This window comes from Haemorhous mexicanus, chromosome 4, assembly GCF_027477595.1.
Source record: "Haemorhous mexicanus isolate bHaeMex1 chromosome 4, bHaeMex1.pri, whole genome shotgun sequence".
Lineage (NCBI taxonomy): Eukaryota > Metazoa > Chordata > Aves > Passeriformes > Fringillidae > Haemorhous > Haemorhous mexicanus.
In genome coordinates this window covers 52658963-52803141 of record NC_082344.1, presented here as the reverse complement: position 1 = coordinate 52803141, position 144179 = coordinate 52658963, and the positions used below count along the sequence as shown (strand labels likewise).

Below are 144179 nucleotides of genomic sequence, written 5' to 3'. Positions count from 1 at the left end.
CCAGGGAGGCAAAGGCTGTTGCCCTGTGGTTAACTTACAGCAATAGACTGTGTTTATTATATTTTGACAAAAATAGATATATTAAATGCTCTTGGCTAGTCATAGTGCCAATCACTGGCTCCTAAATATAATAACATGAGCAATTATTACACAGTTATATATAAGATTACTAAGCAATACAACCATAGTAGAGAGCAAATCAAAGACCTCAAACAATGAGCACATATAATATTAAATAACAACAATAGAGGTCAGAAAGTACACTCCATCTGTTCAAAAACATCTTCATTAATTCATCATCAAAATGGTGTGATCATTCATAGTATCTCAGACTGAACAATATCAGAAATTACATAGTCCTGAAGTGCTATTTGTTGCATCTAATATGTTGTTTTTACCAGACAGACACCAGATTCCCAGCTGCAGTGAGTTCTTTACTTGCAGTTTACAAGATGCTTTCCTGTCCTGTTATATCCTCCTTACCTATTTTTAGAAGTGTTTCACACTTACTCATGCAGTGCTCATCAATGTGTGAAATTAAAGTATGAACTGATCAGTACGTGAAAGCGAGGTTCATAGAGTTAATTTATGAATAAATTATGCCAGGGATCCTGAATATATTTAAGGAAGGCTGTGCCACCTGCTAAAATGAGCTGTTACTACTGCACAGATGTCTGAAATCAGAATGGCTACAAGCAAACCCTGGCTAGAGTCTATTGAAGTGGGACAAATATCATCAACTTACTAAATATAGGCAGTTAATTGTGTTTTGCTGGGATGTCAAATAAAAAATCATGTCTTAAACATGATAGGCAGAATTGTAAAAACTCAGTTTCTCTTCTGGAACATGCACAACTTAAAGCTAATGTTTCAAGCTATAGATATGGTTTGCAAATAGACTGTATTTTTCTGCTGAAGTTATTGAAATGAAAAGTTCCATGTGTACTTCTGATGCCTGTGTGTTAGGAATGTAAGTGCTTTACCTGTTCAAAAGAAGCTATTTTGGAATACATAAAAAGTGTATATTACCTGTTAAATTAGTCTCATGCTCCAAAATAAACTGGGTCAATTTCTTGCTGTTTGGGCTCAAAGAGACTGTGAACAACACACAGAGTTAGGAGTTAAATCAAATGAAGAATAATAATAGCGTGGAAGAATACTAAATATAAATACTCTGTCAGACCTGCAATCCCCTGGAAACTCAAAGCATCCAAGAAAGATTTAATCCATATACATGGCACTTTTAGGAAAGCAAATGGAAGGCAGCCTTATTTCTGATAATGGAAGGTTCTGGTAACATTCAATGCATAGACAGATAATTGTGTATCTCAAACCAATTTTGCAGGAGATGGGATATACAGCATACTAATGTCTGATGTGACTGATAGTATATCTACTCTCTACTTTCAAACAGAGTGGTGGTGGGTTTTGATAGCATATTTTACAGCACTGGCTAGAAAGCATTGTGTGCACATGCTGATGAAAAAAATAAGATAAGCTTGGTCTTTTCATCCTTAAAATTCCTCTAAAATGTGCTCTTGCTTTCTCTTCTGAGGTCTTCTGAGTATTAGACAAGCAGAACATGTAAAGGGGTAAATTTGTGAGAAAAGTGAAAATTTAGATGTAGATATTTTCCTAGAAAGTTATTCTTTAAAGTTATGACAAATTTAAAACCATAATAATTTTTAAAATGGTCACAAAAGTTTAAAACTGTGGTTCTAAGCCTGCAATTAGCTGTATGAAGGTGGAGCTATGTGCCTCCATAAAAACTGCCAGGAAGCTGGGAGACACACTCAAGCTCAGTACCTTCTGAAAATGATGGAAACTATTTTAGATGTTTAGAACTATTGAACAGAAACATCACCCTGCCGTTTTGTAGGCCACAACATTTGTGTTACTCCCCTAAGACTGATTTAATATTAAATAATCTACCAGAAAAATAAAGCAGTTATTTCTCAGGTTAGACTAAGGAAGCTCACTTTGCCTCATCGTGAGTTTCAAACACTTTTCAGTTTCAAAAAAATTTCAGATTTCCTAAAACATTTGAATATTGCTAAGAATAAAATGCATTTGCTTATTCAACTATACAAATTTCTTAGTTTTTTCATATTTTTTCAGGTAATATCATAAAGATTTAATTAAAATCACTTAAATAGTTTCCACAACTTCCTTTCTACAATTTTTTTTCCAAACAATACTACATGGTAGTATTTGGACTTTTTTGAAGATAAGATTTACTTTTGTACTTTCTAAATGAAGCAAAATGTTTTTCTCCAAATACATTAATGATGGAAACGATAATATTGGGTATAAATCCACAGTTGGTTATTTGTCACTATTTTCATTGATTGGACAACAATTTCATATTTTATTTTCTGTTCCAACATTAAATGAAAGTTTTTATTAAATGTGTGAAGTTATGTGCAAAAAAAAACTTCTTATTTCAACAAAGTGGTAATGTTACATGGTGGAAACTTGTCAAGGTCATAACTAAGTTTTAAACCTCTTCAAAAATGCTCGCATTTTTCAGAGGTGAAAAAAAAATATGGGATATGGTTCTAAGAAGTGCAACTAGAAAAGGATGAAATTACAGAAATCTTGTAAAAAAACAAGGGTAAAAAAAAAAGAAGCATGCGATGGTGCTTTGTAGCACGACTGCAAATTGTGATTAATGAAGCTTGGTACATTAGTGCACTAAAAAAAGACTTCCACTTTATGTCAGCTTGTCTGATCTGGTAAATTTGGAGACTGATTTTTAACATGTCTGATAGTTCTCTTCAGTTTTTCTAATCCAGTGGTTATCTGTGCTTTGGCTGGAAGCAGGCGTGTCAGTTGAAAGGACACAGACACATTTGCCTCTGCTGAGATTACATCTATAATGCCTTGTACCATTGAAAGGAAATTAAATGCTTTAAGTTTATTTAAAAGTAGGCAGGTGTCTATAAATAAAAATGGAAATGGGATCAGCTCTATTTGCAAAGGTTGTACATATTTTACTTAAAAAAAAAAGTTTGTACTCCTCTATGTACTATTGTTGTTCCATGTATAAAAGTACAACCTGGTGCACAATTAAATCATACAAAAATCCATTAAAAGGTCTAATGCTGCCTTGTATGGCTTGTGAAATAACGAACATTTTCAGCTCACAGTCTCAGCCATTATAATGTTATTACACAGTCATTAAATTGAAGTTGTTATTCCACTGCTAAAACAACTGATCAATATCCATTACTATTCAGTGATGGTTGGAGCCAAAATGAGATTATATTGCAAATGAGCCACAGACAAGGTAATGATCCCTACATTTTGATATATTTAAAGGCATTCCCTAAAGCAGATAATTTCCTTAAGGGAGAGTACAACTTTTCCATCAAGTCACCAATCTAGGAAAATAAAAATGTTCTTTAATTACAAAAAGCCTTACATATTATGATTTATAATGAAACAATAGTGTTCTCAGCAAAGATAACCACTGTTGGATCAATGGAATTGTTTCTGGTTTCTGCCCATTGTGTTTTACTTGTTGTAAGTGCTGTGTTGTACAGACCCTGTAGCTTACCAAAGTAACAAAGCAAATCATGTTTCTTTGAAGTCAGGACTTATCTCAGTGTAGTATATTTTGAAGCTTGTCCAAAAATATAGATGGTAAATACTTCCATAGAGGGAGTTTTGTGTCTCATTCCCATAAGACCCACATAGTTTTGCCCTTTCTTATCTTCTTACAAAGTCGGGCCAAAAATTTTACAAGCTGTGCTTGAGTGGCCAAGGCCCTGTCAGTCACTGACTAGAGGGATCCATCTTTAGTTATCATCCCCGTTATCTCTGGATCATTAGTATACCTAATGATCCAGAGATAACAGAGATGTTAACTAAAGATGGATCCCTCAAGTGTTTATACGTTATTATTTTCTTAATTATTTCTATGCATTAATATATAATATTATTTTTATGTGTTTTTTTTTTCTTTTATGTTAACAGTTTATTCTCACAAGGCAGATGTCCTTACATCCCGGTCTCCATATCTCCTTTATGTTCCACGTGTCATTACAATATGCAGAACACAGGAGGTTTTCCAGTATCTCCATCTTGCACCTTGTTTCAACTGGTCCTGAAGTTTCCCCTCTGAAGCAAAGGACTTCTCAAATCGTTAAACAGGTTTGGACAATTTACTAATATGTAGTATAATATAGTAACAGAACATATCATATTACTTTATCTAAAGATCTTCCTTTTCCTGCTTGGTGTTTCTTGGGGTTTTATTCTGTATTAGAGAGATTTCCTTCATTTTGTTTTTCAAAGTGAATATCCATGGATACATGGACAAAATGCTCAGTTTGTTTCAAATAGACCTTTTAGAACTAGATCATCTGTTTCTTTAATTCAGTCTTCTGTTATTTTGAATACATTTATAGAATATTAAAAGCACTTTAGCCCTCTTCAAGGAAGATCAGCTCAAAAAAAAAGCTTTACTTTTGATACTATAAAGACTACTTGGAAGGAAAAACTACCAGTAACTATGATAGGCTTATGTAGGTATTTATATACTAAATATAAGCACTTCCTATGGCAGAAAGAATTTTCCCAATAAGAAGATAAAAATGTTGGAAGTCTAATGCTTCCTTTTTACTTGCCTATATTTGATATTCCTGTGAATATTACTCTTTTGCTTCAAGGCTCTGAGGGAATTCTGGGCTGTCCAAAGGTTAGTGTCTCTGCAAATGTACAGAATGATAGAGGCAGAAAAGTTTAGCTCTTTCATAGATAAAAATTAGTCTATCCTCTTTGTAGTCCTTCATAACCTTAAAACAAAGGCTGTGACTTAATTTTTCATAAAACAGACACATTATCTACCTAAAATATTCAGTATAAAAAAAATTTTTAGAAATAGGCTGGGTTCCAATGGTAAGTTTTGTCACTGCTCTCTTCTTTCTCATGTAAAATTACTGCAGTTTTTGAAAAACTCGTATTCCTGGCCCATTTCTTTGGATAAATAATTTGCAGCTTCTCAGCTCTCTGGATTTTCTTCTGGTCTTCTCAAAAGCTTTTTCCTCTTACTGAGCCCATTTGGTATCTTCAGTTAGTGAGTAAAATTTGGTTTTCTCCACCTGCAGAATTCCTTTGCAAAATCTCCTCATCTTCCCATGAAAGCTCAAATTAAAGCATAACTAGATAGGCAGCTGGTGTCCTGTGACCACTGCATGTCACACTGGGACTTACTGCTTCCTCCTGCCTGCCTGTCTCACTTTCACTTTGTCCTGTATCTTCTCTGTCATGTTGCTGAGCAATCATCAAACTGCCTGTCCTGGCCCCCACCTCCATCACTATTGTATCACAAACTGCAGTGGGAGCAGCATAACACCAAAAAGGAATAAGATCCTGAGATCCCACAGGGGATGGACTGAGGCAGCCACAGAGCAAACTGTGGTGGTTTCACTGCTCCTGGCACCAATGAGAGAGTAAGTAAGGCTTGCTGCTGTCCTTTCACCATCATATTTTCTGAAAAATCCCCTTGCCCAGGATTCTTCTTCTGGGAAGCTGAGAAGCCTCAGAGAAAAAGGAAAACATTACTATCTCATTTGCTTCTCCTGTGTTTTGCTACTTTGGAATGTGGTTTGGACATTGTTTATCCAACAGGTGGTTGTATGATTGGTTTCATGTCAATCGTTCTAACTTAATGGCCAATCACAGTCAGGCTGTGTCAGGACTCTGGAAGGAGTCACGAGTTTTTCATTATTATCTTTGTACCCTTCTGTCTGTATCCTTTCTCTGTTCTTTAGTATAGTGTTAGTATAGCATAATATTATAATATAATATAATATAATATAATATAATATAATATAATATAATATAAAATGTTATACAATATGATATGATATGATATGATAATATAATAATATGATATATTTATATATTTTATTTACATTTTAATATATTATAATAATAATATAATATGATAGTATATAATAATATAATATTATGTGATATTATATTACAGCATAATATATTATAATATAATAGTATTATATTATATTATATTATATTATATTATATTATATTATATTATATTATATTATATTATATTATATTATATTATATTATATTATATTATATTATATTATATTCGCCTTCTAAGAAACATGGAGTCAGAATAATTCCTTCCTGTCACAGGGCAGCCCAGAAAATACTACAGTGTCCCACCTCTGATGGCTCTCTAAATCCTCTCAGTTCAAAGTTCCTTGGCAGAATAGTGTGTGTGGCAGAAAGAACAATTGGATCATAGTCCAGGCTACTCCGTGGCATGATGGCAATAATACCAACAATAAATAATAAGAAACAGCAATAACTTTGCATCATCTGACAACACAAATGCATACTTAGAGCAAAAATAAATAAATAATTGTTGTGAAGAGACCCTTACAGGCCCTTCTATACTACTATATTCTGCTTCTTTTAGTGTAAAGCACATAACGCAGCCTGACAGCCCTGACAGCAGAACTGTCAGAAGATTTAGTGGAATCATATGATTTTCTTTCTCTGATCAAACTGAGAACTGACTTGTTTTGGCAAAATTGTAACGAGGTTTTGAATGTTGACAGAAGAAGGGCATGTTGGGGAGAAGCACATAGGTCATGAAAGCTGTCCAATCTAATAATCACCATAATTCTTAATGGGTTTTATCTTGGTGATTTGTATTTTTTTCTTACACTGTTGTTTCTCGGCAGTTTCCTGCTCTCAGTTTATGTTTTCTATATGAATACATTAATTTCATCTTAGCTTTCAGAGATCTGAGGGCTGGTGCTGGTAGCAGAACTCGCTGCTCCTATTTATACCAAGTGTTTGATCAATAATGTATTTATTGCAGAGGCACAGCCCCCAGTATGTGATTGCAAACATCCAGATGCAGTGAACGCCTTTCTGCTACACACGCTCCACAGCAGCCCAGCTGAGCAGGGCCCAGCACTGCTCCACTCAGAGGCCAATTAAAACCTCGCTGTTTAATTTCAAATCCATTATAATCCTGCAAAGGTTAAATTATTGCAGTTACCAACATTTAAGTTGTAAATAAACAAGGCCTGAAGAGAAGAAAGGAAGTAGGATGCTATTTTTATTACATGAAAAGGATAATTTTGCTTAAGTTATAAAGACAATTCTGTTGGTTTCTTCAGAGCTGCTGAAGAAAATTCTCATTGACTATGGCTGAATATAACAAAAAGGTGTTGGAAAAAGTATTTTAAACGACTGAAATGAAAGACCTTAATTTCCTTTTACTTAGACCTGCCTCATCAAGACTTAATTCTCTGAAGGAAAAATGTAGGTGAACTGATTCCTGTGGGTTGATTCTCTTTTATGATATGAATGCGAACTGAACAGAATGAAATTCTGTCCATATTACCAGATCAAGTTCACTGGGCACCAATGAGAATAATTTACAGGGTAATGCAACATAATATAGAATGCAGACCTATTTAGTCTTGATGTTATAAGAGAAAATGAAAATTACTACATTCTGCTCAACAAGTTCAACAATAATGATCGTCTCTAATCTTTAAATGTCCCAGCATATAAGAATGGTTTAACTAGCCCTAAGCTGCATACATATTAATAAGAATTTTTTCTCTTTCATAAAAAAAAAAAAGAAAAATGCTTTTTCCTACCTTAACAAATAAAATTGTTGCAAGGAATAACATGGCTTCATCATTACTTTGAGTTCTTAAATCAGTATTAAGTCTTTCTGTACATAATAACATGCAACTTCTTGAGCTGTATGCAAGAACTGCTTGACAAAATTCTATGGCACTGAAAGAAAACGATGTGCCCATCTCTTCTAGATTTAATATCTAATAATATTGCATTTCATGACATTACATTAATAGACAGAACAGTCAACACACTATGTAAATATAAATAATGAAAAATTAAAAGAGATATGATTTTAATTATTTCAGAACTTAGGCAGAAAACTATTAACATACTAAAGTGAATTTTGCTGTTATTTTTAATTTTCTTAGTGTTGTTTTCACCCAATAAATTTTGTTATGTTTATTATTATACACTATCTTGCATGATTTCCATTTTCAGCTATTTCTTCAGAACTTCACATAATCTGTATTACTTGGCAGATGGTGACTGAATGGCCAATGGACATTCTGGTTGCTGAGAATAATTCAGAAAATAATTATTTTCCAATGATTTTCAGATATTGTTAAGATGGTTCTTGATTGTTAGATATGTCTTTTGAATTCAGAAAATTAGGCAACCAATGCTACTCGCCCTTCTCAAGAAAGTCAATATATTAGGAGGTATTATTAATTGTATTCTCTTTAGCATGTATCTTTTAGAACCTTGAGTCACTCCACTTCTGTTACTAAAAACCCAAATTATGCAATTAGGTAAATGGAGTTCTTTCTATTTTATACAAGCAAAATTTTATTACTAACATCAGTCCATAGACAGAAGACATAAATTAAAGTTTAATGCCTGGCTGTTAATCATAAGTCCATCATACTAATTTTTTTTCTTGTAAGGCTGGTTTCATACATTTTCCTGTACAATTATGTAAATTTTTCCTTTGTTGTTTAGTCTTGCTGTTTTCCTTAAAGGTCATTTTATATGCCTGAGTTTAACAGTGCAAATGATAACTTCACAGTGTTTTATAACTCTGCAACACTTTAGTTTATAAAGTGAAAAAACCTGACAATCTAACAATTCATCTGGGTCTTCTTGCCTTCTGAGCACATCGCTGATGCGTGCAGAGTTGTCTGTGGGATAACGCCAAGTGATTGATGGCACTTCTTTCCTACCTAAATGCTGTGTTGTAAGTGTTTAGAATAAAATTAGTTCTACTAATGGAGTTTACTGGAGTATGAACATCACTGGGGAGTGTACTAACACAGCTTCACAATGGTCCAATCCTGATCCAATGGAAGTAACTTGAAAACATACATTAATTTTCAGAGGCAAGTTTTGGCCACAAGAAATTCAGAGAGAAAGTCATGCAGCATAAAGATAAATAGTTCAGAATCCTGTATCTTTCATGCAAACTTTTTAAAGGTGTAACGCTCAACATCGTTGGAGCTGCTTACAATTACACTGATATATAAAAACAGAATGGGCCCACCAAGAGTAGATTAATACTAAGATGTAAAACAGTCACATGGAGCATGAACTCATTCAGAAATTCTCAGTCATCAAGATGAACATTCTAATTTCTGCAGAATTACTTAGGTAGACTAATGAATGCAAAACTCAATCCAAACCAGTAGGAATCTACAAGGTGATTTTTCTGCATCATTGGTTTAATTGTAGTGGAAGATCACATCATGGTTTTATGCATCCATATGTACATTTGACCTGTCTCTGAGAAGTTGGATGTTGATTACTTTGACCTTAAGTAAAATGGAAAATGTGCCTCTCTTTCTTTTAGGAACTTGATCCTCTGTAGCATTGAGCACATTATAGAAATGTCAAGGGCTTTGAATTGCCATTAAAGCCAGAAGTTTGAAAGGTTGAGTCATATAGATATTTATTTTATAGCAATTAATAACCTGAGAAATTAAGTCACTAATATACTATACATCTTAATTAGAAGCCACATCTTCAATTTAATTACTTTTCTTAAACCTGTCTTAAATTAAATTACTTTCCTTTGCAGCTTGCTTAACAAAAGTGCAGATTCTGTGTAAGATTTACAATGGACTCATTTTCTTGTTTATTTATGGGAAACTTGCTGAGAAGAAAGATGAACGCTAAGTGTTTTTACTCTCTAGTTGGGATGCAGAATTGTCACTGATACTGGAAGACTCATTACAGTGAATACACCCCAGTGCTTTTGGGGAAGTATTGAAGCTACCCTTACCTTCTGTGTATTTTGGACAGCTGTCTTGCTTTAGTTTATCCCTTTGCACCTTTTGCAATAATTTATGCTGTATTCTATATTATTGTATGTCCAATTAAACTTATAGACTAAAAAAACAAAAATAAATAAATGAAAAAACCCCAAAAAACTGGATGGAAAAGGCTTGCCAATAATACAAATTTCAAAGCAAGTAATGAACTAAAACAGACATCTCAACACTTGAAAAAGAGACCAAATAAAGCAGCCAACCCCCTATTACTGAATCACCCCTTCCCCCAGTGTAGTCTAATAGATTCACAAAATTCTATGCCTTGCATAGATTTGTTTCCTTTCTCTACTAACTCAGTGCTGCACATCTAACACTCTTAGCTTGTCACACTTTCATTCATACCTTATATCACCTACCTAATTGTGCCTTTATCTACCTCCTGGGCAGATTGCTTAAACTAGCTTGCACACAGACATTTTGAGTACAATACTGTACCAGCTGTGCAAGTGGTCCACCAGAATATATGGCAATAGTCCTCATTATTCCAATTCTTTGAGTTCATTAGAAATGAGACACTAAATCAATCTTTCTCAGATTTTAGACAGAGAAAGGTCTGTGCACAGACCTCAGTTCTGCTGTCAAAGAATTCCAGCCCCTCTAGTGCATGTGAATTTTGCCCCAGACTTAGTGAGCCTCTTTCCTGCCCTGCTAACTTGCCTAAATAAATGCCTTCATCCACTTAGTGCTGATGATGTCCTCCAACTGCATGCTGTCTCCAGTAGTCAAATCTCTGCTTCACATAAAATCATAGAATGGTTTGGCCTGGAATGACTTTAAATATCCAACCAACCTGTGGTAAACAGGGACACCTTGCACTAGACCAGGTAGCTCAGAGCCTCTTCCAATCTGGCCTTGAGCATTTCCAGGGATAGGGTATCCACAACTTCTATGGGCAACCTGCTCTGGTGCTTTACTGCACTCACAGTAAAGAATTTTTTCCTAACACCTCTTGTAAATCCATTGTTTTTCAGTTTGAACCCATTCTCCCTTGTCCTACAGGCACTATTTACATGCCCCTGTAAATAGTGCCTGTCCATCTTTCTTGTAGGCAAGGCTCCAACAGAGTCATCCTGGATGCATCTCTTCTCCAGGCAGAGCCATCCCAATTCTCTCAACCTTTCCCGACAGGAGAGGAACCCCATCCATCTAATCATCTTAGTAGCCTTCCTCTGGACTTGCTTCACAGCTTGGCTCTTTCACACAGCATGGTCTTCTGGTTTTTTATGATCACAACGTGCCCCCTTTTTTTACAGGCATCTTCTTTCTCCCTCTCCTCATTCCAGATGCTAGTGATTTGGTGTTAGGCCCTCAGAGACTCTTGTCTATTGTAACAAAACTGTCAAGAGACCCTCATAATCTCACAAATCTGAAAGGATCTTGGCCACCTCCTAGCCTAAGGGTTTAGATGCCTCTCCTTTCCTGTTATTCAAAGTCCTCAGGGCTCAGGAGAGGAGTTACAATCTTCCCATTTGACAGAAGGCAAAGACATGCACAGAAATCCTGGATGCAAAAGGGGGCCTATCCCTTGAATTTTTTTTGCATTTTGCAAAAGGGAGCCAGGGTGCCTAAATCAGGGCCACGGATCCAGCTTCTAGATGACAAATTAACTTACCAGTGTTTGCAAATGTGTTGCTATAGGATGCTGCAGAACTACATATAGATATAAATGGTTTAATGGGCCACCTTGGAGAATAGATGTATGAGCGCCTATTAAATGTAATGCCAGGGAATCCCACAGTTGCCAAGAATCAGTTGTGGGAGGAAGTGTGAGGATGAGGATGCTCTGTTTCCTACACTGTTTCCTGAGGCACCTGTTTCTAACCACTTTCCAGCACAGGGCCTCAGACTGGATGGGTTTAGTTGTGATCCTGTTCAGCTGCTCATACATAGTTTAGACTAAGATACATCTTGATTTAAGATACTCAGGATGCCAGAATATATTAAAATGAAGTTATAATAATATATTTCTAAAAGGAGAAGAGTCAGCACTGAGGATATTATATTTTTTTGTCATCAATATATATACTGAAGCAAAGGGCACAATTAGTAGCAAAGATTTTTTTGATAATGAAGTTTCTTCAGGACTTGATAAAATCTTTTCCATCTCAGTGAACTGTACACTAAAAAGCTTACATTAGTTATATCAGAAATCTACAATAATGGTCACTAAGGTTAAACATATGCATGTTCAACATATATGTGTGTGTGCATATTTCTGCACATTTTAAGTAAAAATTTTAAGCCATGTACTGTGGATATTAAGGATTTACAAAATTTACCAAAAAATACTCTTTAAAGGATGGCTCTACATTTTTTGATAATATTAGGAATTCTGCAATATTCTTAGCCACGTTTGTGTCATGAATCTTCCTAGAGCTGCTGGATTTTTGTTTCCTCTGGTCTGTTGTGTGGAAAACCAATAAAATAAATCTACCCTCACAGCCCTCCAAAGACAGTTAGTTCCTTGACATTTTAATGGTTCTGGTTCACACCATATTACTGTTGTTATAATGTCAGAGCCATTCCAAAAATAAGGGCATTCCCAGTAGCCATGTATCTCATTGCTCACAAATTCTAGGCTGCTGTTTTTTAAATAAATCTGTTGTAGCAATAGTGATCAGGGAGTGTTCTTTTGTTTTTTTCACCTCTTGAGTCCCAGATTGCTAGATTTGTTCAAGCTAGTAACAGAAATGAGGAAAAAAGTCCCCAGAATCACAAAAATATATGTTTCACCTTTCAAAAATCTATGTAGTGGTGAGTCTTCCCCAGGAGGAAATTTTCAAAATTTCAAAACTCTAGGAATAATGAATATTTACTAAAAAAATGCAGATTTGAAAAAATATATTTAATGACCTGGATGTGACACCAATCCTAAGAAAAAATAGTATCTATAGAGAGATAAGACTAGCAAAGGTGTTTATATATAGCTTTTTAAATGCCAGGTGTAACTGAAAATTGCTAGCTTTGCACTGTTTCATGTTAAACTTTCAGTAACTTTCTTCCAATGTAGCTACTTTGGGTAGATAATAGGTGAGTTCTGTGGAATGTTCTTAACAGGCTTCTGGAACAGAAATTTAAGCCTGAATTTCTAGAATATTTTGGGTTTAATATTTTTTATTTTATTTTTTTATTATTTATTTACCTTATACTTTTCTACACCCAGAAGTGTCAAGTGAATTGATTGCATAACAAAGACAAGTTTTTTCCACAAATCACCATCTCTATTTTCTTCCAATATTATTGTTGCATTTCTCAATTTCTTTCCTCTTCTTTGGGTAAGAGTTAGGTACTGTATTAGATAGACAAAAGAATTAAAACCAGCAAAATATGCAACTAAATGCTTCACAAAAGGTATTTCACAAATAAATCCTTTTATGCTAAGATAAAATGTCCATATAAGAAAAATTATACTTGAAAAAAATTATATTCAGCAGAATTCACCAGCTGTTTAAACTGAGAGCTCTCCACAGGAAAATTAAAGAATAGTAATAAAATAATACAATAGAGTATTATAGACAAGATAATCTAGTATAAGATCAGCCTTTAAGCAAAGTAGTTGCATCTTGTTTTATGTGCTTTAATTTTATTGTCTTCATGCTATTTTTCTTTAACTTAACAGCATTACCTAAAATATGATATTTTGAATTATTTTCTCTGGCTTTAAACTTGAATAGGTGAAGTTTTTTTCCACTGACAGATAATGAAATGGAAATTTTTTGCTGTTGGCTTATGATCAGCTCTTTTTTCTCACATATGCATGCTGCAACCATTATAGGTTGACATCATAAAACCAGGAACACAGGCAGTTTCTAGCTTTGGCTCAAAAACATGCAAGCTTATATCAGAAAAAGTTCAAAGCATTAAGAATGACACATTTCATGTGTTTATCTTCTTTTCCTCCTTTTTTTTTTTTTTTTTTTTTGTAATGCTCTCTGAACTCTCTTTCAGGTAAAGAAAAGAGAGGCTGTTACCTGCAGTACTTTTATAAGAGGAATTTTCCTAATGCACTGTAGGGTCCAGATGAGTATTTTATTGTAGTCTTATATAAGGTAGCTCCTTAGGGGGAAAAAAAAAAAAACCAAACAACTCAAAAAAACAGAATAGAAAGAACACATGGGGTTTTCAAGCCTTGCAGAAATACTTGAGCTTTAATTGTTCAGTAATGCAATCTAAGCAACTTCCTGACATCCCAGGCAAATGGTTTATGGAAGGTAGGGGAAGAAACTCTTGTGGCAAAACACACAACACCCAGGTCTGTAATTTTTTTTTCTACAGAATTCCTGCTTGTTTGAGCTGCATTGTTTAGTCAGTAGAATTTATTTTACTGCCTCTTAAAATCGTTGTATTTTTTACTTTCAGTTTATTATTCTCCAATATTTTTTTAAAAAGGCAATTCAGAGCTTTTGCCAGTATTTGCCACAAAAATAATGACTGTTTTGAATCTAAATGTATTTCAGTATTTGATGTAGGAAATAGCTGACAACAGAGCAGCTGTTCATCAGGTGCTGTAGGACGCCTGAAGTAAAGGTTTTCTTTTATCATGGCAGGTTAACAATTTTAGATAAAATGCAGTAGAGCCAGCTGAGGTGACATGTATATATTCCTGTGCATCTCTCAGAAATAGCAGATTACAATAGGATACTTCTTAGGAAACTACATTGGTCCTAGGACAGGAAAAGAAGGCTTGGACAGAAGATATATATTTCAAAGAGCTGAAAACAAAGAGACCTCCATTCTTTAAGGTGCCCAGTTTCAGTGACTGACTTTTCAAATCATGAGTGAATGGAGATCAGTAGAGCTAAGGGGGCCCTGGTTGCAATCTTAGCTGTGAAGATCCAGCTGATTTTCCAGCTAATTGGAGCTACCAACACCAAGCAGATCCACTGATTCCTAATCACTGGAATCTAATCATTAGATTATTTTGATTAATTTTGATTTTAGAGTATTCTGAGTCCTGCAGAAAAATGAGAGCTCAAATACTGTCATATCAAATCAGGATGCCAGTTTTCTATCAGCCTTAGTACAAAGAGATGTAATAAACTCAGTTAGCTTTGTGCTGGAAGTTATTTTCAAAGCAGAAGATAGGTTATTCCTATCTAAAGCTATTATTGTTTCACCAGTACTTGTTATCTAAGTTGGCAAAGTCTTATTAGAAGGCAAAGATCTGATATAAAACATACTAAGGTTACTGTGCTTATCCCCACGAATTTCAACCAGCGGCAAAAAAAAAAAATTAACTTAGAAAGTATTTGGCTAAATTTGTAATTTGAAAGGGACAGATCATTAATCTTGGGATCTCTGAGTCACAGGATACCTTAAGGTCAGATTTCATTTCTAAAGGTCTTTTTGAAATTGTAGTCTACAGCCTTTTTTGGTAAATTGTCTTTACGAAGAGTTTTTATGTCTCTTGTTCATTTGTTCTATCAGAAGTGACATGGAGTTTGCCTAGTCTCATTACTGAAGCTTGTGCTGTCTTAATAACCTTTCTCCCAGTTCTTCCTCAGTCTTTTCCTTAAAGGACAGAAAACAAATTTGCAAAGACAATGCCTCATTAATCAGATTGATTCTATGTTATTAATGACTGTTAATCACAAAGCAAGAAAAGAGAAATGTATTCCCTCAACCATTTTGCTTTCTTCCAGAAACCTTTTGAAAGTTATTTCTAACATAAATGTGTTCAAGCTCATAAGAAATATAATTTAATTCTAATTGAATATCATTTTAGATCAAAGTTCCTACAAGATAATAGCATGATTTTGCTACAGTAAATGGCTTGTGTTTCTGCTACATTCATATTCCATTTATTTTCTTTTGATTTTAATGTGGTACAAGCCAGCTGATTGTTCATTGAAACACAAATTGCAATTCCAGTCTGAGACCACTTGCCCTATGTATGAAAAAATTAAAACCTTTTAAATACTTTGTGAAACTTGGCATCTTCCTTTCCTCACCACTTCCTCAATGCAATAACAAAAAATCTTTACTCATAGCCATGTTTCATATCACATTATTAGAAACCTGCCAAAGAAATTAGGACATGGAATTCTGATAATGTTAAAGCTGGCAAGTATGAGCATCACGAAATTCAGATATTATTGCTAAAGAAGGGGAACACAATAACTTCTACACAAATATATTGGATATCTGTCTATCTTCTAGAGTCCCCATGATAATTAAAACTCAAGAAGACTCACTGTTTAAGTACTTGTTTACTTCAGTGTGTCAGGATGCACTCATAGGAAACCCTTAATCCTCCTCTAAGAAATGAAGAGCACAATTTGCATTAGTAGCCTCTTTATACTCCTTCATTCATATGTCCACAGTCTGACTTTTATCAAAGATTAGAGCTTTATCATATGGGTATTATTGGTATTATTGGGAATGGACCCCAGTCCTTATTAGAACTTTTTGGTAACATACTGTTCAATCTTTCCTCATATAGAAATGAGCAAGGAAAAGCAGAGAATTTCTGCCTGCAGGTTACTGTTGTTAATGGAAAAAATATTCCCTAATACTAAGAAGTATGCAAGTTTTTAGTGTGATGGATGTCAAAGAAGTGAACTTTTAATGAGAGAGATGAAGTTTTCTTAAAAGTAAAATAAAAAATGCTATAGGGTTTTGCATCAACAAATACGAAAAATCATGCATGGATTTAAAAAAAAAGTCTGGCTTTTCATTTAAAATCATAGGAAAGAAAGCTGACAGGACATATGATGTGGGAGTGAAAGCGTTATTGACTGTGAGATGCAGATCACAGAGGGAGAGGGGTAAAAGACAAAATAAATGGAAGTTTTCCCCTGATAGATTGGCTAGCTGCCTATATTCTATATATGAATAAATAAACAGTGTGAAAAGAAGTGTTAGTCTAAATTGCATATCCGTGTTAGAGTGATATGTTATCTTTTGGTTTTAAAATAGGGTTGACCCTTCAGGATATATTTTTAGGATTATTCAATCAAAATTTAGTTAAAGCATGGGGGCAACTGAAAATAGAGGAAAAAAGGAACAGAGAATTATAATTAAAACACTTAGAAAAAAAGGCAAAGTTCCAAGTAAATAATGACAGCCTTAGAGGAGCTGGTTGGGAAATGGAGTGTGTGTGGTGTTTATTTAGCAGAGCATAACTGTTGCAAGGACTGATTTGAGCATTGGACAGGAGAGAACTCCAGCATTTTGGTGTCAGACAGAGAAGACACTGCAGGCAACAGGAACTGAATTTAATGGCATTCAGGTAACTGACATCACACTGATCAATGCCATGTGACAGGAGAGTGGGAAACAGCTCCATAAAGGATGATACCTGCATGTCTTTGCACTCTAAAGAGTGAGTCCTATGTTTTTCCATGTGTTCACATCCCAGTGTAAACTAAAGAGAAGTCAGTGGGAAAGTAGAGACCACAAGTGGCACCAACAAACGTTTATAGGGAAAATTATATATATTTGTGTTTAAACAACCCCCAAGATATATCCTTTCTGGGCAGCATGAAAGAAAACATCTGTTGCAGAGAGCAGGATAGCTCTGCACTCAGATGGTGTTCAATCTTTTATGCGCAATTTGGTCTTTTATGCATATTACGGGACATTTTTAGTGGTACCTCACATAAACTGTGTCTCCCTTGTGGAATCTCACATTGGGGTAGGTTATTGGAAGCCAACAGCCATTACAGTGGTAATATCAGCTGGGACAGAGTAATGGCACAACATTATGAACCAATAACGGGATGCTAATGTTTGTAGTATGATCTTGCAGTGCATAATAATGAAGGGGAAGTAAAAGTTTAGAATCAATCCTTAATTAGGCAGATGACTTTCTGATTCTGACAAACACTGCAACTTGCCCAGAACTTCAGCACAGACTCACAGTGTTTGCAGCATTTCTGCCCTAGGATGCCCAGGTCCCTACCAAGCATTATTGCAGGATCTGTTTGCCTTAGCTTTTACCAAATAAAGCCAACTGAGCCTCTGAGAAGCTTTTCCAATCCCTTAGATTTTCATACAGTTTTATTCCTGTAGTGCCAGTGATCTTATGCCATTTGGCAGCACACACTGCTGTGGTGAACACATGTCACGATTTCAGCAGAGTGAGAATGGCAATGAAAAAGAAAAATCCTGGCATTTGGGGAGCAGTCAGCTTACTTTTGATCAGTGTGAGGAAACAGACACGATGGTTCAGACACTAATAAAAATTACTTCAGCATATCCTCTAAAGTTTCACACAGAAAAGGTTGAGAACCTTCCCAGAATAGTTCATGAGTAGCTACAGGACACCTTGTGTTATTGGGGAGGAGGAGGGAGGGTGGCAGTGTTTAAATCAACCTCTTGCATTATATCCAGTATGAATGTCAGCCACAAGGATGCTATGAATGCAGCTCTTTTTGCCTCCTGTGAAGCCTGAATATTATTCTTCAGCCATATGTGGGTGAGGAAATGATAAAATAAGCAAACATATGGAATGATTAAGCCTGCCACAGTACTTACAGACTGGCCCAAATTCTCTTCTGCTGCCCAGCGGCCTTCATCAGCATTTATAGCAATAAATGGGGAGTGTAGCTGGACTCCTCAAAGCTGAGCTGCAGAATATATATATATTTTTTTTAATTCCTGTTTGTGGTTCTGTTTTAATAAGCTTTTTTGATCTGGAAAGTTTCTTTGGTTTTAACAATCTTGCATAAGACTTCTGTGTGTGCTCTAAGGTTGAGCTATAGCAGCTTCATAGTCTGTTAAACTGAATGTCCCTGCTTTTATAACTGTGGTGTAAGGTTTGGGAACTCCAAAAAACTATCTAGAAAACATATTAAAATCTGAAGATTAGAAACACTCTACATGGAGCATGCTCATCAGTCCATGTCTTCAAGCACCTGTGACAGCCAACACACCGTGTGCCAGGCCAGCATGCACAGCACAAAAGAGACAGGAGCTAGGTGAGGCAGGAAAGCAAAGTGGCCAAAAGAAAGCTGCCCATTTGGCATTTCCTGATCTATATGCTCGTATTGGGAACTCCTTCATTCAAAATCTTATTTGAAGCTCCGCTGCTGAACTCCCTGGGTCTTTCTAGAAATGAATGGAAACAGATTTAAAATGGTAATCCTCATTGGCTAGGAATTATCAAGTAAATTATTTGTATTTTCTATAGATGAGCATATTCTTTCAGAACACACATCTGTTATCAGTCCTTCCAATTTGTTATTTACTGCCTGCTCACAGGTCAGGTCAACAAATTCAATTTTTTAATGTCTGATCACGATTTTAGGTCATTTAATTTAGGGCAATTAGGAAGTTGCTAGAAATTTCAGCACATTCCAGGTCAATTCATTAAGTTTTATAATTCTTCTGAAGTTTAAATTAACACTTTTCTGCCAAATTACAACTCTAATTAATTATCTTCTATGCTACTCATCAAAAGGACTCCTCTTCTCCTATCTTAACCTGCTAATAAATGTCAGTGTTTATGAAGAGAAAGGTGCCAGATCCTCATTTGCACTAAGGCTCTTCACAAGGAATGACAGTAAAAGAGGCCGAATAGGGGTGCAAGATGCTTTGTCTCCAGTTTTAAAAACCTCTCTACTGATAGAATGGACAGCTGTCCTGACAGTGTCCAAATGTGCAAAGACATAAGATTTTGTGACTAGAGAAGCAAAGAGGCAGTGAATGACAAATACTGGTTCTAGGATTTAGAACTCATTACATGTACATGCACTATATTTCATTTCCTAAACTGTTCCGTTATTACAATAAGAATAAGGTTTTTTGTCAATAACCCTAGGGATATGCCTAATGCTCTCCCTGTTGATAAGACTTTTCAAGGCCTGTATTTTTTCTTCTACCAGCTCCACTGCTTTTAAAAGTCAGTCTCAGCAGTTGCATAAATTGAAGGGGAGAGGGGAAAGGAAGAGGTTTTGGTTTTTTTGTTTCTCTGACAAACAGGTATTTCCAGATGCATGCTGACATTTTATCATCCTCTGTACTATTGTATCCTGGAAGAAGGGCTATATTTTGTGGGTGATTGCTTCCAATACACAGAGTTAGAGCTTCATTTTTGTCCTGTATTAGCTCAAGAACATAACCTATTTGTCCCAAACAAAATTATTATGAGCTGTTTCCAATGCAAGGAAGTAGAAATGAGCAGTAAGCAGAACTGTCCAAGGCAGATATTTGCACAGCTTCTGTTCCTTGACCTGAAAAATAGAGAAAACTTGCAGAAAAGAGATTACTTTTAATCAACCACAACTGTAATGACAGAGACATCATTGTTGCTCCTGCATTTTTGTGAATATACCTTTATTTTTTTTTTACTACTTTAGTATTCCAATATTACTTCTCTTCCTAAGAACATATCTAGTTGAACAGCTGCTGCATGCATATCCACTGTTAAGAACCATGGTGGCTCCCTGGGGAAGAGCAGTGCAGGAATGGGCAGCCAGGACTTGTCCCCCATCCCAGAAGAGCAGCCAGGGCACAGGGAAAGCCTTGGCCCTCCCTGGGGATGGAGGTGGACAGAGGCAGTCCACAGAGGGGGATTTATAAAGAGGCAGACTGGCAGCTTTGCTTACAATCCACACATCCTAAATGTCTGTCAAACTGTAACTCACCTGCTTCCCAAACCTGCAGGTATCTGTCCATCCATCATCACCTACCTACCCAAATGCTGCAACCTGAGTACACACCAAACAGTCACACCCCAGGTCGTGTAGGCAGGGACCATCCCCAGCTCATCCACCAGAACATCTGGACAGTCACATCTGTCATATCCTGGAACTGCTCTGCTGCTCTGCATTTCCCTGAAAGTCTACTTTTTTATTTTTCTTTTTAATGAGGTGAATGGCCCAGCTATTATGCTGCCAGGGATGGCTCAGTTAGTGATGCTAGAGCTGAGCAGCTGTTTTCCATCATGAATCTGTGTCCAATTGCAATGCAATTGGTCAAAATGTAGCTGGGGAAGAAAGCACTATGAGCCTCTGGGAAAGGAGGGGAAAGGCAAGGTCTGTGCTGGGAAGCAGTTACCAGTTCTGTGAAAAGGTGGATTAATAGGAGAGAAAGTTTTCTGGACCAGACAAGGCTGGAAGAACTTGGAAATGCCTCTCCTCCTTTTCCAACTATTCAACTTTATTTCCTTTGAAAGGCATATTTCTATCCTCCACAGCTTGTGAGGGGTGAAATCACTGCTTCCCATTCCACCCTCATCATCGCCTTCCTGAGCAGCCACTGCTTTTTTTCATGGCCTTGACTCCAGTCTAAGTTCCTTTTTGCAGCCTCTCACAAATGGCACAGAGGTGATCCTGGCCTCCCCACAGTGATGATCTCCACCTCAACCTAGGAGAATCATGATCTCTGAGCACACTGTGCCTGCTTCTGCTCCCTCCAGGATGCTCCTCAGCCTGTCTCACTCAGGCATTGTGGCAGGCAGGGATAGCCCGGACCCAGCTGGTGCAGGGGCTGTAAGCCCTTTCATCCTGTGGCTCTGTTCCTGCAAGTTCAGGAAAAACTGAGATCAGTTTATCATCACCTGCCTCTGCTTGGCAAGGGGCTGCACATCTGCAGGTTCCTGAGACTGCTTGGATGTTGTTAAGGCTTCTCCTCTGGGGCAGCATTGCTGCATCTTGGGGGTTCATTGCATGGCTGGCATAAGTTGCTGTGTGATCTTCCGCTGTCCTCTCCACACTTCCCACTAGCTCTGTCTTATTTTTATTCAAGGAGAGACAAAGTTGGCTTCCAGCCCAGATTTGCAGCTGGTGTCTCTAGAAGAAAGCTTACAGAGGGAAAAAAACCCTCACAAACCAGTAAACAAATAACCCAAATTCCATGCTGAATCTGCAGACTATGCAGTTGGATTCATTCAGCCTTATAAGACATGAGAGGTAAGAAGAGAGCCTGAGAGGAGGTAAAGGCTATAAGTGCTTTCTCCAATGATGGGAAGAGCAGCACAGTTGCTCTCTCTCCTACAGTGGTGTCCAATAAACTGAGAATCCCAGGTGGGAGCAATGATTCTAGCAATGCTGTGCGCTGACGGAGATAGAGCCTGTCAAAGGAGAAAGAAAGTAGGAATTTGCTGTGATGGCTTAGAGAAAATACACCCTGCCACTGACAGAAAATATCCCTCCTGCCAGAAATGGTTCTCTCTTTCAAAAAACTCTCAAAAAAAGTAGCTCATTTCCCCACCTGACTTGCATACAGAACAGCACAGCACAGAAGGTACAGATATGGTTATTCTCCACAGAGGAGTATGCACCTTTACTACCATGCAGCACTGCACTTGGGTAACATCAATAGACTTGCAATATTAAGTGTTGAAACAATTAATGGCAGTGATGGGTCAGCAAATTTTTTCAGACAAGTGCCTTCTACAGAGTCTGGGCAGCAGCTTTTCTGGTTTTCCTTTGAGAAACTTTGGGTGGAACATCTGTTACAAAGAGCAGAAAATTGCACCTCCAGCCACCTACCCCAGTACTTCTGCCTGATGAATGGATCTGGAGAATTCAGCTGTGGGGCATTAAGATGGAGACACTCTGCCTTGAGCCTCTGCAAACGTTTGGGTCTCCATTCTTACAGGCAGATCAGCTTTTATGTTCCTTTTTAGAATTGTTTAACAAGTCTTTCTGAGGAACATGGTGCTCTTCCATCTACCCCTCTTCCACGAGATAAGATTCCCTGGCTATCAGCTACATCAGAATGTTGCTGTGCACTGCTAGGACTTGAACAGATGGTAAACTTAAGGGCTCAGTTTTAAGGCATTAATCTTGCAGTTGGATACCCATGGAAAAGAACCCAATTCATATGAACAGACCTTTGACAAAGCACAGGATCTTATTCAAACATTAGGCTGCAGGGCCAAGGCCTGTGAGGAAACACCCCTGGCCATTCAGGAGCTTTCCTGCCTAGTGGCACAAGATAAAACTTCTCAGCTACCACACACCAACCAGAATCTTCTGCAGAGGAATTGGTTATGCATGAGAACTTTTTTTTTCTACTTTGCATTCTCATTATATGATTTCTAAATTAGTAGGTATCACATAGATAAATCTTACAAATATGAAGGAGTCAAAAAGGAAGATGGGTAATCAGGAAGATTTGGTGCAGAAAAAGCATGCTCCAGACACGACTTGATTTAATTCACAGGGGGTTTAATTGATGTAAAAACAAAAGAATATTAAGAGACTGTGAGATACTGTAGTAAAATTTAAACAGAAGCATTCTAAGGAATACCACTAGGAATTGCAATCTCTTTGCATTTATGTTACATTCATTTCAATGGTCTCAGTTCTTGTTTTGCCACTTTCAATTGTCTTGGGACAGGAGACCCAAGTCTTTATGTTTAACTGTACTGCATTAAACATGCAGCTCATGCAAAATAAATATAAAAGTAAATCATGACAGGCATTCTGGGATATTAAGTAAATCACCACACACCTACTGCATAGTCATTCTTATTGAATATCCATGGATGACTGAGGAGCCTGAAGAGAATAAGACATCTTCAGACCTGTGAGACAGCATCAACTGGATAATCTTGTAAGCATGGGACAGCTTAACACCCTGGTATCTTCCCAGCTGAAAAGAATCCTTTGATCATTCATGTTACAGTAAATACAAGATATAATTCTGGACACGGGCCCTGCATAATATTGCAGCTTTGCTGAAATTTTCTGCCATCAAGATCATGATGGGATGTAGCACACATCCAAAAGAATATATTTATGTGAGTAATATGATCCATGAATTTACAGCTATGCTTCCTAAGGTGGGGCATTGATGCAGTTCTGGAGATGAGGCCCTTGATGGCTGCTATGAATTCAAGCAGGATCTCAGCTCCTGAGCACCACCTGGGAACAACTCATTGATTTGGGAGCCTCAGTTCCCAGAATGGCCATCAGCAGACCATCAAGGTAATCATGTGGGGATGATGAATTTAAAGCACATAAAGATCACATTGATCCCCAGGTACTTGAAGATGGGAGGAAGCCACTCAAATCACTTTCAAAGTTATTGAGAAGTTTTTTCTTAAAATTCTGTCTTGACATAATTTCCTCTCTTTCCTCCATGACATTTTCACTGTGTGTGAAGATTTACAGAGGGACACAGAAGACTTTGGAAAACTTCTGTAGCTTTTCACAAACACTGATGTACAGCTAATTTATTGGAAGCTTGTATGTGTAAGAGCTCTTCTCGCTTCTGTAGCTGACAGAGCAGCATCATTACTTGGCACCTGCTGAGATGCCTATCACAGATTGGCTCAGACAATTGCTGTTTACCACGGTCTGGGATTAAGACAGACTCACAACGAGTATTAAAACATAGCTCTTGTCAGACAAACTTGATTCATTATTCCTTTCAAATGCACTAAAGAATTAGTGGAAGAAAGGAATGGGACAGCATAATAACTCCTGATTTCAATGTCAAGAAAGCTTAATTGTAAAATTAATTCAAATTGATTTGGAGTGGAAGTAGGAAGCTGTGGTAAAGATGATGATCAGTCTTATTGAGATGAGGGGAAGGGCATAGGGATCACTGCAGAGATAACATGAGTTTTTCAGAAATAAAAGAAAAAAAAAAGAGTTACATGCTCAAGTCTCAGTAAATGCCACAGGGAATTTGAGATCTCTTTGTGCCTTTGAAGATCTCTTTCATATGTTTTGCTTGCCATCTTTTCACAGTTAAAGTAAATGGAATGTTAATGAAATTTGATTTAAAAAAAAAGACTCAAAAGTTATTAGAAATGGAGAGAAAAGTAAAATATGACTAAACATTTGAATAAAGCAGCCTGGTTAGAAAATAATTGAAAATCTGGGCAGTGTATTTCCAGGAAAAAAAATGAAAGAAAAAAGGTGAAATAATTTGCAATATAAAAGCAATTAATAATTCTATATATGGAAACAACCCACCACATTGCAGGAAGGGAATAATCTACCTCCATCCTTCCATTACCGGCCAAAACTAGAATGTGTGCATCTCCTTTCCCAAAACACTCTTAAACAGTTGGAAGAAGCTCAAGAAGAGTCATGAGACCTATTTGTAACAGCAGTCCTTAAATTGCCATGGAAGCTTCAGGTAAGTGCTCACATAAATGTAGTGACTTCAGTGACAAAAACAGAAGTCAAGACTACATTTACTCCAGAGAGCAAGAAGGTGCTCTTTAATTTTTCCATGGGGACATTCAGGACTGGCATCATAAAACCTGTGAAAGAACAACTTTTTTAATGAAGACTGGTCTTAGTTCTGCAAGATGGTGAAAGTAAGCTTGCCCTTGGCAAAGGATGCACAAGGGCCCTTCATCCCTCCTGCGACAGAGATTGAAGCATGATGTGACATGTCCTGGAGAGACTGGGGCTTTCAATCCTTTGGGATGCCTCCAAATCCACAGTGGCATGGAGGACTACTCTTACCCCTATCTTCTTTAAGCTCATTTCTCAGCTGTGTGGCAGGTGTTCAATCACTCGGCAGTCACCTAAACTGCTCGTGTCAGAAGCTTACTAATGTAATTTAAATCAGGGGTAGGTATAAATCAGAACAATTCAGGGCCACATTGTCAGAGACTATTTTGTGCTGCATTGAAACAAATGCTACCTTCAACAGAAAAATGACACCATATGAAACACACAATTCACCTAAATAGGAAGAGAAACAGGGAATAAAGCTTTTAAGGGTCATTGATTGATAGTTTTCACAATTCCACCTAGGACAAACTAGCAATCCAGTAGGGATGAAAAATATTCTTTCAGGTGTTGCCTGCTCTCAAAACTTTACACTTACTATGAACAGTATATATTTATTAAGAAAACAATCTTTCAGCAATATATCAGGAGGAATCTAAGTTTGGAGCACATTATCAATGGATAGGTGCTAAAATAATGAATTGCATGCATGCTAAGCAGATAAGAGGTAAGTGATAGTATTTCAGAATTAAATGTTGCTTTGGAATCTGGAAAGATTATTTATTGCATATTTATGATTTCCATTCCTTCTATGTAAATTTAATTTACTTCTTGTTACTGGCACTCATCTGTTCTGGGGTGACTGCTTGCTAAAAATTACACTGCACTGTAATTGAAACACTTAACATGCTCACTGCTAGAACTTCATCTAATACATCTGTGAAGGATTATATGAACTAGGGTCTTGAAACAAATTCCATCAAGCTATATCTACATTTCCCTTTTATGTATATGAAAGAACATAAAGTAGCATTAACATGGTGAAGAAACAGAAATTTTATTAGGCAATACAACACTGAGACATGGATATTCCCACTATATCCATCTGGTCAATTATTGTTTTTCGTAATTCCTTTTTCTTATTATCTGAGGCAAAGAGATGGCCCAGTAGGAACAGGAAGAGTCCCTAGGGGAGGAGAAAACTCTCAAATAGTTTTTCTGTTATATTCATCACTAACTGTATTGAGTCCATTTGTGCTTTTCCCCAATGTGCCTTACACAACCTAATGCCTGCAGCTGAGGATTGCCAGGGTGCCAGGCTCCAAACAGATGGGAACACAGTCGGCGCTGTTTCTCTTCTGGGCACCATTTGTACTCTCTTTTCTCAGCACCCCATTTCATGCTGTCACAAGCCCAATTTCAAAGAAGGAAGAGTTTGCTAAAGCAGAGATTGCCATTGTCTGCTATGGTTCTACACATAAGAATACTGGGATTTGCTCCCACTGAATGGCTGTTTTCTGTGCAAACAGTAATGATCCACCAGAATAAAACAAGAATCCCACTTCAGACAGTGATGCAAGGTGTTCTGGTACGAAGACAAGTACCCACTACAGCAGCCTGCAACAAGCTGTATGTCCCCATGAATGGGTGTGTGGTGTGAGGAAAAGCTCTCCCAGCTCTTGCCTGCACCAGCCTCGTGCAGCCCAGCAGCACCATCCCTGAACTGGGGTGTCCACTTTAGCTGCAGCACCAACACACAGCAGGTGTAGGTGGCCAACAGGACACTGACAGCAGCAGTGGTTCATTTATCAGTGAATAATGACTTTGTGACTTGTTTCACTGGAGGACTGCTGTTTGCTGGAGGAAGGTGCCACCTGACATCTGAAACCCAGCACAAGCTGTAGGGCAATGTGACTTTGCCTTCCAGCTTGTACTTAATGGCATCTTCTTGCCAGCAGTGCTGAAGTCCTTCAAACCAGTAACACTGCCAGTGTGCCCAGCTTCCCCCACCAGTTTCCAGGGTAGTCTAGTCTCTTCTGAATTTGAATATGTGTCTTCAGGCAAGGAGCAGATAAGCTCTTAAATAAAAGTGACTGTATGAATGTCCATGGTAACAATGAAAAAGAGAGGGGCAGAGTGGAAAATATGAAGCAGGGTGAAAGCCTCTTCTAGATAAAAGATCCTGGAAAATGAGAAACTACTTGCTGGCCTGTAATATATAAGCTGAAGTAATGTGTGAATGTTATTTTTATGATGAGCCACACGAGTGGTCCAATCCTGCAGAAACCTGAAGATTTCTTGATAATTTCTGAGCATCCCAAAGAGCCTGGTTCAGGACATGAGTCACTTGTAAAAGGAACTCAACATTGCCCTCTCATTACTAATTTGGGTTTTCCACCTCCAGTAGGAAGTATATTTTTAAATATCATTACTTGAACAAAGACAACATTAGCAAGTCAAACTATATTGCATAAGCACTATTTTTTTTACAGGAGGCCATAAAATTACACATTTTATGCAATTTTTCATATTGTATTCATTCAAAGGAAATCAAAGTGAATTCCAAAATTCTACTTTAGAATTAATTTCAATTATTCTAAAACTTAAACATTTTGCTAAGGTAATAATCCTTCAGTAATGGACTAGTTGACCATGTCATTCTGAGCTTTGTTCACACATTTTCAAGGGTCAACATCACTGTATGGCAAAACTATCTCTAGTCCCTATAATTCAGTTAGAACAATAAAAACTGCTGCCTGTAACATCTATGATGAGGGCTTAAAACTCACTTGTCTAGCTAATAAGTATGAGCAATAATAACAACATTACTTTAGCATCAGATTCTAATTAATTACACTCATTAAATATTAGCTTAACTGTGCGATTACTTATAAAGGAAGATTTTATTTTTATCGGTTTCAAATTTTTAATCTAGACTATATCAATGAATATTTGTGAGCATGTTAATATTAAGAATTAAACTAATTGAAAAAACATAAGGGGATATGTATTCCATGTTGAATTCTCAATAAGATAATAATGTAAGGAATTGTGTTGATTTAGACAGAAAATCTGCAGAAGAAAGAATTCTATTGCTTTCTTTCCAGAAATAGGCTTGCTTAATTTACATGGTAAATTAATTCTTTGTATTTTTTTCTTATTTAATTTTTAAAAAAAATTTTATCAAAGCAGTTACCACCTCACCTACCACTAGATCATTCACTAAAACTACATAGTCTTTAATTAAATTAAACAAAATTTTCACCCATCTTTGAAAAGGATGGAAAGGAGGACCATGGGAACTACTGACATGTCAGCCTCACCTGGGTGTCTGGGAAGATCATGGAACAGATCCTCTTGGAAGCTGTGCTATGGCAGACAGCCAGCACAGCTTCACCAAGGGAAAGTCCTGCCTGAACAATCCTGGGGTCTTCTCTGATGGAGTGACTGCATCAGTGGAAGGGAAGAGCTACAGATCTGTCTGCACTTACGTAAGGCCTTTGACACAGTGCCCACCACATCCTCCCCTCTGACCTGGAGAGACACAGATCTGATAATTAGAAAATACAAGATTATTAGAAAGATGCAGACAAACTTTTAGTAGGGCCTGCTGTGAAAGGAAAAGGCTTAATGGTTTTAAACTAAAAAGGTAGATTCAGACTAGTTATGAGTAACATATTTTTTATTATGAGGGTGGTGAGATTCTGGAAGAGGTTTCCGAGCAGCCTGATTTAGTTGAAGATGTCTGTGATCATTGCAGGAGGGTCCCTTGAAGGGTGCCTTCCAACCCAAACCATTCTGTGATTATAATTGAGGATCAACCAATATCATTTGAATTTGTTTCGGGTTCTCTTCTTCAGAAAAACATTATCTTCATAAGCTTCAAATGGAGTGGATATTTAGTGTGCTGACTGCCTCTGCAGAAACCCAATAAAAGGCACAGATTCCCAGTGCATAACAAAGTGAACAGAAGACTAAAATGAAAGAAGGAAAAGCAGCAATCATGGGAAAATAAGAAGAATGTAAGACAATAGGAAACAATCAACCCTCCAAGTGCTTCTAATATACAATTCTCTTGTAACACCTGGGAGCTTTCAACCAACCGTAGCCATCTCAGTGCCCACCAGTTCCACTGAATGTCTCAGCTTGTCTTCTCCCTAATTGTCTGAAAACTGCAGAACAATAACTACAGATAGGGCTGGAGCTCTAACTGGGTGAACTGGATGAAAAGTGTGACTGGAATTAGAGAATACAGCTGAGGGATTCTCATGACCTGTGATTCTTCCCCTCTCTCTCTGACTACAACACATTGGAATTTTTCACTCTGAAAGAAGGACGGTATACACTGTCTAATTCCAAAACCAAATCACTCTGTCTTAAGATGCCACTGTGGTTACCAAGTAGCAGTGATGTCATTCATCTGCCACATCACTCACATGATGAGTGTGAGTGCCTCATGAACACATGGAAAGTGGTTAAGGTTATCAAAATTCTCACAGTACTTATGTATTAAAAACACATACCAGCATATCTGTTCTCCTCAAGAATGAATCAATATGTTTTGAGAAATTTTAGGCAGTATAATAAAAGAAAAAAACAGCTCATAAAAATATTTATATACTGACAAATTAAAACCAATAGGCAGGTGAAAAAAATCACCTAAGCATTCCTCAGGCAGTTACTTCCTGGAATACTGAGAATAACTAGGAAGGCAAAGCAAAGCTCCAAATTCAAAAACAAGGTTTACAAGGAATGCTCAAGGCACTGTCTACATTAAAAATGTATAATCCCAGGTGGAAACAAAGCTCTCAGTATTAGTCTAACTTTGGAGTAAGTAAAACTGGAATTGTATCCACTGGAGGATAAGTGATGATTAAACAGCTGGAAGTTTCAGCAGGTAAAGAATAGGAATCCAAAGATTAGAAAAGATAGAAAGTAATTATAACCTTGCTAAGAAGCATTAAACTTTCAAAAGAAAGAATGGGTCTTTTGGACCAGGAAAAAGCAAGCAAGGAACATAAAGGCAAACCTGAAATGCCAAATGGTCTCATACTGGTCTGTACCAGTTCAGACTAGACTTACACCAGACATGGTCCTTCAAGTTATTAAAACGTTGTCAAATATGTTGAAGCCAACTAATTATCTGAATAGGAGAACAACTAGTTCTAGATGGGTTAAGAAAAGAATTGGTGAATGAAGTTGCTTCTAAAAAACTATTAGAAGTTTTTTAAAGTGGCCTTTTAGAGGACTAAAAAGTAATGCAGGTATCAGGAATAACCCTGGAAACTGTAATTCAAGAAGTCCTCTTTACTTTAGCTAAAACCATTTAAAAACCATAAAGCATTTTAGCTAAACCATTTAAAATTACCATAAGATGTAAAACATCTATTCTTGCACAACTGTGCAGTTATAGTGCTATAGAACACGTATGGAGACTAACCCTTATAAACGTGGATGTGTACATTTGTGTGCTCACAGTAATAATTTGAAATCTGTAAGAACTCAGCAGCTCTTTTGTGAACTCCAGCAGTCCTTACCCATTTCAGCTGTGGCTGTCTGAACCACAGTTGTCTTCTTGGTGTTCCTGTAATGAGAAAGGAATTTATTTTCCCCTATCTGGGCTGAGATAACAGGTTTGCCACACAGAGCTGACTATTCACAGAAACTTTTCATTTGTAAATGCAGCACACTCTGCTGTGGTATTCTAAATTTTCTATTTCTAAGCTGATTTCTGTGAACTTGTCAAATTGGAACTGCTTTCCGCTCTGCTAGTAAAACCACTCAGTTTTTTAGTTCATCCTCTTCTGCTTCTTAGCATAACTCTTTCTCTTAGGGTCTGTATGGCAGTTCCAATTAAACTGCACTACCTAAATATTTTTCCCCACTCTTGAAATATGTTTTTGTTTTGTTTTTTTATTTCCAGCAGAGTAGTTACGAAAATACTGAACAAAAGGTAAAAACTTGCTTGTATCTATTTAAAAAGGAGAGGCAATCACAACAGCCAAGAAAATCTACCAGATGGTTCTTTTAATAAATACATTAAATTCTCTTTTATTTTTCTCCATTTTTAGCGACTAACATAACAAAAACTTTCAGACCATCAAACCAGTTTTCACAATCTGCCATAAATTCGCATTTCACAGAAATAATTCTGACAAGCACTAAATAGATGAACATTGTTGGTGCAATAATAAAACAATATAAGGCATATTTACACCATCCTTACATACAGAAAGAACACTGTACACACAAAAAAATCACAGATCCAGAACAAAGTAAATTCAATCCCTTAGACATTTTACGTTTATAGGCTTGGTATCAAACAAGTAATTCTCCAAGCAACAGACAACCTCTTGCTCTTGTGTGATTTATTTGTAATATTGTGCTCATGCAAAATAGGTATTTGATTTATTGCATTAACATTGAGAGAATGTTGGGAATTAGTTCCAAAACCAGTTCAATTGAATTTTAAACCCTGTTTGTCTTCATCCTTAGTAAGTCTGAGTCATTTTTAATGGTGACATAAAATGAGGTGTTAACTGATGATTGAGATTTTTATTTGTTATGTTCCAAAATAACAATGAAGCTCAACAGACTGTGGTTCGAAAACCATCTTTCTTGACCATGCAATTTTTTTCTTTGCTATTATGAAGTGGTTTAGATGAGACACCTTTCGCATTGTTAAAGTTTCTATCTTTTTTTATATATATATATATATTTAAAGAAAAACATGTACTATCCAACATCCACTGTTCACAGAAAGAAAGAAGCAGCAGGAATAGCTCTGGTGGCAGAGTCGGCCAGGAGGAGGACATCAGTGAGAGGCAATGTAACAAACATCAAATGCCTCAGAGATACGTCAGGAAACAGTTGATTACTATAACCCATATTTCTGTAAGAGTTCAGACTGCCAGGGACGTTTGCGCTCTGGAAAGTAATCTGGAATGTGGATTTTTTTAAAATCTTGAATACATTTTCTCATTTCTTCCTCAACACTCAGCTTCTCACACACCTTCTTTTTGGAAAGGTTTGTTTCTCTGGACTTGCTAATGAGAGTTTGAAAGAGTTCACTGTTCCTGCGTTTGTCTGGCGCTGGCATCCACTGCACCGGGGCCTTCTTAGACGGACGATCCAGCGTCAGAGTGTTTGGCTGGTGGGCTGTGGATGGCTGAGTGCTGGTGGCATTTTCTTGAGGGGTGCTTGCTTCCGAGTGGCTGTCACAGCTTGAGGTGGACAACTCGTTACAGGAAGTCCCACTTTCACTGCCCTTGTCCAAAACTTTGTCGTGCTTCCTTTCTTCATGGTCTTGTTTGGGGGAAACGGTTCGCTGGGGGGGCCCTAATAAAAAGCAAGAGAAAAGAAGCATTAAGCAAGCACTGCTTTACACATAAAACTGATCAGATGCCATTTAGAAAAACACGATTCAGAGTCTCAGCTGGCAAAAGTTGGTCTCATTTCCTTGTAGGCAACAAAAACTATATCCAACTGGTAAACAAATTGAAGGTCTGGTCCTCAAAATTCTCACTCCTAAAAATGTTTACAGCAAGAATAACTTCACTGCTTGCCTCAGAATCCAGGTAACGAAGCGTGCACAATGCTCACAAATTAGCTGTGCTGGAAATCCTTGCACACAAGTTTAAATGGACTAGTTTGCTATTACACTACAAGAAGTTTATTGTGATAAATTAGATTCGGTTGCATAAAGGAAATACTACTGTACAATTTGCAAGCTCTTCACTTGAACAAAAATATTCCAAGGACTTCGATTTTAATTTTTTTTTTTTTTTGAAGCTCTTAATTCACTTTCCCTGAATAGTCTGCTGATACTGTGCTCTGCAGATGTCAAGTCTGCAGAAGCCCTAGACAGAAATAAGAGTATTAAACCTAGGATAACAGAGAGATCACTCACTGCTGACAGAGACTTTAGGGTTTTGGGTTTTTTTATCCTATAATGATCTCACTGCACTTCTTACTGTCAGTTGTTACCCAGACTTGGTGCAAGCTCAGAATTCAGGTGTACACCTCCCTGCTGCGCAGGTTGGCAGGGAAAAGGAGGTTTTGAAGTTATGGGTAAAGAGGCACTCTGCCATGGCAGGGGAAGCAGCCTACCAGCCTCTTGGCAGGCACTGCTCAGCAATTCACATGCATGAAAATCAGATCTAGGCTCTTATTCCCTCCATATATCATTTTTGTTTTGAAGTCTTATGCAGAATATGAATGTGAAAAATAAGTGGTAGCCACTAAATCTGTACAAGCATTTTCAGTTTTGAAGACTTATTTGAAAACTCCAGCTGTGAAGTGAAATGATGCTATGCTGACATCATATAAACGTCACAGTCTTAATTTAGGACACTATCTAAAGATGACAGAAATATCTATGGAGTTTAGGGAGTGTTGAAGTAGACTAAAAGGAAAAATTTCCAAGTTGTTTAAGGATCTAAATGAAAACAGAGTGGGGATTTAGTGGCAGTTGTGTGTTTGCTACAAATCCTAAAAGCATCCAAACAGGTTGGGTATCTAAATATCTTATAAAAACTAGATAATGCCTACAGTGTATCCAGATACCACCAGCATCAGTTTACTGCCATTGCCAGCACCAAAACTCTGAGTGTGACAGTTCTACCTTGGGTCACGGGGACAGAGTTGCAAGATTTTTGATTCACTTAGCATTTCGTTGCTCAGAATTACAAATAAGAAATGCAATTACAATTACAAAAAATGCAGAAGCAACATGAACACCCCAGTGGTCTTTTTGACAATGCAGTTTTGTGACCCAAAGGAACCTAAGAAGATTGCAGTATTTTATATGAGACGGAGAAAAACAAAACAAAGCAACACACAAAGGAAAAGAAAGATTAGTCTAACAATAGCAGCATTCAACAACCTGCTTTTCTTTTGTTTTAGCCAGCATCCCAGGATGCTGAGTCCCATTTCTGTAGTCCGTCTAGAGAAACCCATGACTAATCAAGAGCCAAAGAGAGACAACAATCCTACAGGGCTTGTACTTATATTATGCAGAGTGAAAAACAAGCAATTTTCTACTTCATTATATTCAACCCCAATATTTAACACATGGCTGCAGCCATTTCCCTCCTCCTTCTCTTTCAGAGGGTTGATCACCTTCTTAAACAGATTTACATGCTTTCCTTCTATTGTTGTATCTAGCATTTCATTTCATACCTCAAACAATTATATGAATATGCTAAGTTGAGAGTCAGCTGGCATAATGGAACTACGCTGGCTTTTCAGCCTGCAATTATCAAAGTGAGTTGTTAATCAGACAGTGATTTCAGTATTGTTACTCTGATTTTCAGTAACATGATTAACATCAATATCTAATCTAGTTTACAATCTCGGCTTCTTCAAATATAACAACACACTCTATGACTAAGAAACTAAAGCTTTTTGTTTGCAGTACTCAGTACTTCAAATCTCTTTTCTGCCCATTTCTTTTCCTGCAACTTCATATATCAAGAAGTTATTTCTTATTGGTTGCTTTGTTCTTCGTTCTTTATTGGCACTCCTTGCTTCTCATGGGCTCAAACCCGCAATGTACTAAGGATCTATTTCAGAAAAGCACACTGAAATACACCTTCAAGTATATAAAAAGATCCATTTCCTGCTATAAGATTATTCAGGAGCATGACAATAGGCAGGTATTTAAATGCTTTTTTGGATCACAGCCCTGATGTTCAGTATCTTACAGCACTGAGTTCCCTATGCTCCACTGAATCACCTAAATTCACAGTGACTTGAATCAAAACACAAGTTTCTCCCACATCTCTCCTTTTAAAAATTAACAGATCCTCCCTCACAAAGAGTTCTTTATATACCTATGCACTGCTTTCTCAGTAGTGTGTTATTAACAGAACAGTTCTGCTAGAGGGAAGGTTTTCCTCACAGTGTTTTCTGCCTGCTTAAACCTAATAGAATTTTAAAATATATACAAAAGGATCTACAAAAGATTTGTTGAATTTTCAACACTAAGGATTACTGGATAAATTTAGCTACATTTCTAATTAAAAAAACATCTAGATATTGCCCTTTCTGCTGCCATACTTTTCACTGTACCTCCTTGGCTCTTCCAGAATAACACCAAAGACATTCAAGTAGTTCAGTCTACCTGAAACTACTTATTTTCCAGAAGTGCAGAATATTTCTTAAAAACTCAGAGAAGGTATATTTGCTCCACTGTGCACACAGAATCATAGGATCATTTAGGTTGGAAAAAAACCTTTAAGGTCATCAAATCTAACTCCTAACCTGAGACTGCCAAGTCCACATGTAACCCTAAAAAAAAATATCACTGACTTGCAACCTGTCTCTCCTGCTCCTGCCTGTTCCAGGACCTCCACCAGCTGCTGGTGCCCAACTTGGAGAGGCTGAAGTGAGTCACTGCATCTCAGTCCTCTCCAACTCATTCTCCTCTGCAAAGACATGTCCTGTTGCCCTCTCCACTGCCCAGTTCTCCAAACAGCTCCCAGGTAGCACGTTCTCCTCCAGGCAGTTCCAGTAGACACTTTTTCCTTTATTGGTCCTATCTGGCTGCATCTCTCATAGAAAGTTAGAAAGTGAGCTCGCCCTTTACCTGGGCTTACTCATCACCTCTGCCATGGTGGTGTCATGGTTAATCCAGCCAGCAACCAAGGAGCACACAGCCATTTGCTCACTATCCCACAAGCAGGATCTGGGAGAGAATCAGAAAGGTAAAAGCCAGAGAATTCATGGGCTGAGATACAGACAGTTCCATAGGGAAAGCAAAAGCTGTGCACACCAGTGAAGCAAAACAAGGAATCAATTCCCTGCTTCCCACTGGCAGGCAGATGTTCAGCCACCCCCAGGAAAGCTGGGCTCCATCACATGTAATGGTCACTTGGGAAGACAAATGCCATCATTTCCAATGCCCATCCACTTCCTCTTTTTAACCCCCCCTTTATTCAGTGAAAATGATCTCACATGGTCTGGGATATCCCTTTGGTGAGCTTTGGTCACCTGTCCTGGCTGTGTCTCCTCCCAGCCTTCCACACACCCCCAGTTCCCTCACCAGTGTGGCAGTATGAAAAGCACAAAAGGCCTTGGCTCTGTGTAAGCCCTGCTCAGCAATAACAAAAACATCTCTCTCTTATCAACCCACTGTTCACCAGAAATCCAAAACACAGTTCAAGCCACTGAGAGGAAAATTACCTCTTCCCTAGCCAAAACCAGCACAGGGGCTACTAGACTCCAAAGACTAATAGACTTGAAAGAATATCTCAAAGACATTTCTATGATCAGGAAGGCATGTTACATTTACTTTGACTGTATTTACTCCTCATCTGTGCTGCTCCCTGTGCAGATTGTAGCCAACATTTTCTGAGAAACAACTAATAAAAGAATCACTCTCAATCACTAGAAAACACGCATAGAAAATTATCTAGAAACTTATAAACTTAATTTTCTGATGTGAAAACCTGCTTCTATCAGTTATGACAACCAAAACAAAAGAAATTCTCTGAATTCTTGGTCAAACAGTAACTGAGCAACAGAGCCCCAGTCAGAGAAAGAACAGGCCAAAAACCACAGCAAATCGTCCAGCGGCCAAAAACCATTGGTTGAATATTGTAACCATGTATTTACATAAATTGTTGCAGATATTCATAAAGTGCAGTCTGAATAGCTATTTTAACCAGAGTTTTTAGCTCTACCTCCTGCATCAGAGAAAAATACCACACTGGAAACATTAAAAGCATAAAATAATTACATTCTGCTTGTCTATATTTCAGTTTTTGTATACACTTATTTTCTTAAATATTTGTACAGCAGTCTTAACACAAAAGAAATCATATTCAATCACTGTTACCACAGAAGGACTTTGCCAAGAGATGAGCACAGGATGGAGTGACAGGGTGGTGCTGACTCCATCCCTGGTGGAGGAAGAGCTGGTTAGCACATCCTGGGTAAGGCATCCAGGCAAGAATTCCCCCTGGGGCAAACTGCTTAAAGAAGCAACTTCTCATGTGCATATCACATATGTGCATCAAAGATGACCCCAAGTTATGGGACAGATGGTATCTCTGACCACCAATAACCACTGAACTCCCCTGCCAAATACACCTCCATGGATACCTGCCTGGAGCTTGGACAGTAAGATAAGCCACCACGTTGGGAACTTGAGATAAGATAAAGGTGGTACTCCTGTCCAGGTGTTACCTCAGACTGAGGGGCAGGCTAACAAGGCTTGGGGAGAAGGATGTATCACCAACATTGGGCAAAGAGAATGCACAATTTGCAGGCCACAAGGCAAGCCAACTCAGCAATTACGTTGAGGTCAGCTCCGACAGGGTAAAAGTTCTGGCAGGGGGAGATTGTGACTGCCAAATGATGGCCCACCAAGCCAAAAGGAGAGAAAGACTGAGCATGGGACTAATTATTAGAAGTGAGGAAAACATTTAACCAATAGAATAACAGAACTGTGTAGACAGTAAAAAGTTTTTAACCACCTTGGGACTCTCACCACCAAGTCCAAGGTGAAGAACAGCCAAGTGGATGATGCTGGATTTATGAGTGGTGACTATCTTCTGCTTGATCTCTCTCTCTCTCTTCCGCCACCACTATTTATTTCTATCTCTATACCTCACATTTACTGCTAAATAAAATCTGTATTATTGACTTTGGCATATGGACTCACGTGCATCTTAATTTGGGCATAGGCATCTCTCATTGGATCTCAACATGCTTGTAGCTCAGAAAGTCAACTACATCCTGGCTGCATCCAAAGCAGCATGGGCAGCAGGGCCAGGGAGGGAACTGTGCCCCCCTGCTCTGCTGAGACCCCACCCACAGTGCTATGGCCAGCTCTGGAGCCCCAGCACAGGAAGAACATGGACTTACAGGAGCAAGTCCAGAGGAGGCCTCAGGGGTGATCAGAGAGATGAAGCACCTCTCCTAGGGAGTCAGGCTGAGACAGTTAGGGTTGTTCAGCCTAGAGAACTGAAGGCTCTGGGGAGACCTTTTGCAGCCTTCCAGTCCTAAAGCAACTACAAGATAGATGAGGAAAGGCTTTCTAGCAGGGCCTGTTGCAACTTGACAAGGATTAATGATTTAAAACTAAAGAGGGTAAATTTAGACTAGATATAACAAAGAAGTTTTTGCAGTGAGGGTGATGAGGCACTGGAACAGGCTGCCCAGAGAGATGGTAGATGCCCCATCCCTGGAAACATTTAAGGTCAGGCTGGATGGGACTCTGAGCAATTCAGGGTAGTTGAAGATGTCCAACCTTCATTGCAGGGTGGGGTTGGACTAGATGGCCTTTAAAGGCCCCTTTCAACCCAAATAATTATTTAGGATTCTCCTTTTTTTGGTCAAATATCTGGTTTCCTGTATGCACAGTGTCAGATGCATGAATTAATTTCCTCACTCAGCTACTTTATTCCTACAGTGTCACAAAGATATTTTTTTGTTTATAATTCAGTTTATTTTTACTGCAAAATGTAAAAAAGTTGTGAACATATGCATAGACTGCTGCAGTTAGCTATTTTAGTAAGTACTGTGTTGAAATGAATAATGGAAAATCTTAGCTCTGGAGTACAATAGTTATAGCTCGATGCAAGACATGCAGATGAGTTGAAGCTGATATAAAAATGGTGATTTGGGAAAAAACCATAACCAACACTTTCTATGTGCTCAATATGAACCACTTCAATCAAGAAGGATGAAATCTGCTGAAAACATGCTATCTTTTACTGTTGTTTCAGACAATATGCATAAAAGAAGTGAACTGATTTGAGTTTTATGAATTCCCTTGCTAGCACTATAAAATAAATCCTGTTTGTTGATTTAAGTAAAAACCTAAATTAAAAAATCAAACCAAAAAACCCAAAATCTTGAGTCTTTCTGTGATGTAATTTTAGAAAAAAAAGTTATTGAGGGTATTTTATCTTCATACTTTCCTGATTCTTCCAATGTACTTAAAAACCCAAACTCAACTCTACTTGATAGAGTCTATGAATTATTTAAATCATCCAATTAATTAAATCAATTAATTTGAAATTACATAGCCATAAACAAAACTAACTCCTGCATAAGCAATATATGTTTTGTAAATACATTGCATTTATTGAGAATTTCAAAAAACATCTTTCAGAACATTTTTTTCTCTCAAGAATATCTTCAAAAAATTGCAGCAATTTTTTAATCAAAATTATGATGTAAAATACTGAAACAGCAAATAAATTTCATGTTTCTAATAGATTTAATAAAAAATGAAAATAGGAGGGCAACAGGGTTTTAAACTGACATCATATTGGATGGTTAAGGAACATAATAGCAATGAAAACAAAAGTTAATTTTATTTATATCTGCAGAAGAAATTGTATCTAATTCAACAACACTATTTGCAGCTTGATTCATAATTTTTGCAGTATGTGAGCTGTACATGACTTTGCCTAAAATGCAATTTTTTTCCACATTGTTTCACATAATGAAAAGTCCTTATTTTTAGAGGCTACACAGGACCCTTAGTCAGGAACACAGATATGTTAAACTCCTGAATGAATTTCTCCTCCACCTCCTCTCTCAAAATTACCTTATAGACAGAGTGAATGTAAGACGAAACCTATTGTGTTTTGTGATTTAATCTTTAGAATCTAAACAAAAATAACAACAATTAATATTCAATTACATAAAAGAATACTCATCTAATCTCACATTGATGCCTTATTCATCTAATATATCTAGGGTTTTTATTACCTTTCACCAAGACTGGAAGCATTACACTAAACTGAAAGCTCAGAGAGAAGTCACCTGTGAAATCAGATGACAGATTATTGCTACTGTGGGAACACTTTCATTACTGTAAGTTTGAGTACTTAATATCACACTTCAATGGTAAATGATTACCTTTTATGTCTAATTTCACTTTATTTATAAAAAAGATTACTTTTAAGAGCTCTGAAAGGCTAGCTCTAAACCCCTGACATTTTCAGTGGCATATTAATAGTATTTCCAGTTTTAGAAGAAAATCTCGTTCTAAAGAGCTCAGCTCTACACATGAATTCACTTCGAGACCTGCACAGGACTTTGCTGGACTCTTACCACTAGATCTGTAGGTTAAAACTGTACCTTTATGGCTGGCAAATTTACAGGGTGTTTCCTGACTACTGCACTCAGTCCTATTTATCAAAAATCAAAGCTAAATCCACTCCTTGGACCTAGCAGTAAGAGTTTATGTGGGTTTAACTCCATTCAGTTTATCAAGAAAACTTCACTGCTAAGTTTAGTTATCGCAATTTACATCCCACTCACTTCTGGGGGACAAGGGATGAGGGGAGAAGGCCATGTCCCATTGAATGTCTATTTTAAGGCAGGCCTACACATGAATGAAGTGGTGTGCAGTCCTCAGCTGTCCCTCTGGCCAGGGATGAACTTCATCCATTATGAACATACCAAACAAACAACACTAATAACTGAATATATAGTGTGAGAAATATCTAAGTGCTCTTGACAAGCTCTGCTCTAGACAGCTTGCACTTATGGGAAAAATTGAAGAGCTCAGCATAGAAATTTCCATGGAATAAAACTCTGTAGGAGTCCTTATGCTGTGTGGCATCAAATTGCTTCAAGTAAAAAAGCATTCAGTTTCCAAACTGGGTTCCCCCCAATAAAAAAATTCCAAACCACTTCTTCAATTAAAGGCTTGATCCAAAGAATGCTTAGTATATAACAGCAAAGTATTTTTGAGAAAGGAGAATTGAAATTAAGCCTTTCCTATTTTCTTCCTCCTTTGAGATGAGTGAGGCATTGCTATGCATAGCCAAATGCTCACCCTTTCACATTTTTTGACCCAACTGGGTCTTGGCAATAGTCAATGAAAAGTAGAATAGCTTCAAAAAACCTGAAAATAATGTCCCTTTAATTTTCAATTACTTCAGGGTAAAATATTCATTTTGAAGTTAACTTCCCTCAGGCATAAGGGAGAATTAGTATCTGTGAGGCTTTGACTTATTACTGTGCTAAGTTCTGAACTCTTGGGTAAAAATCCAGTGCTGCTGACATATCAACTTCAGTACTTCGAGCAGTACCTGAATTTTATGTGATTTAAGAAAGCCAAGCATGTTGGCCTGCAAATGAGACTGCCACAGAGAGGCTTGTGAATCTCAGCAGGGATTCTCTGACATGAAGAATAGCACTTAGGTTACTCATACTTAATCAAAAGAGGTTTGTAAACATGCCCGATGTTCTGGCAAAACTTCAAATTCATATCTGCAGGGCATGTGAATTGGTTTGGCTTCACTAATAAGATGATTCTGAGCTGTGAGTGCAAAACTGCAAACATTTTAAAGAAATTTTTAGACATAACTGTTGATCCCATTTGAAAACAACATACTCAGTGACTTTAAGAAATATTTATTAAAAAAAAGCGCCTGTTCATTCTAGTGTGAATGAAAAAAGACCTGATCAGAAAACCAATTTAATGGAGAAAAGAAGGTGAAAAAAACCTGTCACTTCTTGAAGAAATAAAAGAATGATTTGTATAACTTTTCTGTAATTTGCTCAGAAAGCATATTTTTATTGGCCTCCCTAGACAATTCATCTTCAGATGCAATGATGCAAAATTATTGCAGATAGAACTTTAGTCCAAATGTTTGAGCAAAAACATATGAATATTATGTTCTAAATAAAACTTCACCACAGACTTATTTATCAATTTTGATAGAGTATAGAACCCATAATAATAATAAACTAAAGTAATTATGAGAAAATTACAAAGAAATCATGACCATTATAAGAGATGAAGGCAAAATATACTCCTTGATTACTTGGAACTGCTTTACGACATTCAGAATTTAACAGGACATGCAAATTATCCCACAATATTTTCTGTCCTCTACAAGCCCATGATGCATCTCACATGCTTTGATTTCAACACAGAATTTCAAAGTGTGAACTGTACACCGAAGACTTCTTGATAATATTTTGGAGCACTAAGATTTTTAGGAGTGTTTATTTTCTATTTCATGGATATTTCAATAGGAAGAATATGTCTGTGATTGCAGTGTTGATGAAGCCTCTTATTTAAATCTCCTTACCTGCCATGGAAAGATAAAAAGACACTGTGTAGTGACAGCATCTGTACTGGGCATAGCTCCCACAGGGGAAATTACCCTTTAATAGTGTTAAGCTTGATGGTGTGTGAATAGTTATGTGGTACTTGAAGTGAATGAACCAATTCATCTTTCAGATTAGGGCCACATGCCTGTAAGTGATAAGTGCTTTGTCTCAAAAGAAAAAAAGAAAGAACACAACAACATAAAAATACTTTACTGTCACATTTACTACCACCTGATGTTAAACTAACTTCTAGAAAGGGTGCAGTAGAATGAGTGAAATAAATCAATGAGGAAAATTTCTTTGCTTCTTTACAGTCAAGCTGTATTTTAAATATTATCATTATTCATGACATAGAAAGACTAATTAATATATAGAGAGGGAACTATTTTTGTTATTGGAATGACAGAAAAATAAATAATAAATCCTCTGTGCCCAGCTTGAATTCATGAGATATTTCACCTGAATCTTGTTTTGAACAAATAACCAACCCACATTCTTCCATTTGTTACTTTTCCAGCTTGGTTTTGTGCTAGCCCAAACCGTATTTAGATAGGAGAGAGATGGAAATTCTGACATAGGCAATTTCTTGCATTCCAGTAAAACCAAAGAAGAGACCACAGTTTTTTATGAAATACATTAATCTGAAAATTCTGAAGTCACCTTGCAGTGTCTTTTCTAGGCAGATAAGCTAAAGATGACAGGGAAGACCACTGGTTTTCATATCCAACTGCAAACAGAGTCCAATATTGAAGAGGGTATTTTTATTTGTGAAGTTAGAGATGCCTATGACATTAATGCACCACTGGACATACAAGAAGAAAAGGAAAAGTTTGGAATAGGAAAGTTTGGAATAGATAAGACAAGCTGAATCTGTAGCAAAAGATGCAAAGTCAGGAAACCACCAATACTGCCAATATCCACCCACCAAGTATTATACGTGCCAGATTTAGCCATTTCTGGATTATATCACTAGATCAATATTTTGCAGCCAAAGATGTCAAACCTCCTGTTTACCCTTGAAGAAAGCACTATTTAGCAAACAGATTGCACAATCTTCTGCAAAATCCTAGAAGCAAAATTAAAAAGTCTATCCCAGCTGAAGGAATATTGTAAAGTCACCTGCCAATTTCCTAGCAGGCAACACAAACTTCCAGAGTCAACCAGATGTTCACATTTTCCACCTTCTGGGTAAATCATCACAATCTTCAGTGGTGGTCATGTGCTATATCACTCTCCATTAATAGCAGAGCAATAGCAATAAAATACAAATATTATAAGAGCAATAGCAATAAAATACAAATATTATACTAGCGGCAGCACGGCTGAGTGATTTGGCTATTTTAGAATGAAAGTAATTTGATATAAAATAAAAGTATTTGACATGTAGAATGGTTGATTTTTTTTCTCTCACCACCTCTAAAAAATATTTTTCCCTTGCCCAAAATCTGAAAATGTAGGTACTTAACATAATTTTGATGCTTGAAGGAGAATCTCAGAAATGAAGGCATTGGTATACATGACAAAGAGTGCAGCTTTTATAAAAAGCATGCTTCTTTCATAACTTTACTTGTTACAGTGAATAGGCCCAATTGCTTTATTTCAGTAACATCTTGGCAACATCTGGCAGATGTGCTCGTCATTCATTTACAAACTGTAGTCGGTTAATGTTCAGCTCTGATCTTGCATGTTTTTGACTCATTATTTTTGGCTGGTTTTCACTTATGAACTAAGATATTTGTTCTGACCATGAGCAGTGCTTATTAGTTACCTTTTAGTATTTTCCCTAAAAGAAATAGCTAATCAATATTAAATGCCACCAAATTATAAATTTGGCCTTTGAAAGCCAGTAAGACTTATCTAGTGATACTCTCAAAACACCACAAAAAGGAGTTAGGGATATTGGATTGTGTTGCTCTTGTGAATTCTCTTAAGACTTTGGTGCTTCTTTCCTTAACTAGTTCTGGGAGTAAGTTTACTTTGTTAATGAGGATCACTGAGAGAGTTCCGTGACACAGACCCCTCTTCCAGCTTCTACTTTAGCCCTTGTAGCTAAAAGCAGAGGTACCTTCTTTTTCTTTCAATACCTAGGATACTGGACAGTACCCCAGAATCTCAGTGGCAAGAATGCTCAATGTTTTTAAGCTGCTCTTTCTAAACCATTTTCTTCATCTCATCAGATGCAGGCTTGAGTTACAAAATGGAAAAAAAAAATGATGAAAAGCTGACATCATACTTGCAAAAGCTCTAAAAGGGCAGAAGTGACAAAAAGAAAGACAATCACCCCACATTACAGAAACATGTCCCAAATGCATCTCCCTCCCATGACTCACAGGACAAACTATAATTGACTGCTTAACCTGTGGGTTTAGATTCTCAGTTTCATTTCCTATTCTATTTGGTATCCTCAGATAACATTCAGAGAAAGTAGCTGTTGAGCTGGGGAGGGATACTGACTTCTATATCCCTGTTTATCCCTGCTATAGGCCTCCATTCCCTGAGGGTCCCTCTGAGGCTGCCCACTATTACCATTCCCCTCTCTCACCTTCCCCTTTCTTCTAAGAACATATTTATCTGCTGGTCAATCAGGCATTTCAGTCTGTAGTCAACCACATTACTGGCTGCTGCATTCTGCTTTGTAAATATTAATATTGGTTGGGCATCTGCTCAAGTGTGAAATAGTCTTTTAGCCACCAGGTCTGTGTTTGGCAAAGCCCTTATCAGACTTCTAAGCAATGTGAAGCTGAATCTCTTTCCACTCAGATAAGCAACACTCTTCTTTGAGCCACTCACATTTCTTTTTTCCTAAATTCATTTTAAATTCTCAGCTGTCAGATGTGGCTCCCTATGTGGCCCTATAAATGTTTGTGCCAGAACAACAGGCACCGGAGGGAGGATGGGAAAGGACTGCACCTCTCAGTGATGGCTTACAGCAATTTGAAACATGCATGAAGCAATTACTTGCCTTCTTCTGACACACACACACACACACGTTAAATATATCAACTTTATAATGCCCCCAACAAATACAGTTTACTTTCAATAAAAGTATACATGGAATGCAAAAAATGCCATCTCAAATAAGGTCGACAAGTCAGAAATATATTTCAGTGGAACTTCAGGGATTCAGTCACATCCAAAATCACTGCTTCTCTTAGAGGCTGCAGCATGAGTTAAAGCAGAGGGAGAATGACCAACACAAAGTTTCAGAAATATTTGCTTTGACAGTTTCTTTGTAGGAAGGTTTATTCATAACTTATTGGCACAAACTCTCCTCTCTGGGGATGGTCAGTGAGCAAGGAAAAAAAAAACAAACAATAAAAAAGACAGGATCAACCATCATGTTTGTGGCTTGTTTCCCCATTCAATTTCAGATACTACACTAGCAGTTTTCCTTGATAATTTTTATTTCTGTTTTTCTGAGTATCATCTCACATAACTTTTCTGTGCCAATTACACTGTTAGTTGCTTTAAAAAAATAGGAAATCTTCATTTCATCCTTCCAGCTATTTCAATTTTCTTTTATGTCTTTCCTTCTGGCATGCAAAATAAATTAATGTGACTTCAGAGAATGTGTATAAGACATGACAATAGGAAGTTGTCAAAATACCATGCACTGGCTTTGGCATTGAAAAAAGTCATGTGTTAAAGAATTATTTCAGACTTCAGCCACGTTGGTGGCTGAAACAGAATGATAAAAGGCAATAAGCAAGTGCAAAATGATGGGAAATGCAGACTCAGTAGCATTTGGTTACCAAGAACTAGCAGTGAATATATAAACTGGGCAAAAATCCACAGTGAATTAATTACCCTTAGGATTGAAGCATTAAGACCAAAGCAATTCAGAATATACTCAAGATCATATTTTTATAGTTTATGCCCTTCCTTGCTGGTCCCTGGGATAACAGAAAGTTCTCAACCTGCAAGAATTCTGTGAAAAAACCAGAAATGCTTGTTGAAAGCTTTCCTTAAGTAACAGTGCTGGTCATCAGTGAGGTCCTTCTCACTTCAGTGCATGCAGCATGAAGCATATTTGAGACTTACATTTCAACTATAGCAGTGCCATTCACCTATTTTATCATTCAGGTCCGGTACATGAAAAACTATAAAGTAACACAAAATTATACATGTGGGGCATTCCATCCTAAACCAGGTAAACACATGTCAGTGGTAACAACTCACTATTTTAGATCCAAATTCCTAGATCACCCTAATGGAATAACTCAAAGCATTCGTTTAAAGCTACAGAAAATATGAATATACATGCAGAAACCAAAAAATATTTATATGATATATTTTTAAGTAAAAAAAAAATTACTCAATATGTAGAGGATAATTAATTCACTTTGCACAGAACACCTCATTTTTCCTCTGCAAAAAGCAAAATAGTTTCTAAATCAGTTGCATGTTAAACTGTTATATATGCATATGAACAAAGTATCATGACTATATAACAAAAGCCCACAAACAGATAAAAAACCCTAGAGGCTGAAATCATTAAATGAATTCTTCTTGGGAAGCAGTGAAACAACACAGCCAAGCAAACTGAAGCCTCTTTGTGATGAGATTTGAGGTGGCACTTCTTTCCTGTCACCATCCAGAGGTGGCAGAAAAAGACCAGTGTACATGCCTTAGGACTGGGAGGGGAGAACAATGTAGCTCCAGTGACTCAGATTTCCAAGTGCAACTGCACAGTGATATATCAGGGCAAGGGACATCTGTGCCCTGCTCATTTTTAGTATTCCCCAGAAAGGAACCCAAGATATAAATACTCCTCTCTTGCTATATTCACTGGCCTCAGTCTTCCTGTAGTGTAATATTTTGCTTCCCACATACTTTTTTTCCCTCTATTTTGATTCCCTTATAAGCTAAAACAATTTAACCAAGCTTTACCAATGGTAGTGTATCTTTCCTATTCAGCTGCACATTGAGCTTTCAAATTCAAGGCAGTTACCCTGAACAAATTGGTTTTCTTGCCTGAAAATGTAATTTTCTTTTGCTTTTCAATGACAATATTAAAGTCAGGGTTCTTCTGTCTCACTTCCCAAGTTTCTCCACCTGTAAAAGACAAGTCATCCCTTCTGTAAAAAGCTTCAAGTCCTGCTGCTGAAAATATTAAATGACAACTGATATTGATAATTTATTAGATTAAATTTTGCTGGTTTCTTACAAAATAAATTCCAAATTTATTTTGGGGTTATAGATTAAAGTACAGCTGGACCAAGAGAAAATAAAATCCAACCCATAAAATAGGTACCAGTTTTATCTCATGTGAGTGTAGAAGATGCCCCTCTTTTAAATTCTTACTACTCTTTCTGGTCTGCTAATGTGTGTGATATGTCACACAACTATTGTGTATTGACAAATTTAGGAGAGGAAAGGAAATCAAAATCCTTAGTAGAAAAGATTAATGGAAGACTAGGGATTACAAGTTTGGCTGTCCAGGATGCTTCTGATTGACTTTGTCTGATTTTCACTCTACAGTTTATTAAATTCTCCCTTCCATTTTTTTAACATAGACTTAAAAAGTGTAAAAAAAGGTTGATAGAAGAAGAAAAATATGCTGATATAGAGTCCTACATTCTTCTCACATGATACTGTAACTTGCACATTTTGGATCTAGCTTTTGTGTCATGCTTAGGGTGCACAAAGGGCAGAGCTTTAGAGCTGCCTGTATTCCAGGCAAAGTCACAGATGGCAGATTTGCACTGGCATGGACTTTTAGTGACAGAAGAAAAACTTGGATGGATCCTTTTATTTCCCCACACTCAAGCTTCAGGGATCCACAAGTGGGGATAGTGTCTGCACTGTGGTGCTATTCCATTGCTCCAGCTGGGTGTGGTTTTGCTAATTATAAAACATGAATAAAGAGGCACAATCTTGGCTATAAATTCTATTTCTTTAGTGACAGGCTTGAAACCGGATTTTGTGAACCAGTTATGAAGTACATCTGACACAAATATCACCAACTGTTCCTTGTATTAGAACAAAGACCATTCTTCACAGAAAATTTAATACCTTTTTGACTGTACTTTTCAACCTAATGTCAATGATATCATTTATATTTTACATTCCTTGGTAGATGTTCATAGTAAGAAAACAGAAAACACAGGGGTTTTTTTAATTATCTAATCATAGTTGAGATACTGCATTTTTAAAAATACATTAGGGTGTAGAGGACAATTGCTTCTTCTCTTGATCAGGGTGGGTTTTGACATGTGTCTTTTGTTATAAGATATGTTTTTTCTCTCCAGCAAGTGAAATGCTTGTATTTTTTTAAAAATAATGTAAAATAAATGGGGAAATCCATGTAAGTTAAAAGAAAAAGAAAATAAAAGTTTTTTATAGCTTTCAACACTTTTGGAAATCACCTGTTTTTCTTCTTAAACCTACCTTTCTTTTTCTAGGAAAAAAAATTTAAATCATAGTACATAAAATACTTAAACTTTTGATGAAACATTTTTCACTGAAAAAATATTACAGTGTCTTTTTGTGAACACAACTAGTGCTTTAAATATATTTTCCACATCTTATATCACTTTGCAGTAGTGTGTGACACAACTGAAACAATAATTCCACAGATCCCTTTTATGATATTTGTCTGAAGCTCTTTAAATGTCTTTATACGAAAGAATAGCAGACAGAAAGGGACAAAAAATTGGAGTAATTTTAATGTGTCTGATAAGGTAGTTAGATTAAGGGTGTCTCTCGATTATGCAGCATCTATGGATAATACAGATGCAGTACTAGAAGCACAGATACAGAAATACATTTATTTTAATGGCAAAATATTATATAATATATCCATATAACAAAAAATGACACTTACTTCCTCAGCAGGTAAAGGCAGCCAATATTTCACAATCATCACCTCCTTTTCTTCCTACTGCTATTGTTGCACTCAATAATGAGATTTCAGTTCTGCTGTTCATATGGTTACATTTCTTATAGCATGGCTGGGATTCTGAACACAGTCACACTGCTGTGAATCCAGCTTCCCACCAGCAGGGCTGAGGAAGGTGCTCTGGCCTTCATCATGCTCACACATAAGAGGACAAGTCAGGTTCTGCTGTCTCTTTTATTCCTGCACATTAACCTGAATATGTGCAAGACAGACATACTCCTACATTCAGCAATGCCACAGCTGGACCTGGAGGTTCTCAACTCCCTTTTAGCATCTGCTAAAACCTCTTGGTTTCAAAAACTTGGAAATGTTTTCATGGTCATCATCAAAAAACTCTGTTAGATTTATGTTCTGTACTGGAACTATTGTGAATCCCTTGCAGATTATTTTTTATGTTTCTTTAATTAGATATGTTTTTTAAAACATAGCTGTTAGAAAAGGATTCATCATTTTTAGATGATGAATTATTTTCTGCTTTGTGGCACAACCTCAGGAGGCAGTCCAGGCACAGACATATGGGCAGCTAAAAGCCTGGAAACGGGGAAACTCTGCTAGAGATTGCAAATGTTTCCAGAGTGAAGTGATAGCTGAGTCGAGGTTCTTAGGATGACATGCTGCACTCAGCTATCTAAGTTCAACCACATATGCCTAAATCTTCTCTTCTTGATGTGGATTTCAGTTTTACCTTAGCTGAAATACAGCTTAGAGATATTTGCCACTCTCCTGTCATGTAAGCAATGAAAAATTTCAAGATTTATCCTCCTCATGTTTCTTTGATAAAGACTTTACTAAGCACATCAAGCATTTCAGTTTAACGATAAAGTACAAGCAAAAGCTTACAGCTGGGAAGGGAATTTACAGTGGGTAAAAGAGGTTTGGAAATGGTATATGCAGTACCTGATCAGAGACAAAGCTAACAAAAATAGCACTGGATGAAATCCACATAAAAATCCTTCTTCAACCAGTACCTAAGTGCCCACCAGAGTGTGCCATGCTCCTGTTCAGCCCTGCCTGCCACTGCAGGTTCCTCATGTCACTGGGGGTGCCTGTCCAACGCTGCTTGGATGAACATCCATGCAGGACAATGGGCACCTGCTTCCTGCAGAGAGGTCCACTGCAGTGCTGACCACAAGGGTGGTGGGGCCAGACATCCTGCTTGTGTTTGACGCATGGCTCAGTGTGTCAGGACAGCAACACCCAAGGCAAGAGCCCTCGGGGAAGGGATGGGAGGTAACACTCTCTAGGGAGAAACATCCATGCTGACCTTGAAGACAGGCTGCAAACCTGCTTCCCACTCCCTTCTGCTCCGGGACCCAAGCTAGACAACCATGCCAGTTATACTTATTGTTTTTACTTGAGTGTTTTTTCAGAAATAAATGAAACTCTTGCTTGTATCAAGGGACACCCTGAGAATGGGCTCAATGTATAGCAAAGCAAGTATTGTCTGATGTGCAAGACTTCAAACGAAAGAAACAGTGATAGTCATGAATGGCAGTCTGCAGCATTAAACTTGCCCCCTCTGTGAGCAGCATGTCTTTTCAGGATTAACAATTTATGAAGTTAATGCACATGTAAGTATGCAGCTGTCCTTTTCTATTTTTAATAACCAAAAAGATAATGTCACCAAGTAAAGGAGAAAAAAGCTGTTTCTCAGTTGGCACTGTACAGAAAACAGTGGCAGAGTTATTCTCTGTGCTGTAAAATGGTACTAACCAATTTTATCATGGAGCTTAAATTACCAAATAGACCAAAAAACTTAAACTCTCTTTATTTTGCTTTTATGTTATTATTGAAGTGTTCTTTGAAAGAACTTATTTTAACTTAGATTGTAAAATGATTTATACTCCATGTGTAGCTCTGTATAAACAAGCATTAAAAAACTGACTTGAGATATTTCACTATTTAATTGCATTTTCTTTCTGTTTTACACAACACTTAATACACATAATCCCTTACTTTTCTGGGCGTTTATGTATGAAGAATCCATAAGTGCTTTGCAAAACTACAGACATGAAGGAAAATCTTTCAGTGTTTAAATGCAGTAGTCCTCTGAGGAGGTTTATATGTAAACGTGTATTTTTCTGCTTGCCACCAGTTTCTTGGACTTTGGTAATGGCTGTGCTATAAATACTTTGATAGGAATAGAATCCGCAGCTGCATGAAAAGATGAATTTTGAGCAATAAATATTTTGCTAGAATATCAGTACAATTTCTCACTCATTTGAAAAGTATTGTGAAACTTGTGCAGCAATGATCTGCAAAAAGCCAGACAAGAAGAGGACTTACACAGCAATACAAAGGTGGCCACAGACTTGACTACATGGGAGGTGAAGATGAAAATTGAATTGTTGAACTAGAGAAAAGTGATTTCTTTCATTCAGAATCATACTTGAGATGAGTCTCACTTAATATCTGTAGTAATGACCTTCACAAAGAAGCATGCTGCAGAAATGTGGTGACATAAAGTTCTAAGATATTACAGAGGAAAAATCATACTGAAAATGAGGTGATGCTGAAGATATAAATAACAGAAACAGGATGAAAAGTAATGGTACAAAAATGCATCTTGGAAATTATCAACAAGAATTTCTTCTTTAAGCATCTGAGTGGAAAGAAAAAGAGAGCAAAGAATTGGCTGTGCTAATTGATCATAGTTCCCCTGAACAAAGTAATACAGTCATTAAAGAAGAAGTTGTATGCAATTCCAGAACATAAAAAGTGAGGAATACCCAGAAGGAAAAACTGTACTGCTCTGCAAGGTACAGGTAAGACCTGACCCAGAATACTGTGTTTAATTATGGCTTCTCACACTTATGAAAGACAATTCAAATTAAAGAAAGTGCTTCTAGCTTTTTTCCTTTTTTTTTTAAATGCTATTTTTTTTTATTTGAAAGCCCAAAAGAAGAAAAAGCAATGCAAACAGAAATTACACTGTTGGTACAAAAATAGGTTGATTTTAACCAATTGTGAGTTCAGAAGCTTTCTAAAAAGCCAAAAAAACACGGTTTTGCAGTTTGATAAGTTTATACACATATGGTTGCTTGAGATAGTACAAATTCAGTAAATTGAGAATTGCCTTCCAGCCACATCTATGATGAGATCCCCAAATTAGCTACAGCTTTGGGTTGGATCTGTATAGATAATTTTCTTGTAGGAACTTCTCAAAATCTTTTGATAAATTAAGGTGAAAGAGAAGAACAAAATCAAAACCAGGTTTTCCTTAAATTGCTTGTGTTGTGGGACGACAGATTTTCTTTCTGGGAGTTGCACTCTTAGCAGCTTTGCAGCTCAGATCCACTCAGTACACCAGTGAGGGCACCAGGCAGAATTAATCTATCCTCCCTTTGCCCAGCCTACATTGCCTACAGTGCAATGCACCAGCTTGCAGAAAAATGAATGCAACCTGTTTTCTGTCATGACTCACAATGAAGCTGGTCAGTTATAGAAACCCCAAAATTTTATAAACCCCACATTCTGCCCAGAAAAACAAACAAAAAACCCCTACCAAGCAGGTCTTTCCAGAAATGTGCTCTACAGCTGGAAGTAGCCCATGCATTGTACACATGGTGCTACAAACATGGTGATTAACAGCCAAGCTCTCAGCAGAGCATGAGGAATCAAGACAGTGTGCCATCCTGACAAAGACAGGGCTGCAAAATATTTTGGATGAAGATGAGAATAATAATCCAAACAAAAAAAAATATTGCCCAGACTTCATACTGGTAGGAGACAGGATGAGACTGTGTTAGAAGATCTGCTAGATTCAAACAACTTTTATCATCTATTTAAAACTATATATGCTGCTCTTGATCTTTTGGAAACTGTCTTAACAACTTTGTTTAGGTGTAATGATAGCAGACCCACCTTTTGGTAAAACCCTGTCATCATAATTGGAGAGTATATACCCAACATGCTGTTGATTTCATAAGACTTCATCACTTCCTTGGCTGTCAGTCTCAGCAATTGCAGTGTTATGTTCCTTCCTCCCACACTGTAATTTCTTTAGCACAGGGCAGGCAGTGGAGCATGATGTTTGTGCTGCTATCTCTACTGCTGTTGCTACTTCATCAAATGCATCTGTGATACAAGTTGCTCAACCATTATGAGAATAATAATGTATTATGAAGCAGGCTACTTATTATGCTAGCATTATTCAGTAACGGTATTTTTAATGAATATTTAATTTCCATCATCACTACAATTTGCATAGACCTGCCTATAAGTCTCAAACAAAAACAAATAATTGTAATCCAGAGTCATTAGTGCTACAGTTATGAAGTTAATTCATATACATATGAAAACCTTTATTGTTTCAGAAAGGTAAGTCTTTTGGGGTTATGTTAATAAGCTGCTTCCTGAGCTTGTCTGCATTAAGGATCAATTACTGTGCTTAGGAAAAATAGTATGCTGTCTTTACTTTTGGGACAACCTGTAACATACTTTTCTCCTTTAAAGGTCTCAGCAGCAACTGAATAGAATATTCACTGCCACCAGACCCTAAATATCTGTTCACTGAAGAAGAACCTTTAGGTTTCATCCATATTCCTCTTGTAAAACATGCATTTATATTTAAACCTGTGCTATGGCTCCAGGAGGGAAACTTAAGACTTAAAATCCTGGAAGCCAAAGCACTATACCTTTTTTGTAGTATATTTATAAGGCAGATACCTGGCATACACCAACACGAGTGGTCATTAGGAGGAGCAGAATTCAAGGGACACATATAAGCAGCAAGGGCAGACTCCACCTGATAGCTTTTGCTGAAGGGGGACAAATAATCTAAAGTTCAAACTCTCTGCTGTTCTCTTTGCACCTCTGGAAGAGGTTATTGCTCCCTGAAACAGTAGAAAGAAAGAAAATAATGTGCTGGCAGCTCTGGTGCCTCAATTCACAGCCTGATAACCAAATCTATTAATAAAACAACATTTCAGTGTTGCATTAATAGATATTACTTTTTTTGGTACTGACATAGTAGATCAGAAATGTTCCTTTTATTACTGAGATACCATGTATTTCTAATGTAAACAACAGTGCAGCCTTTTAATTTATATTTTAGAAGCTGTTTTGCTCAATAGTCCTGTAGTTCATAGATAGTGTTCTTGGTGATCAGGTTTCCTGATATGCAGCAAATACTCCACCCATACCAAAATATATTTAACATGATGACTTTATACTCTCTATTATTTTATCATTAAAATTTACTGAAAATTAAGAGAAAATGTAGATAGTTATAGCCCCTAATTAATTAGCATCACAGTGTGTGCAGAAAACATGACATAAATGCAACATATTATATACTATGGAAAGCTATAGTGCAGATTACCTATTATGACTTCTATTGGGACACTAGTTATAGTATACAAGATGGTGCCCAGGTAAAGTAGTTTTCATTGATTTCACTGATATCAGTGCTGTTATAACTGTTGAAAATATCCATTTGGACTTATTTTTATTTTTCAAAATTTATGTAGCCCAGTCCCCCATTCACTACTCCGCACAGAGTCAATTTTCTTCAGCCTACAACCTAAAGTAATGGAATACAGTGAAATCTTTGAATTGTAGCATAAGGCTGAACTGTGTAAAGAAAACCTCTACAAAAAAATACATATTAATAAATAAAAGAAAACTCATAGAAAACTCTACTGGTCAAGGATTAGCCAGATGCTGTAATTTTTGGCAGTGTCCCCTGAACAATGATATACAAGCTCTTTTTAAGTGTTCAGGCACAGCTTTAAAGAGAGTGTGGGTCAGGGTCTGTTCTCCCAAGGTCAGTTGCACATGGCCACAGTGGTTTTGGGTCAAGAGAGGTTTAGTGTATAACCGGGGACCTTTTGTTTCAGAAACAACTTGGGTTTTTTTAAGTTGGTACAAAGAACACAGTACAGATGGCCAAAATTGACTTAGCACTTGCTTCTGCTTAGCCTTCTTCTATTTCTTTGCTGAGAAACCTAAGTAGTTCATGAGGGATCAAAACCATACAACCTAACTGGTGTTGGACAAGCATTTCTGCCTGTATCTGCTTTGCTGCTGTTCTTCACTAGTGACCAGCTGCAGAGACAGAGAGCTAGCAGGCATTACACAACCCTACAGTAGCTCTGACACTGAGTTAAGCTTTCCACAAGAGCCCCCCATGCCTTCGGTGCTGCAGTGTGCTGCAGAGTCACTCTTCTGAAGTCTAAAGATACCTACTGGTACAAGACACTTGGGACAAGAAGTGAGGGAACAGTTATTTCTCCAGCAGTATCTCCAAATGCAACACGTGTGCATTACAGTTTAGCAAGACATTACAGATGAAATCATTAGGAGTTACTTGTTGCAAAATGGTTTGGAAAAAAGAAAACAATTCTAGCTTGAAATCAGATTTGTATACAGGAACCTAATTTATCAAACTGTGGGATGTATTTTGGAAAGAAAGAATACATGTGAAGAAAAGGAGAAGCAAATTTAAGATGATTATGCCTTGCAATTACATACATCTTTATGCCCTGTACTTATCTCCTGACATGTAGAGCACCTATTTTTCAAATAAAACACCTCAATACCTTAATTGACAACAAACATTTTGAAAAACAGAGGAAGAAGCATTTCCTAATCCTGTAAAGTAAAGTGATATAAAGCCAGCTAAGAACACAATAAGATAAGGAATATGGACTAATTGGTGATAAAATGTCAGTATTCCAATAGATGTGTGCCCGCAGTCCATTAGACTTAATTAGGCTCTCTCAGCAAGCAATAAATCATGTAAAAGATGAATTGAGAAAGAAGTCAACTGACTGCTGGGAAACACTCATAGGCTGGCGTACCAAGGCTAATCTTAAGAGCAAATTAAGAACTAGCCCAGACACGTGAAACAGAGAATTTGAAAAAAAAAAGAGCAATGTCTAATATTAGTACAGGATTAAGAGATTACACAAAGGTACTGTTGATCTACTCAGGTTTTAATTATGATATCACTTATTGATATAATTAAAAAGTATTAAGAAAGGCTCAAATGAAAGGAAGCACTAGATCGGAAAACTGGGCTGGTTACGCACAGCCCCATCCTGAAAACCAGTAACAAATACTGTGCAGCACGTGGACACTGCAGCTTCACCCTGCCTTCAGCAGGGCTCCATGGAGCTGCCCCTCTGCACTCCATCATATGGATTAAAACATACAGTTTACAGGGTGTGCATGGAAAATGAAACACAAATGAACTGGTGGTCACATCTGCAGGATCAGGGCAGAAGAGCAGCAAGTGCAACACACGCTGGCTGAGCACACAAAACAAAGCAGGAAAAGGGAAGATGACAATGAGAAAATAAAAGCAGTAGTTCTTCCAGCACTGAAGAGTGAAAATGCAACTTAATTTAAAGCATCTGTCAGAACAAAAACTATGCTTTTTTTGCTGAGATCATTTATGGGATTTTATTTTTTCCATGGCTCTTCTCAGTTCTTCATTAAAAAGATGTCTGCAAAAGCATGTGACATTTAAAAAAACTTTAAAAGCACCTGAAATACAGAGCACATGAAGCAAAAGAAGGGGAGGTTTTGGGTTAATTTTTGGTGGAGGCCAAGGCACAATAGAAATAAGATGATACAAGGAAACATATTTTTAGAATTGCTCAGAAAGTAACAACTAATTTTTAAACTGTTTTCTTTTGTTTTTGCAGCCTAATCACAATAGACGTCAATTCTACTAATTTAAAATTGATCAGATGAAAGTTGGATAGAACAGACACAAAGTGCTCTTTCCCACAGGACAGACCTTCCCTTGTCATGTGTAAAAAGCAACAAATAGTCTTCTTTTACTCAAAAGTGATGTATGACAGTTTGCATTATGCCTTTAGACAGGCATTTAGTTGCATATTACAAATCGAATGGGATTCATGAGAGCAGAAGGTTAAGACCAAGTTTCTATGATTTTTAACTTTCAGGAAAGAATTCAGTATTTTTTGAAACTTCTGCTTCTAATCTGCCCTTGTAAGATTTTATAGAGGAAAGGAAGAGAGAGTGGAAAAGTTCTCCAGGTGTTTGTAGATTTAACCATTATTTTGCATTTGCCATTTTAAACTGTATATTATTACTCTATGAAATTAGCTCAGTGGTAGGTAGGTAGGTAGCCAGGAGCAGGGATTTATTCTTTTAACTTGGGTACAAAACCCTGGCTAGCTCCATGCTACTCTTCAGTTTGAGACCATCCAAGTTCCTGACAGCTAACACATTACATCAAGAATTATCCAGGGCATATTTTCAGAGCTGCACCTGAGCACCAGGGCAGCACTAATACACATCAAGTGCATCACTTCTGGCATCAGACAAGCTTCATCAGCCCTTGCTGGAGATGTGCTCCACTGCCCTGTGTAGACCTGTCCTGTGGGAGGTATAGAGTGTCCAAGATCCACTATGCCTTCAGCAGCTCATTCTTCTTCATTTTGTTCTTTATTAATTTGGAGATGTCCTTTTTATTTTCAGTTTTTAGAAATGGTGGTATATCCATGCAACCTCTGCATGTTTCCTGTGTTTAAATGCACTATTACTGTGACAACATCCGATGAGTCCACACAGCAAGGGGAATTTTGCTCAATGATTTCTTTTGTATTGTGCAGGTTTTGGAAGACTGGAGCCTTTCCCTGGCATTTTCTAATAAATAAGAGCTGCTAAATGCCTATTTTCAATTAATTTCCTGGTAGAAATTGTCAGGGTTTCCCCTACTGGATAAATATTTGAGAAAGGTTTAAATCTCCATGTAAATTTATTTGTTGGAATTATTATTGTTACCCTTTAGAATGTAATTTAGGTGTTAGATCATAGCCTTCTGGCAGTACTAAAGCACTTATTGTTCAAATTCTTTAGTGAAACAACCCTCAAAATCATTTAGTTAGTATCTGCAACTCAGACATGCAGCCACATCCTCAGACTTATGTGGAATGTACATAGAGATAGGATATTTTTGGTAATAACTTGAAGATTTGTTTGAGTAGCTAATTCCAGTTCAGAAGAGTTGACCTTGCTGTGACAGAGTGCTTGATATTTGCTCAGTTTAAAATTATGCACATTAGCCTAGGTTTGCTGATGTGTTTTTGTGTTTTATTAAAGCCTACTAATACTGTCACATTTTGTAACAGAAATAATTTTCTTTATAAATTTTGAGAAAAGGACATCAAACTCTCACCCAAATTAGTATTTGTTTCCTGCAACAACATTGCACTGAAATTTTCTTGACAAACCTACAGAACAAGAATTAAGCATAATTTGATTGTTGCAAATCATCCTGTACATTAATTAAAAAAAAATAATCATTACAAATCATATGTCTAGTGGAAATTGGTTGTTTAAGGGAGAATTTTGCATTTAATTTTTGTTTCAAGCTGTTTGTATAGAAGAAAAAAAATGAAAACAAACAGCACCAAACCTGATCAATACAGAATAAAGTAACCCAGCTGAAGAAGCACTTTGATGATGGTTATCCAAAACTGCTCATAGACTTCTGTTGATGCATACATGGAATCTTTTAATAATCACAGAAAAATAAAGTTTATTTGGTGTTTTCTGATACTGAGTCTGTATCTGGACAATGAACAGCATCTACCTTACACATCACCTGTGTTGGTACCTTTAAAGCATTTGCTGGTAATGGAAGAAAAGCTGTTTATGCTACAAAAAGCTCAACACTGAATGAAAAGTGTGCCTGCATGACCCAGAGCTATTTGGCTACCCTTAGATCTTTCCTTCATAATCCCTGGCAAGGCTAAAGTGAACACACAGGATTGCTGAGGTTAGAATGGATCTCTGGGGATCACCCAACCCAAACTCCCACTCAAACCAAGATCAACTGCAGCAGGTTGCCTGGGACCACGCCCAGTCAAGTTTTGAGTATCTCCCAGGATGGAGACTCCACAACCTCTCAGGACAACCTATTTCAGTGTTCATCCATGCCCACAATAACAGGGGGCTTTGTTTGTTTAAAATGGAATTCCTTCTATTCTCAGTTGCGCTCAATGCCCTTATCCTGTCACTGGGCACCATTTGGAAGGATCTGGTTCCATCTGCTTTGCCTTTTCCCAAAGATATTTATACACATTGGTAAGTCCCCTCCTGAGTTTCTTATTCTCCAGACTAAACAGTCCCAGCTCTCTCTGAGTCTTCCTATGTGACACATGCTCTAAGCCTTTAAATATTTTTGTGTCCCCAGTACATCCATGTCTTTCTAGTATTGGGGAGCCCACCACAAAACACAGCACTCCAGATGTATCTCACAGGGCTGTGTGGCTGAGCAGTGCTCAGTATGTATCCTGGGCACTCGTGGATGGAAGAAACCTGCTACTTTCTTTTTTCAAAAGAACACCTTTGAATCTCTTGATGTTACAGGAGACAATAGCTGGTTCACTGGGGACTATGAAACCATGCTTAAAAAGTAGGTGTGAAGATGCAGACATTAATAGTTTTTATTCTAATTACTGCTCTTTCCATAGTTTTGGAGTTTGATTTAAGTGATTTCAAACTAAATGACTGAAAGCATACTATACTTCTTTTACTCATTCTTTTACCCTATACTTCTTTTACCCATTCTTTTACCCTATACTTCTTTTACCCGTTGCCTATATTCTGTATCACTGTGGCAAAAAATTTTAGATTCTCTGAATTAAGCAGTAAAGGTACAGGGGGGGCACTGCTTTTCTTACATAGAATGGGAATCATCTAAAAGTACCATACAAACAACTTCCCAAAATTCATAATAACTTCTTATTACATTTTCTATCAAGAGCTTTGCACAGGATCCCTTGAGAGAGAACCATGTGAAAAACTAGAAATGACTCAAGGAAGAGCTGTCAAAGCTACCCAGGTAACACCTGAATCACACAATCACAGTTAATGCTTCCCAATCACCTTCTGGGTTAGAATGTGGCTTACTGAAACTCTTTTCAGAATGAGCTTTGTTGTGGGAGGAGGGTGGCTGCACACTGCCCCTGATCCTCTGACTCTCACAGTGAGGATGACTGCCTGGGCTGTAGCCTGGCTGCAGGCGTGCAGTGAAAACCAGGGCATACAGTGGTACCAGCCAGCCCCAGGGCCACCCTTGGGGCACAGACACAGAGCCTTTGCATTCCCAGCACAGAAGATGCACTCAGAGCTGCGTTAGTGTGAGAGCTTGGACAGGGGAGAAAAATGAGAGCTCCACTGACCCCTTTCTCATGGAGATTTGTCACCTTGATATTTTCTGAAAAATCCCTTCGCCAGGATTTTTCTCCTGAGAAGCTGAGAAGCCTCAGAAAAGAAATGTAAACAATAACTATCTGATTGCTTTGGAATGTGGTCTGGAGGTTGCTTACCAACAGGTGCATCTTTGATTGGTTCCATGTGAATTGTGTTGACTTAATGATCAATCCCAGTCCAGCTGTGTCAGACTCTCTGGTCAGTCAGGGTTTTTATTATTCATTCCTTTCTAGCCTTCTGATGTATCCTTTCTCTTTCTTTAGTATAGTTTTGTATATAGTTTCTTTCAATATAATACAATATCATAAAATAATAAATCAGCCTTCCGAGAACATGGAGTCAAATTCTCATCTCTCACCTTGTCCTGGAGACCTCACAACACCACAGAGATTCACAACACAGTTGGCCAGCAAAAAAGCAGCTTCTTACCATTGTTTGGGCTGCTGGAAAATTCATTAAACATTGCAATTAATGTATGTTATTTTTGGGGACACCAGGGTGAAGCAGGTTATTTTAGTCTCCAAGGATAGAACATGGGAAAGGGTAGAAGATATGGGAGTGTTGTAACAGGTTATTACATTTTTGTACCTCAAGAACTTTACAACTTCATACATAGGGTCAGAGTTACTGTTTCTACTTCAAAGACTTTAGTATACTCCCCATCATCTGTGCTTTCCTTACACTTTCCTTCAGATAAAGAAGTAAAATGCATTGATACTTCTAGTAACTAATAGTTATAAAGCAGAAAAACTTCTTTCAATTTGTCATTTCTAACAAAATATTAAACCACTTGTAACAGCCATGCCAGATAAATACAAAGATGAGAAAGATTATGTATTTTCCTACTGGTACATTTCTGTGTTTCATCAGAAATTTGCTCTTCAGAAAATAATTCAAAGTATCTCTGATTTAAGTATCTTTTTTTGCTGTCTATCATACCATGTGTCACTGCATCATGGCCTATATGGCATTACTACTATACTGTGAAGAAAAGTGATTTATTTACTAACAGAGGAACATAGGCAATAAACATCTATTTAGAAAATGGAAAATAAGTGACTCTGAATTCAGTGCCTATTGGAAATATTTTGAATGCTACACATAGCAGATCATTTCTTTTATTCATTGACTGTTCTTCCAGATAATATGACCATGTTCTAATGAAGCTAAATTTACCACCTATAAGTGTTCAGAAGGAAAGTGCTTTTCCTTTGGGATGCACTTCATATTCATTCATTTTTTCCACCTAACTACTAGCAGAATCCAGACAAATTCCATGATGAGAAATTGATACTAACCATGTGTGGCATAAATTTGGTGATTTGTGACTGAATACTGACTTGAGTTTTGCAGATATGAGTCATACATTTCCCAGTAGTGGTCCTTCTATAAGAAACTAAAGAATTCTGAAGGTTAGTACTTTCTGAAGTTCAGAAGATTTTAAAGCTTAAAGAATTTTTTATTTTTTTTTAATTGTAAAGTACAGGAAACCTGAAGGAGGTTTTTTAGGCTGGATGACACAAATCAGGCTGTGGACCATGACTTCAAAGTTCTACATACAAGGCTGTAAGTACTTAAAGATCACAGCTGCTTGTCTCAAAACACTGCCAAGGCAACAAGAGGAACTTGTCATAAGATAAGCCCTGACAGCAGGAACTTGAGATAAGCACAGCTAGGAGAAATTTTCAACAGGAAGGCACTAATTCCAGGTCTAGTGGATGTGAGGTCTGGTTAGCACATCCTGGTTAATGCACCGAGGCAAAAAGTTCCACTGTGGCAAACTGTGGCAAAGAAGGCAACAGCCTTTGCTTAAAAAACTGCTAAGTTGAAGAAGTAAGAAATCTCTGTTCCTCACAGCACAAACCAAGAAAAAATAATATTTATTAACAGCAACAACTAAATCTCCTCTAAGGGGCTGATAAACTGTCTGATAATAGAAACTTGCAGAATGAATCCTAGTGAGCTTAAATTACTGAAGTTTACAGTGAATACTATCTATGAAAGAAAAAAAAAATCTAGTGTCCAGTAATAATAATTGGTCTCTTCCTCAGTAATTTTACAGTTACTATGGTTATATTTTGGATGCTGAGAACAGCAAAATAATAAAACCTAATTGGACTGAAAGGCAAAAATGCCAAGTCCTTTATTATAACAGCTGAAATCAGTAGCATGAAAAGCACCAACATATACTAAAAGCATATTGTGGAAATAATTATTTCACTTTTATATAAAACAAAAAAATTAAAAATTATTTTCAAATGATCTCACTTATACACACTTATCCATTTAAGTCCTGCCACTATTGTGCCAGTAATCAGCAGAGGCAATCACATGTTTTCTGTTTCCATTTAGACACATCAGGGTTTTCAGCCTATTCCATGAGACTGTGTGAAATACAACCTTTTCCTTACCTGAAATCCATGTCATCCCAAAAGAGAGGCTTTATCACTCTCCCAGGGAAAAGAAATATGCTTGTCCATATGATTGTCTTTGATAGCACTTGGTCAGAACAGGATTTACTAATGAAGAGTCAGAGAACATCAGTCTCCTTCTAGACCACAGCAGTGATGGGGAAATAAGGCTCAATAATCTTATGCTTTTTGGAGTCACCAAAATGCTTAATTCCATTTCTTTCCACTATTCTACTGGTTGCCAGAGTTCACTTGCAGCAAGAAAGCTGTCAGGAAATAAGAACATGAATGGGGAAACAAGTACTGAATCTCTCCTTGAAGACTGGCTACAAGTGAAAGGTACTTTTACCTTCTTCAAAATCAGGTTATTAATGCAGTACCTAAAAGAGAGTTTGAATTTTCTGCACAGAGCTTCAAATTCTAAATTCCCTGTTCTTTGAATCCCATGAGCTCCAGTCATGGAACAATCTCTCCAGAATAGGAGAACACATGTTTCTTCAGCTACATTTGCAAATACACATCCATGTGAACAAAAAACCAACCAATCAAAAATAACCCCACCTTTTCTACCTGATGTAACCTAATAGCAAATGTGACCTAAAGACTGAGCTGTCAGGCTGACTCAAGCAACTTTGCCTAACACACAGGCAAAGGTGATGGGGAAGCCACTGTTAGAGAAGAATACCCAAGTCAGCAGTGACTGCACTGAGGTGCAGAAGCACAGTTTAGCTTTAGTTAACTTAAAGCTACCATGATCCTATTCCACTAGACATTTAATTACATGTAGAGCTGATCCCAGGCTCACACCAAGGTGTTCCCTGAACAATGCTGAGAACCTCACAGCTACAAACCCTGTCTTGCAGCCAGGGCAAGCAACAGCAAAGACTGCAAAAGAAAAAAATCCTATTCCTGGAAGAAGGCACTGAAGGTGTTACATTTACTAGAGCAATGAAGAGAGATACAAATCTTGAAGCATCATCTCAACATCTTCAGTTTGAGAGGGAGGGAAAAATATTAATTTATCCTGAACTTCCTCTTGCTCTTCTTTCTGGTGCGGAAGAGACAACTGTTGACTTCAGAGTGCTGATAAATGAAGGAGTAGTTAGGTGGAAGTCTCTGAAATGACACTTTCTGAAGTAAATTCCAACTTGTATTGCAGTCAGAAGCAAAAGAGCTGTCGGAGAGATTTACCTCTCAAGAAGCAGTGTTTGGTAGGATGGTAGATCAAGTTTTATGTTCTTATCAAAACACATCAATTCAAAACTGATTTACATTTTAGGGATGAAAATTTATAGACAAAGAATGTTTAAATTATGATAGGAAAATAAAAACCATAAAAGATGAATAATTCACTTTCATTAATGCTTTATGCTGTCTTTCTCTTGAGAATTCATTCAGGAAGAATAGCTATTTGTCCACTCCAACCCAGTACTACTGAATTGGTTCTTACTATTCAAGCAGTAAGGAAGTATCCTCTCAGATCAGGCAGCACAATCAACTGTCTTTTGAAAAAAACAACAAAACCCATAGTTTGCATGGGCAGGTTTTAAAGAGAAAATGACAAATTGATTTTTTTTCCTAAATAATAATCTAAATAAGGAAATTGTTACATATAATTTATAGCCCAAATGATCAAGTACTTGGTAGATAGCTCTAAAACAGTGTTTCCAGGTCTTTCTCAACTTGCTTTTCCTGATACCCACTGTACCTCAACCCCAAACACGGAACAGTCTTTCAGGTCACCAACACATTTTCTCTCTTAAGTCAGAGTCTTCATGAATGCCTACTGCTGCTACCTCTCCTTAAGGAATACAGCCAATACATATAGAAATTATACTTTAAAAACTGAATTCTAAGCCAATATTCACAAGCAGTTCTGTCATTTTACCAGCTCAAGAAATGTATTTTACTTATTTCTATTTATTATTATTATTATCATTATTATTTTAAAGAAGGTATAGAAAAAGTCATTAAGTAGCAAACTTCAGTCTCACCATTTTTTATTTATAGTTAAAAGTCCTGATGGTTACAGGTACTGTAATCATATAGTTCAATTAATAAAACTGTTTTTATCTCTCACCAAATAATATTATGGCAAGTTTTTAGCAACTTCATTCTAAGGAGGAAGATTAACAGAGTGCATGATTTTGATAGAACTGGTGGGTCTGTCAATTCTGTCTAAAAAGAAGTTTTATGCAAGTGGAATGAGACATATTTCACATCCTCTGCTGTAGAATGAGAGGAATAACATTTTAAAGGAAAAAACATATACACCCAAGGAAATAATTTCCTGAAGAGAAAGAACAAAAATTCAAACGAAAGTCTCAAACCATTAAAATAAAACAGGTATTAAGCAAAACTTAGAAAGGATTATATTCATAACTCTTAAATGGATGATTCTGGAGTTCATTGCCTGTAAAAAAGGCAAAAAACCCCACCCCCGACTATTGGTATCTGCAGGCCTCCAGCAAAGCCAAAGCACTATGAATTCATTAATACACAAATACACCATTAGAAACTGATTTTCCATACACTATATGAATTGCCAATTTTCTCATGTGAAGCCTCCCTGTAAGAAATCAAGATAGAAATCAAATCCCTAATGACAGACTGGGAAATTTCCTAGTGATGCACAGCTGTGCACACACACACACACACACACACACTAAAACACACACACACACAGCACTTGTCACCTGTGTTTTGAGCCAAAGCCAGGCAGGAAACTGTGGCATGAGAGGAGCACACGTCCCAGGTAAAGAGCTTTGCTGAAAGAGTGAGCATTCCTTGAAAAGCAGGCTCAGCACATGCTGCAATGCCCAACTCTGGGCAATGTTTGGATCAGAGCTTCCTCAAAACCTGGAATGGTTTCATCTGCATCAGCCTGAAATGCAGCACCTCTGGCCTCAGAGGGCAAATTACCCTGGCACAGAGACCACCTGCAATAGGGTGTGCAGACTAGAGGCTCTTCAATGCATCTTGCAGGGGCCTCAAGCTTCTCAAGTACCTGAGTCACCACCAGCTGCCTTTGAACAGCTTCTGAAAATTGGCACCTCTACCTGTACAACTTTCAATACCAAACACACAGTGGTAAAGATTTTTCTGTCAGAGCAGAAATGTGAGTATTTCTTATGTGAGTATTTCTTCACAGAAGATTAAGTCCCAACTGAACAGCAGCAAAAGCTATAAATGGAGACTAAGATGTTAACCCTAAAGTCTTCATATGCTTTATTTCATTAAAGTCTTAGTATTCTTAGTATTTTTCTCTTCATTTTATAAGATTTATGCGCACCCCTGAAAAAATAATATAATTTTCAGAAAAATTCTATCTTTATCTACTGGAACCAGAAGACAAATAAATTTTAAAATCCTAATTACAGGAAGAGAGATACTAGTCTAGATGCCAAATCAAACCCAAAAAAGCAATAGGGGCAGATGGCCTGAAATAAGAATTCTTTCATGCAATGAAAAATGTCTTTAATCCTTAAAATGGAACTACCCCCAGGGTTTCTAGAAGTTTTTGGCCTAAAGAGTTATATTTTTAATGTGTTAACTACTTCTGATGGTTTTTTTTATACAGTGTTCAGTGTAGGTTGTAATGCATTTTCAATAACTGTATGCTAAAGTGGGAGAATACTTAAAACATTTTCTCTGCAATAAAAGGTTTAACACTACTTCGTTGTATTAAAAAAGCTTCACCTCTGATAGCCTTTGTTAAAATTGCATTTCCTTTTTGGTAAGATTTCCTATATAACTTCTTTTTAACCTCTTCCATTTGGTGACAAGATATTAAAACTGCAAAATATTTCATGAAGACAAGGCAAGATGCATTCTTGCAAATTCGGGATTTTCCTAAGAAATGTACACAGTGGATGGAGGCAAAACATAAAAGAGGACCACTGTTTTCTGTGTCCAGCTTGGGACAAGCTTGGGAGAGGTAATTGATCCTTAATACAATGGAATAGAATGGTGTAATATTTTTGTTAAAAAGCTATACATTGCTTGAAAATCACGGCCTAAAGATTTTCAAGCTTTTCAATCCATACCATATGGCTCTGGATTCCCAAAAAATTTACAAGGAAGTTTAAGGTGAATCCAAGTTCTTATGAGGGTCTGAAGTTTATGAGAGCAAAATCCCCATAAATAAACCCTTACGTACAAGTCCTGTTATATTACCTAAATAAAGTGAATAGTAATTACAACTGCTTTCTTAGCTAGAACCTGCTCTATTGAGTCCTTCCATCTCCTGAAAGAAATGGCTGTGGTGTGCTAGATATGAGTCAAAAAGGTTCATGACTCTTTCAGATAATGAGAGGGCTTAAATGCTTAAAAAACCTCAACTGATCCTGTGACCTCAGGTATTTGTCTTTTCAGCACTGAATCCAGCACGTCTAGAAAAGCTGATTCAACTCCTACCACCATCAATTGGCAGGATTAGGTGAAAATGAATACCAGCAGAGATATTTTGTTTATTTTACATTATTTCCTTAAACATATATATATATATTAACAAATCACCACAGCTCTTTAGAAAGTAGGAGGTTTCAATATTGGACTCAGAAACTGACTTCTTTGACCTTATTTTGTAAGGAACAATCCAGACAGTATAACCTTGCTGTTGACAGCATTAGAGATGAAGCTGATCTTAATTCCAGTTAAAGTCTTGCTTGCTCTTTGATCACATGAAACAAGGTCAAACTTATTTTACCTGAAGGTGTACCCTGTAAAACTCAGAAAGTGCTACAAAGAAGCAATAGAATCATTCATAATTTAAATGACAGCATGTTTTATACAAAGGAATGTCAAGGAATATGATAAGGCTATGAAGTAAATTGAATAGAATTCAAGGAATCAGTTGCAGAGCTAAATGAGAAGGATTAAAATCATATTTAAAAGAAAGGGCACTGGAAATGAAAGTAGTTAGAGACAGATGTAAAATCACTTTAGTGATTGCCTAGCATATTTCTAGTAATTTACAAAGAAAAAATAAATGCCTATTAGGACAAAATAGTTATTAACAGCAAAATAAAAAAGAGAATGGAAAGACAGAAACTTGAAGAACAAAAACAGTCAATAAAGAAGATGGGGCAGCCTGCAAACATACTTCAGTTCTAAGCTGAGGTGCTTTTAATTATTGAAGTTTTCCTACTAATGAAAACATTTAGAGCCTCTTACACAGCTCACATTGTCTTCTGTAAATGTCAGCAAAAAGATGCTGTATAAAGATATCATGGAAGTGAAAATGGAGAAGCTTAAATTCTGGTTTTCCCACTAATTTCTCCAGGATATTTTGTGCAATACTGAGAAATATTGTCTCAGGTGGTTTTTTTTGACTTTTTAATAGTAAATAAATCAAATTCTTTTTCCTGTCTCCAATGCATGCACATACAGAGAGCAGTCTTATAAAACATCAAAACAGCAGAAGAAATAATGTAATATTGCCCAATTGTTTATCTCAATATAAAGCTTTATGCTCGAATTACCAGCAAGCTTCATAAGAGATGAAACTAAAGCAGGGAAAATGAGAAGACCCAATGAGATGAAGCCATGAGACATTCCAGGTTTCTATCAGTATCCATGGCCCTGAAATGTTGTTATTGCCTGGCAGTATCTCATTAAGATGAATGGGTCACTTCACAAGTCTTTGGAGACTTTCTGAAAGGGCACAGAGACATGAAAGGTAGTAATAATAGCAGTTTCTTTCTGCATAATTTAATAGATATTTACTGGCATGGCAATCAGGTGCTTTACATTAAAAAAAATGACACAGAGAACCACTCAAGTTTTTTGAGATTTTCCACTTTTCCTGCACAAGCTTTCACAATTGATACACACACACACACACACACTTTTTTTGTTGTTGTTGTTCTTTTTCTTCTAATTAACTAGCTTAAAGTTCCAAATTCTTGGCAGTTAAAAGCTTCTATTCATATTGGTACCTCTCAAATACGAGGTACCAATGACAGGTAAGTGCTAATACCTTCAGTGTGTAAAGGTTTCTTTGAAAGCCTGCTAATGCAGCCCTCTTCCTATTTAGTACAGGTGTACCTAATGTACCTTCTCCAGCTGCTCTGAAAGTTGTTAGTTTTCAGAGCTCACACTGACTGAAATAAAAGTAACCCTAAAAGCAGCAGGATAAGCCTGCTATTAGCCTAGCTTTACAGAAATTTCAGCCTCCTGATCAAAGAAATGGGAGTAGGTAGAAAGACATGGTGGTAACTGAAGATCCAGCATGCCTCTAATTAGGCCAGTGTAATTTCCCAGGGAGCTGAGTAAATGCTCAGAAAATTTCATGTCAATCTCCTGCTCAAAGTTTGCTGAGATGGTACACTTCATCCACCACATGGTGGGGATCTAGCCAAGCTCCTTCCCCCTTGAACCAAACTGCCTCTTGATAAGGTAAAGATTCCCTTGGTACCTAAGAGAAGTGAAACAGACTCACTACTGCATCTCCTCCTCATCCTGTATGGACTCTTTCTCTGCCTTCCTTCAAGGAATTCTAAAAGTCAGTCATGGTGCTATGCCTTCACTGCTAGTTAGTGAAGATAAAGGATTTTAGCAACACCTGCTATCTTACCCAACACCTGCAAAGGAGAAGAGATTGCTTAACCCCACAGCCACTTGATGGGTAGGTATCCATGTGACGGAACAAAACTCTTCCTGACAGAGACAGACAATGTAATAACATGATGTAATCTTGTAGCAACACCTTGGGAGACTCAGGCTGGACATTGGGAGAAACTCACACAGCACAAGCTGCTCAGAGAAGCTGTGGAACCCTTTTCTTTGCAGCTTTCAAGACTCAGCTGAGCAAAGCTGGCTGACCTGTGAGGTGGGTGCGAGTCCTGCTTCAGGCAGCAGGCTGGACTCGATGACCTTGGGAGGTTCCTGCCAAGCAATACTCACAACATTCAGTAAGCACTGTACTTAAAAAGGCCAAGCTGGATGCCTTCAGGCATCAAAAGGAATTGAGTCTGTAGAAGTATCAGATGGTACAGAGGTATTTGAACCTGCTCCTTATCTGTGGGACCTCTGGGATTATGAATTTATCTCTAACTAGGTCCTTTAAGCATATCCTGACATTCTTCAAAGAGTCAAAATGGTCTATTAACTTTGTTAGCATAATAAACCTTTAGCTTAAAAAAATCTGTAGGTTCCTCAGTGGCTTTGAGCACATGAGATCTATATTCTTTCCTCACACCTTTAAAATAATTGCCAATGCCAAAGTGGGTTTGAATACTAAAAAGTACAAGAGAAGCTTCATTATCCTGAATTGGAATTTCTCATATGGATATTTTGACAATTACTTGATATAACATGGCAGCCAAAGCCTCAGCTGATAACACCACCATTTGATGGCATATCTATCACTATATTAAATTTGCATAAATGCAATTATTGAAACAGCTACATAAATAATAGCTTAGCTGAAATTTATCTATATTACTGGACACAAAAACTTCTCAGCATTTTTAGACTTGCTCTGGAGGATCAAGTCTCAATACCATAAGATTTTGTGACATATACTGCAAACAAATAGAAGGAAAATGCAGAAAACATTTTCTGTATTTTAAAATTATTTCAGGAAGCATTTAAAAGATTCAGATTTTTCTTGAAGCATTTTCAGTTAATTGATAGTAATTTTTAAATACTCTGAAGTAACTAATATGTTGTGAAGTTAAGTGCTTCATAAAGTTACATTTCATAAATAAAAATATTCCACAAAATCACTTCTCTTATGCTAGTATTTTTCTTCACTAATTTATATTTTTCTTTGGAAATCTACAGTTACCTTTTTTCTTAAAAGAAAGTGAAGTTCAAAAATATTTTTAGTTTATCTTTTGAGTAAATAATTTTTAAACTGAGTTTTAGTGACAGGCTGTTCATGCAATCAATTTCCCAACTAAATTTATTAAAAATATCACTTGCTGTTATGAAAAAGTGTTTTTCCCGAGGCCTACATTCCAACAGTTTTATAAATAAAAATTCACCTTATGCAGACATATTCAAAAAAATATTTTAAGAAATACTTTTAAATATTTTACATTGAACTTTTTTTAAAAATGGAATTTTTTATCATCTCCCAAATCTGATACAGTATTTGTAATACCTGAGTATCATTTTTCTATTGAAAATACAGATTACATGAAGACTGCTTATCAGATCTGTTCATTTTTTAATCACCGTTTCTAATATATCAGTGTCTTCTGTTAAATAACTGAAATAAAGAATAAAAATATGCACATTAAGCCAGTTGGGTTTAAGGCACCTTTGCCTGATAAACTGTTGGACTAGAGAAATTAACATGTCTTAAGCAACTGAAAAAACATTCAATTTTAATGACACAAAGCCATATATCTATGAGAATTAATTCTGTAATCAAAAAAAGTGACAATAACATTGTAGAGCCAAAGGACACTGTTTACTAAAAGGGTGCTTTTAGTAACTCACAGATAAAGGAAGCAAAGTTGGCATTATTTTCTTCCCATCTTTCAAAAATTCTAGTGAAAAGAACAGCTCATATGGAGCCATTTAACTTTTCTTTTCCTATGTTGATGTCAGCTTTGCAGTTATACTTGGCATAACAGCTTTGATTAAACATTTTATATAATTGTTAGCTTCCTGAGGGGACTCAGAATGGAACTATCAGGTGCTTGGGTTACATTCCAGATGGCAGGAGATTTGCTCAGCTTCACACTCCTCTTCCCACTGATGATACTAAACCACAGTGGAATTCATTTGCAAGTAATTCCAGGAACCATCAGGCTGAATTTCAAAGAATTAAAAAAATCAGCAACTCCGCTCTTAAAACAAAGCAGATGATTTGCAGTATCTGTTTTATAAACAATTCCAAGGCTTTCCCTTGAGTAATTTTTAAACCTGCATCTGCAAGGGTTCGGTTCCAAAAGTGCTGCTGTTGCACTAAGGTTACACGCAAACTGAAATGGCTTTCCAGAGTTAATCCTTTCCCACTCCTGATCTGATGTGTAGCTAAATGGATACTTGAGTCAAAAACCTCTGCAAGCAGACAGGTTTGTTAAGGGCATGTTGAGAGTCAGCCTACAATCAGATTCATTTGGGCTACCATCACAAATGGCCACCACCCAGACAAACTTCATTTACCTCAGCAAGTTAGCTTCTGCAGGCAGCTGGGAGGGATCCAATCTCACCTGCAGAAATAGCAATACCTAGGCACACCTTCAGGACCTTCAGGAACAAACCTGAGGACAGATGCCCTATATTCGAGGAAGCATCAGATGTGGAGGGCTTGGGGGGGCAATCACAATGGCCACTCTCAGAAATCCCTAATTTCTGCTGCTTGCCATTTCCCTGTTTCCAGTGAGCTGTCAGTTGTTCATACTTGTATCTCTATCTGCATACATGCAGATAGAATGTTTTAAAGTGTGGTTATACATGCATCATGATTCAGGAGGTTTTCTATCCCATTAAAGTGACATCTAGAATGGGATTTGAGCACAGTGGAAATATTCCCACTCAAAGCTTCATCAGAAAAATTCTCTCTGGCTACTGAACACTCCTAAGATCACTATTCTGAGCTCAGACCCAAGACCAAAGCAAGACTGCTTCTTGTCATGCACAAAACTGAACCAGGCTTAACTAAATACCTGCCACAATAACTAAATACTGAATTGGACTTTGTGTCACTTTAGCATCCCAGAAGACTTTATCTGCTGGATTTTAGGCTCAACACCCAGCAGCAGACTGGCTTTCTGCCTCCCATTCTCAGTAACACAAAGCTGTGACAGCTTGAGAATGCCTGAGGAAAAACAAGCAGCCATGGGGAAATGAGTACTGGTTTTATATTTCATCAAAAAACAACAATGATGTGATTGTCCTGCTAGAATACTGAAAGAGTGGTTACAGATACAAAGTCAGTGGAGAGGAGTTTGAAAAGATACTTTTTTTCTAACCTGCAAACAAAGTTTTGTTCTGTGTGTGGAGCACAACTGTAATGCAGAATAAGAACTGAACAACTACAAGGAGTTATTGGCTAAAAATAAAGGCTCATGAAAGAGTATGTGCAGATTCACTCAAAGATAGTGCAACAAGCAGCAGAAGTGGTAACTGCAGTGAAATTATTGCCTGATTTGTAGATCCCAATTCCTTTTACTCACTCTGTATTATCCACTTTTTTACTGCTAACAAGGAAAGGTAGAGGAGCAAACACACAAAACTGTATAACTTGATTCTCATCAAAATCTACAGAGGAAATGGAATACCTTGGAATGGGCTTCCCTGTAATGCAGTAAATCATAGTTTTCAAATCAAGATTCATCAAAATACTGTCAGAATTCATCATTGTCTAAAAAACAGTCAAGGAGTTTAACTGTGGGTAGTAATTTGAAAAATTAACATCAGTAATCTAATGTCAGACTGTCTTAGGAATGTAAGGTATGACTAAGTAACTCTTGGATGTCAGGTTATTTCAGGACACAGTTATTTCAAACCCCATTCTGAGCAAGCAGAATATAGAAACATTGGATTGGAGCATCTCAACATAATAACAATCTGAACATGAACAAATTAATTTTGTGAAATGACATCTGCTTTTTTATCAATATAGTTTGCAGATATTCCTCTGACTGATGGGATGTAAAAGTTAAAGCAGTATTTCACTATAAGGGATTCTTTGAATCAAAGAATTTAAAGTAATGTGAAAGAGAATAAAGGTCAGATATATCTGACCTTGAAAGATAAGAATGAACTGCCATGCTTTAAAGCTTCTGAAATCATAAAAATAAATTTAAAAGGAAGGTCATAATGGATTTAATTAATTTGCTTATGAATAACCCTTTAATGAAAAATAATACTTCTGTTTCATCACATGAGTAAAATGTCATGCCTGAACTATATTACAGATCTAGCAACATAAATGAGAATTGGAAAGAACATTCTTTCATCTCATATATACAGGAAAACTATTAAAAGATGTAAACAGTAATATATAGGTTTAAACATTTTTTTTCATTAAAATAATGCTTAGGAAATAACACTGTAATAATAGGAAAATTCATATTAAGTTAATTTAAAAATTAATACATAGCCTAAAGATGTAACTTCAATTATATTTCAAGTTTGAACTCTGTTTTGAAATTAGCATGACAGGCATTTAGAAGTATTTGTTTACAGTACTGGTATTTTTGGTGTAGTTATATTTAAACCTTAGTTCTGAAATTTGATCAATCAGTTTGTTAAAGGTTTTTTTTTAAATATTAAAATACCAGTCCTGAGTTTGAATAGAGTGAAGTCTTCAGGACATAAGCATCAATTATAAACCACTGTTCTGACTGTCCTATTGATTTAAAAATAAAAGTGGAAAAAACATTCAAGTCATAGCATAGCCTTATGGGACAGGAAGCAACCCAATAGCAGAGCTACAAAAATTACTATTTCATGCCACTTCAGAGACCTGAACTTGTAAAAAATTCAGAATCCATTCAAGGAACAACTACTTGTATTTAAATAACAAAGGATTATATCTTCTGTAGCTCTTACAGAAATCTTTGTGCAAAAGAGTCAAAAATGGACAGTACAACATTAGTCAGGAAGGAAATCTTCAGAAACACAATCCCACATCACTTCTGCAAGGGATGATTTTGCTTACAGTTCACTTGATTTAAATCTACTCATTTCCCTTTCTGTCCTCTACTTAGAAAATTCTTTATAAGACAAGTACTTTCAAAAGAATCTCTGGAATCATTCTCTTTCCATAAATAAAACTACCAATAAATATCTCATACCTGCTAGAAATTGATGTGTAATTATATAACATCCCAAATTTTGGAAAGTACCATTTCAATGTCATTATGTCTGAGATTACCTGGATGTTCATGGACTTCAAGTCTGTCAATGATATAACATTAAAAAGTAGCTATTTTTACTCTGTTCACGCAAAATATTAATCTCAATTCTTATTAGAGTAGAAGTACTCATAAAGTAGAGACAAAAAAAAAAGTTTAAGCTATAGCAATTCTTCACATAAAGCTATTTTTGGAACCTGTGAACTGCGTAGCTATTCATAGTCACATTTAGTCCCTGCCAATACTTGTCACAAAAATATTCTAGGAAAGTTCACCTCAGAGCCATCTTCGTAATTTTTATGAATTTATGGGTTTTTTTCAGTCCTTCTATAATGCTGTAAAGTAACAAAATTTCTCTATTCTTCTTGAATTGATTAACAAATAGGTATTTGTAGAGTTTTGAGAGCATGTAGAATGCCAGGAAGTTAGGATGACAGGATAGAAGTATTTGCACCTATAGTGATGTTACCACACTGATGTCGACTTAGGAAACAGCTTTGTTGTGCTGTTCACAGTACTTATTTAAACAATAAATACCTGAAAAACCAATAATTTTTAAAACCTTAGCCAACTATGGCATGTATACTACATTTTTAATCCAGCAAGGTCTCCTCTGCTGACTTTTATAACCTTCTCCCTACTCCTGAAGCAGAAAATATGACTATAATCTATAATCTAAGTTCCATCAAGAAATTAGTTATCACATGAATAATTTTATACATAGGTAAAAAAGCCTCCTCCTTTTTTAAGAACTGTGAGCAATATGAGGCCAAGATTGCCTGACTGACATGCTAGTCATTACAAGCAACCAGAAAATTTGTGAGGAAAGATGCATTGATGATGACACCATTTTAATGCTTCCAGGTTTTTCTTTTCTTTTAGTGCAGACTTGTATTGCCTGTTGCTTTTAGATATTTCAGGAGACACATGTGAATATTTCAAATAAAAATGTGGCAGCTTAGAAATCTGCATTACATATGTTTCAAAAAGCAGTTATGGGTCTGATGGTGGCTAGCTGCATAGAGCTGCAGAAGGGAATAAATCCTCCTAGCTCCTCTTGTGCCCCCCTCTGGGAAGAACAGCAGCTTGGACTCAATAACACACCTGCTCTTTCCACATTTTTGCCCCGAGAGAAGTTTCTGGACTGATTAAAACATACTTGGGAAGGCAGAAGGAAGTGAATGTTCTGGTCTCTTTCAGCACATGTTCCTTAAGGTGCATATTATCTGCACACTGTGCCTTTCTGAGGTCACTGAAAGGACATGGATTTTTCCAAAGGAATCTAAAGGAAAAAGTGAAGTAAACCGGCATGCTTGGTTTGTTAAAATACTGTTCCTTGTAACAGTCAAGTGTAAATACACCTGACCTTCCCCTTTAGCTTGTTCCTCTGTAAAGGAATCAGAAAGACAAGTAAATTTCCAGGTACAATAAAACAGGGAAATTTGGAAGATGAGGAAAGAGGCAATTTTTGGGTTTCTGACTAAATGAAATAAGGGGAAACTCATCACTTCTAAATATTAGCATAGCACTTACCCTCAAGGCAAATGAGACAGCTCAGATCGACAAAAAAACCCTCCCACGGCAACCAGTAAAAACAGGTTTGGCATTTTTAGGACAGAGGTTCTGGGACTGCCTACACAAAAGATTCATCAAAAATTTACTGAAGCTGGTAATAGGGCAGCTTTTTTCCTCATACAGGACTGGAGTGAAAACCCACAAATATTCAAACCTTTCTAAGAAAGGAAACAACGTCCGCTTGCTTCTGAATGGACTCTTGCATCTGTATCATCTTCATATGTCAAAAATAATTTGGTTATAAGAATTTTTAGAACAAATAGAAAGACTTAAAAGACAAGGAGAAAATACAGCGAAGTGTAATACAGCTAGGAAAGGGAGAGCAAGGCACTTTGGGATTCTATTTTAGGGCAATGTTTTTATTAATTAATCTCACAATCACACAGCATCTGTCAGCTATGGAAAAACATTAAGGAAGAATGAATGAAAATTGTACTAGAGAGAAAAAAATAATGCATAATAAGCTGATTACAAAATTATCTCCTGGAGACCCTCAGAAGAATAGAAGGTTGAATCGTACAAGGAACAAACTAAATGTGTTCATACAACCTGTGCTGGGAATGCACAGAGCCACATCTGGCTGAGACAAGGGAAAGATGCTACCTCGTGCTTTTATTCTCATGGGCAGAGCAGATTGACACTCTGGGTGGCTGAAAGCACAGAGCTAAATATTCATTAGGAAAGACATGCATTGCAAATACAGGCAAGCCTCTTTTGACACAATGAACCATTTGCAGGTGTATGTTTCCCAAATGTGTTCATTTTTTTCATGATTCAGACAATTTAGCTGGATACACTTCTACTGGGAAAAAAAAATAAAGAACAGACTGCCTGGACTGTTTTTGCTCCTAATTTTTGGCATAAGTCTTTGAATCAATAAAATGAAATAAAACAGGGAATGGTTTTCAAGAGGTACCTACCAAAATGCATTCTGAAATTAAGGTTTAAGATGTGCATATTCCCCTGTATAGACCTCCCCTGTATAATGAATGACAGATACAAGTAATGGGATTTTGATATTAATTTTAAACAGCAAACACTCTAAAAAATATTCTCAAGTCCCAAGAATTTTCCCATGCAAACAGAAAATTTCTGTGTAATCATATATAATGAATACTTTGACACATAAATCCCAACAGTAAAGCTTTAATTTATGGAGGTGTTTTACATTTTGCTTGTATCGCATATCACATAACTATTCCTTGTGCATCCCAGAGGTCTCTATAAATCACCTTTTAATTACTTCTCATTTACTAAGAACTACAAAGAAGGCTAATGTTGCCCTTTCATATTCTGTGCACTTTTTTTTCAAGAATAGAGTAATTTTAGTGATTTCCTTCAGCTGAGTCCCTGGCCATATTGCTGTGGTGCGTTGGTATTCACAGTGCAGCGCCAGAAAGATTCCCACTGCCAGTTATGCCACACGTTGATTCTATGCCATTAAAAATATATAGCACCATTGTCAACTGGAGAAGATAATGAACTGAAAAGCTCCAATGCATTCTTAAAGGATGGTTCTAGTAAAGGACCTCTAAATCTCAATAACTGCTATGTGGCTATGACCAGGAAAACTACTTCCATGGACTAAATCCATGGTGACAAGGTGGTGAATGGGACTGCCCAACTGGCTTCTCTTTTTCTTTCTGCCTGTTAAGAACAGCTGGTTTATTTTTGTATTTCTATTCTCTTTAGTCTCTAATACATTGGATATCAAAACATGGGGGGAAAATTTCCTTACCAAATAAATTATTAAAACTGAAGTTGTTTTATTTGTCTTGGCCTCAAATACAAAGCAGATGAATTTCCCTTAATTGCACCTGAGGAATTAGAACTGGGCTGCTAATGTGCAATTCTGCTTTTAACATACTTTATCTAATTATATTTAAATGAAATATTTGGTGTGCACTTTGCCCCTGAAAGTCAGGCTTGTTTTTAATTTTCCAAGATAAAGAAATACTGGTTTTACATTCCATTAAAAGCAATCATTGCAGCAGACAGTTTCCAGCTGCACACTTCCCTCTCTGCTTAGGTGTTTCCATGTCCCTTTGTGTATGTCTGCTTTCTTGTAGCAGCTCAACATTTCTCCAGTCTATGGTATATGTCACAGCAGGTTATCAAATACTGTGACTTGGAGCTATGAAAGCAAAAAAGTAAAAGACAAGGAGGTTCTCATCTTCTCATCTGTATTTATGTTTCTTCTTATTGCATTCTTTCTGTATTTCCTCTTTCCCATCTCACGAAATCATAATAAACTCATCATCCAGCCCGGGCTCACAGATGCTGGGAAGCAGATACAAGCAAACCAAGGAGCCTCAGGAGAGGCTGTCCCCAGATACACCATCAGTGTCTCTGTCCAACAGGCCAACACTGCTTGGTACAAAATGCTTCTGAGCCACCTCCGCCATGGAGAATTCTGTATTCAAAAAGCCTCCCATGAGCTCTCATGCAGAATTCACTGAGGGTGTGGAACAAAATATAAAGGAGTCTGACTTAAAAATTACTCACGCAAGCAACTTGTGACTGTGTACAATGTTCTCCCAGCCAATCAAGCTTTCTCCACAGATCTTTTTTTCCATATAGATAAAACATCTTCCATTCCTAGCATGATTTGTTTTGAACACCTTATTATATATGATTAAAAGTTTAATGATGTTTTGATACCAAAGAGCTTTTGCATAATTACAAGAGAACGACATGAAGCTATTACTAAATATAAAATTTTGTCTCTCATGCTATACATGAAACTTAGTTAAGCTTTTACAGAGCATCTACAAAGGTTTCCATGAATTCTCACAGTGTTTGCTTTGGTGTGAACAGGGTTCATCCCTCTAAATTATGATAGCTGCCAGTAACTTTAAATTATTCCCAGCTAATGACATAGAGGAAAGCCCTCAGCACTCCTGAGGTTAGAAGGACAGATGTGGTCTTAAACTGGTATTCTGTCAGCTGTGAAGACCTGATGCCTGTACAGCCACTAAAACAGCCTTAAACTGCTAATATGCCACTACAGCACTGAAAAGTAATGGCTCTGAAGCCCAGGGTTTAGGCCATCATGTTCTGATAATCCTGTAAAAAGTGAAGTGGATATAGTTCCTGCTACAAAGACAACACTAGTACTCTAATAAACTAACAGGTTCTTATTAGCAATCTTTTAAAAAAAGACCACTTTCTGGCCTCAGTTACTGCTACTGAGCACCTGTAACTTTGGTTCCCTACCAAAATTGCTTTAGAAAGCATAATCCTTCATATATTTTGATTGACCTATCCACTTTTAAATCAGTCAGTTCGATCTTCTGGATTTCAGGATGCTAACAAGACTTCTAGACATCCATGGCAGAAAAGAAAGTGCTCATTGCTAGACATGAGTTCATGCTAGACATGAGTGCTCTGGTAACACCTTATGTGTCACATCATCTACTGGTGACAGTGCCCAGCCATAGCTTGGGGCTGCAGATTTAGTGATCCCAATAATGTACAAGCTTTGTATTGGAATACAAGACCATGAAGATAGTATGAAAATTATACTTTCCCTGTGTGCAACCTTGAGTGAACAGTGTCTCAGTCATCTACTGTCTTTCAGCATCTCAGAATTCTTGTAGGACTTTTCCCACCTTTCCCCTTCTTCCCTTCCCAGGAATGTGCATTTTGTACAATAGTTCTTCTCCCTTGAAATTGTGAAATTGTACAGTAAAGGAAAAGTATTTTGAATACATAACATTGCAAATACACTACAACCTTAAAAAGACAAGTGAACTCACTATAGGAAGAAAGATAAAATGCTGGTGGGCCATATTGGGAAGGAAACTACAAAATCAGCTTTTTCTTGGTTCATCACTGTCTCCACATCCATGTGGAAACACCTGCTGAAATAAACAGACATAAAAGTACGTGCACACAGGATTGCTTGCAGTTTCTTATAAAAAACATTTGCAATGCATTCTAAAAAAGTGATCACCAAGGAATGAAGTACTTGATTTTACGAGTGACTCTTTTTTTACAGTAATAAAGATTTAATTTTTTAATTTAATTTTTACCCGCAATGCAACTTGCAGTAAGATTGAGAATTTCTCTTGAGGAGAATCCTCACCTTACCATGCAGGATAACTTAACTATCTAAAATGGCCACAAAAATCATCCTTTTCCAATTAGGGTTGTTACAAGTTCTTTGCAACATTTCCACAGATCTTGAAATTACAAGTATGCATTAGAGAAAGATTGTAAAAAAGAACCTACATTTTTCTATAGATGAATCATTTGATTGAAACAGATTTTTTGTTCCATTCGTAGATGCAAAGTTTGGCAGAAACCACCAGGCTGAAGACTTATACATTAAGAAGAAATTAAAAAAACAATATGTAATAGTACCAGCCAATAATGCCTTTTAAATCATGTTCTAATGACAGCAACCTTACTACAGTTCCTCAAAACAAGCCAAACATTTCATTAATAAAAATGACAAATCTCATATCCTATTTAATCTTACTACTCTTATTTACACTGTTTTATAATAAAGCCATTTCCTTTTGCTATAAGTTATCTAAAGAAGTGAATGATGCTTCTTTATGAGACATTAGATACATGCACTGTATTTTTGTCGTCCATTATGTTAGTATTTTATTCTGAAATAATTCTCAAAGGCCTGCTACCGGGGGACAGCAGATGGAACTTTATTCTTTTTAGTGGCTGCAAAACTTTCCAAAGCAATATATGTCTTGTTCATGCATTCATCACTCAGCTCTGATGTATGCTGACTAGTTCCCAAGTTAGAAACATACCTACACAGAAATGGAACTGAATACACATTCTGTTTCTAGTAAAGATTTACTCTTCTGAGAGGTTCAAGGGAAGCCTGAGACCATTCCTTCAGCACTGCTGAACACTGCCTGTGAGGATGTGAACTCAGTGTCTATGAAGATCCTCTAGACTTTGAAGCTAAAATAGATCTTTATAATTAGTCAGAAGAAGAAAAAAGGAGCAATCTGTTACATGTATGAATAAGCTAATATTAATTGCCAGCAAATGAAACCAGCTTTTTCTTTTAATGCCTCAGTCTTCTACATGTTCACCATGAAAAGCTGAATTTGTGGTACTTGAAGGTCAAAGAAACCAATTAAGAGCAGTAGAACCAAATGGAGGCATTTTGATTCAGGCAAGGACAAACAGTGAAACAGTAAATGCTTTGATGGGGACCTCAGCTGGAGTAAAAGGATACACATTATGACATGTCATTACAAAGCACTGAATATGGCACTAAGGTTGCCAAGAGGAGGAGACTGGGTTCCATTCACCTTGGCAAAAATGGGAGGATCAGTATTGTGCCAGTTGGAGATTTTGGTTTATTTTCCCATTTGTCTCTAGAATGAAATGAGCTGATTCTGTGACATTAACAGAACATTCAAATAATTCTAATTAATTTGGAAAAGGCATATTTTGACTTCAGAACCCGCTGTTTTTTCTGCATTTTTCACTCATCACAGGAGTTTGTAACAATTTGAGTTCCTCTGTGCTCTTCTTTAAGATTGTGTGGAATGGCCTTGATTTTGAGTAGGTTTTCTGGAATGCCATTTCTTAGGTTTTAGATCTCCTTTCCAAGAACTCTTCTTAAAACTGTTCTCCTCTCTATATATCCAGTTCTATTTCCATGTGCATGCATGCCTTCTTGAAACCCCTTAGTTTCAGAAGCCATAAGAATATGGTTGTTTTTCAAGTAACTTTCAGTTTAGCAAGAATTAAAAAATTTCACAGCAGCGTTTCCTGTTTCAGCTTGGGGCAGGCTGCTTGAACTTTCCAGCACTGACCTCCTGGATAAATACTAAACTACAAGGAGGTTCTCCATCCCCTTAGTGAGGAAAGCCAGAAGCAAAAAAAGAAGGAAGAGACATAAAAGAGAGAGAGATGCCTGAAGCAAAATTTTACCTCTCACTGCTTTCAAGCACTGCAGCACAATTTCATCAAGGTTTTCAGTGGGTGACAGGTAGCTGGTATCACTCACAGCTCACTACATTGTCAAAAAAGCAGGGGGGAGACTGAAAGTAACAGAACTGTAACACTAAGAAAAGTCAATAACATGACAATTTTCAGGAAAAAAAAACCCCAGCTCTGAATTTTTACTACCTTTATTGCAACTTAAGACTGAGTTTGCCAATTCTACAGATGAGAGACATCACTGAACACACACCTCCTCATCTGTTCTAGTAAACTTGAAGAGTTACTCCTTAAAGGGGTATCTACTCTCTAATAACTACTGTTCTTCCACAGTGGTTTTCCCATTTTGGATTATGAAAACATTGTGGAATATTTCAATTCTCCATGAAGTGTCCAGAAATGATTTAGCTATCTAATATATTTTAACAGATGGACTTAGTCAATAGCTGAACTTTTAGGTTTCATCCTCTTTATGAAATATAAGGGGACATAAGTCCACAAAGGTGAACTGTACTTAATGGCTAGTCTAAGGAGACAAAGAAATTTTATACAAATAATACTAATTCCAAGCATTCAAATTCAAAAGAGAAGCCCACACTCATAACATTGGTTTTAAAATCTTGAAAGGAAGAAGGGAAAAGGATTCATTATCTTCATTTCATCCTACTATGATGATCTTGTTAATCATTTGTTTCTAACTCACAAAAGCCAGTAACCACTTTAAAATAAAATAAGATTAACAATAATAACAACAACAAACAAAGCTTAAATTCTGAATTATAAGGTGAGCCCAGGAGTTTCGTTTAATTTTTTTGAGAAAGAATATCAAAATTGAGTGGGATATGAGGATTCTTGGTAAATCAAGGAAACTCTTGCAGAATTTAGAGTAAGTAAAATGTTACATTTCTTCATTTTTTAATAAGGAGATATATTCATGTATGTTATAGTGTACTAATTGTATGTGGCTCCTAAAGACATCATCTCATAAAGAGATATCAAAACACTTCTTGACAACAATCAGAATCAGTACAGCTACTTCACAGATGTAAAAACTGGAACAGATGGAAAAACCAGGACACAAAGGACTGAAACTACCAGACAAAGGGAGCAGCCAGCAAAACCCTTGCATTGGCCTTACAGCTCAAAAATACAACAGAAATATTCCTTCCCAAATAATATCCCGAAAGAGACATTTTGACATTTATGCATTTTACTCAGAGACAATAAAATGTCCAAGATGAACAAAATGCAGCTTATTGTGATGTGTAGTATTGTACAATTTTCTCATCCATTTTTTCCTAAAAATCCTATTTCTATGCTTAGCATCACCACCTGGTAAGAACCATTTCCTGCAAGCTTCAGATCTGATCTAAATATAAATATCTGTTCATTTTGTCTTTCTGAATATGTAAAGCTTTCCGGTCTTAAATTAGAGTGAAAACAGACCAAACAAATTCAAATTGCTTTGATTCTGTCTTTGACACCCAAAAAATTAAGTAAAGGCAAAGTATAAAAAGAGAAAAGAAGAAAGAGTGATTTCAAAATACTATCAATGTCTTTGCCCTACGAATGGAAAAAAATCAAGAGGTGGCATACAATTAAATATAGTTTACCAAGTACAACACTTTTGTCACTATTTAATGCAAATATTTGGCAATCAGCACCTAAATTTTATGACTTAATCCTGGGAAGACTTATGTGCAAACTTAAATTTACTCCAATGCCTAAAGTTTATTGTGTGCATAAATCTTCAGTATCACATTTGAGTCATCCCTTTAACCCTTGTGATATAAAACAGTGCGTCACCATATAAAGTAATGTATCACTCATTATTTTTGCAATAGGAATTTTGTCTGGGAAGATCACTCTGACTACATGGAATAACAAGGCATCATTTCCAAAACTGCACAAGAACACTTCACATGGGAAAAGCTGGACATGCAAATAATCAGATATTCAGAATTACAGCTCATGCTTACAAATCTCAGAGACTTCAAAATACAAGATCATTTGGCTGATTATTCACAGATTACAACTCCTGCCTCATTTTGACCTCTCACATATGACAAGCTATTATGTTTTGAAAATAAAAAAAAAAGAAACCTGAAACGAAGCATGGCCCTATAAAATAAAGCATAAAAATCAACTTACACTTGCAAACGCTCTGAACTGGAAAAAGGCTGCATTCACAAACAGCTTCCGTTCATTATGGAGCATGTTTCTAATTTCCTACTGCTGACTCACAGCAATTAAGCCAGAAAATATAGTCAAGATAGAAAGACAGGCAATTCACTATTGGCAGATAAGCTTATTCACAGTGTGAATTTGGCTTTCAGGACAAGAAATGAGGTGTCACAAAATCCTAGAAAAGCAAAGTTTCGGTGAATTTTAATTTAAAAATTACGGCAAATGGAAAGAGGTATATGGAATAATTAGGCTGACAACATTATGGTTTTAGTTACAGCATGCACAGCACAAACAGACAGCTGAAAACAGAAGGAATATAAAGTACTGAATATTATTTTAGTGATGGAATAATCTGTCACCGACATCAAAGAAAATGTTTGGATAAAAAAATGCATTGCTCTGACAATATAAAGCATCACATGCAAACAAAGCAATAAACAAACCAAATGTAAAGTTACAGTGGGCCAAAGAACAAAAGAATCAGAGTCATAAATGAGGGTTTTGCATGCAATCCCATGAGCTAAGTATTCAGAGACAACAAGTTTTCAATAGCAGGGCAAATACGCATGCACAGAGGCTTGGTTAATACCCTACTATACTAATATCAGGCATATTTCAAACATGCAAACTTCAATAATGAGTTTTTACCTCTTTTATTCATTTAAACCAGCTGTGAAACTAACTGTGCTCAGTATCAAACGAAAGTTCAGAGAAGTTTCTGACAGTCAATTGCAGCCAGTCATACCAGTGTCTGCATGATGCCACTTCACACCTGGCTGCAGCACAACAGAGGACTCCAAGATCACAAGGGAACTGCTGGTAACCAGAAAGCTGGGATAAAACACTGGCACCATCTTCATCACACTCTCATAAGCACAACCATGGCAAGAACAAATAGCAGAAAGAGCTACTTCAACTTTTTCAGCTATCTACCCAAAAGTAACTTGTTAACTTCTTTACCTGTATCTGCAAAGGGAGGAGGAGAGTGGGTGATTTTTAAGGTTCATTCCAACCCCGCAACATTCCATGATTCTGCATTTTAATATCTTCTCATCTGAATCCAGTTGCCAAGGTATGCACTTTTAATAGGAAAAAGTCTTTTAAACTGTGAGAGGGGACACCTTGCCTAATTTGCTTCATACAGCTAATTCTTCAAAAGTCACTTTGCTTTCTATTTCCAGAGCTGGCTTTTTCAAAACAGGTTTAGTTTTCAATGAAGGGCATTTCACAAAGGAGCAAATGCCCTGCATGTTACTGCTATTTCAGATCACCAGCAGTACAGAGTATTTGATGTTTTAAAACCAACATGTTGAAGAACACTAAGGTTAGATTACGTTACAATGGTCCTTGCAAGAGCTGCAGCTGCATTCATCATTAAAGCATAAAGTGCAAACTACTGGTCTGGGCAAGCCTTCCAGCACAGATGGGCTGCCCCAGAAGGCAGGGATTTTCAGCTAGCTGAAACAAGATAAAACTATTTTCCACTTTACCCCTGAGCATTTAGAACCAAACAAATAGAAATCAATCTTTGATTAGTAGTTAAGTGAAGTAAGAAATACTCATTGCTAGTGGAAACACAGGGCAGGAGCGAACACTGTGCCTAGTTTTCTAAGTAAAAGTAGGTGTCTGAAAAAAGATGCATAAAATTTACATAACTACACATATAAGACTAGAGTTTAAAAATATTTTTACAATCAAATGCAGAGAGGGTTACAATTTTTTTTCTTATGCAGATGATGTTAATGTCCTTCACCATCTTCATGCCATTTAAAACTTGAAGTACATAGCAACATTGTTTAAAACTTGGCAACTATTTCTCATTCTCAAGGTCAGATGCTTATTTACAACCACAAGAGTTCAATCAGCACCATTTCTCTTTAAGAATAAATATCCTAGACCATGGATTATCTTTCATAAGATGAAAAAGCCTGAGAGTAGGAAATTCCATGTCTCCTGCATTCTATAAAAGCACTTCTATCTCCATCCTTTGAGCATTATTTTTTCTCTTCTACTTTTCATGTTGTCATTGACCAACAAAAAAACTTATTCTAAGTTTATAAACATGTATATTTACCACTCCTTTTCATTGTCACAAACCTTATAGTATTTCATTTTTAGGGGAAATTATAATATATTCTATTTTACATGAGCATTCTCCAATGAAAGAATTTCAGTATCAGGGGTTCTCAGAACTCCAGACAGGAAATTACAGAGACACTGAAGACTGAGATCCTAATGTTCACAAAAAGAAATTGGTATTTATTCTTATTTCTTCTAGAATAGAGGTGTACAGAGTCCCAGCTAAGGGTCAAAAATATCCTACCAGTCCAAACATGTTAAGTGCATCTGTAAATTTAATAATGGTAAACAAAAAAAAGGCATACCAGCTCAAAATTCTTAACTTAAGCCTAACTCAATTATCAACATCTGAATTTTGATACTGGGAAAGCGTTTGATATGAAGTATTCATGAAGGAGAAGAAAAAAAAATCCTGCAGATAAATTATGAATTATTTTCTCAGCTCTTTTTCAGGACACCAAGTGACGTTCTTTGGTGTCTCCAAGCTGCCTCTACTTTAAACATAAGATATTATCATATTTTAAAATTTCATGATCAAGTCATAAAGATTTTACAAAGGATCTGTGAATAATAGTTACTTAAAGAGTATTTTAGATAGCTAAAGTTTAATGTTGACTTTAAAATGAATAGTTTTATCATTTGCCAACAAATTTGTCTACCTTCTCCTGGTCAAGTTTCTTTTGGACAAGATATATTAAATTCTAGGGAAAATACATAGTTTGCAAAATTATTTCCCAAAGTGTATCCAGACATCTATTTTCAGGTCTCATGCTTTAGTGTACCAGCATCTACATTTCAAATATTACCTGCCAAATATTTTTGCACATTTATATACAAGTAGTGGAAGAACCACTATAGGATCATCAGAATTCATATACCTTTCTGGGCATTTGTTATTTGACTATGATTTTACCTATTCTTCCTGACTGTCTCTTTTGTAGCATTAGCTTTAAGGCCATGGGTACTTCATTCATGACACCTTCTGCCAGCAGATCTTAATTTTGATACTTTCAAACTCTGTTTCTTATAAGTGGCTACTCCACTCATTTTGTATTGCAACATTATAATTAGCTTCATATCACCTTTTAAAAACACTTTAGACCTATTAAAATTACAGTTTTATTCAGATAAAGTATAAATTTTAAGAGTATGAACTTAGCCTCAGCTGAAATCAAGATAACACTACAGGAGGTCATGTCATTATCTTAAAACATAGATTGTGCTAGTTTTGGCTGGGGTAGAGCTAATTTTCTTAACAGTGGCAGGTATGGGGCTTTGTTTTGGATTTGTGCTGAACAGGGCTGACAACACAGAGATGTTTTTGTTATTGCTGAGCAGGGCTTACACAGAGCCAAGGCCTTTTGTGCTTTTCATACTGCCACACTGGTGAGGGAACTGGGGGTGTGTGGAAGGCTGGGAGGAGACACAGCCAGGACAGGTGACCAAAGCTGACCAAAGGGATATCCCAGACCATGTGAGACCATGCTCACTGTATAAAGTGGGGGAAGGAGGAGGAAGAGGTAATGTTTGAAGTGACAGCATTTGTCTTCCCAAGTCACCATTACGTGTGAGGAAGCCTTTCTCTCCTGGAGATGGCTTGAAATTATAAGTGAAGAAGGTCATATGTGAAATGTGATCTAAATGCAACAATATCATAGCTCCAAAGACACCAATTAGCATTTGGAAATCTTTATTTCAATTCATTAAAATTGTATCTGTATACCTAAAAACCAAATTATTGGAGTGTGGTTGAAAAATTGCTTCTGGATAAATAGTCTAGATATTAATAATATATTATGAATTTTGTTTAGATTTTGCATATTGTGTTATGCATTATTATTTCTTAATTATGTTTTGTCACCAGCAAGTAATTAATTTTCCTCATATTTTTTTATTTGAAAGACTTCAAGAACCTGAAGGCATTCTGTGAAAGCTTTGAACTTTAGATTTCCTTTGTACTTTCCATTTCTCTCCCTATTCTGCTGGTTCATACTTAAATTCTGAAAAACATTGCAAAAAAGGTCACAAGTGAAAAAGAGAGCTGTAGCAGTACTAAAACAATACAGCATTTGAGTAAATAGAATGAAAAGTAAATCTTTATAAACATAGTTTGTGAAGGCAACAGAAAACTCTTGTTGAAACAACCCAGTAAATTGGTTTTTTTAGTCTCACTGTTATCACTAGAACTTACATCTCAAATCTGAAGCTACTACAGAATTGAACAGCCTTGGTATTCAAGTTTTTTAAACCGTGAGTTAAATTAATTTTGAGTCATCTAGGCCCTGATGTTTTTCAAATTTCCCTGGGTATCTCATACTTTTAACACAAGAATCTTTTTATTTATTATAGACCTCTTGGAAACAGAAACCATTAGTTATTCCCAACTCGGACTGTCATTTCATATATAAACAAGTAAAACCAGCCAAGTACCTTGAGTTTAGTCTTCTAAAAGGAAAAGGCCACTAAGTATTTCAGAGCATTTCCAAACAGTCCTAAGTCATGATTCCCAGGTGGAATAATCAGCTTTCTGTAGCAATAATCCAACAAAGCATGTGCAATGTCTTCCTAAAATACTGTCATTTAGGAACAGAGTGTAGTTTTGAAACACCAATGGCAAGACTTGACATCAGCCTAATTTATTGTAGGGATCACTGTGATACACTTAAGGTGACATTGTATACTACCTTAGTTGTATTTTTATCTTGTTTAATTCTGTAGTGTTATTTTTCATGTAGAGCATGTGTCCAGCTATAGCAATATACTGGTGTTGTTAGCTAAGCATGTAAAAAAAGCAGTGTCATTAATATCAACAACATTAAATTGTTTTCATTAATTTATTAAAATACTCTCAAGTTTCAAGAATTACAAAAGGCAATTAGTAACCAGTAAATTTATCTATTGCAAACAATCTCTCTCTTCAGTGCCAGAAATGCCATAAGTGCAAAGAAATGACATATGGTCATAAAACAAGACTGGCTGATAGCTGGCAACCGGGTAAGTGAACAGTAAAGAGGACAAAGTACAACAGCCTAAGTCAGCACTTGCCATGACAGGCTGTTGGTTTGGTTTCTAAAGAGATGCAATGACTAAAGAAAGAAAGCTTAGGAAAAATCTCAATATTGACAAATGTAAAGAAAGAGGTAATAGCAGTAGTGGTCATGATGGACTTGTTGATTTTCTCTTTGAAAAAGACACCAGATTCCTACATAGTCATGGAAATGAAGGCAGAAAATGTAGGTATGCCTAAAAGGCCATTTAAATTATAACTGGTATAAATATCGAGATAAGATGCCATTACTGCATATGCAAAATATTGTTTCTGGCCCATGAAGAAATTCTATGACACACAGATCCTACCTGGAAGGTGATTTTTTTTTATACTACTAACCACCAGAAGTCATGCTTGTTTGCTGCTACCTTCTTCACTAAGACATGTCCCACTCCACAAATACAGCCCTGGGGCTCTGGCAGAAAAGGTGTAATCCTGCAGAAGAATGAGCAGAACCAGCAGGAGGGTGCTCCTGAGAGAAGGAAGCAGCAGACCTGAGAACATGCAGCAAGCACTCATAGCCTGAAGAGTTGCTCCAGTCACTGCAAAAGAGTACTTGGAAATCAGATCAGCGTACCTGAGATGCATTGAGCAACTCAATATAAGTGCTTCTGCATTTTGAATTTGATTTCTGAGTTCAAGAATAATTTTAAAACAAGAGAGAATCTTCCCAAAATAAATGTGCTGTTTTTTCAACTGGCCACGTTTACCATTATAGGCACTTACTGCACCTGATGTATGGAAGAACAAGATATTAGAAGAAATCACAGCCAGTTTTTTGTCTAGACATTTCTCTCTACATCCTCTATCATTGACTGGATATTTCAGTTCCACAAATTCAGCAAGCTGATAAGGGCACTTCTGCTTCCACTGCTGAGTTCTGAGCAATCTCTGAATACTGCAACATTGGCCATTCCTTCAACCACATGTTATGGGTCTGCCCTTCCTCTGTGCAATACTTCAGTCACCATTCTTGTGATGTGCCACTGCAAAATGCTGCTGGATTGTGCCATTCCCCCTGCAGCAAGTCTGGATATTCATTTCCCTCCTTGGCCAATCAAGTCCTAAAAATTACCACCACATAGTCACTACCAGAACATGTTCTTCCTGAATATTAAGAGAAAAAAACTGTTGGAAAAAATATTCAGAAGAAAAAATCATGTCACTATATTCTTGAAGAGACAGCTGTTGAGTAACATTAGCCATGTTACACCATACTCCAAAAATTCTGTGTTTCAGAGCATATCCAGGAGAAAGTGTTAAATGAGTGAATCACTCGACTGATTACTCGGTGTGAGACGTGAGATGCTATCCAAGAAGCTGTTGTCTCGAATCTGCATTGATGCCTCTGTGCTTTTCAAAAAAGAACACCCAGACTGTGGCAGATTATTACTTGAAATGAGTCAAGATCACAAACAACTAGTGCAGCAGTTTCTGCTCTTTGTCTAGTGTGACTAATGAATTACCAGGTCCTGTCATACAAAGCAACAGACCGTCATTTCTAATGAATTAGAGGACTTTGCTGGGAATCTCACTCATTTAAGATTCAAATGATCAGGCTGAATAAATGATGTAGACAGTTAGAAGTGCCTTATGAAGAACTGCCAAGGGAGATCAGCCAACAAGACTTATCAGATCCCTCATCTGTAGCAGGTCACATCCACAGCTGGGCAAAGACAACCTCTGAGCAGCAGTGCTACAACACAGACTGCACCTATGTCTCTGTTGAAGGTGAGGGATTTTATTCCACCATCAGGCAGCCCCCATCCACGGCCCAACTCCCCTTACTATTGCTACTCAAGAAAGACACAGTGCTGCTGTGTTTGCAATACAGAGAGACTTGCAGTCTCCCAGAAAATTTGTCCAGTTGAGGTAGGTGGATACATTGCAAATATGTGCTACATGTGCATGTTATAGAGATGGGTTTTACATATAAGGAGAAGGAATGTGTATATACAAGAGAGATTACAATTTTGGTGAATAGAATGAAAGTTTACACAGCTTGTAGGGAGATAATACAAACACAGATGAAAGACTAAAATCTGGATTTCAAGATTGTCCCAGAAACCTCATAGACAGACCAGGCAGTAGAGGCAGGAAATGGGAAGTTACACATACCTTGTATGTTTATTTTTTCATGCTGTGAGTAATTGTACAATTGCTAACCATCTCAGTGGTGGTGTAAAGCATGGAATAATCCTGTATTTGAGCCTCATTGCATGTGGGTTAATCAAACTGCTCTAGTAAAATAGCTCTGTGTATCTGCTGCAGAGACACTCTGTCATCAGTGGACAAGGTCCTGGCTAAGAGGGAACAGGTGAAAGATGGGAAGGTTTTATTCTCACTACTGCAGGAAACCTGTCAGCATGTGCACTGCAAGTTTCAAAGAATCTAGGAGTGCAGGGAAAGAATTTTAGGAAACTTAATTTCTTCACATAGTTTGGTTTAGAGGAATGAAAGACTGTCCAGATTGTATCCTTCTTCTGTACTTCTGTTGAGTGTGGGAATATTTGGGGCAAAGATGGCGACAATGCTGTCTCTTAGTCCCACCTGCTTTTCTTTCAGTAAGGGGCCTCTGACAAACATGCACTGGTGAGAGATACAGTTTTCAGCCCCATATAGTTTCAGAGCCAGGAGGGATGAGCAGAGTTGAATGCTGAATGCGTCCCCCTTCACCAGCTGTTGGCAGGCAGAGGATTGCATGCCCAAGTGGACAGAAACAGCAGATAATCGCAAACCAAGTCATCTGTGCAGAACCCTGTAGCAGGCTTGAAAAGCTGCAACTAAAGGTGAAGAAGTGAGTACAGAGAGAAAGTGCAAGAAATAAGGGACAAAAGTTGTTGTTTGAAAGGCTTGCTATTGATGGTAGCTTTTGATAAAATATGTATCTTCATTAATTTTATCAGGGCTACTTCTAAAGACGGAGGAAATGGTTCAGGGTGCTTAGAGCTCTTATTCCAACCCTGCCTTGTCCCTTCTCTTTCTGTTGTGTTTCTCCTATTCCTATCAGCTTGGCCATGTTTTGTATGCTTCTGGTAACATCTTCAAGGTGTGGAGCTCACCAGTCTGCTAGGGCAGTGTCCAAAATGTGAAGATGATCAGTAGGAACACAGCCCAACCCTCACTACATAATTGCTGAGACAGAGAGCTGCACCCTTGCTTTCTTCTTTTGTGCAAACTTTACAGGCTCTTAGATGCTTCTGCATTTCAGTGCTTCTAAAGGATGAGGTATTGCTTGAGATAGATGCCCAGGTCTCTCAAGCACATCTTGTGTACTGTAAAATTAATCTGTCTGGTCTTGTCTGAAGCAGCTGCATAATGATCAAATGTAGCACCTGACTTGTGTGGAATTTAATTGCATCTTTCACATCTAATTTCCCATCTTACAACACAGAAACATATAAAGGCCACAAGAAGTTGCAAATACTCATGCTGGATGGGTACTGTTGAGGACAATGCTTGAAAATTTATCTTAATGGGAGGGAAGGGCACAGGAAGGTGCAAAACACAACCAACAACGCATGGGAATGGAAAGGCTGAAGCTAGAAGGGCAGTCACTAATGCTGACAGACTGTAAATAGGGATGGAAGAGAAAATGCAGATTAAACAAATGGGCATACATGAAAGGCAGCTGGTTGTGCCTGGGAAGGATGATGATTCAACAGCTCAGTGCTACTCAGCAAGAGACAATCTTTGTGAACACACAGCTAAAGTGAACTTATTATTTACACTAAAGCTGCTTGAAACAAGTGTGAAAATAGGTCACAACTGCAACAGCCTAAAGTACCATGGGAAAAATGAGCAGAGCATGTTCTGCTGTGAAGTAGTCAGAAGTCTGAAATCTGAGCAGTTTTATGAGTGAGAATTACCACGGAAGTGCTCTCAGAACAGAAGTATCTGAATCGTCATTCAATTCTCCTTTTTATATGTAGCAATTTGCTAAAGATCATGACGGATGCATCTAGGAAGGCGAAGACAAATTGATCATTATAAGGGCAGAAACTTTACTTGTGGTTGTGTGCTGTTAATGAGAAATCCTGAAAACTGAAGATTTAAATATGAAACACCTACTTATCTTTATTGCCATATGTTTCAAAAACAAATCCAACCTATGGTGCTATTAGCAACATCAAAGCTTCAGAAATTTTTCTGGAAGAATTACATTTGCCATTTGGCTCAAAGACACAGAGGAAGGCTTTTCAAAGCCTTTGGGAATATATCACAAGAACAGTTACATATATTAATAAGAAAATGCCCTGGCCTTGTAACAAAAAGACCAGCTTGCACATTATAGCCAAGTCCAGAGGGACATATGCAGGTGGGCTGAAATACAGGTGGGCTAATAAGCAAAAATACTGATACCAGCTCATTTCCATTTCAACAGGAGCTTGATATTACATATTAATGAAAAAGTTGGAAATCTTTCAAAGAAAAATTTGCTTGGTATTTCAAAAGCAACTATCATTTTAGCATATTGTGTGGAACTAAAGGCCAGAGGAAAAGATTACTTTTCAAAATGCTCGCTCTTTTTTTTTTTTCTTGCTTAGCTACTCCCCAGCAGAAATAGTAGAAATGCAGATTTTAACCTTTCAGATATGTACTTCACATGATTTCACTGATTGTAATGTTACACTTTCATATTTCTCTGTGAGGCAGTTGATGACACTGATGAAACAAACAGCGTCGAATGATTACAGACATCAAGCCTTTGATTGACCAAGGATTCAATTATAGACATTTCACAGAAAGACTATGAAAGATTGCAAAGCTTTAACCTGGCAGGTGAAGTCATGCTGTGCAGTGTTTTGACACACTTTCCATCATGCAAGTAATCAAAAAAATGTAAAGCTTTTTACATGGACTTGGTGAGATCATAGATGCTGGACTATAACTCAAACATAAATGACCATGCTAAGCACTTGAAATGTTGGCCTTAGAAAAAAGATAGGTAAAAACCTATGTATTATTAGTAAAATATACAATTTCATTTAAAAGTAACAGAAGTACTTCTCATAAGCAGATTTCCATTAGACTCCCAAATGACTCTGTCTATTAAAGTCTATAAATAGAATGCCAACTCAACACACAGACTGGATTTTGTGCTTGAGAATCAATTGGTCCAACAGTGCCAATGATGCCTTCTGTTATTATTAAATATAGTTCACAGCCAAAAATTACATATGTGAACAGAAGTGTACAATTGGCAGTCGAAAATGCACCACATGTTATGGTGAAGAATTGGAAACCACTGATGAGAAAGTTTTGAATTCTGAATGTAGATCTGAAAATATCAGAAAACGGGACTTGTTGTGAAAAAGAGCTGAATAAAACCACACAATATTTAAATCTAGCACTACTTCCTACTTATTGCAGAGTGCATCTACTCCATGCAAAGTTCTGAAGTGGACAGTCATGACTTTTATGCAGAAGACCTACATTGCAGGAATGCTTTAAATTCACCATGTACCAAAAGCCCAAGGCAAACAAAATGCCAAAGTAAATAGTAGTAGGAATGTCTTTTTGACTCTAGAAGAGATAATGAATACTATCACTAAAACACAGCAGTAAGCCTAATTTTAAAGTCACATGTAAGTTATAACTTCAAAATTAGCATTTTTTTATTTCACTCCTACTTTTAATACAGTTTCCTAGCAAATTGGGACATAAAAAATGTCAAGAGAAAACAGCAGGAAACCACCAGGTCTTCCTTATACACTATCAGACTCTGATAACCTCTGGGTAACTCAAACTCAAGTATGATGCAAGACAAATGTAAAACTTGGTCATAACACACTGCAAGGGTGTAGTGGGAGAAGGGCAGGGCTGCTGATGAGTGTGGAGTGGGGAAATCCCCCAGGTGGCACCCGGCAAGCTGGGCATGCCTGCACTCCTCCTGAAATGAAACCAGCTCATAAAGAGCCAGCTCCAGTGTCTCCACATAAACAACACAATGAACCCTGAATCTGAAAGATTATCCTTGGATAATCAAGAGCTGACTGTATCTGGATGAGCTCAGCCCATTTATTAAATACATCATTTCTAACAGGGGCTACAACAAACAAAGGGAAGCTTTTCCTTGCCATATGCTGTTTACTGAACAAGGTTCAAGTGCTCGAAATCTCCAGTGTGTGAGCTGCTTGTTCAGCTAAGATAACACTTCTCATAATGACTTTTCCCAATATTATGGATGTTGCTTTAGCCTGTCATTTTGCTACTGTTAGTTTTCGATTTTTTACAAAAGCTCAGCATGGAGAACTTGTCTGCACTGAAAAGACTAAAAGTATTTTTCTTGTTTCCTTTTTTTTCTACTTCAATGACTTAAGTTTATTCATGTAATTCCTCACCTGTGATTTGATGCTGCAAAGCACTACAATCTCCAGTTTTTCACATGCTTAGTGTAGCCCTTAAAAATGCTTTGCAGATTTGTATTTTATTCTCTGATTGCATTAGACTTTATTTAAAGGAATAGGTAATCTCACACATTCTGGAGATGAAATGAGCACTAAATCATATATTGAAAGCGCATTAAAATCTCAACTGTGATGGACCAAACAAGTGAAAATAATATTACTACTACCAAGAGAAATAAGACTAATTGCTGGTTTTTACCTTCTCATACCACTGCACTTTCATTGTCTCCGATGGCAGACATTGCTGTCAGCCTATCTGTTTAGCTTCAATCATAAGACATAGAAAAACTTTTACTACAAACTTTGGGAACCACTGTGAAACACACAATATGACTGAAGACTGCTGCTGAACTTTCAGCTAATTTGACTAAATGATCTTTTAATGTTTTTATTTACTCCTGGGAAAAGTAGAATTCTGACAGACTACAACCTAGAATGTTCATTTCACTCTAACACATGCTAAATTTCTAACTTCCCCTTCAAACTTCTAATGTTTAAAAACAAATGCAATTAGTACCATTCTTTAACTCACCAAGAAAGCATATTTTGCTTTTAAAACATTCAAATGTTCAAGAATTCTATGCCGCTAATTTTCTTGAATCACTACAATAAAGTTCATTAACAACAATATCCAAATCCAAGGAAACAGGCTATTATGTAAAATTTTAAAAATATATTTGAATCCAGAACAATTTAGAGCCAAATATATAATGTAAAATCATTTTAACCCTAATGTATGTAGTTGTATGGCTACCATAGTTAAAAACACAGTTAATTAGACCAATCATTTTCTACAAAGAAACATGCTGCTATTATCTCAGTGGGAGATAACCCTGGCCTTTAACTTTAATAACCCTGCAAGTTACCTTCCTGATAAACAATGCAATATTAATATCACAGCTGGGAGCAGTTTTCTGAACACTCACAGCAGGTATCAAATTTGTTGCTTAATTTCTGTCGGAATTGTAGCATCCCTTCCTAACGGATATCTTTAGCATCAGGTAAGAGGAAAAAGTAGAGTTCAAGATATAATTAAAGAAATTTCATATTAAGCTAAGGGACAAAATTATCCACAGAGCAGCAAATATTAAATCATGAGAAGCATGAAAGTAACAAATTATTCAAGACATATTTTCATGGTATGATAAAAGATTCTTAGTAACCAGTAATAGAAAAATGAGCACATAAAAATTGAAAAAACCAAATACCTGGGGAAAGCCTTGTCTCTGTGTTCAGCTTATATTGAGATCCCAAGTCAAACTGGATGATTTATTATGGTGTCATAGATAAATTTCTGGAGGCCCTGTTGTGACAGGACAAGGGTAATTGTTTTACACTGAAGAAGGGTCAAATTAGATTACAGATTTTTTTTTTTTTACCATGAGGGTGGTGAAACACTGAAACAGGTGATGGATCTCACAACACGCACAGAGGTGGTGGATGCCCACTCCCCTGGAAGCATTCCAGGTCAGGTTGGACAGGCTTTGAGCAACCCAATTTTGTTGAAGGTGTCCCTGCTCATTGCATGTGGGTTGGAGTAGATGTCCATTAAAAGATCCTTTCCAACACAAACTATTCTATGATTCTATAAAAACAGAGATCTCTATAAATAAAAATGTATCATCAGTAACAATATTAAGCACTTTCTAGATTCTTAGAACAGAAGAAACACTGCTTTGACTAGAAAAGGACAAAAGCCTGACAGCTATTTCTTCCACTTTGAACACCACTAATCCCAACGAAACCATTCCACACTTTTTAGTATGCACCAAGGTGAGAGGCTCTCTTTTTGACAAAAACCCCATTATTTGGTAACAGACTAAAAATCAAATGTAACACAGATGCATAGTAGGCCAGTGTGCTCAGTTATGAGATTATTCCAGATTGTATAACCAATGAATTATCTTGAAAAAAAACAAAAAAGCCCTGAACTTTTAGTAAGATTTCCATAACTAACATAATTGTCAATTAGGAAGTGACAGTGAGTGTTCTGCTGTTCTTTACTCTCAGCCTAATCTTACCCACAGCTCATTCTGGCAGTTTTCATGGCTTCTCTTACCTTCTGATAACACTTGAGATACAAGATCAGGGCTTTGGTCTAATGGAAAAAAAATCAAAACAGAAAACTGTGTTTCCCAAGGAAAAACAAGACTGCACTCAAAATTTGAAAAATATTTTTTTTGTGTTTGAGGTTTATGACAATCACATTGTAAGGAATTTTATTTTGCAGTATTTAGTTGTTTGGAGGTTTTGGGGCTTTTTAAGTGTCTTTTCCATTGTTCCTATAGTAGCTCTGGCAATTTCAAAGAGCAAGGAGATTTTATAGCTACAGAGTGCTCAGCAGTTTATGCACCAGAATAGTCAAAAAGAAACTTCTGAAATTCCATAGTCAGCAGCTCTTATCTACACTTCCTTTTAATTCTACATAAAATAAAGTGAGATTAATGAGAATGTCAGCTGTTGCACCTGTCAGTGTTAAATGCTGATGGAATAAACACAACATTGAAGTAGAGCCTGTGTTTTATAACATATTGATGTTTTGCTGCACAACCAAAAAATGTTAGTCAGTAATTTTCTGTTGCTTTTTACAGAATCCTTTTTCCAAAATTTCTTCTGTAATCTTTGGTGTTGAGATAAGATGTATATATATGTTTACACACACACACACACACACACACACACACACACACACACACACACGCACATATATGATAACCAAAAGTTATTCTTAAATGTATTCCCCAACACTAAACCTGTATTTTTAAACAAATACATTTACATTCTTATAAAAATAATTCAAAAAATCCCCAGTGAAGACTGGCTGTCAAAACATCTGCACAGTATGACAAACAACAGTGGATCTAAAGCAATATGAAAAAGTACCTGGACTACCTCACTCAAGTAGCCACTAAAACCACATGTTAAAAAATAGTTTATAGAAAGGAAAGGACCTGCACCAGAGGCCACACCTCAAATCCTGCGTCCAGTTCATGCCCCTCACTACAAGAAGGACATTGAGGAGCTGTAGTGTGTCCAGAGAAAGGTAACAGAGCTGGGGAAGGGTCTGGAGCACAAGGCTTGTGAGGACCAGCTGAGGAAGCTGGGATTTTTTGGCCTGGATAAAAGGAGGCTGTTTTTTCACTCTCTACAACTACCTGAAAGGAGCTGTAGCCAGGTGGGGATCAGTCTCTTCTCCCAGGCAGCCAGCAATAGGATGGGAGGACATGGCCTCAGGTTGAGTCAGGGGAGGTTCAGGTCAGACATAAAAAGAAATTTCTTCATAAAAAGGGTTATTAAGGATTGGAATGGACTGCCCAGGGATGTGGTAGAGTCACCATCCCTGCAGGTGTTCAAGAAGTACCTGGATGTGGCACTTAGTGCCACGGGGTGGTTGACAGAGTGGTGTTCAGTCAAAGGTTGGATTCAATGATCTTGGAGGTCCTTTACAACTTAAATGATGCTGTGATTCTGTGAATTTGATATTAAAGAAAAAAAACAAAAAAAAACCCAGCAGCTTTGAATCTTTCCATTTACCTGGCCACATTGTTCTGTATCTCTAGGTTGTGAGGGTTGCAGCATGGTTGCAACATGCTGGTAAAAAGACACAGCAGCTTATAGTCAAGAAAAAACACCCAGAAACAGAAGAGATCAAGAAAAGATCAAGAAAAACCTTCCCAACAATAGAGGGTTCAGACAAGTTAATAAGCTAGGACCAAAAGCTCACCAAAGAATCAAAGCAGAGTGAAATGTAGTGGGGTGAAAAGCAACACTACTACCAAGTGAACTGATTGCTGCACTAGCGACAAGAAATTTGTCATCTGAAGAAAACAAGGCATGTGAAAGACATGACTGCCTTAAAATAATGTCTGCATGATTTGGCTTTGTGAAAATAATGAATTTTATCATAAAATGTGTAAAAGCCACAGCAACAATAAAAACTCATTAAATGTAGTCTACACAATTTTCTCTTTCTTCAGAAAATGAACAGTTAAACAGAATCAGATGCAGAAAATAAATCTACTGGAGATAAGAGGAATCAAATAATAGCACATGAAAAAATTATATCTTGTGCATCCTAGCAAACCAAAACACATAAAATATCTGATTGTTCTTTTAGTGGAAGAAGACCTACATGAACTGTAGCAGCAGCAGCACTTAAAAAGAATAAATTGTCTAAAACGAAGGCTGGACATTTTAAAGTGTTTTCTAACCAACAAAAGTAGTGATAGTGAATAAAGTGATAGTTCTTAAATTCATGCAGATGTACATTTAAATTGATAAAGGATGATGTACATTTACTTACTAATGCAAAAGATCTTTAGAATTTGGAACATTGCTCCCACACTTGCATCCTACTTTCCTACAAGCCAACTAGTAAAGCTGGAAGTTCCACAGAGAGAAAAGTAAAAGAAAAAGCTAAAGGTCTCTCAATGGGTTACTACAGGAAATCTGTTATTTTATCTTTACCCTTGGTCTTAAGATACAGAATGTATTCCTAAATGAGGATTGAGAGAGGAAATAATCCACCTCACTCAATTCTGTATGATAATTGATTGCTTTCCTATAAAAGGAGATGCAGTATCATACGTAAAATTAAGATTCACTACTAACCTGCAGAATAGAAGATCTATCCTGTGATAAGAGGAATATCTATCACTCCACTCCCACACAGCCACACTAGAAAGAACTAAGAATCTCTAATCTTTGCAGACCACATTATGATATGATCAATTATATTTTAGCTCACAGAAATAAAATTATTATTGTATCCCATTAATTTAAATACTCTTTAAAGCAAAAAACGAAGCAGACTGAGACTGATTTGTGGCAGATCTCAGTTAGAGCTAATCCTTCACATCCTCCTCAGCAGAACTTCTTGAGCAGCCATGGATGTGTGGGTTTGTGGCTCGCTGCTGTATTTGCAGGAATTGCACCAGACCCAGTTATTACTTTACAGGGATTGCACTTCCAGAGAACAGAATACACCTTACACCGCCAACTGGGCAACAAATATTAGCAATTTTGAAACACAGAGATATACAACACCACTAGTTAAGGAAGGTAGGTTTTCAAACCTTACCTATTATACTGTTTTTCATGAGAACTGTAACAACATGAAGCTGAAGGTTCCAGCTCTCTTCACTTGGCTCTTCCATTAAATACAGGAGATGAATAAAACTTCTGTGACAACAAAAAGCTAAACTTTCTTCATCTGCACGTCACACTGATTGCTGCCTGTACTGCCATGACAAGTCAGAGCCCAGTAAAACACGAAGCAAAATTCATCATGCCAGACTGATCTATTCATACCAGATAACAGAAGCAGGTAATAAAATCAAACTTTTGCAAATATTCTATACATGTTACTATGGAAACTTAATAGGCAGGTGTTTTTTTTTCCTTTTTCTTTTCACACATTTTAATTTATTAGAAAGTCAAACAATGTCATAAAATCACTTAATCCTTTTGATAGGAAAAGACCTTTAAGATCATGAAGTTTACCTGACACTGCCAAATCCACCACTGAGCCAAGTCTTTCAGGAGGATTCAAAATCTTTTGTAAGCTGAGAGGAGGTGTGAGGTAGCATTCATTATTTATTTTCCTAAAAAACATCACACTCAGAAACAAGTTCCATCCTCCAGTAAGGGAAAGGAGAATTACACACTCAGAGTACAAATTTAGCAACCCTTGCCTAAGGAGTTTTGGCAAATGCTTCAAATAAAAATCACCATCACCCCCAAGTGAAATGATTTTAAAAATGCAAATGAAAAGGTGGAAAAATACATGATATGTGGTTTAAGAATGGAGGAAAATCTGTAATGTGATTTGGGAAGAACACACAGGAATTGGGGTTTTGTCTCCTCACTGTGTAGAATATATCTTCTCTAGCTGTTTTGAAAGATTTTTAATTGGTCTCTCTGATACAGTAAATAAATAGTGACTGGTACTAAAAGGTATAGATTAAAGCTAATGGAAGAGAATGTTTTAGGGTGGATGTTTCATTTTACAAGATTTAATTCCACCAATACTTTAAATGTCAGAAAGGAAAGTGAGTACACTAAGACCCAAAATGATAAATATCTAGCATGTCCATCAAAGTCCAAGAGGAAAGTGCCTGTGATCCTACCGTGTTCTGGGTTTTGTATTAGCATTTGACCAATTAAGTCATTCTTAGCCATTTAGAAAATAAAAATGCTTTCTCTCATCTTGCCTTCCTCTTGTTTCCAGCTTTCTATGTCTGCCCTGACTTGTTGTCTCTAAGAAGTATCTCACAGCCCCTCCTCAGACACCAGCCTGCTTTGCCCATGCCAGACCCAGGAGGAACAGCAGCACCCCCGGCTGCCCTCTGTATCCAAATGTCAGAAATAGAGATGTGGGGAGCAGCACAGCCAGTGACAGCATGCAGCATCCCAAACTGTAACAAACTTCCAAAGGAAGGAAAGGAATAATTTTAACAGTGGCAAACAACTTCCACAGGACCAGCCATTTTGAATATTTAAATTAAAATGCCACATCTGTTTTTGCCTTCTGTCTGTATACACTGCTGTGATCATTTCAGATAAATATCCTGTGTCTTTTGTTGTTGACTTCTTAAGAAATAGCATGATTGAATATGATGTTCCCTTCCCCCTCAGACAACTCCTCTTGAATTTTAATGCTTCATGATTCTCTTGTCATCTTTGTAGAGAACAGTATTTTCCATAAACACTCACTTCAATATAAAATTTCACAAAGCTAAAATGACAATGAGGTAATGCTAAAATTACATACCTAAACTGGAAAATCAAGTCCACAGGATGCAGTACAAGTAATAGAAATAGCTAATAAATGTTTAATTTTTAGGATGGCTTTTAAAATACTTTTAATAGAATAACTTTCAAGTTGAGTAAAATCAGCCATTTTCCCTTTTTTTTCTTGGAAACTTTATTAAAGATAAGAAAACTCACTACATAATGATGTAGCAATATTAGCACAGATCCTATTACATTTCAGTTTTGTAAGTTATTGCCTCTAACAGTGGGAAGGACATCTACCTCAGAACCTTTGCTCCAATCATTAGACAGCACACTTACATAAATTCTGGTGACTTTCTGAAATGAGGCAAAAAACCCAAAAAAAAGTAAAAAATAGAGAGTCCAACATCTTATTAGCTGTTATTTAATAATTTGCCTACTTTTTGTATGTGTGTCTGTCTTAAGAAATAAAAATGCATAGAGCTTTATTACTTGTGCACTGCAAGGCCAGCCACAATTTACCACATGCACCAACTTTTGAGTAGCATGCTGTGTCAATTCTCAGGTCTTCACATTAAAAAAGTGACATAACTGCTCCACATCTGAAGGAAACAGGCATTTGCTAAATCAACAAAAAAAGACCCCTACACAGATTTCAATAGTAGCCACAGCCTGCAGGGGAAACTAGAGGGCCAAACTTGCCTTGACTCAACTGGTGCAGGCACCTGCAAGAAAACATTCACCAGAGAGCTGGCTTGGTGGGAACTTGGACATCCCAAGGTATCTTGGTGCCCATAATCTCCCTTTTGAATTTTTTGGAGAAGTAGAAGCATCTGATGAGAAAGTGTCCTTACCATCAGCGAGGGACCTGCACAAGCTGCTGACCAAGTTTACTGACTGTGAATAACCCAGGGCAGCTGAAATGACAGTGTGCTAAATGCTAATCTGGCTATTGTTGTAGATCCCCCAGCAGAATGTGGTCACAGAGCTCTGCAGACTACAGAAGAAGTTTCTCACTTCTCCAGTTGAATCTGAACCTCCTCTCTAGCAAACAACTCAGTTTTTTCTAGATGGACTGAGGATTTGTATCTACAGCAGCAGACAAAAGTAGTAAATAATTCTGGGTATGCTGCAGAATTTTAGTCATAAATGCAATAAATTAAGACAGCATAAACAGTGAAATTATGTAATTCAGCCCCTATTAAAAAAAATGAATTGAAAGAAAAAGAAGGAAGCATGGCATTTTATGAAGAAAATACCAATCCCTTGTTTCTATTGTGCCACCCAAAGAACTTGCATTTATTTAGACCAGCATGTGACTGTAGAAAGTAACAGTTAAGGAATGCCAACAAGGGAAACAGCTGTTTTCCATATGTGTGGCATGATGGAAATGAGAAAACAAAGACAATTAAGAAACAACCAAAGCTGATGTATTCTAAAGGTTTTAATTTTGCTACAAATGAAATGAAATGTGATAGAGTGGACCAAATGCACAAATGCCACAGTCTTCAACTGCTGGTAGAACAACGTATTTCAGGCAGAAGAAATTGTATAAGGAAACAGAATTTTTTTAATTAACAGTACCAAAACCACCAAAATGCACACAAAAGCCCCCAAAACTGAGAAAAGAAATGTAAAACAAAAATGGTTTCACAGTGGAAAGCATAATGAATTAATTTTTAAGCCTCTGAAGAGTATGACCAACATGACCCAGCAACGCCCATTCAAAGCCCAGGAAGCCAACCTCATCCTGTACACCTTTATCCTCCTTCCTCTTGGAATTTCTATCAGCTGAACACAACTGGAATCATGAATGGTAGTTAATGTTTGCTCTTTTCTGTCTTTTTCTAATTGCCTCTTCCCAGAATACTGAGTAACATTTTGAGAAATCTAAAGTCAGATAGGCTTGGAGTTTCCTTAAGTTTTATGGGCTAATCTAATGTTCTGTGGAATGTTTTAAGTTGATTGAACGTTGCTCTAAAGCTTTTGCCAAAGTTCTCTGATTTTCTAAGTTGCCAGTAAAGTCTTTTTTTGTTGTTTTGACCTCTTGAGAGTATCTTGTTGCTGTTTCTCCCACGCCTCTAACTCAGAAAAGTAAGCCCTTTTAAGTGTCTCATCAAGGTTTTAGTGGCCTTATTGCCTGTTGGAACAAGTCCAGAACCAAGGTGATCACAGGGCTGGAGGACCTCTTGTAGAAGGACAGGCTGAGAAAGTTTGGGCTGTTCAGCCTGAGAAGAGAAGGCTCCAGGGAAAACCTTACAGCACCTTCTAGTACTAGACTCCAGCAGAGTCCCTCTCCCTCTCTGCAGGAGAGCTGGAGAGGGACTTTCCACAAGGACATGTAATGAGAAGACATGGGGGAAGGGCTTTAAAGTAAACGAGGGTATAGTTAGATAAGGGTGAGATATTGAGGAGAATTTTTGCACTGTGTGGATGGTGAGGCATTGGAACAGGTTGCCCAGAGAAGTTGTGGATTCCCCAGCCCCGGAAGTGTTCACCTCCAATGCAAATCCTTCTGTAATGGCAAGAGAAGAAAGGAAGCTGTATATGTCCCAGTAGGGGAGAGGAGGCAAAAATCAAGAAGACAGCAGGAGTACTTAATGAGTATTTTGGAAGAGTATCTGACAAGCAAAGCCATTCAAAATTGATTAAGATTATGATTAAGATGCTTCTCCAAAGTCCAGTGAGTCAGAAGGATATCTTCCAGGCAAAGGATGGAGTAATTCAAGTGCAATCTACAAAACTTGATCAAGGGGATGGCATAAAAGCTGCAGTGAGAAGTGCTAACACTAATTTGGCATGAGTGGCAGTGCTCTTGTTCCTGCAGTGAAGTTACATTTTTGGAGTCGGAAGGAGACCAATGAAATAGTGGGAAGGGGAAGCAGCAGTACAAACCCATAAGCAGTACTAGCTAAAGAGAACATCTTGAATGTTTTCTTTGTGAATGCCTGATTATCAGAACTGGACAGAGTTGGCATTCTGTTTGGGTTTGTTTTTCAGGAACACAGCCAGAGTAAACCCAAGGAAACAATCTAGAAGAGCACAATGATTTTTTAGGAAATAGAAGTTTTAATCAGAAGTGTTTACATTTAACAAACAAGGGTAATCCTTATGCTTACAAAATCCAATTCTTGAAGACAAACCTCCTGCTTTCAATTAAATCATGAATATGAGTAAAGACAAATCATTTGGGTGGTTTGAAGTATCCTGGTATTCCTCTGTTCTTCAGATTCATTCAGAACACATAAGCAAGATAAAAATCTTCTATTAGAGCCAACTTCTCTCAGATTGCATGAACAAAAAAAAAAAAAAAGTTCCTCCTGTTTGGCAAAGTGCTGGGCATGGCTGATTAAAAAAAGAAGGGGAACATGGCTACAGAATGGCTACAGGTATCCAGTGGGCCTCCTTGATTCTTGAATACTTGAATACTTTCTACAATCCAGTCTTGAAAACTGTGTACTTTGGAAGAGTGAAACTCCTTGTACCAAGGGAAAGTCCCAGTTTTACCATCCACCTCAAGATGAAAGAGAACCAACCACGACAGAACACAAAAGCAATCAACAAGTAACATCCCCAAGTTCAAATTTCTGCATAATACTGTCCATATAAATAATTTTTTCTCAAACTCTAGGTCACTCTTTCTACTGATGTGAAGAAGCCTAATTGGAAGACAAGTTTCTGTTTTATGAAAATCTCTGACGGAAGTTATTTATATTCAAATTCAGAAAGAAAAAAATACCTGTTGCAAAATGAATAAGTACATCCCTTGACAATCTAACCTGGCAGTTAGAAAACTCATCTGGGAGGTGGGAAGTCTATATTCAATCATTTGTTCTCTCTGATTTAAAGAACTGGCAACTTCTACCTCCCACTTAACAGCCCCAAGACTAAGGCTCATTTTCCCACACCAAACTCCAACTTAGAACCATTTGTTGCTTCCCCTAACTAGCAAGGAATCATCAAAGCAGTACTATCAAATATAATTTGAATTGCATTTTTATAGTAAGCCATCTGCATCTTCTGCTCTGGCAGAGTTATGTAATAAATTACAGACAGGACTATCACTTTCTGTGACATGCAAAAAATGACAGCAAATAGCAGCATATTTTGAAAAAATATTCAGTTTCTGTGAATGCTGCAGTAGAAGACAGATAAACATCTATTTGGCCTGCCTTCCTTCCAGCAGTATTAATGAAATTTCAGCTGTGGCAGAGCCAGTAAAAAAGTAAGAGAAAATTTGTATTCCTGTATTTCAATTTGGCTTTATCCAGCTCATTCAGGAAGGATGTAGCAAAAAAAAAATCCTGAATAAATAAGGCAGAAAATGCATGCAGTGAGGTCCCAGGAGCCACCAAGTTAAGCTAAATTTTCTTTAAGAAAATATTCATGGCAGTATGCTTCCCAGCCTCAGGCAAGAGCCTTCCAGATTTTTAAGTGTTTAACTCCAATGAAAAAGGTGAAGGTATTGAATCAAAATTTCTTTTGTGAAGTATAAATTGGACAGAAACTTGAAGCCATCTTATTTTTGAACAAACCATACAAGGAGAACAGTCTTCATAAATTTTACAAAGAGAAAATGTCTTTGACAGCTCTTGACTTTCTAATTTTTGGGGTTTTTTTCAGGTGCTTTTATACTTTCTTCCTTTCATCTGTTTCTCATACAGTCAATCAATCCTATGTCAGGTGTCTTCTTTTTTTCCCTACTCTTGTAAGATATTTAATTTCTCCTGATAATGATATGTCTATTTCTTTTGTCTTCACTGCAGAATCTCTTGCTGTTTATTGTTTTAAAAACTTCTGTCCCCTCTTTTCAGAGCATTAACTGGAAGTTTTCTTTCAAGAAGGTTGAAAATATGAACAATAGAGACAGATGCTTGCTTTAATAACCCTCTGTTTTCAAGGGCCTCATCCATAAATTTTGAACATTGTTTACTAATTTAAAATTGAACTCCAACTACTAACTTCCAGCTTTTGGCCTTCACCTATTACTGCCACATTTACACTTCCAGAGCCAATTCGTTTCTAATCATGGTGTCCCTCAATCCTCATTCCAATAACCTTTTAGTTAAAATACGACAAGTCAGCAAACTTCCAGCCTTTCAACTAGCGCTCAATCCAGGATTGCATCCCAGGTCATAGGTGGAATTATGAGCCCCAGCACTTTTCCAGCACTAAAACAGCAATATGTAGGTGCACCCCAGCACCTCTCAGCTCACCACCACCACCCCTCCAGCACCTGGTTTTCTTGGAAAGAGAAAGAAGCTGTGTTTTCTCTCACTGATTTCTCAGTATAGACAACATATGGCTCAAAACTGTGAGGCAATCTGCTCAGAGTCTGGCTGCACTCTCAGCTCTAACTCAATACAGCTTTTCACTTGAAGTTTCTATGAGTGCAATTCCTTGGGGACAGCATTGAAAGACAGCCCCAGTTCATCTCACATCCAGCCAACTCAAGCCTGGTTCGATCAGCTTGAATAGACTTCCATTTGTACAAAGAAAAAGGAAAAAAAAAATTTGCATTTTCCTTTGCCCATCCATATGTGGCTCATCAAAATCCAGTCTCCCACCTGCAATTCTTTAAGCTATGTATGTAGAAGGAAACATGAAACAGAAGGATTTCTTCCCCTCTGGATAAATTAAATCAATTCCCCTGTCATGGACTACTGCTAAGGCACTGCCATCTAGTGTGGAAAATCAATATAACAAAGAAAGAGGAAAAATAGAAAGGAAAAAAAAAGTATAGAGCATTTACAAAAAGGCAGAAGAAATTCTATTGACTTCCATCAGTTTTGAATACCGATTCATGATATTCATAACATTCATCATTCCACTGTATGGCAAAGCACAGAAAACCTCCCTTTTAAAGAAAATCCCTGACCTGATAGGCTGCAATGGATTCCATTAGATGGTACTGCATCATGTCAGACAAACTCAGCAGAGCCCTTAGTCCCAGCAGCCTCATTTGGTGTAACTCTGTGAAACTAAAATTCTACAGTATTTAATGCTACACATTTTACTGCAAATTTACAGTTTCAAGACTTGATTCTCTAAATCACGTTATATGGAAAGCATTGTAACATAGCAATCTGCAAGACCAGAAAATCAGAAATTTTTTGGATTTTGCCACTTTGGGTACTAGCTGGAGATTTTCTCTTGTCTTCCAAACATTCCTTTCCATGCAGCCCCAGTTTCCTTTCTGTCTTATGAAATCACCTACAATTGTTCAATGAACATGCAAAGGATTTGACTTGTTTCGCTTGGACCAGCTTTGTACAGATGAAGTTAAGTACACATGACATGAACCAATGGAGCATAGACAGGATAAAATTACAAAAGTTGAAGAGCCCTCATAAAGACCAGTGATTATAAACACCTTTATATTATTTAGTATTTCTACAACTTGTTGTAATCTCTCTATTACTGCCGTTATGATCCAGAATGTTAAACACCTGATTAACACTGTTGCCAACTTCTTTCCAGAACTGCAGCAAGAGAGTTTCATGTATTACTGGTACAGATATTCTGTATCATCCTGAACAAAACCCTCTCTAGAATACAAGCTACATCACTGACTGAAAGTTCACACAACACAAGCCAAAGGGTTCTGAACACCGTGCCACTTGAGTTTTGATTTATATTTAATGTGGACACAGAGGGACAGACCAGCTGACACCATCAAGACATCCAGATGTTCTCTAAGTGGATGTAGGTGAGCTCATAACAAGGGTATCTCTACCAATCTGCCCAATCCCTCCATTGCAATATATATTGATGGAAATACACTATGCCTTAACAACATGTGCCCCACCTAAAGAATAACTTTGGAGAAGAAAACATATTACTAGGCATAACTGACACAATTTCATTGACATTGAGTGTTTTGACAACCTGCAATTGACACAAGAACTTACTTAACATCTTTTTATTATGCTGCTTCCCTATGATCATGTATCTATATTTAACTATTAGGCATCAGTCAAAGCAAACAATATTTCTGTTTTAGTTTGTTGTCATAAGGGAATTTTTAACAGCACAAAGAACCTTCAGCTACATCAATTCAGCAATCTTTTCAGTAATGTAGGAAAAGCATGAGGAATATCCAACATTTTTTTATAATCCTAGTTACTAGCGCCTCATGTTCTATTCTCACATTAAAATTTCAAGAAGGAAAAAATGTAAACTGTTGAAACACCCTAATAATTAACTACCTTGTATTTATGATATGCTTCCATTCTGTAGTGTTTTGCTAACAAGTAACTCCATATTGTTCAAATTTCCTTTACTATTATTTTTTTAATAGTAAAAAAGGCTACCAAAATAATCCTCTTCAACATTTTTGCCGTTGCTGCATAAATTGATTCAAGCTATGCTAGGGGAAAAATATAGAAGCTGAAAATCAGCAGCAAAAAAAATACACCACAATAAAGGAACTCAACACTGATTAAAACCATCAAAATGGAGAGAAACCCAAAGAAATCCAAGGCCGTTCTGTCACCTTTATGAGAGATAGCACCAGAATCTCTCTAAAGAATGAAGCAGCAAAAAAAATACACCACAATAAAGGAACTCAACACTGATTAAAACCATCAAAATGGAGAGAAACCCAAAGAAATCCAAGGCCGTTCTGTCACCTTTATGAGAGATAGCACCAGAATCTCTCTAAAGAATGACAATAAAAATTATTTTAAACAGTGGCGATTTTCTAAATTTGTGGCAGTTATTTCTTCAAGCAACATGTGATCAACAACTACTTATTGCTGTCCAATAAGTGGTTTGATTACTCTTTCAGATACTCTCTTAACTGTGGCATATTGAAAAATTCTATGGATTTGAACTTGGGCCAGAAAGTCCTACAAGAAACTTTATCCTGAAGCAATTGTTTCCATTCTGATAGGACACAATGATGTAAGTAAAAAGACAACATAAAGCTAAAGCTTTGAAGTTTATGACTTTGAGAATAATCAGAATTTATAGCTTTCTATCATCTACTTAATTTACCTGCAGCAGTTCACTACCCCTTTTCTGAGAAGAGTTTTCAAATAGCCAATGTCAATGTAAATCACATCAGAGAAGAGAACAAGAAGATAACTTAGGAGCAGTCCAACCTCCTGCTCAAAAGCATGGTCAGTTATGAGGTGGGATCAGGTAAGCAGGGCTTGATCCAGACAAGTCCTGAAAGCCTCAAAGGACACACAACACGCACAGCATCACTGCACAGACTGTTCCAACACCCCCTAAATGGAGGAAATGTTTTGCCTTTCATCAAGGAACTTTTAAGTCTATTAGGAAGCTTGAAGGCTGAGTTTTATGTGCCTATCATATGTAACTTTTAGTACTCTTAATTTCCTGATCCACAGTCTAAAACCATATACCTTTTTGAACTGAAATTATGGCAACATGCTCTGGACCAGCAGTAATTGTCTACTAATTTGCAACAGTCTTGCTACCTGACTGCTTGATAATAGCTTTTACTAGCATTGCTTTCACTGTTACAAACTGACCCAATTGAGCAAATTAATGAATGAGAGCTAACCACTGCTAGAAAGCAAGGTGAATTTTGATAAAATGTCAATTTCTGGATTGCTAAACCTACGATAAGACCACAGGATAAGGAAGGAAAGAAATAAGTGTGGTTTCTTGCCAGTCACAGAGGTGATAAGAAAAACTAAATTTTCCAAACCAGCAGTCTAAATTTTTCTATCCCTGCTGCTTGCTTGGTGCTCAAAGTGTAGATGGAAATTTTCACTGAACTTGACTGGATTTTCTGAAAATACATTCAAGATTGAAAGCATTGATTTGGAAGTCAGTTTTAGTCTCATATTATTCTCAAATGGGATTCATTACATGGTTCATTAAAAAGGTTAACTATTTTTGCTAGTAATCTCATTATGATGACAGAGGATAATCCTGATTTCAAAATCACATATTTAAATATTTTTAAAAAACAAAGAATATCTTCTCAATGTTCAGAATATATTTTTCTGTGTTCAGAAAATGCAGCTATGCAACCACTCCAGGTTCCTTTGTACCTTTATGCATCACGTGCGACAATACAAAAAGTCTTCCATCCACCATTAATATTAATTATAAAGGTAAAAAAAATGCCATAGTCTAAAAGGCAAATTTTTCCATTTATTTTATTTCAGGTTACTTATTGCTTATAACAACTGCTTTTGTCCCTCCATATTTTGCAGACAAATAACGAATATTTAGATTAACTATATTAAGTTTGAGGTTACTATTGAAGTTAAGCTGCTTCAGCAGCACGGTTGCAGGAACACAAACAGTGTGCCATAACTCTGCATAAATATTAGTTAGATGCAACTCTGGTCTTACTGGTGCCTTTGACAAAGAACCCTTTGGTTTTCATGTATAAAAATAACTCAAGGAGTTACTTCTCAGGTATTTAGTGCTATAACAAGTTTTTTAACTGCAGAATGCCCCACCCTGACTCATTGCTCTGGCACTGAAGCACTGAAGCACACCTGTGACTATGGTGCCTGGCCAGAGCTCATTGGAAGATGCAGGTTTTGACTTATTTGCTGGTATTCAAAGAGGGCAGACATGGGAAATATATATAAAAAATATAAATGAAAATATAAATGAAAATATAAATATAAATATAAATATAAATATAAATAAATATATAAATATATAAAATATATAAATATATAAAATATAATTATAAATATATAAATATAAATATAAATATAAATATAAATATAAATATAAATATAAATATAAATATAAATATATATACCCATGGGACACCCCCAGGGCTGTACTAGCCCTGACAGACCCGCTGGGTTTCCCCAGCCTGCCCAGGACCCATTCCAGCTGTCCCCCCTCGGGACGGCAGAGCCCAAGGCAGAGCACAGACACCCTCCAGCTCCCCATGGCCTTACACCCACCTTGCCCAGTGCACCCAAAAGCACCACGAGCCCCACACACGCTTTTGGCAAGGGTGAGCAATGCTCAGCCTTGCTTCTAAGCCCACGTCAGACCCCTCCAACCAGAAAAGCAAAACCATCTTCTGAAGCCACAGACTTGCACAGGCCGTGCAGTTTTTATTCATGGCATCCCCAGAAATGGGATTTAGGAAGGAAGCACTGCCAGGAGACAGTAGCTGGGGAACTGATTAGACAGAGAGCATTTAACCTAATCTCCTCTGCCACGAGCACATTCTGCTTCCTGCAATTAAGTGTGATCACAGATGCAATTTTTTAGGGGCTTAATTCCACAAATTTAGACACCAAACTACTCCAGCTACAAGTGGAAAAAATTAAATACTGAAAGTAGAGGAATAAAAATTTCAGTATTATGACTGGAGGCTGAACTAGTAGACAGCTAAAAGTCACATGAAGATATAAACTTAGCAGGTTAGGAGGTAAAACTTCAAAAATTCCAATAACCTTCAAGTATCTAAATAACAAACAGTTCTGAAAAGTTTTTCCCTTCTATCCTAAAGAATTACAGGGTTGTTTTGAAGCCAAAGGATGTCATTATCTGCTACACCATATGTTTTAGGGGGAACAAAACCACACAGACTGCGTCTGTCTATAAGATTTAGAGAGGTTATATTCACTTCCTGTGTTCCCAGAAACAAACTGACAGTGTGAAGATGAGAAATTTATATTTGCAAGCTACAACAATATTAAGACAGGTAAAAAAGCACAGCTTTCTGAGAGATTGATAACCAAAAATTGAAATCTATGGGTCCTGGGAAAGTAAAAATTCCAAGCAGGATTGCTAATTGCAGTGGTGATAGCTCTGTTCCCTAAAGAGTTTTGTTTAACTTTTTAAATATCATAAGGTTTAACTACACATAGTTCTTCTCCAAAGATGGGGTACTTCAGTGGTAAGTCAAACAGAAAGGCAGGTGTGGGATTTGATGCCGAAATTTTGAAATTAAAAAAGGACAGAAACAACTTTGCTTAGACAACAGTCCCATTCTATCTTGCATCATGAATAGCCAAATTATTTTGTTCTTTCTTTTTTTCCCCCTAAGTCCATGTAGCTTCAGCAATATTGATCAGCATTTGTATAAAGCTGTATAATGGTATTTTTAGAAGGATAGAATGAGTGATATTTATATTACAATACACTGGAAAGAGGCAATAATAGATGGAAAGGCAAGAGTAGCCATGCCTCTGCTTTGTTTCAGAACTGCTCAAAAGCCACAGTAGGCATTACCAACAGAAATAGTAACAGCTGTCTGAAAAGAACAATACTGGTGAGTGACTGCCTATAAAAGGGTGACTGTGAGAAGAAAGGGAAAGAAAATGTGTTTACTAAGAAAAGCTAGCAAAAAGTATTGTTTAGTTTTAATCTTTCTCCACTGTATTATCTACACATTACACTAATTAAATTGTTGGCACTCAATTTTACTGATTTATTTTATCTGCCTTCTAGCCCTTCTGTAGTCGATTTTCATATTATTTTGTATTCATGAGTTCCAATGAGAATGAAAAAGCTTGGATTAAGAACCAGAGTGTTAGAGAATAGTTCTGTATACACAAACTGGACATTTGTCATTGCTCTCATAGTTTTGCAGGTATGGTGGTTTTAATGATGATTTGAGTAACAAAAAGAGGGGGAATCTCATTTAATTAAACTGTTAGTAAGAAGTTATGAAATTAACCCTTTCACAGAAAAATATTTATATAATCATGAATATATGCAATACTGGGTCTTTTTGTTCCTATCATTAAATAAAGAGTTTCACAGATCCCTGTGACATATATAAAATATTCACTAATACAAAGCTTTTAGAATGATAGTACATTTCCAATAACCTCTGTGGAATACACTGACATAGTTGTAATCATTGAAAGAACCTCTGAACTTCTACATTCACTAAAATATAGAAGAACTTCACCACTAACTTAAGTTGCAGGAGAATGTTTACAACATAATGTGACAAGAGTCCCTGAGCACTAGTACTTCTCTCTTTGGGAATATTTGTTAATACTACTAAACCCAGCAGGCATGAAAGACAAAAGGTACAAACGCATCTGAAGGTTAGTGTTGTTCGCTTATGCAAAAAATAAAATACACTGACTTAGTTTCTGAATAATATCTTTCTGATAATGCAAAGAGAACATCTCTATAATTATTAAACACAACTGAACATATGCTAGGCAAAGACTTGGAATCCTTACTTTCATTTATGAAAAAAACCAATTATGTTGATTTTTCCCCTCAGTTTCCCAGCAGTTTCTTCTCCCCCTGAAGAGGTGTGCAGAATACCTATTTCAGAGCACTGGTTGCCATGAGCAGTAGCACTTGTAACTGAATTGTTGTCTCTGCATTGAGTTATTCACAGAATTTTTTTTAAAAGTGTTGTACCATTCCCTTCAAAAGGAAGTACTATTATTTTTTATTCTATAAGCTACTCTAGATTTCTTTTTTTTGCTAAGTGCATGTCATTGGGACAGAAACAGGTCAGGCACAGGGTACATGGCTGGAGCAATACAAAGCCAGCCCAGAGGCAGTGGCAGTCCCCAGAGAGTGCAGCCCCTGTCTCTGCACCTCTTACTCAGAGCCTCTGCCACAAGGTTCAGGCACGTTAGGAACAATGAGAAAGGGCACAACTACATTTTGACCCAGCTGCTCTCAGCTGCAAGATATTGATGAAGGAATCATTGCACCAGCTGTAACTCAGAGCAGCCTTCACACTGCTTAAGGCCAGGCAGACCCCACAGCACAAGGAATGGGCAAACACACTGCTCCAGATCCCTGAAGGCACAGCTCCTCTTTTGAGCAGCCCTGGGAGAGACAACATACAAGTAACCTCACAAAGAAACAGTATTTGCAAAAAGGTTTTTAAAGCATTGTATTCATCTTGTTGCTAGAATCATGAAGCTCATTAACACCACTGTGATTTTTACTGGTGAAGTCCCCAAAATATTTAGAGCTGCAACGATATGAATGGAGTTGCACCTTGCAGCAAGATGCACCCTTCAGTTTGTCTTCTGAAGCTACACTGTCAAAATGCAAAAAACATGGTAAGTTTAGCCACCACAATCTTTTAAAATGCAACCAAAATGGAATGGCACCAGTTTCTAAAGTTGCCATAAAAATTACAAATCATCACTGCCTAACTCTCGACAGGATTTTGTGTATTAGAAACAGCTACAAAACCAAGTTACCACTTGTGTAGTTTGAATTTCACCTTTATGTGAGGGACTAGCACAAGGCTATTTGTTGCTTCAGTCCCAGTGAAGTTGCAATTTTGAATGGAACTTGATTATTCTCAGTTTCACACACTGTTGGTCCTTATATATATATGATTAGTTCTATTTAGGTCAAAGAAAAAACCAAAAATGAATTAATTATCTTAATATTCCTGAATTTATATGAGGTAAAATCTAAATGTGCTTAAAAATAAAAAATATTTACTGGCTTAAAAATAAAAAAAATTAAAAATACAAAGCATTTAAATGAAAGCACTCAAATTCTGCTGAGAATCATATTTTACACATAGGACTTTTTTCTCCTAACGTTTATTCAATATATGAATTTTAAGTAGAATATAAATTACTTCTTCTGAAAAAGAACATGCAGTTTGATCAAGCTGGAGTGAACAACCTCCACAGGAAATCCATCATGAAGCATTTGATTTGCTAAAGCAAAATGGAATTTGCCTAGTAATTTTTTTACGGATTTTCCACTGGACCTCCAGTGGCTTGGTTTATAAAAGAGCCATGATTTGAGTGGCATTAGTACTCCACATGCTTTAGGAAAAAGAGCATGTCTTGTAAGGAAAAGTGAAACAAAATCATCCTTGGATATAAAAAAAACCATCAGTTTGTTAGGTTAGGATCTCAGCTGGTATAGTGCCTTCAACTTTTTTCAATCACACTCAAATAACCACCAACAAAATAAGCAGCCTGTAGAGTGAAAAAGCCCTGCAAACACAGCCACGGCCAGTTTAACTCTGTAACAGACTTCTTACAGTAAAGTACTCCAAAACTGGAGAAAGAAAATCTGAAGAAAAATCTGAGAGCAAACGCAGAGCAGGGCTGCACCATTCGCCTCTCCTGCAGCGTGTGACCCCCCAGGAACTGCTGAGCTGCTGAGACAATGCAGGACAATGCTGAGCTGGCTGCAAGCTCCACCAAGCACCACACCTGCCTTGAGCTGCTCAGGACCCAGCAGGGTGAGATGGATGCACACCACGCTGTGCACTTTCCTTGTCGACCCATCTGGGTGTTCTGAGCTCCTCCTTACCCTGGTAACACACCAGAACACGAGCAATTGCTCCTGGCCGCTTTGCCCAGGCCATGCTGGTGCTCAGCTGGACCAAGAAAAGGACCACTCCTGATACTCTTCCCTCCTCACAGCCACAGGATCTTACTTTTGACTTCTGAGAGTGCTGCCTGAGCAGCTTTTAATTTCTGGACACCTGTGTGTCTATGGCAAGAAAGGGGATAATCACTGAACAACCTCGTGGTGCAAATCTCAGTGAATTTTGGTTTGCCACACAAATTCTCACGACAGTGTAACAAATGTGGTATTTGCAGCAAAGGAGAAGGCCAGCCATAGTGAAATACCAGCCACATCATACTGAGAAAGCAAACATTGCAAAATATATTTTATTAGCAGTAATGTTTTAATTTTAAATAATCTGCCTGGAATATTAAAATAAAGCTTTTGTATGCATAACTTCTGTGCTCAAACAGTAGATAACTAGAATTTTGTGTTGATGCTAAAGAAAAAATAAAATAAGATTTGCTCATCTTACTGTGAAAAAATAAACATTTCCCAGCAACTACTGTCATAAATCCTTGAAAATCTATGAAATTATCTGACACCAAGAAGTGGCTCTCCTGAAAAATATTACAGATCCAGCAAAGTCAGCTTTTCTAACGCTGTCACTTTTCCCCCCAAGTAATCCACAAGAAATACCAGTCTGGGATAATATCAAAACCAGTGTGTTTCCATTTCCTGACATCAGAAATAACAGCTGCTTCCATCAATTCTTGCTTATTCTTTATCTAGCATTGATCCTGGTATATAATTCCAGGATAGTGGGTTTTCTTAGTTAATCTCTAATTCTATTTTTTAAATACCACACAACATTTTCAACACTCAGCTCAAAATATTTAAAAGGCTCCACAATACTTAAAATATGATTTTACTGTACTAAGACCAGAAACTGGAGACAATAGATAAAATGTGATCACAAATCATTGTATTGAGTTATGCATATTTTGAAAGAAGTGTAAAAAAAAAAAATCAAGAGGTTCCTGGTATAGTTTTTCACTGCAGCAGTGTCTTTATATCAGCTGTAGAGGAATGCAGGTTATTTTAATTTTTTATTAGAAAGTCAAATCTGTTCAAAGTTCTTTTTAATCTCATACTTTAAAATAATGCTGAGATAAAGTCTATTGGTTGAAATGATGACTAACATCAGAAAACCAGTTTCAGTATACTAGATTATCACACATCATATCAAGTGGCAGCATAAGAGTAATATTGTTATATTATTAATTATATGACTGCACACTTTGATTCATCCCTTTGCATTCAGGAACATATATTTTGGAAGAATGACAAGATAAGAAGCAGTCTATTATTTACTTAATTTTAAGCTGTATTAAGAGTTGAGCTGAAATTATAAAACAGAACATCCTAAAGTTCTGCACCAGTTTTCCAAAGCCAAAGGACTGCCTACAAAATCTCTCTTTAAAGGGCTTTGCTCAACAGTCCTGTCAGAAACAACATTCTAGATCTTGAAACTGTTAGAAATCTGAAGCTTTTCTACACCGTGCTTGTGATACTGATTTAATCCTCCACATCACCTCACCACACTAAAAGTTGTACTCTAATCTTTGATACTCTGGTTCAGGTTCAAAGTAAATTGTCCCAATTTATCTCCATGTGTCACAGAGATGTAACTTCCTTGGTCTCCTTTTTCTCCTCAATGTCTTACATATATTTATTCCAGATTAAAAAACTCCACCAAAGATGCAGCAATGGATGGAAAAGAGTTTGACATGGTCAAAGGAACTATATACAGGATGGCTCTCACACCACTCTGCCCTTGGAAGAGCAGCTTAGCGTTATGTGCCAACCCACCAACCCCTCACTACTCCAGTGGATGCTGAACTGGATTTGGCACTTACAACACCTCAATGTATTTTACATGCAACGACACAATCAATGTCTGTTAGGTTTCATTGTTGTTGTTGGGTGGAGTTTTTTGCTGCTATGATTTTGTTTGAGTTTGGGTTGTTTTTAGGGTTTTTTTAATATAATATTGCCTACTAAAAATTCATTTCTTCCAACTCCTTATTCCCCATCTGATTACAAAATTATTATCACTTGTTTATGACAATTTCCACAGCATCCAATGTAATCTGAAAGTGCTGTGACTGCAAGTGGAAAATAAGCACCATAAATCCATGCCAATGTCACCTGTTATAAAACAAAAACAAGAGAAAAGGAAAACAGAAACTGTCATATGTGAAACAGGAGTGTCAACACAGAAAGCATGTCAAAATTTTCAGGAAATATTACTGTATCCTTCTTACAATAAAGATGTCAGTTCAGCATAGTAAGCTTTCAGCTGAGCACAATACTCTCAACACCCCTAAGTCACATTGCACAGCAGATGTTAAAAGCAAAATCCATTAGGACTAATTAGATTCTACAGAAGAAAAAAACTAGTAATAGCATGCACAGGCAATCTCGCATTACACAACAGTACTGAGAGATACCATGAACCACAAAAAAAATCCCTCAAAAACATTAAACATGTAAATTTCACCCTTTTCTCACAAAGATGTACACTAACAGAAGACATGTTACAGTGCTTGCAGCCCAGGAAGGAGCAAGGTCTCCTGTCTCCAGTTAGAAGCAACTTCTGTGACGGCCATAACCTACTGTATGTCAACAGGTAATTAATTAATCTGTCATCCTCCATGGCAGTGTGAAACTAGGCAGCAGAAGAGTTTGAGCATCCTTCCCAAACTGCATATGCATCTCATGTTACACTAACCTGACCCAAGTCATCCTCACATGTACTAAGGTGAGAATGTTAATAGCATGGAGCCAAAAAAACCAGTTTGTGGTATTTTCTGACAGAGCCTTTTCACTACCATACTCCTTTAACTGACCTTTAAGAGACAGAGACAGGATTTGTAATGGACATCTGGAACAGATCTATGAGCACTTTTCAGAACTGAGCCACCAATGCAAGGTACAGGCTAAATTCTGGCCATGTACTAACTGTGTAGACAAATGAATCTGTCATTGCATACATGATAGCTTAAACACCACTAGGGGCAAAGAACTTAATTTTTTTTTATAGGATTTATACATACTAAGAAGGAAATCTGGTTTTGTGTTTGTCATGACACATGGCCAAGGGCTGAAGCATTATTTCCTGGTAAGCAGTGTCAAATAACCTCTGGTTCCTCAATCAGAATTAGTCTGCATCTATCCCTAGATATTAAGCAGTTCATAAATAAGTTTAATGCATATGCAGTATCCCAGGTGAATTTGATCTTCCAGAATGTTTAAGAATAGAAAGTAATTTCCATTTTTTAGAAAAGCGATAGATGATCATTTCAACTCAAAAAACCTACCAAAGTTTGAAAGATCCTGGAAACAGACCCAAAATATGTTTCACAAACCACAGATTAAACCTCTGTCTTTCTTTAGTAGCTCTTGGGTAGAAACTCATTCAGCTACTTATGGCCTCAGGAAACAGACAGAATTAATATATCCTCATGTATGTTTCCAATCACTTTACTATCTACCATTACTAGGAAACAGAGATGTCCACAGTCCTCAGGAGAAATGGTGAAAAATAAGTTTACATGACTGCTATGGACTTACAGACCAACAAATAATACAGTTGCTGTTGGTTGCAGCTGCTCATGCTGTGAATAACAAATGCAAATGCAGGTAGAGCTTTTCCAGTGGGATATAAAACTGCCTTTCTTCTTTGCTAGCACCAAATTAAGTCTCAGGCACTGTCCAAAACTGGAATAGGCTCCCTAAAGTCTTTAGTCTTGATATGATTTTTGCCTGTAAAACACAGTCCAGGGCTGGACAGGAGAGCTCTTGAAATCAGCAAATTCCCACCTAAAACTGATTCCTCTTCAGGGTTCATGGGGACATTTGGCAAGGAATGAACTGAAAAGCAACTGCTCTTCTTCTTGTGTATTAAGCTCTGCTCATGAGCAAGGAAGGAACGTGGCCCTGGCTAAGGCTGTTGGAGAGCTTAGAGCCAGTAGCCCTGATCCCTCTTGTCACTCTTGGTGCAGAGCACAAGGCTTCCAAGGCTCGCTCTCCCTTTGGAGAGAATCTGCTGGATTCTTGAGCAGCTGTCAGGCAAGGCAGCAGCACGCACACAACCCATCCAGGGCATTTTATAACTATTATCATAATAAAGTGTTGTTTTATCAACAGTCTCCATCAACTGGACATTAAGTCAGACTAAAAAAAGACAACAAAAAAAACTAAAGCATTTACTTCAGGCACTGTTTCACATGTTTCTCTTCCCATTTTGGTGATTTTCTTTAGTGTTGTTTCCATCTTGCTATATTTCAGAGAAATGTATCTGATCATAAAACAATGTATAAAGTTGTTATACAAAAAAGATTCTAAATGCATAACAAGCAACCTAAATTAAAATATGCCCAACATCTTTTCAGCCTATTTTTATCTGAGTCTTTTTTTTTGCATTCAGAAGTAAAACAAAACAAAACTCCCACCTGAAAAATTAAGCAAAACCATAAATTTTCAGTTAACTGTATCAATTTAAGTAACGAACCAACTATTTTACTTTTCACATCAGAAGCTTGAAGACTAAAAACCAAAAAAAAAAATCATGACATGCAACATCCAGTTCATCCCTGGCATGATTCCAAATAAATCAGTGGTATTACACTGGGGATTAATTTGAAACACTGATGTGAATTAGAGGACTGTTCTACACAGCAGCCTCATCGTAACATACACACAAAAAAATAAAAAAACCATTATGAGCATCACAAATGCTCATGAAAAAAATTATGCACCTACAAATCCATTTATAAGCAAACAGTACATACTATTTCAAGGAAATTTTATTATTTAGAAAATAATTATATCAAATTTTCTGAGAAAGAAGGTTTAATAATCATGTAAAATACTTGACAGAATACCACCCAGGAGAATTTGAAGCTCCTCTAGAGCTCAGTTTTCACATATCCCATTGAAATATGACCAGTGATAGGTTATGCAATTAATCTTCAAAAACTGTTTTAATCCAGTTTCAAAGACTGATCTGAGTACTCAAGTCTGCTCAGCAAATGGAAGTCACCACCTATACAATATGGAGCAATATAAACTAATGAATTTCTCCTCCCAGTAGAAATCCATTCACATTTCCCTCCTCTATTAAATACCGTGCCTAGGTCCAGTGTTGCAGGGCAAACAAGTTGCTTCTGTTCAGCTGCCTAACTAGTGGAGTTAGTCAGAGGCTGCATCTCCCACCTCACCACAGAGGCAGGCAGATGCTCTGCCAATTCATCCCTTCTTTGCTCAGGGAGCGTGAGACCACACAGAGGCAGAAGAAGAAAGAAGTGAATGCAGACCACATCTCTCTTCTGCCGGCTCGCTCGACTCTCAAACACATCTGTAATGTTTAAGGCTGCCTCTGCCTTTCGAAGACAAATCTCTGCCAGGGGATGGTGTTCTCGATCCAGCTGCAGTTTCATGACCCGAACCCGCTGCTCAGCCAGTGCCCTACATAGCACTACATACTTTGCCAGATTGAAACTCATTCGTCATCGCTCGGTTTTCCTATCTGCGAGTGACCCGAAACCTCTAAGGCTACCCACAGCCAACCAGCGGAGTCGCTTAGGAGCTGGCTATGGAGTGGTTAATTTCTCTTTTCCAATTTTCGTCCACCTTGGAGCCAGACTCTTTCCTGCTCCTTGGGAAGTTGGCTGTGCCCTCGCTGTCCCTTCCCTCACGGGGACCGTGCCCAGGCGCAGTGCGCTCACTTGAAGGAAACGCAGCGATAAAATATTAAAACCCTTCCTTGCTCGGGGATCTCTGCGTCGCCTCGCTGGCGGGAGCACCGCAACGCTCCGCGCCGGAGCCGCGCCCGCACCGCGCCCGCCCAGATGGGCAGGGACCCTTCCCCCCCCGAGGTCGCAGCCCCCCGATCCGTAACCAGTGACCCTTCCCCCGGGACACCCCGACACATAGGGGCTGCCTCTCGGCACCGAAAGGCGGGATCAGCCCCGGCTACCCACGGAGCGCGCGTGGGGAAATGCTCCCACGCCGCGCTCCGGACGGGGCAATTTAGGCAGTCCTGTCCCGCCCCCACAACGCACAAAATGAAATTTGAACTACGGCGGTGACAGAGCGGAGTGAGGGGAAACGGGGCAGCCCCCATTTCTCTCCGGCTACATGTTGCTTTGGGACAGCGAGTGCTCTGGGGGTGCAGCTGTACTTTAGGAGCACTCGCCAGGGACGAGGGCGAGGGGGACGACACCGGGGCGCGGGCAGCACTTACTGAAGAAGATGTACTCTGTGTAGCTGCTCCAGATCTTGTCGTCCCTGTACTGGTTGATGAAGGCGGCGGTGCCCGTGGAGTTGCAAGCCACCATGTGGAAGCCCGCCTCGGACAGCCGGTCGAAGGCTTGCTCCAGGTAGGTGAATTTGAGGTAGAAACGGGAGGTGTACTTCTCGGGGGGCCGGTCGGGGTCACGGCTCTCGTTGAGGGTCTCTCCGAAGACCTCCTTGGCCAGGGCGATCCTACCGCACACCATGATGCGAGCGACGCGGCGGAACTTGGCGTCCGCCTGGTTGTCCCGCACCGTGGTGTAGGAGCCGCGGTAGCCCACGGTGAGGAAGCCCGAGCGCTTGTCCAGCGCCGCCCGCTGAAGCCGGTCGCTGCTGCCCTGCGAGTTGCTATCCTCCAGGTCGCTCTGGCAGCCCTCGTCGTTGAGAGAGCTCTGCTTGGTGACCTTGGGCGACAGCAGCTTCACCAGGTCGCCCAGCTGGAAATACTCGGCCTCCCGCAGGAGCCGTTCCTTCTCCGGGAAGTGCTCGGGCAGCGCCAGCTGCTTGTCCCGCAGGTAATCCAGCACGTACCTGAAGAGGAAGCCGTCGCGGTCGATGAAGAAGCGCGCCCGGCTGTCCCTGGGCAGCTGGCGGGCCGCCGCCGGGCCGCCCCGGCACGGGGAGAACATGGTGGCCAGCGTGCTGTCCGGGACGCTGAGCAGCGTGGAGTGCCTCGTCACGTACACCTGGCCCCCCACGTTCAGCTCCACCACCTCGGGGAACGGGGAGCCCGACGGCCCCGATACCATGTCGCTGATGGGCAGGATGCTGCCGCCCGCCTCCTTCAAAGCCATGGCTGCGAGCGGGCGGCCGCGAAGGAGGGTCTCCCTCCTAAAAAAGCCGGCCTCCCTCCACCCCTCCTTCCCTCCCCTCCCCTCCACCCACACCTCCCTTCCTCCTCCTCCTCCTCCTCCTCCTTCTTCTCCTCCTTCCCCCGCCGCCCGGCGCGCCCGGAAGCGCCTGGACGGAGCCGCTGCTCCGCCGCCCTCCGGTGCGGCAGCGGGCGGCAGGACCCCGGCCCGGGCGTCCCCTCTCTGCCCCGGCGGTGGGACAGCCTGGGCTAGGCTCTGGCCCGGCCCGGCGAGACCGGTCCCGAGCGCCCCCCGGCCCTGGCTGCTCCGCCCGGCGGGGCGCGGGGCCCGCAGCCGCGCTGGCCTCGGGGCCGAGCCGCCGCCGGAGCCTGCTGCCACTTTGCCAAGCGCTGCCGCGCTGCCAGGCTCGGCCCAGGGAAGAGCCAAGCCCATACCGGGCTCCTCCCCTCGCTTCGGCTGGCTGGCTTGCTTCGGTTTGAAATTAATTTTTTTCCCCCCCTTGAAAATCTCCCAGCCTCCCCCAAATGCCTCTGCCTGGCTTACACTGTCGCTCCGGTCGGCACTTGCAGTGCTAGAATGATGGTCGTCCTTCCAAGAGTAGCATCCAGCAGGCTGCATATGACAGCATTTTTGCCCATCTTTCCTCTATCAGCATGCCTTTAATATCAGTGAAGAGGGCATTTAATAGATGGCACAAAAGAAACCAGCGTTCAGCTGTGCTTGTGGCACAAATCTAATGGGTCCTGATGGGACACAAATGCTGGTTTTGATGTTGTGGGGATTCACTATGGCAAGGCACACTGGATCTTCATTTTCAGAGAATCTTAGCATGCTGTCTAGATTGACGATGGAACTGGGGCGATTCAGAGCAGGAAAAAAGTCAGCTGCCTTTAGGATCCAGATGACAGACATTGATTTGGAACACATTAGTGTCTGCATTCTTGGCTGTGAAGCACCTCAATTTCTACTATATTTAAGCAGTATAGAGTTTTAATTTTTATCTGATTCTAGTGAGAGCCACAGCTCACCTGCATCCAGATTTCTGATGCATGTATTTCCAGGCTGTGCTGCTGGAATATATTAGGGCCCAGATTTGTGCTCATGCATTGGCTGAGAGATGTACAATTGCATTTGCCAGTAAAAACCAAGGGCTAAACCTGACTGTGTTTCTCTGACTACCAATGCCAGGCCTAAGTGTGACTGATAAACTGGGTGTTTCATACATGGGAACATTTTAGCTTGTTTTTTTTTGTAACCCTTTAAATGGTGAGGGTTAAACCATTAATTGTGCCACCTAGGCAGGAGCCCAACTTGTTCTTCATTTAAACAAGAGTGACTTCAGGACTGGAGGTAAAAGTCATCCAACAGCAGGTAGATAGCTGCAGTCTGTCACTTCCTCACTAGTGTGCTGTGATCAAGATGACCAGTCATCCAAAGCTTGGTCAGGGTCTTAAAACTAGTAGCACAGACTTATCTGCTTTAATGCAGTAACATACACATCTACAGCACTTCATCTGACCTGTCTTAGATATCTCTTTCAGGTTGGAAGGAATCTGTCCATGGTGATACTTTCCTCACTTCATTTGCTGTAGACTAACCCTAAATCTGTGTTTAGAGAGAGCTCCTTTAGCTTTTACATGGCTAAAATGAGAAAAGACTCCTAGAAAAATAGTTGTGTTGTGCTTCCAACATAAGAATTTTGTGGAAGTTAAGGGGCATGCAGACAAATGTGCAGGAAAGATTTCAGGAAAGATTTCTGCAGTGCCCCTGCTTAACCACTTAACCACTTACTGAAACCAATTAATAGCTTTGAAAAAATAAATTACTGTAAGAAACAAAGTAAAATTTTGTCCCTTTCCTTCTTTATTTTGTTTGAAATGGTCTTAAAGGCCAGAAAAAAACCCATTCAAATTGCTAGGCAAGAAAGAAGAACATCATTTTTTATTAACAATTTTTCCTGTATATTTCTGTAGGTTTAATTCCTTGGGATATGAGAGGAGTCAGTTTTCATTGTCTTGTTCATTTCTGCAGGGGATATTGTTTCTCTTGGGGATTCAGATGAAATGTTTCTGCTGATTTCTAAGAGGACAGATTTCCTGTCCACTGTCTTCTGTGCAATATAGAATAATAGTTTGCCCACATCTAAGACAACTCACTCCAGAGTATTGCATGGCTGTGACACTGCAGCACCACACTTATGAGCAGCACTGAACTGTTCCTATGCTCAGAGTGGTGCCATTAGCAAGAGGGTAATTGCATTTGGTTTTCCCCTCCAGAAGCCCGTAGCTGCAGCAGAACTGTATCTTAAACATTCTCTCTGGTGACTTGTGTTTGCAAGGATGTGCAATCTAAAAATACATTGTTCAACAAGGCATAGTGAGATCACTTGCCTCACAGAATTTATCAGAGTTTGTCCGTTTGCATGGATGTCATGCATAAAACAAATATTAATGTATTACTTACAGAAGTAAGAAGTTTCTTCTCAGGATTAACAGTGAAAGAGGGACAATCTGTGCTACACTCTTTCTAGGCTCAACAGCCACTGTGACACTTGAAAAATCCATACAACAATTGTTACAGTCACTTCTGTACTAAGGTCCTGTATGCTGTCTATTATTTGGTCAGCTCCTGGTTCCCTCTGTGAATGAGCATATGCTAGGCCCATCAATGTCTTTGTCTGAGTTGATGAAAATAGCCCATGTAAACTCCAAAGGTAATTTTTTGTGAGAATGGACAGAGAGAACTTGTTTGTACTCTGTGGAGTAGGAGCCATCTTCTTACAGGTCTACATTATGTCTTGTAGCAGCATCCTGCACTGCTAATTTGAGTGAAGTCTAAGGGCAGTACAATGGAGAAAAGTACATCTTTAAGTACATAAGTGAATATTCTTAAGCTTCAGACATGTAATGGTTTCTGATGCTTTAAGCAAAGAAGAAAAATGCAGGTGAAAATCTGTCATGGTCTGTTTCTTTATCTGTCAGGACTGTTTTGAGATTGGGCTGAGGAATTCGTGTTAGTTGGAGATTCCCTTAGGTAGGCACTCTGGTGCAAGCAGCAGGCAGCAGCAACAACAATCCTTTGGGAAGTAGCCTGGAGGGGCACAGTCAGGATAAGTTCCTCAGATAAAAATATTTTCACTGTGGTCCTTCTTGCCCTAGAGTCAGTTGGTGTGCTGGTTTGACCAGTCTGCATGATAAATCTCCACTAACCTGAGAGGGTCATGCTGAGAGAGGGGAAGAACAGAAAAGAGGGTCAGGAAGATCATCTGGACCACATCATGTCGATCAACCAGGTCATTCCAATGAAACATTCGTAGATCAAAGTATGCATTTACTGCTACTCAGACAGTTCTAAAATGGAAATTAGGATGTCAGGAATTAATACATTTACTTGGCTTACTGCTTAGCCAGGTTTTGAAGTGATTTACACAGGTAAAGGTAAATTTTTTACATATAAAAAATGCTACACTAATCTCTTGTGAAACTGTGTTTGGTAAAATTGTTAAAAAAAACAGCATTTCTGAGAAGGAGAGAGGTGAAAGTGAGAGTTTTCTTCATGAGAGACTTGTTTTAAAGACACTCTTGAGTATGATTTTAAAAAAATCATTCACTAATACAATACAAGGTGACTGGAAAACATGAAATAAAGGATACATAACCACATTTCAAATTAAATTGTAAAAAAAAATAAATCCTATTTCCCTATGAAACTGAACAATCAAGTAAAGGATAATGTGTAGTAAAAGAACAGATACTCCCTTAGAGAGGGAGAAATATAGAAAATTCTTTAGTCCCAGCAAGGGAATGAATTAAGCGAACTTTTCTAGTAAGGAGAAAATTCTTCTGGTAGCTCCTGGTGAAGTCAAATGGACTTAGTCCTTTGTTGTGAGTTGCAGGATCAGGAAGAAAGAGCTCCTGCAAAACAAGTGCCAGATGATTACTCTGAGCAGGTCTGCAATAGTTACAGAAATCACCTAATAACATTTAAGATCATTATGTTGTCTTTCAAACAGTCATCAGCACAAAAAATGGTATTAATATTGTAGGAAAGAGAGTGAAAAGCTGCGAGCAGAATCATGTTTCCAACACTGTTGTCTTCTGGCTCAGTAAGCTTACAAGTCTTGGCCACTTTCACAATTCCTTCTTTCCTTTTGGTTGTCATTTCTGTCCTTTTCACAGATATTAATATTTTCCTGTTCAAGAATTCTTCCTGTTAAGGTCTTACTTGCTTCTCTGTTAGCAAAAAAACATCATTCCAATGTACAGATTTTTCTAAAGACATTGAGCTTGTCTGTTTTCCATCCACCTACCAGTCAACACTTCAATACATATGTTCTGTTTGTTCCTTATTAGCTCTTTCAGCACATTTTCCTTCCAGTCCTAAGATTCATTCTTTTTAAACCTTAGATGTATTTATATGTAACATTTCATTATTCTGAAATGATTGGAATTCTGTCCTGCAAGAATTTAGAAATGTTTGTATTTACATTGTATTTACTTTATAACTAGATATAATTAACTATCAGAGTTAAAGAGAAGCAATCATACATGTAGATGTGTTGTGGGAATTTCTACATTCAGGACCTAAACAACATTGTATATATTTGGGTTAGGACTATAGATTATTTAGTTGCAGTACTGGGACTTAAATCGGAAGAAGTTAGCCTGTAGGCCTGATTCTGGGAATCGGGGAACTTTCTTTGCAGTCCATAGTTATTTATCTCTCTAATTTAAGTTGCATTTGAAACATAGCAAGCACTTATTAAGATTTTTAAAATGATGCATTCTCAGGGGGAAAAAAAGGCCTGGTGAGAAGTTTTTAAGCCAGGTTAATCAAGAAAGAATTTAGCAACTTTTCTTCCCAAGAACTGGAAGTTTTCCTCACTAATAGTTAATTTATCTGTTTTCTGGAAGTATTTACAGAGGTTACCACTGTGAAGTCAGCTCTGTCATACTGTGGCTGAAGTGATTTGTTTCAATTATTCATGACAACAGCTGCATCATCTTTACCTGACAAGTTCTTCAGGTCAAGAGTCACTTTTCTCTTACAAAAGTTAAAATGATGCTTGTGCTTTCCTACTGTAGCAGTTTGGAGTATTCCCTCCTAACGAACTAGTATTCCCTGCTAACAATACCAAAGTGAAACTAAAAGAAAAAACAACCCCAGGAATTGTAAACTTTTGTTAGACTATTTCAACTGTATTTTTTTTACCTGGACATATATGAGAGTAATTTGATGTTTTATATTATTAGATTTATTCCATGAAAAGTGCACAATTTCTTTTCATCATTAAGATTAGCACTAGGAATTAGCATTCCAAAAATATTTAGCTCATAGTTCCTTTTCAGAGGAGAAATGTGTCTTCTATTTAAATTTACACTAGCCTAAATCTAACTAAATTCTAACTTCAATGTGTCAAACTCTGCATTTAACATATTCTGCCTATAAACACCCCCACAGCAAGAATCTGTTCACTTGCTGTTAATTAGGCCTAATAGCCTGAACAGTTATGCAAGTGTATTCCAAGTATGACAATGACATTTTTCTCACTTTTCTCAGTGTAGGCTGTATTTAGCATTTGAATGTACTATTTTTTTCCTTCTTCATTCATTTATCTTTTTGAAAAAACATCATTTAAATGTTGATCAGTGTGAAGTCATTTCCACAGAAGTACTGCTTATTGATGTTCTGCTCAGCTGCTCATTTCTTTCTTATTCTCAAGCAGCAATTTACCAGAGCCTGCTGAAATGAACAGCTTGACAGAACATATATATATACATATATAGGGTATCATATGGTTTCCTTATAGTAAAGTTAGGCTGTATTTCATTAGTGCTTCCTCAATATTAAGACATTTGTTGTGGTCACTTGCTACAGCAACAATTTTTATGCAATTACACACCTTTTTGCTGTCATCAGAACAGGGAATCTCATATTCTCTCGCTGCCACTTCATTAAGAACCTAAATTGAATGAAATACAGAGATCTCTGGTAGGGAGGACAGAGGTATAGTGGTACACACTTGTGATGGAGCAGTTACAGTCTGAGTCTAGATGTTTTGTGAATAAAGATTTTGATTTTTCTGTGTTTTGATAGAGTCTACACAATCACAGCTCCTTTTGGTTTCAGCTTGTGTTTGCAGTGTTCAGGAGTTCTGACAAGTAGGCACTTAGTGTCTGAGTGGGTATGAATCTACAGTCTAGCACACAGAAATGAATGCAGAGTGTTTATTTCAGGAACTCCCTACAGTAGTGCAAATTATGGCTTCTCTAAATTCAATACAGTTTTTTCCTGTTTGCTCTAGGTTACCTAATTTTGGAATAGATGATCATAACAATCTTTTTCTTCTTTATTTCTTTATTAAGGGGGAAAATTTCAAAGAAAATGTAATGCACAATGCTTTTCCAGTTTAAAATTATGCTTGAGTTTCTACATGCACAAAACCAAGAAAAGTCATTGTTCTGGTAATATCCTAATTTGCCATGTTGTATGTCAATGTTTCTGTTAGTTAAGTGAAAAAGGAAGAAGACATGTCAGTCAAGGCTCTGATTATGCAAAACACTTAAGGCCACATCTATAACAGAATATTTAAAAACCTTTCCCGATTCACAAAATTTAATATGAAGGAGGTGCCTAAACAGGAGGTATTATTTTGGCACTGGACATACAGACATTTTTGCAGTATCTGAAGAGCCCTATTGCTTATGATGAGAGTACTGATTAATGTAAAAAGTATGCACATGCAATGCAGGATCAGAGATTATACTAAGTCTTTGCTTCTGAGTTAGTTATACTGCTGTTTTGTTAGGATAAATAGTATTTCTATAAAGCTTAAAACAATAATTCATTATGTTTTAGAGCTTACTGTCTATTCATGTCATTCACAATAGGCAAAAGAGCATAATGAAATATGATTATTTGTTTGTAATTTCCATATATTTTTATTCTTTCTTTGTGTACTTGTTATTTTCTTCCTGATGTTCCATTGTAAAACCAAGTCAGAATACAAAGATAGAATTTCTTTGTCATGCAGGGGGCTGCATTTACAAAAGAAAGCAGCAGAAGGTGTTACAATGATAAATTAATGATAGCTTTAAAAGAAAAAAAGTATGGAAGTGACAAAGCTCCAAAGAATAGCACAGTAAATTAACACTAGAATAAAAAAGTCAGTAATACTAATAACAATGTGCTTTTGATTTTACAGCCAACCAAATTGTTATCACTATCAAAATAGTATTAGACAGCAAGGAAAAAATAAGAAAGTAAAATTCATAGAGGTGTCTGCCTCCCACACTTTAGAAGACAATAAAAAAAGTCAGGAAAATAGACACATAACACAGTTAAAGACATTTTGGTTCGAATGCTGTACCCCATTATTTTCCCTTACTGTCATGCTGATAGTTTGAAACAGTTGTGTGTTGTAATTGGCAGACATTTTTTAAGGGTATAACTATATCTTAAAAGGAAAGAAGTCAAAACTACAGAAGCTTGTCATACTTGGTTGCACAAAATAAAAGCTGAGAGGAGTGCAATTACTGTACATGACTATGGAATGAGTTCTGAAATCCTGAATGGCCAGGCTGGCCCAAGGCCAAATAGGTTGAAACTGATCCTAGATACATTTATGCTGAAGACAGGAAGGAGGTCAGTTTCAGGAGAGGGGGTTTCTGACCCTCATACTTTATTGCTAGAATCAAAAGGACAAAAAAAAAAAAAACAAAAAAACAACAAAAAAAAAAACCAAAAAACCAAACAAAAAAAAAAACCCTGAACCAAAAACAGCCTCAACAAAGCAGCCTTAATTTGTTTCAAGATATTTCTAGGAAATAATGAAATAGAATATTTGATTTGCTAGCCCAGTCTCATATTCCTGGTTTCTCTGTTTAAATTAGAGCACCATATGTGGATACAGAAATATAATGTTCCTGGCACAGCCAAATTTCTCGTCACAGGCACTGGTTCTCCTGGCACCTGCTGCAAAGGAAAGGGCATTGGGGAGTTTTCCAAAGGGTGTCAGGGATGACCCAGGTACTGGAAGGATCAGCCTGGGGTGATGTTGTCCTGGATGTGAGAACAAGGAGGAACTGTCAGGGCTGAAACAGTGACTAAGACCCATCATTGTAGTGATGGGTTTCTAGTCTTACTTTTACTGCTGACATAAGTCTAGAAGCTTCTTGTTGCCACTGATGCCCTGGTCGCGTTTAATTCTGTCAGGGCATTACCTCACCTGACCTCATTGCTGGCTGGTAGGACAGTCTGTATCCCTCCAAGGCTTGTCCTTGCTTCCCCCCTTTGCCTGTGCAGCAGTCTTGGCCCAGGTGCCTGTAGCAGATTCCCACTATGAAGTCACCTGTCCCTGCCCTGTATTTCATCCTGGATCCTCATAGCCAGCCCACAGGCTTTTGCCTGGCTCCTCTTCCACACCCAGGGGGAGCTGCTATTTGACAGAGAGTGTGACACCCTCTCTAGCCCTGCAAGATCAAGGAGCAGATCCTCCTGGATCTTCCCTGGAAATTGTGCTAAGACACTTGGAAAATAATGAGGAGGTTGGTCACAGCCAACATGGCTTCAGTCAGGGCAAATGGTTCTTGACAAATCTAGTGGCCTCCTACAGCAGGGTGACAGTGTTGGTGGATAAGAAAAGGGCAACTGGCATCATCTGTCTGGACTTGTGCAAAGCATTTGACACTGTCCTGCACAAGGTTCAGATATGGAGATATGTGGATTTGGTGGATGGACCACTTGACTGATTAGGAATTGGTTGGACGGTCATGCTCAAGGAGTTGCAGTAAAAGGCTCAAAGTCCAAGTGGAAGGCAGTGATGTGGTGTTCCTCAGGAGACAGTACTGGGACTAGCAGTGCTTAACATCTTTGTTGGTTACACAGACTGTGGGATTGAGTGCACCCTCAGCAAGGTTGCTGACAGCACCAAGCTGAGCATGCAGTCGACACGCTGGAGGGAAGAGACCTTGACAGACTTATGAGGAAATAGATGATCTTTGAGGTCTCTTCCAGCCCATACCATTCCCTGTGATTCAACTTCCCTGTCTCTTGTGAGACTCTTTCAATAGCTGCTAACCCCTTCTCATTTAATATATCAAATGGGGAAGAAAGACTTCTGGAAATTATCTGAGTGCATCAGTAACTCAGTTTCTTGGGTATTGTAATATTAGAAGAACATCTTATAGTCAGCTGACCCTATTCAAGCAACCTGTAGTCTTGCTCTAATGTGCCTTACCTAAAATATACATAAAGAGGATGAAAACAAAAAGAGTAAATGTAAGCAAGGGTTTGGGTGGGTTTTTTGTGGTGGAAATGTGCTATATGACAGATTAATGGGAAATTGATATACAATAATGTAAGCTCAGTAATAAAAGGATGTTGAATATATAAATGTAATCTATATAATATATTGACTATATAAAAATGGAGATATTTTTATATAAATTAATATATAAAAATGAATATATAAAAATTGAAACATGTTTAACCAAGTAGATGGGAGGGTGAAAGAGCTAGTCATATGAGGAGTAGGCTATTGTGGCCACAACTTAAATCTGGCTTGAAGATTACATTATCTGGGCTATTAACAGTCACAAATTAGATGAAATCAGCAGAAATGTGAAATGAAAAGTTTGTGAAATGGGAAACCTTTGCCTTCCTTATGAGCAGCAGCCATCAGGAATGAGACCACTTAATTCCTTTTCACTCTGGGGCAAAGGAGAAGGTAAAAAAATGTAATATCAACTTAAATGAGCCAGAAAATGCAATGTGAAGAGGAAAAGTTTGGGTTTTCCTTCCAGCTGGTCCAATCCATGCTATGAGAAAAGGCAGAGAGGAATCAAAACATTCCCTTATGCATTCTCTCCCATGGCTGGTTTTCACACAGTCATTGACTTGCTTGTTACTTGAGTGAAAAACAATGGTGACCTGGTCATTCCTAAGGCTGCAGTGTCATTCAGCATTGACTCTGAATTGGTGTCAGAGAATAAACTGCCTACACCAATATGCTATATTTTACCTTCTCCCAAAACAAGAGCTCAAGTGTGAAATGACTGAGTAAATTAAAAGGCATATGGAAAGGTCAAGAGAGCTGTAGGAGTAATGAGAGATTTTCTTAACCTAGTCATAGATTTGAGAGACTCAAGTGGAAGAAATGAAGCTGGTAGTATTTATATGGCAGTAAAACACAGCCACTATTTTCCTACATCATAAGATTCAAAATAGTTTTAGCACAAATACTGCTGAGAATTACAAATCCCACAAATATGAAGAAAGAAAGCATGGAAGATGTCAAGCATAAAGATGAAATGAAAAGAAAAAAATGTGGTGAAACAGAGATGAGTCCTATAAAGCATCAAACCAATGTGTTTCAGGAGCTAATAATTAAAATCCAATGGCTTGAGGTACTAGGGAATACAAAGATATTTCAATTATTGAACCTACTAAAGGTACTTAATGCTTCAAGGAGGCAATAAGTGAAATATAAATACCAGCACTAATAAAGCATTAACACAGAATTAAGAACGTAGCCAACTAATTTTAGATTTGACTAAAAAATGTTGTCTTAACACTGGTTCCAGTTTTATAAAGTGCACTTCATATTATAAATCATGAAATATTATAGGTGTTGCTCATTTTCCATCTGCTGGAAAATGGGATTTGGAGGATCATATTTCTGAAGTCTTACTTTTTTTTGTAATACTTATTTATTCTTTGTGTATGTTGCAAATGCATCTTAGACCTATCATTGACAGCCTGTGTTCTCTCAGCTCCTGGTGTCAACACAGCAAAATTACTGCTATGAGGTTGGAGTTTACTAAAGATTAGGATGTAACCCCCTTGCAGGTGATGCTGATCAGAAAGGTTGAAATCACCACTTTAGCTGAATATAAGATCTATCTTCCTCACAACAGTCACCTACTTTTATAATCTCAGAGCTTTTTATAATGAAAAATTATCAAGTAAGACCCTCAGTTCTGTTGCAATAACTGAATTGGGGATGGAGGCAGAAAAAAAAAATCAGTACAATTTTTATTTTTTTCAGACTGTGACCTACATGAATAATGACCTACATGAATACTTACATGCTTTTTCTTGGTTTAATTTGTATCTGCCTGGCTGATGACAGGTTTGTTGGCATGCACAAGAGCAACGTCACCACCCCAAAGTGAAATGTATGTTAATTCTAAGATGTATTATAGAAAAAGGGAATTTTTCTAAGGCACGATAGGGTAAAGGAGCACATTCTAATTACTTAGCCCACAGAGTCTGTATTGCATTTAAATCATAGAAGAATTTGGCCTATGGAGCCATGTTTATCTCTGGGAGAAAAAGCACATCTTCATCAATAATGTCAAACAAGCAGTGACTGGGACCAAACTTTGCATTTGTGGGGGGTGTGCTCTCAGCCAATTTACTCATCTTTTAGGCACTATGTTGTAACATATTATTAGGTTTCTACTACATAGGTAATCATAGAGGTTGTTTTTCTATGAGGTAAAGAGGCTGGCTGCCATCCAAGAATTTTTACTGCATTAAAAGAAAATTTGATGATAGTGCTAAATTCATATTACCTGTATTGAGAGCATCCTACCTAGAAGCACACCACACTACATTTTAACAATTACATCCAAAGGATCAACATCTTAAACTCTTTTACTTGGAAAGAGGTAGAAACAAAAGACTTTATTTTTTTCTTGAAAGCTTTTCAGTTTAGGTTTTTTATGGTTATGTTTAGTGTTACCTAAGTGATGATAATGGGCTCAGAACATACAACTTAATGGGCACTGGCCAGAGCTGACTCTTGAGGAGAGGTAATAAATTATGTGTTGGACCAGATATATTCCTAACAGAGCAGTACACCAATATATTTTCATACTGATGAGTAGGAAAACTTCCTAAATAATTGATTGAGACTACCTGATCATTGGGAGGTATATTTGTAGGGAAGAAAGTGATTGCTTTCAGGAGCATGGAAGTCACCTTGAAGAAAGCACCTTTGTATTCCACTGATCTATATGGCTTACTGTGTAGAAACTAAAAAGGAGAATACAGCAAATTAGATCAAGAGAACAGAAATTTAAATCTTAGAAACTTAAAAAGCAAAGAAATCAAGTAAAAACCTAGCTTCCCTGAAATCAGCTGCAAAATTCCCATTTAACCTGATGAAATTTTGCCTGAGAAATCTAGAGTTTATCTCAACTAGAACTCTAATTTAAAAGAAAATAAATCTAAGTAGACAAATTCAATGTTATTATAATGCAGAACAATAATCTAAAGTCTCTAACCTGATATGAAATTACTTGCTTTCCCATCCTCAGCCTTTTCTAGACCAATGCTGGCTTGAGGGGATTTGTTACACTTGGATGAAATATGTGAGACAAAAAGCTAAATGAATCATGCAAAAAAAAAAAAAAAAAAGTGCTAGAAGGTGCAGAGGGAAAGATTGCCTGTTAGAGAATTAAACAGAAAGGGGAGTGGAAAGGACTCATTTTTTGTACATGTAAAAATATCACCTGAAACAAAAAACCAGTTCTATAAAAACATACTCTAGAGACATTAGGAAAAACTAGTTTTAAATGTAGGTTTTTTATTAATTTTTTAAATAGAGGTTTGTATTTGATGTATGGCTATTAATGATGTAATTCTCATATTAAGAAGCACTACTGCACCTGTGTATTCCTTAAATCTCACTTAAACCTTGCAAATTAGGTGTGAGACAATAAAATGCTGTGCATTTTGTGAATAATGTCATAGAGCACATTTTCCAGTTTTTATAATGAGATTGAAATACAAGCAATTATTTTCTTCAAATGAGCAGTGAAATGCTTTCTCCATGGGTCAGCCATGTCCCATTGTTTTGTTATCACCTGCATGCCTTAGACAGATACTGAATTTCATATTCAGTTGCTATACTGCATAGATTTTTTATACAGAGACTTGTAAGGTTACATTTATATTCAAATGACAAATTATGATTCATATTTTGAAATTTTGTTTGATAATGCTAAACAGCCTGATTAGAAATATATCATTATGGTACATTTTGTCAACCAAATCTTTATGAGACAACAATGAAACTGCCTTTAATGTTTATCTTCAGTGACGTCCAGAAACAGAGACTGAAGCCAAGCATAATCATGCTGAGAATGGAAATTTGAGGAGTTGTCCTCATTTCTAACAAACACGCCCAGCTGGGTGCACAGCTGCTAACCAAGGAGCCAGAGCCCTAGCTTCCTGCTGCCTTGGAGGGTCTAATTACAAAACCCAACTGGACTGGCTCTGAAAACTACAAACATAGGGTCAGGATTAGTTTAAGCATAGTCTAGAATTCTGTCAAGGTAAGACATCTAGAACAACATCATGTCGCTAAGTGGGGATATTTTATACAGATCCAAAGGGCTATTAAATGAAAATAAAGTACTGTACTTCCTGGGGTGCTTCACTTCAAAGTCCTAACTGACCCAGTTTGCCTGATCTCCTTTTACAATACCATTTGGAAAAAGAAAACAAAACTAAAAAAGAAGAAAAATCACACCATGCCAATACACAGGTTCTTCTTCAAAATGGAAGTCCAACACATAAATAGAAAAATTGCCCTTTTCAGTCCAACTTATTTAGCACATCTCATTAAATGAAGATCTAGAAAATCAGATAGAAAAATACAATGTATGGGTCCATCTTCCTAATTCTTTTTGTATAATCCTATGTTACGATGAACTAGGAAGCAAAACTGTCTTCACTATATTTAGATATTATTTTAATTTCACCACAGTTTTCTACATTTTGGAATATTTTAAGATAGTACAGGAAAAGGATTTCATAAAAATTAAAAACTGAATTTAATTAGTGTCTAGGGACTTACCAACAATTGTGGACCAGCCATTCTAATGGGAGGACCCCAGCTGTAAAGTCTGCAAAAAGTTTCCTTTGCTTTGTGTGCATCATAGTATTTTAACATGGGGCTTAATATCTGTCAATAAATCTGTATTTTAGATAAAATTTGTCTCCCAGACTTGATGATTAAATTACTTCATTTTACATTTTTTCTTTCTGATAATTTCTTCTTTATTTTTTTTTTAATTTTTCCTAGTTAGAATACTGTTTCTCATAAACACTTAAAATGAAAAATTCAATTATTGTACATATGTTGTACTGTACAAAAGAGTGGGCAAACCAATTAGAATCCAAATATGTCACTTAAAGATAATAATATGAACTGCATATATTTTGTCCGAAGAGCAGATCCTGCATGCATTCTTAAAATATTGGTAAATATCAATTTATCAGTCAAGTTTAATTATAAAATTCATCAATCAAGTGATGAGTGAATGGTGTAAGATGGTAACACAACAGGAGGATATGTGAAATAATGTGCAAGATTCTTTCTGCATTTCCTCTGATATCTGCCTTACCTGTTGTCCCATTCTGCCGCTTTATGTGCTGTCACTCCTTGCCTTACCCCCTTATTGTCTTCTCTTCCTTAAGTTTCAGGGATCTTCCACTTTTCTATGGAAGTGTCAGGAGACATTCTTTAGAAGCAGCAGGTGAAAATTCTTTGTCTTGCTTCTTTGCTTAAAAAATTGGAGCAGGTTGTTGTAAGAAGGGCAAATCCTTGCTCTGTCTCCCCACTTCCTTTTACACCTGCATGGAAAGGACAGCTGTCCCAGAAAAAGGAAATAAGTTCCTTTTTTCTCAGTACAGACTGATAACTTCATGACATATGAAGCCAGAAAAGCTAAAAGCCTTCTCAGATACCTTTTTATGCTCTTTGGGATTACTTTGTCTGGTATTTTACCAAACAGTGAGGCATGCAAAATTTCAAGGAAGGAGAGGGGAGTTTTTTACTTTCTTTGTCTCTTGGAGCATTTTGATCACTTCTGAGTTCTTTGACTCCAACAGTCAGATGGTTCACAAGTACAAGACAGAAATCTTGTAGGAATTCATGAAGTGCCATTGCCCACACTGTCAAAACTTTCACATGACTTGTAACATGCTTTTCATGCATTCTGCTCTTGGGCAGCTGCAGAAGAATATCCCCTTCAGACAAACTAATGAAATGTTTGCTCACCAGAGTTCTGTTTAAATGAGATTCATACACCCCCAATCACATCCAAAGGATAGCTTGATCCACGTGGATTTTTGGTATGGGGATTCATAGTCACCATGGCTTTGAAAAATGGACAGCACTAAGATAGTATCTTTAAAGTGCTTATGTTGTTTTCCTTCATGTTATATCATAAGGTCATGGCAGACAACAACAAAAGTTCAGGCATCTGTCTTTCAGACAATTTAAACCCTTTGCAATAGCTGTCAGTTTTAGCCTCTCCAACCATAATTTTGTTTTCATTCCAAATCAGAGTTAAAAGTCCAGGTACTTGTTTTAATTTGTGCAGCTATCATTGAAGGATATTTTGCAGTCTGCTTCCCAGTGTGTTTTTCCTTTGTTACACTTACTAAGAAAATAATTTTCTTAAACACTGTTTTAACTTCATTTCTGCCCCATCTTCCTGTTCTTGCAGCTGCTTCCTGCACATTCTGGAGTGCATTCCTGCAGGTGCCTCCACTGCTCAGCCTGGGACTCCTGGAGGCTGAACATGGCTGAAGAACTCCAGACTTGAGCAGCTCTGATGAACAGCCTGGAAGTGAAAGCTAAACTGTTAAATGAAGGAGAACATTATTTACCCATCTTCTTAGATTTCTGCCATCATATTACATTACAAAAGGATTCAGGACTCAGGAGCAGATGCTGACCTGTGAGAAAGCAAGGCACAGATTTTATATCCATTTGCAAGTGTGTTGCATAGGATCAGAGCATAAAAGAAAGTTTAATCTTCTTTATTAATTAATCAGCTACAAATATATTTTTATATGTGTGTGTAAAGATTCTATTATCTCCTCTCTAGGCATCAGCTTCCTAGTGATATTAATGAGAATGATGTAAACTTTGTTGGGATGACATTAATTTAGTTATAGAAAAACATGTTTCCAAGTGATGTAACGGTAGTTTTCTAGGACACACATGTACCCTTTTTCATCAGTAGATGTGCTTGTGGTTTCCAGGAACACTAGCTAAATACAATATAGTACTTATTTAACAAACAACATGGACAATTATTTTTTTTCCTCAGTATTTTAATGATGTGGAACAACTTAATTCTGATTATGTGGTACACCTGTACCTCATTCAAATGTTCTCATATTGAAAATTTCCATCTACAGAAAACAGAACTGCAGATGCAAAGTGGTTGTTTTCAGTGACTCATCCATTGCTACTGGTTTCTAAAACTGTGCATTTGTTATTATCTAGAGTTATAATTTCTTAACCACACCTTATATCTACATTGTTCTAAAGTTCTGCTAATTAGAATCTTAAAATCTTCATTTTTTCTGTAGATGGATAACTGTAAATTGTGCAGCAGGCACAATAAATTTCTATATGTTGTAGATAAATTTCTACCTGCTGTTACCAGCACAGTAATGGTATAGCAGGAAAATAACTCAGGATTACACCAAATCCTAACCATTCAAGTGTTTCTTGCTTATTTAATGCAGGAAATAACATCCTGACAAAATCCATTTTGTACCTGCTGCCTGATGATATTTCTCTGGTTTGTGGAGGAAAGTCTACCTCTTTTATCCCCTGTTTCAAACAGGCACATGTTTGGCAATCTGTCATCTTGTTCTTAACCATAGGAAAATTCTTGCAAAAAAATGCAAGGCAGTGATTAAAGGCTGAAGTTATAGGGAGTGGTTCCTCGTTGATTCTAAGAAAGGTTGTTACAGCAGCCAAAAGACACACGCCTATATATCACAGAGCAGTGCCACATGTAGCAAAAGAAGCTTGATGCTGCCAGCTTCCTGGTAAAAATCCCTTTTAAATCACAATAAAAGACTAAATCCCTAGCATAATACTTTCTGAAAAGAAAAATACAGCCTGCCAGTATCCTGCCTTAGCTGGGAGGTAAGGAAGATTTCATTCACTGTTTATCAGTGTTTATTCCCATGCCCTTTCTGTACAGATGGAAATGTAGTGAAGCAGAAGCTATTTGGGAAATAGAAGCAGGCTGGCAAAGACTTACAGCAAGATATGAAAATAAAAGGCTCAGCACTATTTGTTAGAAATGGCAATGCAAACTAGCTCCATATCTGGAATGAAGGCTTCACTTTTTCAAGTGCTGTTAGCTTGTGGGTTGTTTGTGGGTTTTTTTCCACAGTTTCTAGTCTTGAATACTTATTAATAAGTGTTCTTAATCAAATGGCTGGTTTATATTTAAATTACATAGGAATGGAAAGCTGACCAAGAAGGAAGAAAACTAAGGTGTCAAATTATTGTGTCTGAAGATTTGTTGAACTTTTTTAAGACTGTTTAATGTGCGTACTAAAAAATGAGCATGATGTCTCCTGAGGGATTGGATATATTTTTTTTCTATTAAATATAGGATATCTCTGCAATCTTTCAGAGGTGTGTGTGTCAAAATATTGGAAACAATAATTGAAATAATTAAATGCTCACACCCAAACATACAGAGATACTTTTTCTTGAAGGCTAAACAAATCATGGATCCATAGAAGAGGGGCAAGAAGAAAACCCTCTACACAGGTCTACAGTGTTGAAGTCAGTGCTTAGAAAAGGCAGCTAAGCTTGACAGGAAAGCAGGAAATGAAAGAAAATACATAGACATGCTCCAATCCCCAAGGTATTAACTTCTCTGCCCTTCCTCCACCTTTCCTGTACTGCCAGAAGGCTTACCCTTGTGCTCTGCACTCCAGTGCTGATCCAGGACTCCAACTGCTTTTTTCCAGAGGAAAGCCTACTTAAGATAGGCTGCCTTTGCCCCTGGCACAGAAACTCTTCTCATCTGCATGGATAAAGTGAAGGGTTAAGCTGAAGTAGTTAAAGCAGTCATCTTATTTAATTTAAAACAAGATGAAAAGCAACATGAACAGAGACTGAAGCATGTGGTTTAGAACAGAATTTCTCTGGAGTCCCTTAAGCCCTTCACAACTAAAACATCATGACAGATTTTAGTATTTTGGAATCTTTCCCTTTCTCCTACTACTTCCAGAAAACCCTTGTTGTTCAATATCAGGGAAAGTTTATAGGTAGTCTGTCCCATGCCAGGATTATGTTCACTGGTATTATGCCAGTTTTCTAGCCACCTCCAGAGCAGCAGCTTGTTTTTTCTCTTAGTCAAGGATATTCTGTTACTGGCAAGAATAGTATGAAAAAAGTACTGCAGTATTTTCCGTGGAGACCTGCCAAAAAAAAAAAAAAAAAAAAAGAAGCAATTATTGGTGAAAAAATTGGAAAATAATAATTGATTTCAAATCCTAAAATAGCATTTTGTTGACATATAGTTGCCAGATAGACACAGATATAATAAAATTTAGTCTTCTTTTTATTTTTTCTTTATCTCAGTTCTTTGATATTTTCTTGCCCTGTACCAATTCAATTTTTTTCCAGGCTTTTTTTTTCTCTCCCTTGAATAACTTTGTTTTTTTGACTTTTTAGCCAGGTATCTTAAGCATTATTTTTCTAGATTATTGGGGCATCCTCTCATTTCTACTTTTTTGCTGCGGTGAATCAACCTTCACTATGCATCAGTGCAGTGTTTTATTCATAATACAGTGGCCACAACCTCTGGCTATCTACTAAGATCATCAGTTTTAATACATCTCTTTTAAGTGATTTCTTCTTGCTGATCAAATAGATGGAAAATAATATCAGGGAATCAAAAGACAAAACCAATTGCAATCTGTCTTTCAAATGAAATGAGAATTGCTAGTAAAGCCCTTACTTTTGCACATCTGAAACTAAAAAAGTTTTCATTAACATGGGAATATGAGGACAGCCAAGGATGAGCAATAATTCTGAATCAAACCTTTTCTAGAAAAGTATCAATTATTGCAAGAGAGTATAGCTATAATCAACTCGGTCAATATACAGAAAGATATTATTAGGAACAGTAAATATGCAGACCTTTGCCAAGATATTCAAGACTAAGTTTCCAAATCTTATTCTCTTAGCTATCTTTAAGTACTCTGTTCTTTGTAAAATATATTTATATGTATAATTCTGCACACAAGAGTGACCCTGTAGCCATGAAAATTCTTTTTCTCTCAGAAAACTTTGAACAAACTACATTCTATTCAGAAGTGTATGTGTACATCTGCATCGTCCTTCACAGTATATGTAGAAACTAAGAATTTGTATCTTAAAGGCTAAAATAGAATCCAGAGAATTACCAGTGTCCCAGAGTCATATAGTGACTTGGAATTTATCAGGTGAAAATTTCCAGGACATCAGTTACTGTTGCTTGCAAACACAGATGAGCACATCAAATCACATCTTTTAGTGTCCTCTCATAGATAAATCTTCCATTTTCTTTTCACAGCAACAAGACACTGGCATCTTATCTGGTGGCATGCAATGAGTTATTTAATATGAAAGCAATTACTACTCCTACTTGTCTTTCATTTTCATCAGAAAAGCCCATTGTTTGTAGAAGAAATCCTTGCTTTAAGCCACTAAGTTCATGCCCTCAGCTTTAATATTGTAAATTTTCAGGTTTGCTTTAGCCTAAGTCCAGGTATTGAATATGATAGTCCTGTCCTTCTCTAAACTGAAAAAATTCATATATGATGTCTTTGTATTTTGTAGCAAAAATCGTGGAAATACCATCAAAGTTGCAATACAATCAGTAGGATTTTTCTAATACAGATGAGATCTACAAATGGGGAATTTTTATTGCTGCTTGCTTAATTGCTGCAGGGTTTTTATTCTCTTCAAAAACAGTGACAACTGAATGCAACAACAGAAAATACTCTCACATATCAGGCTGATAGTTCTTTTCAAGTCTTCTTTCAAAAATTTTCCCTGTATTTATCAAAATTGGTAGAAGTTCAAGATGGGTCATCCAAATAACTTTCTCACTACAGATGGCTTGCTGAAAGTGCTCATTTCTTCCTACGTAACCCTTCTATGTGAGAAAGCCAAATCTGCCATGGTATTGAGGACCACACTGTCTCAGGTTTTGGTTGGAAATGGCACAAATAAATAGAAATTGTGAAAAATCTTCTAAGAAGCACTGAGTTACAGGTGAAAATATACAGCAACTCTTTGAATGTATAAAGTAATTCAAAAAACATCCTAAACTCTCAAAACTTGTTAGCCTTCTTTGACTATTTGAAAAGTAAATCCTTCATCCTCACAGATGCCTGCAACCACGTGCAGAGACTATAACACAGATTTTTCGAATTTTCTTTTCCCCTTGGTTATTTTGCTTCTAGTATTACCTTTCTCCTAGCATTTCTTTAGATTAGCACCTCTGGGGTAGTTTCTTTAGTGGTAACAACAGGGAG

At 37.4% G+C, this 144179-nt stretch overlaps 1 protein-coding gene across 2 annotated transcripts; it reads right to left on the bottom strand.

Moving 5' to 3' along the window:
- Positions 1-31063: 31063 nt before the first annotated feature.
- Positions 31064-123859, bottom strand: KCTD8 (potassium channel tetramerization domain containing 8). Of its 2 annotated transcripts, none has more exons than XM_059844907.1 (2): positions 122951-123859; positions 31064-32389 (listed from the first exon to the last, which is right to left on the bottom strand). In XM_059844907.1, the coding sequence occupies exons 1-2, from the start codon at positions 123792-123794 to the stop codon at positions 31929-31931; spliced, it is 1305 nt and encodes a 434-aa protein (XP_059700890.1). In that variant the 5' UTR covers positions 123795-123859; the 3' UTR covers positions 31064-31928. The 2 variants fall into 2 exon arrangements, with proteins under 2 accessions (XP_059700890.1, XP_059700891.1); XM_059844908.1 differs by lacking the exon at positions 31064-32389 and adding an exon at positions 121526-122431.
- Positions 123860-144179: the final 20320 nt, after the last annotated feature.

Bases quoted from the DNA above. Each gene is read 5' to 3' on its own strand.
- KCTD8 (XM_059844907.1), bottom strand. From the start codon at position 123,794: ATGGCTTTGAAGGAGGCGGGCGGCAGCATCCTGCCCATCAGCGACATG. The intron at 32,390-122,950 runs GTAAGTGCTGCC...GCTTTTTATTAG, and splicing joins CACAGAGTACATCTTCTTCA to GGCCCCCCCAGCGAACCGTT.